The sequence below is a fragment of the Coregonus clupeaformis genome, chromosome 9 (assembly GCF_020615455.1).
Source record: "Coregonus clupeaformis isolate EN_2021a chromosome 9, ASM2061545v1, whole genome shotgun sequence".
Classification (NCBI taxonomy): domain Eukaryota; kingdom Metazoa; phylum Chordata; class Actinopteri; order Salmoniformes; family Salmonidae; genus Coregonus; species Coregonus clupeaformis.
This window is the reverse complement of record NC_059200.1, coordinates 56,055,057-56,197,506: the sequence shown is the minus strand read 5'-3', so window position 1 is coordinate 56,197,506 and position 142,450 is coordinate 56,055,057. Positions and strand designations below refer to the sequence as shown.

General features: G+C 43.0%; 1 protein-coding gene and 1 long non-coding RNA gene across 5 annotated transcripts; one reads left to right on the top strand and one right to left on the bottom strand.

Moving 5' to 3' along the window:
- Window positions 1-3,903: 3,903 nt before the first annotated feature.
- LOC121574472 lies at window positions 3,904-5,796 on the bottom strand. The gene is made up of 5 exons (XR_006661453.1): window positions 5,615-5,796; window positions 5,393-5,524; window positions 4,382-4,519; window positions 4,167-4,272; window positions 3,904-3,984 (listed from the first exon to the last, which is right to left on the bottom strand). It is a non-coding gene; the product is annotated as an uncharacterized LOC121574472 (long non-coding RNA).
- A 37,641-nt stretch (window positions 5,797-43,437) lies between these two features.
- LOC121574117 (Krueppel-like factor 8) lies at window positions 43,438-136,840 on the top strand. 4 transcript variants are annotated; one of them, XM_041886723.2, is made up of 7 exons: window positions 43,438-43,725; window positions 104,470-104,604; window positions 126,259-126,537; window positions 126,928-127,165; window positions 132,615-132,726; window positions 134,881-135,023; window positions 136,079-136,840. In XM_041886723.2, exons 1-7 carry the CDS (start codon window positions 43,699-43,701, stop codon window positions 136,258-136,260), a joined length of 1,116 nt encoding a protein of 371 aa, XP_041742657.1. In that variant the 5' UTR covers window positions 43,438-43,698; the 3' UTR covers window positions 136,261-136,840. The 4 variants fall into 4 exon arrangements, with proteins under 4 accessions (XP_041742657.1, XP_041742656.1, XP_041742658.1 ...); XM_041886722.2 differs by having other exon boundaries at window positions 43,439-43,725; window positions 126,259-126,558; XM_041886724.1 differs by lacking the exon at window positions 43,438-43,725 and adding an exon at window positions 104,079-104,269 and having other exon boundaries at window positions 126,259-126,558.
- Window positions 136,841-142,450: the final 5,610 nt, after the last annotated feature.

Sequence of the window (142,450 nt, the reverse complement as noted above, 5' to 3'; positions counted from 1 at the left end):
TTCCTCCTCGGGCACACCGGCTCAGTGTTAACAGTATAAATCGGGTTCTTAGGCACATGATTACTGCACACAATAGCTGTAGGATCAGCAGTGGCATTCAGGGCAGTTAGAGAAACATGAAGTAGGTTACTTATATTGTGACTACTGACGCCCCTTATGTAATGTTCATTTGCTGAAGCATTTTGACAATTCTGCGTCACAATGGTAGGGATTAGCTGAGCTGTGCTTGGATCATTGCTAAGTCATTGTCTCAACGCAGCCTTATAATGGTGTGAAAGGATCCAGGAACATAAATAATTTGGGTGGATCCCATCCTTATAAAACGTGTTTTGTTTTCCAAAAGGTATCGAGATTCTCAACGAAAGTTACACCCATTGAGCTGCAATAATCACGTAGCTAGTTGTGAAGAGCAATAATCCTGCTAAAGCGTTCAATGCCACGATTCAGAGGGCACAGGGCCAGATATGATGTTACATTTTTTTTGGTGTCTAGCAGAGAGTCAATCAGTTCTTTCAAATCCAGTTTCAACTGTTCAGAGTTGCCCTTCATAATGTCCTTAAAACCCACATGGACTATGATAGAATCGATTTCCATGTCCTGACGTAGTACATTCGGGAACAGCTTAGTAATGTCATTTACTTGAGCTCCGGGATAGGACATTGTTTTTGCACCAGGAACGGTCACATTTCTTACCATGGAGCTGCCCAAAATCACGGCTGGCGAGAAGGACGAGGAAATTCGCCCACTCCCACGCTTCACAGGATGCAGGCCTCCTACAGATGGAGAAGCCTCGCTCGATCCAGAGCAGGGACGGAAGGTTGCCGACGTCGACTTCAAAATCGTAGTAGTAGGCACTGCGGCCACAGACACCCCCAGCGACGAAGGTGCAGGAAGATCAGGCTCCAGGACGGCAAAACTATTTGTTGTTTGTATCCGCTCCGGGCCTCTCGTTGGGAGTGTAGACTGCTTTGCGGGACGTCACTGTCTTCGGCTTCCACGGCTCGTGACATGATAAGCAACAGGTTTAGAATAAGGGTTAGGTTTAGTAGATAATTAGTTGAAATGTTAATGATAGTCCATCTGTAGATGCTCTACAGACTATCAAAACAAAGTGTTACATTGTAAACTTATTCATTTTGGCAAACAGAGAGAAAAGTTATACTGTAGTAGGATGTCAGTGTGATTGATTAACATACAAAAGCATGCTCCTGGTCTCCCGGAGTGTTTTATTACTGTTTTTTTCAATCACTGGTGCAATTTTTACAAGTATGTGGTACATTTTCACAACTATTAGCACATAAATCAACAGATCATCAAAATGGGACGTTTCAAAACAAGTACAACAAATATATTCAAAGTCACTTGTTCAGTACACCAAATCAATCCTACAATTGGTATATATATTACATCTAAGTATATACTTTTCACAATGCATTATTCACATAACCTTTGATATGATTTTCTTGTCATTTGTTAAAATACACGCTAAATATGACTTAATTAGCTAAAAACAGATAACTAGTAAAACAAATTGTATAGTGTATACCAAAAGTAAAGTGTCTACTTTACATATACACAGTGTACAAAACATTATGAACACCTGGGCCCAGATTTACAAAACACTTCTTACGGACAAACTTAAGAAGCTTAATAAGATATCTTAAGATGTAATGATTTTAATGGTTTAAAATAATCAATACTGAAACTTTGAGATTAATTTTGTTAGTGAATTAAACATGTTCAATTGCTTTCATGATCTTATTATCTCACTGCCCAGAGTTTAAGACAAGGCTTTAGCTATCTTGGAATTAACAAATCCAATAACTTTATTTTCAAGAATCTAATTTCTTCTTAACTTTTTGCTTAAGGAGAAACATAAGAAATAGTACAATAACCTTTTTGAGGAATAGCAACTTTGCTTAACTTTCTTCATAAGTCTTTAGTTAAGGAGAAATTGGCAGTTAAGAAAAAATGGCAAGAAGGTTTTGTGAATCTCGGCCCTGTTCTTTCCATGACGTTCAGTAGACTGACCAGGTGAATCCAGGTGAAAGCTATGATCCCTTATATATGTAACTTGTTAAATCCACTTAAATCAGGGTAGATGAAGGGTAGGAGACCAGTTAAAGAAGGATTTCTAAGCCTTGAGACAATTGAGACTTGGATTGTGTATGTGTGCCATTCAGAGGGTGAATGGGCAAGACAAATTATTTAAGTGCCGTTGAACGGGGTATGGTAGTAGGTGCCAGGCGCACCGTTTTGTGTAAAGAACTGCAATGCTGCTGGGTTTTTCACACTCAACAGTTTCACATGTATCAAGAATGGTCCACCACCCAAAGGACATCCAGCCAACTTGACACAACTGTGGGAAGCATTGGAGTCGACATGGGTCAGCATCCATGTGGAACGCTTTCGACACATGGTGACTTGTTCCTCCCATTGTAGGCGTTGATCTGCTGTTTTATTCTCTCCGATGTCCGCTTGATTTTTCCTGGATAGCCGCACAACAATGGTTTGTCCATCTGAAAAACAATTTTAAGAAATGGTAATGGACAAGCTCCAGGACAAGCCTATGGATTGTGGCCAGCAGACAGTGAGTCTCCTTAGTCTGCAGACTTTCCTAAATTGTTGCACAGTGTTGAAGAGACCAGCGTACAATCCGGTTTCCCTTCTCCATGGCCTTCAACCTTTTCTCCAGGCTGAAACGTGAACATTTATGTTAATATTTAAAACCTTTATTGACTAGCCCCAATATAGTGGGACAAATATAATGGAGACAACATCCTAAAGAAGCTATTTACTTTTCAAGCTGAGCAGGGTCAGGTAAAGACCATAATGGCTATAGAGGGTGCAAACATTTCAAGACTCTAGGGTCAGATGGCTTTCAGGTTTAAGGAAGTCAAGGTTTATGGGTGGGGTGGGTTGTGAGGTCTAGTACCTTTCTGTTCACCTTCCCACCCATGGGCCAGACTACACTCAATCATAGGACTGACAGAAGAGAGAAGTCTTCAGTCTAGACTTGAAGTTTGAGCACGGCGCTTGTAACGCCAAGGTAGTGGGTTCGATCCCCGGGACCACCCATACACAAAAAAAAATTATGCATGCATGACTGTAAGTCGCTTTGGATAAAAGCGTCTGCTAAATGACATATTTAAGTTGAGACTGAGTCTGATTCTCTCACATCAGCAAACCATTCCATAAAGAGGAGCTCTGTAGGAGAAAGCCTTGACTCCAGCTACTGAAGCCCTACTTCCAATTCATCTGATTGAATTAGCAGAAAAGGATCATTACATATTAACACAAATTATGAGCAAAACACATGGAATCTAACCTGGAATACTGTTTAGCAGCACCATCTACTCCTCCTATGCCTCGGTTTCCACCTTCAGGACCTTCTGCCGACGGAGTTGTATTGCTGGTGCTATAACATATAAAGGTAAACATACATTTCATAGATTGTTTAAAATACATCAGCAAATGATATCAACACAATCCTGAACAATAGGTCGTCTCAATACTTAACTGATTTCCAGTTCTACATTTATACCTTGCTTCTCCCTGACCCTGGCTGCGTAGTAGAGGAGGGCATCGGTGAGGGTGTCAACACGATGAGATGGTGTCATCTCTTTTGTGATCTTCCCAAATTTTCTAACGTAGGACCACAACCTCTCCATCTGTTCTCCATCAGCAAGCCAACTAAAAGTTACATACCTGGTACCATCAGTGACCTGAAATGTAAAGTACAATCAGAAACCATAATGAGCATTACAATGGGTGATGATGAATAATTAAGGGACTAGGACAAATTACAACTAGCTGTTTCTTAATACTGTTAGGGCAACTGTGCAACTACAAAGAATTGGTGTTTAACAGAATAAATGATAAAGAAAAAAATGTATTCATTACCTGACAGTCAGCATCATGAGCAGAGGCATGAAAGGCTGGCACTGCAAATGTGGTGTCCACCATTAGATCGGGACTGTTTTTCTAAATGTCAAAATAATACATTTTTGTGTATTACAAAGCAGGTATGGAGCAAATTGTTTCAAGGCATTCATAAAACCGTATCAAGCTATTCATGAATCTCTTACTACAGGGTGGTGGTTAAATATTAAATACATTATCTAATGTATTATAATAGCTAACACAGATTGATCTATCCATTTTACCTGTAAATGAGGCTTCAGCTGGCATGCAATGTCATAGTGAAGAAACGTGATGTTTGATCCCTGCATTGCTTTCAGGTCCCCCAGCAGGAACACAGCATTTGCAAGCCTGAAATGACAGTTCAACATCAGTCATCGTAGCCAATGTTATATACAACTAAAATGCATCAGCTACACATCTGAAGCATCCATCCATCCACATGCATCCATCGACATACTTCTCTCCTCTCGATCAGGTTCAGGAACTTCAGCGGATGCTCGTGCCTGCACGCCATCCCAAACACACCAGTTATGTCCAGTTTCTGGGTTTCGGGTTTGGATCACAGCGCATCCCCGGCTTGAAATCCCGGGCACCCCTGTAAAATGAAGTGAAAAAAGTCAAATTCACTAAGCAGTTCATGTTTCATCCAATCTGTTCAACCTTTTAAAATAAATTATGGACAGAATAGTCCAATGGTAGAGTCGCATCACCAACGATAAATGGCTTCTCCTGTTTTCAATCAAACCTTTAAACTTCTCCAACATTAGCCCAGATGTTGGTAATATAAGTCACACAGAAGAGGGCTAGTGAAACTAACTTACTGTGAGATATATCCCATTCTTCCAAATCCAGTATACCTCAGTTGGTGTGTCTGATGCTCCTCCTACAAAGCAGTCAACTTTGTCTTGGTCACAAAAGAACCACCCAGCATGTTTGGGACCCTCAATGCTGGTCCCAGACAATCTTCCTCTGGGAAGCCCAAATAGGGTATTTGCAAGGGTATTACTTAAACCCTTGTGCTCTTTGGGAAACATAGGTCATTTACGCTGTAGTTTCTTTGTGAATGTATCTGTAATCGATAGTATCCACTAAGCAGATGATTGGTCAACCTAGCTTTACCAGAGCCCCGTTATCCAACGTGTTGTGGATCCAGACAGGCATTCATTGCAACTGTAGCGGCCTGGGTGGGAAAGCCACCCACAAAACTTTGCCCTGTCTGGCAATCCCATACTTTACCTGTTTCCGCCTCCCACGACTTGGACGAAGGGTTGGGTTTTTGAGAGGCTTGCAATGGTATTGCCGCGTAACATTACTACTGTTTGGCAAGGCAATGATTGAATATATATAAGAAAGACAACTGAGGTTGGATATATTTCCCCTTATAAATTATGAACAACACTGAATGCAAATAAAAATCCTACCTTACTGAGACTTTATACTTGTTCCTTAATTGTTATCATTGACATACCTGTGGACAGAGAGGACACTTTGTTCCGTCCGAGGTCAGTGGCGCCAACTTCCTGACAGTCTCTCGTTCAAACTGCCAGTGTTTGAACTCCTCAAATGATTCATTTATGAGCTTCCGGTAGAGGTCAACTGTCTGTAGATAGAAAAAATAAAATAATGACTCCTCATAGTAAAAAACACTTACATGTATGGTTTGATTTCTAATTTAAAATACAATAACTACCTTCCAGCATGCATTGGATCTATGGGAAGCCAAGGTAATCCCCCTCAAAGACACCCCACACTCCAGCTACAGGGCTGCAAACTGGCGCAGGAGGTCCACTGAAATTGCTGTTTGCGGCAGATGGGGGGTGGCAGGCCAGAGTCTGTAGCGGATCAGGGTGACAGGTTCCAGCTCACAGCTGCAAAACTGCAGCCAGACATCATGAGCTCTTCCTGAAATGAGGACATTCCGTTTCTTAGATTGCATTGCTAAACATTACATCCGATGTTGGTGCAATGCCGGTCTCTCTTAAGAACTTTCAAAATGACACCATATTTTCATCATAACAACAGAGTGAACAGGGTTATGGTAAACTAGATCAAAAAGTCAATGTCATTTTCACAGGAATACAGCGTAGTGTGCACAATACAATGAAATAAGTAGATAACTACAGTATATTAAGTACAGTACAGTAGTTGCCATAGCAGCAAAGAGTCAGTTCAGTTTTCATCAACAGTCATGGCTTGGAGGGAGAAACTGTCTCTGAGCATAGTGCTGCTACACTTGATGCTCTGATACAGTTTGCAAGATGGTAAAGGAGCCAGATGTCTTGGTTTCCAATTTTGATATAAGGCCTACCTCTAATGTCAACAACAGTCAGAAGACGGTTGTACTGGCTGTGACAGTCATGGTCATCTTGTCTCCTCCATTCCCATCGTAGGCCCACCGGGACACATGGGATGAACTGCCCTGACTAAGACAGACAGACAGACACAAAGTTGCTGTAGAACAGACTACCGTAGCTGCAGATTTGAAACTACACTATCAGGGGGATATTTCATTGCACAAGTTGTTAGAAAACTCAAAATCAACTCTGTGCTTGGCTCGACAGATTTTGCCACATTTACCTTACTGCTGCAGGGAACTGTAACTTTTATAGAAACTGAACTGTATGTACATGATCAACATTTTTGACTGGGAAGCAATTTTTTTTTTAGCCAGAAGTTGACAGGTTTGTTGACATAACATAAAATACATTACCTTCCATAACTCCAACTGGTGGACAATGTTGGGAGTGCTGTGTGTTCTTACAGCACAGGTGGCACAGAAATATTAATCTGAGCCACAATCCCCACAGCGCCATAGCTCAACCTCCACGAAAACTCTACACACATTGCAGATGGCGTTGGGTGGAGGACATTCTAGCTCCACTGCAGGCATGTGGAGTAGCTCCCTCAACCCCTTCCAGGCCTCAACATCAGCTGCCTTCCTTTTTTTATGCTGGTGGAGGTGAATCACTACAGCTGGGCACAACTTCTGCTGCAGAGGGAACCGGCTCTGTTCTCCCAGTACTCCCTACAGAGTAGTGACAATTGTTACAGAGTGGACTATCCTGGTTAAATTAAGTTCAACAGAACTGAACAGAGCAACCTTCTCACCGATCCAAGTTGATGGCAGGGGTGTACGTGCTATCACGCCTCTAGTCAGGTCTCTGTAAACCAGCATGGCTCTTTTTCTTCTAGAAGATGGCATCTGTAAAGAAAAACAAGACAATGACAACAAGGTTTAATTTATTCTAAATGAAGATATAATATTAATTACATTTAAATGATCTGATACAGAGGACACATAATGATCTACTGTATCATAATGCATGACTAGTGGAGTTACTTTGCTTTGACTAAATTATTTTCTTATAGGGAATCTAAAGACAGTTATGGGTAGGAAGTTACATTTACATTTTAGTCATTTAGCAGACACTCTTATCCAGAGCGACTTACATTTAGTGAGTGCATACATTTTTCATACTTTTCATAAGTTGTGCTTCGCATGGACATTAAGTAGTTTGAAATGCCTCTAGACAGGTGATGACAGATCTTTGGGCTTCAACAAGCATGGGACAGGAATATTTTGGGCATCTTGGCTAATGGGTGATTATTGTTGGAATTGTTATAATGTACCATCTAATACTTGCCTAGTCCAGTGGTTCTCAACCTTTTTTGGTCATTGTAGGCCCAATCACATCTTGCTTTGCCCATAGTGCCTCCAAAGCACCTCCTCATGTGCATTTTAAATGTAGGCATACCATATGAAATGAGTCTTTCAAAGTACCCACTTTGGAGATTGGTTCCTGGTTATATGAATGGTGTAAGCATTGGCTAGAGAGAGTTTGAATCCATGCGAGAATGTTTACTATTGCATACTTCGGGAAAAATATGGATATTTAAGACAGAGACAGGACACGCAGCCTAGCACCGAAAACAGGAAATGACACCATGCCATGGTACCCAGGAAATTTAAGCCGAAAAGACTGCTAATGCAAAATTGCAAATCCTTTTAAATTGATTATATTCTAATCGAATTGCACCCAAGGCATGTTCTTCCCTACTATGGGTCATATTAGCGGGCTATCCCTAGGTAAAAACACTTTTTTAAATCCATTACATTAGCTTTTTAAATCACAGTTTAAAAAATAATATGATTATGTACCTTTGACAAAGGTAAAGGACGTCAGAAGATATTCTTCTAGTTTTAGTTACAGCACAATAAAAATGGTCATTACCGCCACCAACGTATACGGGGTGTAATAACAGCCATGGTTGATGCTTTTTGCCTACTCGGAAAATACGATATGAAACGTTGATTTGAACCTTCTGACCAACTAGTGGATCAGGCGGCGCCCCACTGTCTGATTCATATCGCGTGATTTCTGATGATTGTTCTCAATTATATCGACTGATTGGTTCTGTATGGGGTGGTAGATCGTTTAGACATTGAAATTGGGAGGAGTGTCACAATGCTTGAATAGCTGCCTTCTCTCAATGCATAATCATTCCTCACCTGCGGGGGACACGTTTCACATCTTTTAGGGATAGCCTACCAATGGACAGTCAAACTTTTTCAGGTCATGGCTGGCAATAATTTTATCCGAAAATATGTATAGAGCCTATAGGCTTAAATAAATGAATAAAAGCGCAGGTGTCAATTCGGCAAATCATAAACCAAGTGGCCACTTCTACTGCGCTGTGTAGAAGATGATAAATCCGAAGAGATGACTTGGCAATGTGAAATTAAATCACTGAATCATCCATCCACATTGCGTCTAATAACAATGCTCAACACTTTGGAGAAGTCAATGGGTTCTCAAACGGGATTCTCAAGCAAGAGACCAGAGTTGACATCCACCAGTTGCACATTTTACTAATACACTTTTTTTTATTATCATGCAAATCTTAAAGTTACTAAAAGATGCTGTGATGCCAATTACATAAAAAAAAATCTAACTAATCAATAAACAGTAGGCTACATTCAGACATCAAAGATTATGTTTTCTATAATACACTGCTCAAAAAAAATAAAGGGAACACTTAAACAACACATCCTAGATCTGAATGAATGAAATAATCTTATTAAATACTTTTTTCTTTACATAGTTGAATGTGCTGACAACAAAATCACACAAAAATTATCAATGGAAATCAAATGTATCAACCCATGGAGGTCTGGATTTGGAGTCACCCTCAAAATTAAAGTGGAAAACCACACTACAGGCTGATCCAACTTTGATGTAATGTCCTTAAAACAAGTCAAAATGAGGCTCAGTAGTGTGTGTGGCCTCCACGTGCCTGTATGACCTCCCAACAACGCCTGGGCATGCTCCTGATGAGGTGGCGGATGGTCTCCTGAGGGATCTCCTCCCAGACCTGGACTAAAGCATCCGCCAACTCCTGGACAGTCTGTGGTGCAACGTGGCGTTGGTGGATGGAGCGAGACATGATGTCCCAGATGTGCTCAATTGGATTCAGGTCTGGGGAACGGGCGGGCCAGTCCATAGCATCAATGCCTTCCTCTTGCAGGAACTGCTGACACACTCCAGCCACATGAGGTCTAGCATTGTCTTGCATTAGGAGGAACCCAGGGCCAACCGCACCAGCATATGGTCTCACAAGGGGTCTGAGGATCTCATCTCGGTACCTAATGGCAGTCAGGCTACTGGCGAGCACATGGAGGGCTGTGCTGCCCCCCAAAGAAATGCCACCCCACACCATGACTGACCCACCGCCAAACCGGTCATGCTAGAGGATGTTGTAGGCAGCAGAACGTTCTCCACTGCGTCTCCAGACTCTGTCACGTCTGTCACATGTGCTCAGTGTGAACCTGCTTTAATCTGTGAAGAGCACAGGGCGCCAGTGGCGAATTTGCCAATCTTGGTGTTCTCTGGCAAATGCCAAACGTCCTGCACGGTGTTGGGCTGTAAGCACAACCCCCACCTGTGGACGTCGGGCCCTCATACCACCCTCATGGAGTCTGTTTCTAACCGTTTGAGCAGACACATGCACATTTGTGGCCTGCTGGAGGTAATTTTGCAGGGCTCTGGCAGTGCTCCCCCTGCTCCTCCTTGCACAAAGGCGGAGGTAGCGGTCCTGCTGCTGGGTTGTTGCCCTCCTACGGCCTCCTCCACGTCTCCTGATGTACTGGCCTGTCTCCTGGTAGCGCCTCCATGCTCTGGACACTACGCTGACAGACACAGCAAACCTTCTTGCCACAGCTCGCATTGATGTGCCATCCTGGACAAGCTGCACTACCTGAGCCACTTGTGTGGGTTGTAGACTCCGTCTCATGCTACCACTAGAGTGAAAGCACCGCCAGCATTCAAAAGTGACCAAAACATCAGCCAGGAAGCATAGGAACTGAGAAGTGGTCTGTGGTCACCACCTGCAGAACCACTTCTTTATTGGGGGTGTCTTGCTAATTGCCTATAATTTCCACCTGTTGTCTATTCCATTTGCACAACAGCATGTGAAATGTATTGTCAATCAGTGTTGCTTCCTAAGTGGACAGTTTGATTTCACAGAAGTGTGATTGACTTAGAGTTACATTGTGTTGTTTAAGTGTTCCCTTTATTTTTTTGAGCAGTGTATATAAGGGGATTCGGGAATAGGCCTACATGAGGGGATTTGATGGAGGAAGAAATGTACTCAATAAATGGGGCGATCTCGACTAGGATTAATAAAGCAATTTTATGAAATAGGCTTGAATTACAAATTGACCCTGTATAGCATGCATGCAGCCACCACTTTAAATTATCCATTCATATAATCCCCCCCCCCCAAAAAAAGAAAAATAATTGAGGGTTGTTATCTACAGGTAAATAGAAGTCTATCAGAAAAAGAGCAGTACAGCCATGATCAAAGCTAGTGCGAGAGACTAACGTTACATGGTTCATAGCAAGCACACAAAACCTTAATTATACCTAGCGCACGCACACTGGCAAGGCTCAGAATTATTTGACCGTTGGTTTGCCTGTGTTGCCAGGTGCTACTCGTTGAAGCTGAAGAAGCTAACGTTAACTGTCAAATTGGGTAATTATCTATTATTATTACATATAATTGTCACTGAATTTAACTAGCTAAATGTTTGTAAATGCTAACCAACATTAACGTTAAAATATCATAGCTAACGTTATATCATTCACTGTAGCTAGCTAGCTAACGTACCATCGGTTGCCTATAGCTAACGGTCATGTTTGTTTAGCCGTAACAGTAGCTAACGCACATTTGTACATCGTGCTTTACACTCACCATTGATCATTTCTTGTTTTTAATCGGCAACAGAAGTGCTACACCTGGTGGAAAGAAAAACAAACAATTGTTTACAGACAGATTATTTCACTTATATTTGACTGTATCACAATTTCAGTGGGTCAGAAGTTTACATACACTAAGTTGACTGTGCCTTTAAACAGCTTGGAAAATTCCAAAAAATGATGTCATGGCTTTAGAAGCTTCTGATAGGCTAATTTACATAATTTGAATCAATTGGAGGTGTACCTGTGGATGTATTTCAAGGCCTACCTTCAAACTCAGTGCCTCTTTGCTTGACATCATGGGAAAATCAAAAGAAATCAGCCACAAAATCAACTACAAAAAATTGTAGTTCATCCTTGGGAGCAATTTCCAAATGCCTGAAGGTACCACGTTCATCTGTACAAACAATAGTACGCAAGTATAAACACCATGGGACCACGTAGCTGTCATACCGCTCAGGAAGGAGATGTGTTCTGTCTCCTAGAGATGAATGTACTTTGGTGCGAAAAGTGTAAATCAATCCCAGAACAACAGCAAAGGACCTTGTGAAGATTCTGGAGGAAACAGGTACAAAAGTATCTATATCCACAGTAAAATGAGTCCTATATCGACATAACCTGAAAGGCCGCTCAGCAAGGAAGAAGCCACTGCTCCAAAACCGCCATAAAAAAGCCAGACTACGGTTTGCAACTGCACATGGGGACAAAGATCGTACTTTTTGGAGAAATGTCCTCTGGTCTGATGAAACAAAAATAGAACTGTTTGGCCGTAATGACCATCGTTATGTTTGGAGGTAAAAGGGGGCTGCTTGCAAGCCGAAGAACACCATCCCAACCGTGAAGCAAGGGCGTGGCAGCATCATGTTGTGGGGGTGCATTGCTGCAGGAGGGATTGGTGCACTTCACAAAATAGATGGCATTAAGGGAAACATTACTGATGGGCCATACGATGTTTCTAACCTATTCTCTGTATAGTACACTATTTTTGACCAGGGTCTATCCGTTGCTGGTCTAAAGTAGTTTACTGTGTACGTAATAGTGTACCATTTGGGATGTAACCTCTGTATTCATGTAGTCTTCTGATGTAAGTGGGAGTAGTGCACATGTAGAAGGGGTATTCAAAACTAGCCCTGCCTGCCGCTCCACAGACTTTCACTGTGTCCTCTATATGGTGCAGTGGTCTAAGGCACTGCATCTCAGTGCTTGAGGTGTCCCTACAGACCCCCTGGTTCGATTTCAGGCTGTATCACAACCGACCGTGATTGGGAGTCCCATAGGGCGACGCACAATTGGCCCAGCGTCGTCCGGGTTTGGCCGGTGTAGGCCGTCATTGTAAATACGAATTTGTTCTTAACTGACTTGCCTAGTTAAATAAAGGTAAAATAAATATAATATCATATAACACTAAAATCATTCAATCTCTGGCAGGATATAGGCTTGTTTCCAATAAGTATTTTTTCTTAATGTATTCATGTGTGTTTCTCTCTCTTCTCTCCATTCCTTCAAGAAGCGACCATCATCCCTCTGACTCCAACCGTTGGTCATCCAGATCTGTTCCTGAAGGTATGTGGTGTTGTGCGCGCTCACACACCTCGTCTGGCCGTCCATAGATCTGGAAACCATTTTAAAGTTAGAAAGTTTTATGCAAAAGTTAGAGGCTTGTCAGAAACCTGGAGCTCCCTGTAGTCAAGTTGTTAAGATACTTTTTGAGAAAGCAGCTGTGAGACCGCGAAAAGTGGAACATTTGGGAGAACATGCATCAGGGCCTCTGCCAGAAGAGAACATGCATCAGGGCCTCTGCCACCAATCTTTCATTGTGCATGGCAGTACACTCAATACGACACAGAGCTTTTCACCCTCAAACTAGACCAAGCCAACAGCCATGTATTTATTCAGGAGAAGGTCGCAAAGATCAGGAATATCCGTGTTGAGAAGGAGGAGGTATATCTGTACTCAGAATTTGCCCATCAAGAGTCCTTCTTTGAATACCCAATACCCAATGCCTTCCTCTACATTTAGCATACACTTAGTAGATGGCCTCTTGGACACAACACACTACTGCAATGTTGGACTGGTAGAAGGGAAGGCTTTCCTAATACCTCATGGGAGACAATTTTTCGCTGTGCCACTCATACACATGGACTGACCATTTGAGTCCACCCCCACACCTGCACCACCCCACCCATACAACATTTCTCAGCCTCTTGTCCATCTAACATCTCTTAGCCTCTTGCTTTGATATGTTGCTTTGATCTGTTTGGCCCTCCTCACATCATCTCAATGAATTCAGTAAGTAGAACTGTTGTAGTTACATGACCACAGCTAAATAGTTAACTCCAAAAAATTACATGTGGTTTAAAGATGGGCTGGAATGGTGGCCCCCTTATGTGGACAGGAATACAATTCTTAACTATGTTACGAAAAGGTTAACTCCAAACCCCACAAAAGGCTGGTAGCAGTTTGCTGCACGCATGCTCTTCCAAACAGGTAATTCCAAAAAGGCTCAGTGTACAGCCATTCTGATGTTGTTTGGATGTGCTGATGTCCGGATGTTGTTCTGATTGTCACTTGTTAGTATCACTACACATACCCACTAGTTTACATAATAGTTGGTGTCTGGCGACGATATCTTGTCTTCATTCATGCTGAATGGCGCTATGTGTTTTAACACTATATACAGAATAATTCGACAAAATTGTAAAGCGGTGGGATATGTCATGTGTAACATCAGACCTGAATACTGACCACGAAGGCCAAACAGTCAGAAAACGAAACAAGTGAGCACATAATTGTTTGTTGTCATGCATTTTTCCTCATTTTAATCAGAGTTTCGTCTACATTGCAGCAAGTGTATTGAAATGTGTGTTGTTTTTTTGCATGATGAATGGTTTGCCATAAGTATACAGCCTAACTGGGCTGATGGGACAGTAATAATAATATGCAATTTAGCAGACGCTTTTATCCAAAGCGACTTACAGTCATGTGTGCATACATTTTTACGTATGGGTGGTCTCGGGGATCGAACCCACTACCCTGGCATTACAAGCGCCATGCTCTACCAATTGAGCTACAGAGGACCAGATCAGAAAATCAGTAGCCTATTTTTTGCGTCATATAGGTCTACCCATTGCTATGCTTGTTTTGACCAACCCATTGTATAAATTCAAATAATGATTAATTTACATATTTAGACCAAAGACCAACCACCAAAATAATATCAGCATCGGTAAGCTTGACATACGTACAAGGGACAAAAAGGGTAAGATATGAAGCAAAAAAAACTAAAACTAAACTAATTTGTATATTTAAGTTGCAACAAAAACTTCCTGGCTTCAAGACATGTCAAGGCAGGCCTCCTGTGAACGTAAGAGATATGGGAGGGCTCGCTAGTATCGGGAGGGGTGCTAGCGAGCTGGGACTGAAACCCCAATTCCAGAGACTCCCAGACTTTTCTCCCCGTCAGGTTGATAGGGGGACGCGGAGGTGCGCCTTGCGTCATCCCTCTCTCATGTGCCCTCTCACAAGTGCCTCATCGATATACTCCCTCATGGACAAGGAAAACAAATCGCCCTCGTGTGGGCATGGCGCCTGGCAGGAGATCGATAGCGCAGTCATATGGCCTGTGAGGAGGTAGGCCCTTGGCACGCCTCTTACTATACACCTCCCCCAGATCCCAATACTCCCGGGGAACGCCTGCCAGGGTTCCGTCTTAGCAGGCGTTCACCCAGACGAGCATGCGCTCCTTCGCCTGGACCCCAGAAGCAGGAAATGCATTTGATGTGGTTAAGCGGTGCTTTACATCGGCTCCGGTCCTAGGGCATCCTGATCCGTCCCTGCCATTCATTGTTAGGGTGAATGCTTCAAACGTTGCGGTGGGAGCAATCCTGTCCCAGCGGTTCCTCACGGACGGTAAGACTCACCCCAGGCTCTCCCAGCAGTTCGACCCCGTGGGCCTGGTGGAGAGGGATGACCCCATTGTCCCCAACGCCCTGATTGCTGCCCCAGTTTCGTGGGGAATCGATGGGCTGGTCAGAGCGGAGGTCCATCGGGGAGGATGTACGTACCCAAGGCTGCGCGCTCGCGACTGCTTCAGTGGGTGCACGTGTTCGACCTCACCAGCCATCCGGGGGGCGCCAGGACGTTGGAGTTCCTGCGTAGGAGGTTCTGGTGGCCATCTGCTGAGGGGGATACGCGCACCTTCTTGGCGGCTTGCCCTGTGTGCGTGCGCACGAAGAGTTCACGTCAGCCCGCGGCAGGGCTGCTCTGACCCCTGCCAGTCCCCAAGCACCCCTGGTCCCACATCTTGCTGGATTTCATTTCCGCCCTACCCCCCTCTGATGGATACACAGTCATCCTGGTCATTGTGGACCGGTGCTCGAAGGCTACCCACTTCATTCCCCTTCCCAAACTCCCGTCGGCCCGGGAGATGGCTAAGTTGGTGGTGCAGCACATTTTCCGGGTCCACGGATCGGAGCCCTCAGTTCGCCTCCAGGTTCTGGAAGGCGTTCGCCACCTGCCTCAGCACCTCCGTCAGCTTGTCTTCCGGCTTCCATCCCCAGTCGAACAGGGTGGAGTACGCCCACAACACCCTTCTCTGCTCGTCCACCGGCCTGTCCCCCTTCCAGTGCCAAATACGGGTACCAACCCCCCCTATTCCCCGAGCAAGAGGCGGCGGTCCCATCGGTCCAGGCCCACATCAGTCGCTGTCGCCGCACCTGTAGGCAGGTACGGGCGGAGCTTAAGCGGGCCTCGGTCAGGTCTCAACATCAGGCCAACCGCAGGTGTCACCCCGCACTGGTTTTTCGCCCGGGACACAGGGTGTGGCTCTCCATGCAGGATCTTCCCCTCCGTGTGGAGTCCAGGAAGCTGTCCCCCCGGTTCGTTGGGGTGTTCAGAGTGGTCCGGCGAGTCAACCCAGTGGCCTACCACCTGCAACTTCCCCCCACCATGCGGGTGCATCCCACATTCCATGTGTCCCTCCTCAAGCCCGTCGCCACCTGTCCCCTGGCTCCCCCTCCTCATCCTGTTCCCCCGCTGCGCCTCATTGGAAGACAGCCAGCTTTTACTGTGGTCCGGATCCTGGACTGCAGGCGGGTGGGGAGGGGTCTCCGATTTCTGGTGGACTGGGAGGATTATGGGCCGGAGGAGCGGCCCTGGGTGGTCCGTTCGTCGGGGGTGGGGCAGTGTTACAGGAGGGGGTCGCAGTTCCGGAGAGACCCACTAGGTGTCGTCCTCCGACAACCTTAGGCACCTCCTCACTCACAGTCTGGACTAATCATTATCTCATTGGTGTCACCTGTGACTACCTGTTCACCTGTGTATTTATGACCTCACTTCCCTGTGTTCCCTTGCTCAGTTTTCTCTGCTAGTTTCTCTATGTCTAGCAAGTACTACGAAGTGTCTGATCGGAGACCTATGAACAGGTACTTGAGAAGTGTTCTCCCTTTTTCGTAATTTGTTTCAGTCTTAGGTAGTATTTCGTATTTTGGCTGTCAGACGGTTTTTGGAGACTTGTTTGCTCCGCCTTTCTTTTATCGTGATAAGTCTGTTATTTTGTATGCTGGCTTCGGGACCACCAGTAAAGATCCTTGTTTCACCATCTCTGTCTACTGCCTACTGTATATCCTGCACCGCACCTGGGTCACACCTCACACCAACCCTGTCAAGGAAGTCTTTATAAAATAATTGCCTCCGTTTTCTATGGACGGATTTTCGCAAGGCTACTTTGAAGCAAGGTAAGACATGACTCATTATTTGAAGAAAAGTAAAACGTTCAGGTTTCAAACAATTATACTGCCTCAAACTCACATTGCAAAGTGGTGGTTGACATGCTGATAGTCAAAGGTAGGCAGGATATAGTTTATGCATCCGAATGGCGAATGGGAGGCGTGCTTTACGAGTTGAGATTGAGAAATAAACATTATTATTTTTTAATCGTGGCCACCAAAGTTTAACACGCAATTGTATTATTTGTTGCGCAATTGTAACCGGTACTATACTGCACCGCTGTAGCTCTGCATTGTGTGTGATTGATTGAGACTAAATATGTGGAGTTGGGAGATCAGGTTGTTTTAATGTATCACAGTTCTCTCTCCTGCATTCAAAAGAAAAGATAAACCATTTGTAGAGCACAAATATGTTCTGCCAATCGTCGGCTCTTCTTCTTAGATGGGGTTTAGCGACGGTTGGCATCCAATGTTAATGGTCCATTACCGCCACCAGCTGGATGGGGTATTGAATAAGAAACTAAAAAAACATTAACACAAGGGGGAAAACGACAACATACAAAATTAAACACGTCAACTAAGTAAAACTCATCCCACTTCTTCAATCACAAGGTCAGAGGCCTGTGATGGCAGAACATTCACCAACAGGATTTCTTGCACGGCCTTGGCTGTGCAATCACGAAGACCGGCATTCATAATTTTCTCCGCTTGTGCTGTACAGTTTATGACCATTGCAATAAATAATACAAAGTCCACCTTTTTAATATGTAGCATTTCACTATCCCTCGGTTGATGGGAAACCTTCACTGGTCGTGGTGGCTCTACAACCATTTTCTTCCCCGCCACTCGTTCCTTCCAATCTTCTCACCGCCTCCAGATAGGAGACACGCTGGACACACCTTACCCTTGCCACCTCATTCTTCTTCACCCTAACTGGAAACTCCAGGAATTCAGGCACATGTTCACCTCCACAGTTGCAGCATTTCACTTCATCTGGCATACGATACTCTTCCCTTCTGCACAGACTTGACACATGACCAAATCTTTTACATTAATGACACTGAAGGGGCTTGTGCACAAAAGCTCTTACAGGGTATCTCAAGTGCATTCGGAAAGTATTCAGACTTTTTCCACATTTTGTTACGTTACAGCCTTATTCTAAAATGGATTAAATTGTTTTTTCCCCCTCATTAATCTACACACAATACCCCATAATGACAAAGCAAAAACAGGTTTTGAAATTTTTGCAAATCTATTAAAAATTAAAAACGGAAATATAACATTTACATAAGTATTCAGACCCTTTTACTCAGTACTTTGTTGAAGCACCTTTGGCAGTAATTACAGCCTCGAGTCTTCTTGGGAATGCTTGGCACACCTGTATTTGGGGGGTTTCTCCTATTCTTCTCTGCAGATCCTCTCAAGCGCTGTCATGTTGGATGTAGTGTGTCGCTGCACAGCTATCTTTAGGTCTCTCCAGAGATGTTCAATTGGGTTCAAGTCCAGGCTCTGGCTGGGCCACTCAAGGACATTCAGAGACTTGTCCCGAAGCCACTCCTGCGTTGTCTTGGCTGTGTGCTTAGGGTCGTTGTCCTGTTGGAAAGTGAACCTTTGCCCCAGTCTGAGCGCTCTGGACAGGTTTTCATCAAGGATCTCTCTGTACTTTGCTCCGTTCATCATTCCCTCGATCCTGACGAGTCTCCCAGTCCCTGCCGCTGAAAAACATCCCCACATCATGATGCTGCCACCACCATGCTTCACCCTAGGGATAGTGTCAGGTTTCCTCCAGACATGACGCTTGGCATTCAGGCCAAATAGTTTGTGATGGACAATTTTATGTTTGTGCGTTTCTAATAACCAATATCTGTGTTCATGCAAGTGACTGATTGAACAAATCCTCACTATCAGTATCTGCAATTTGGCAGTACGCCCAGAACCTTGTTTGAGAATGAAAGGATATCTCAGTTTCAAGGTCTCAGCTTGGAGAGAAGAAGCCTCGTGAGGTATTGGTCTGTCACATGCATGAACCAGTATTGGTCGGTCACATGAATTAACCAAACGTTAATGATGAATTAATTATGAATAATGAATAAGCAGTATATAAGAAAACTAACGGGACTGCCCCAAGAGAGATCCTGACAGCAGTGTACTACGATGCGTCAAAGTTTGTTGGAGCCTCTCCAGTTAACGTTATTTTTTAAGGGGGTAGATCAGCTTTAATATTGCAGATAGATTGTAACTTCCATCAATGAAATTGTCTGCATCACTTCCAATCCCCCATATGTTTTTTCTTCTTACATATATATATATATATATATATATATATATATATATATATACATACAGTCGTGGTCAAAAGTTTTGAGAATGACACAAATTTTAATTTTCACAAATTCTGCTGCCTCAGTTTTTATGATGGTGATTAGCATTTACTCCAGAATGTTATGAAGAGTGATCAGATTATTTGCAATTAATTGCAAAGTCCCTCTTTACCATGAAAATGAACTTAATCCCCAAAAAACATTTCCACTGCATTTCAGCCCCGCCACAAAAGGACCAGCTGACATCATGTCAGTGATTCTCTCGTTAACACAGGTGAGAGTGTTGACGAGGACAAGGCTGGAGATCACTCTGTCATGCTGATTGAGTTAGAATAACAGACTGGAAGATTTAAAGGGAGGGTGGTGCTTGAAATCATTGTTCTCCCTCTTTTAACCATGGTTACCTGCAAGGAACCACGTGCCATCATCATTGCTTTGCACAAAAAGGGCTTCACAGGCAAGGATATTGCTGCTAGTAAGATTGCACCTAAATCAACCATTTATCGGATCATCAAGAACTTCAAGGAGAGAGGTTCAATTGTTGTGAAGAAGGCGTCAGGGCGCCCAAGAAAGTCCAGCAAGCGCCAGGACCGTCTCCTAAAGTTGATTCAGCTGCAGGATCGGGGCACCACCAGTGCAGAGCTTGCTCAGGAATGGCAGCAGGCAGGTGTGAGTGAATCTGCATGCACAGTGAGGCGAAGACTTTTGGAGGATGGCCTGGTGTCAAGAAGGGCAGCGAGGAAGCCACTTCTCTCCAGAAAAAACATCAGGGACAGACTGATATTCTGCAAAAGGTACAGGGATTGGACTGCTGAGAACTGTGGTAAAGTCAATTTCTCTGATGAATCCCCTTTCTGATTGTTTGGGGCATCCAGAAAAAAGCTTGTCCGGAGAAGACAAGGTGAGCGCTACCATCAGTCCTGTGTCATGCCAACAGTAAAACATCCTGAGACCATTCATGTGTGGGGTTGCTTCTCAGCCAAGGGAGTGGGCTCACTCACAATTTTGCCTAAGAACACAGCCATGAATAAAGAATGGTACCAACACATCCTCAGAGAGCAACTTCTCCTAACCATCCAAGAACAGTTTGGTGACGACCAATGCCTTTTCCAGCATGATGGAGCAACTTGCCATAAGGCAAAAGTGATAACTAAGTGGCTTGAGGAACAAAACATCTAAATTTTGGGTCCATGGCCAGGAAACTCCCCAGACCTTAATGCCATTGAGAACTTGTGGTCAATCCTCAAGAGGCGGGTGGACAAACAAAACCCCACAAATTTTGACAAACTCTAAGCATTGATTATGCAAGAATGGGGTGCCATCCGTCAGGATGTGGCCGAGAAGTTAATTGACAGCATGCAAGGGCGGATTGCAGAGGTCTTGAAAAAGAAGGGTCAACACTGCAAATATTGACTCTTTGCATAAACTTAATGTAATTGTCATTAAAAGCCTTTGACACTTATGGAATGCTTGTAATTATACACTGCTCAAAAAAATAAAGGGAACACTTAAACAACACAATGTAACTCCAAGTCAATCACACTTCTGTGAAATCAAACTGTCCACTTAGGAAGCAACACTGATTGACAATACATTTCACATGCTGTTGTGCAAATGGAATAGACAACAGGTGGAAATTATAGGCAATTAGGAAGACACCCCCAATAAAGGACTGGTTTTGCAGGTGGTGACCACAGACCACTTCTCAGTTCCTATGCTTCCTGGCTGATGTTTTGGTCACTTTTGAATGCTGGCGGTGCTTTCACTCTAGTGGTAGCATGAGACGGAGTCTACAACCCACACAAGTGGCTCAGGTAGTGCAGCTCATCCAGGATGGCACATCAATGCGGGCTGTGGCAAGAAGGTTTGCTGTGTCTGTCAGCGTAGTGTCCAGAGCATGGAGGCGCTACCAGGAGACAGGCCAGTACATCAGGAGACGTGGAGGAGGCCGTAGGATGGCAACAACCCAGCAGCAGGACTGCTACCTCCGCCTTTGTGCAAGGAGGAGCAGGAGGATCACTGCCAGAGCCCTGCAAAATGACCTCTAGCAGGCCACAAATGTGCATGTGTCTGCTCAAACGGTCAGAAACAGACTCCATGAGGGTGGTATGAGGGCCCGACGTCCACAGGTGGGGGTTGTGCTTACAGCCCAACACCGTGCAGGACATTTGGCATTTGCCAGAGAACACCAAGATTGGCAAATTCGCCACTGGCGCCCTGTGCTCTTCACAGATTAAAGCAGGTTCACACTGAGCACATGTGACAGACGTGACAGAGTCTGGAGACGCCGTGGAGAACATTCTGCTGTCTGCAACATCCTCCAGCATGACCGGTTTGGCGGTGAGTCAGTCATGGTGTGGGGTGGCATTTCTTTGGGGGGCCGCACAGCCCTTCATGTGCTCGCCAGAGGTAGCCTGACTGCCATTAGGTACCGAGATGAGATCCTCAGACCCCTTGTGAGACCATATGCTGGTGCGGTTGGCCCTGGGTTCCTCCTAATGCAAGACAATGCTAGACCTCATGTGGCTGGAGTGTGTCAGCAGTTCCTGCAAGAGGAAGGCATTGATGCTATGGACTGGCCCGCCCGTTCCCCAGACCTGAATCCAATTGAGCACATCTGGGACATCATGTCTCGCTCCATCCACCAACGCCACGTTGCACCACAGACTGTCCAGGAGTTGGAGAATGCTTTAGTCCAGGTCTGGGAGGAGATCCCTCAGGAGACCATCCGCCACCTCATCAGGAGCATGCCCAGGCGTTGTAGGGAGGTCATACAGGCACGTGGAGGCCACACACACTACTGAGCCTCATTTTGACTTGTTTTAAGGACATTACATCAAAGTTGGATCAGCCTGTAGTGTGGTTTTCCACTTTAATTTTGAGGGTGACTCCAAATCCAGACCTCCATGGGTTGATAAATTTGTTTTCCATTGATCATTTTGGTGTGATGTTGTTGTCAGCACATTCAACTATGTAAATAAAAAAGTATTTAATAAGATTATTTCATTCATTCAGATCTAGGATGTATTTTAGTGTTCCCTTAATTTTTTTGAGCAGTGTACTTCAGTATACCATAGTAACATCTGACAAAAATATCTAAAAACGCTGAAGCAGCAAACTTTGTGAAGACCAATACTTGTGTCATTCTCAAAACGTTTGACCACGACTGTACATATACACATACATACATACATACATACATACATATACATACATGTACATACATATCCTTTAAAAAAATACATTTCCCTTTATTACTTTCCTACCCCACCACCCCTTCCCTAATTTGAGTAAACTAGTGAATAACAATGCTTAGCCCTCTACTTCCAACATTTTATGGACACAGTCGGTTTTACAATAATTCTATTTTGTTTGTGTCACGCTCTGGCTCCGGGACTCTGTATGTTGAGCCAGGGTGTGTTCGTTTCTTTGTGTTCTGTTTCTTGGTTGGATTGTTCTAGGTTGTTGTATTTCTTTGGTTGAGTGACTCCCAATCAGAGGTAACGAGTGTCAGCTGTTGGCTCGTTGTCTCTGATTGGGAGCCATATTTAAACTGTCTGTTTTCACCTTGTGTTTGTGGGTTTTTGTTCCTAGTCAGTCATTGTCACTGTGGACTTCACGAATCGTTATTTGTTTTGTTGTTTCGCTTTAATTAAATAAAGCATCATGTTCGTGCAACACGCTGCGCTTTGGTCTACTCCTTTCCAAGACGATCGTGACAGAAAAACCCACCTTAACCAGATCAAGCAGCGTGACGAGGAGAGAGGATGGACGTGGCAGGAGATGATTGCGAGTCTGGCAAGAGGGAGAGAGGCCTTGGCCAAGGGGAGAGTCCCCCAGGAAATTTTTAGGGGGGGGCTCACGACGTCGGGGCAGCAGGTGTACGGGTTAGAGTGGTGCAAAGCGTTGGCAGAGAAGGCCGCCAGGTTAGGGGGGCCACTGGGCACAGAGGAGAGGGAAAGTATGGAGGCACGGCGAGAGGTACTGGGGTGTGTTACCAGTCCGGTCCGGCCCGTTCCTGATCCCTGCGTGGGGCCAGTGGTGTGTGTCCCCAGTACGGTCCGGCCTGTTCCTGCCATTCCCACCAAGTCAGTGGTACGCGTCGTCAGCCCAGCCCGGCCTGTTCCTGCCATTCCCACCAAGTCAGTGGTGCGCGTCGTCAGCCCAGCCCGGCCTGTTCCTGCCATTCCCACCAAGCCTACGGGGTGCGTCGCCAGCCCAGCCCGGCCTGTCCCTGCTCCACGCACAAAGCCTACGGTGTGCGTCGCCAGCCCAGCCCGGCCTGTCCCTGCTCCACGCACAAAGCCTACGGTGTATGTCGCCAGCCCAGCCCGGCCTGTCCCTGCTCCACGCACCAAACCTACGGTGTGCGTCACCAGCTCGGCCCGGCCAGTTCCTGCCACTCGCACCAAGTCAGGGGTACGAGTCGTCAGCCAGGTCCGGCCCGTCGCTGCTCCACGCACCAAGCCAAGGGGGCGCATCGTCAGCCAGGTCCGGTCCGTTCCTGCCTCACGCGCCAAGCCAGGGGTGCGCGTCGTCAGCCTGGTCCAGCCCGTTCCTGCTACTCGCACCAAGCCAGGGGTGCGAGTCGTCAGCCTGGTTCAGCCCGTTCCTGCTACTCGCACCAAGCCCGGGGTGCGAGTCGTCAGCCTGGTCCAGCCCGTTCCTGCCACTCGCACCAAGCCAGGGGTGCGAGTCGTCAGCCTGGTAAGACCGGTCAGCTGCTCCACAACGGAGTGTAAGCAATCCGCTCCGTCATTGTCCAGTCCAGATCCAGCCAGCGGGGTCAGACCGGACCAGGGGCGCTATGGGGGGTTGTTTGGAGGGTGGTGGGCAAGGCCGGGGCCAGAACCGCCGCCGAGGAGGTATGCCCGCCCAGCCCTCCCTTGTTTAGCCCGTATTGAGGCGCGGTCGCAGTCCGCGCCTTTAGGGGGGGGGGGTACTGTCACGCTCTGGCTCCGGGACTCTGTATGTTGAGCCAGGGTGTGTTCGTTTCTTTGTGTTCTGTTTCTTGGTTGGGTTGTTCTAGGTTGTTGTATTTCTTTGGTTGAGTGACTCCCAATCAGAGGTAACGAGTGTCAGCTGTTGGCTCGTTGTCTCTGATTGGGAGCCATATTTAAACTGTCTGTTTTCACCTTGTGTTTGTGGGTTTTTGTTCCTAGTCAGTCATTGTCACTGTGGACTTCACGAATCGTTATTTGTTTTGTTGTTTCGCTTTAATTAAATAAAGCATCATGTTCGTGCAACACGCTGCGCTTTGGTCTACTCCTTTCCAAGACGATCGTGACAGTTTGTTTTTACTCCTGAACTTATGTGTTTGTTAAATAAGTCCCGCAACTGATGTCTTTCAGTGTCATTGACAAGTGCGTCTGCCTCCATCAGTAGCTGTAGTACCTGTGCATGGAAACCAGGATATGGTTCAGCAGCATTGTACAGGTCTTCATCAGGTGGTGACGGCTTTTCAAGGTGGGGGAATCATTAGCTGTTACATCATCAGTGTGTACTTCACTTGCAGAAGAATATGCGGTATCATCCTCCGTGACGATGGAGTATGTCAACAGGTCGTTGTCAGAATCGACATCTAGCCTGAAAGTTGATGTGTCGTCCAGTGGCAATACTGGAGTTATTGCGATTGCCTTTGACGGACAAGTAAAAAGCGTCCCTTCCTCAGCACATAGGTCTAGGGAGGAAGGAATAGGCCCAATCACAGGAACAACAAGTTCAAAATCATGGAATGAGTAATCAATCAATGTTCCTAGCTGAGTGTGCCGAGGAATGGAGATATCCGCTTGAGTCAGATTCTGCACCAAGAGGTAAGTGGATCTGGCGTTTAGCTCCAACAGCGGGTTACCATTGATAGTTAGCCCCAATTTGAATAATTGCGGCGAGGGTTGGAAGAAAGCAGTGGTGCTTTCCATCCGGTAGCCTGGGCCAGGTTCAATCTCATAATCTGAAAGTCGTAAATTCATTCCTCACAGGGGGCACCAATATGTTGTGACGTGCCTTTCATTATTGTGATGACTATTATTTATCGAATCACCTAACTATGTTTAATTGTCACTCAATTAAATTAATAATGCAACAATTAACTCATTAGGAATTTGGGGCACCACGGAAGAAGTTGTTTAACGAGTTACCATCTCCCGAATTAAACTCTTAGAATCCTTGAACCTGCAAGAACCGTAACCTTTTTGATGAATCAGCAAGACACAAATTGGCTTAATTATTTATTTAATAACTAACAAAATAACACAATACAAACACACAGGTTATTGATTACTAATGTAATACAATGCAAACAGGTCCTTAGTGGACTGGACTAACAATCGCATTCCAGCTTGGGTAGAAGGAGGGTCAGTGTGGAAGGGAGAGACGGAGATTAAAAGTATTGTGGTTACTTTGGAGACTATGCTCACAGTAATCATAATACTTATGCACCCTAATAACGCAAATGCAACATGTATTTACGTGTAGCTGTCCTCGATAGTTGAGTTGATGATGTAGGACTCTGGTTTGCCCACCAGAGATGTCCTTGGTAGAGTTTCTGGTCGTAGTGCTGTTTAGAATGTATACTTCAGATGTACCAGCGATTGTCTGAGAGGGATTGTACTTCCCACTTCGTGTCTTTAGTGAAAGTTCTCTAGACGACTATACATGCCAGCTGCAGACTGAAATGATAAGGTCTAGTGCATTGTCTTCTTCTTCACCTTGTGTAGAGGTTGAGAGTTTCAGAGTTTCTCCATTTCAAACGTGTGGACTAACGTCTCACGTTTTCTGATCTTTCTGGTCTTGTAGAAATTCAACCATTTTACAACGTTTAGCTCACACTTCACGTCTGCTGGTCTTCCTTTGGTAATGGAGTTGTAGTTTTAAACCATTTTGTAACATTTAGCTCACGCTTCACGCTTCTTGGTCTGTAGAGTTTCAAACATTTGCAACGTTTAGCTTACGCTTCACGTCTGCTGGTCTAAAGGTTGATTTGTTTTTCAAGGCTTTTTATGCACTCAGGGTAAAAAAGGGCATTCCATCATGTTTACACAATTTATTTACTAACTAATTAAAAATGATAACACAAGATACAAACACGTACATGGTATAGGTAGGGATTAGAAACGTAATACAATGAAAGAGAGAGAGCGAGAGAAAACACTTGGATACACATGGACCTATACTCACAGTAATCCTAATACTTTGCCCAGAACTGCCGCCCGTTAAGGAAGAAAAGCAATGCATGTATTTACATGTTAGAGGTCTTCTGGTGTATCTCTGTTGGACCCAGGCCTTCGTGGGAAGGGGTCTATTGGGCCTTCTCTCTCAGATGGACTTTTAGATGTAAGGCTCAGATTGTCAACAAGAGGTCACAATGTCCTTCTTCTTAGTTGTCTGTTTCCTTTCACTCATTCTGGAAGTGGTCTTCTGAGGACAGCTAATCAGCCGTGTCGATGATCCCCTGTGGGGTGATGAGAGCAGTGTAATAGACTATGGTTTGAAGAGAGTAACACTTAAATTCACCTTCTTAAATACAGACTTAGAACAGCTACTCAGCCGTAACGTTGATTGTTAGTGGAGACAACTTTGTCGTCTTCACCTTGTGTTGATTTTCAAGGTCGGGACCAATATGGACAAAAGCTGCAGTTTGAGGTCTGTCTAGTCTGATCTGATCATTCTTATCTCAGTCTTTTATGCACTCTGGTAAAGAGGGGCATTTCCGTCATACAGACACGCTCTCTGAGCTCCCTCGGGCATGGCTAGTTACGAGGCAAAAGTATTATTATCACTATGATTTTGATAGAAAGCTAAAATCAAATTTCCTATCTTCACAAAAACGTTGTCTTCCTCCTTTATATTTTCTACACAACGTAAAGGCTGTAAACCTGATATACACAGTGTAAAAGCTCTTCAAGTCACACATTTTTCATTATAACGCCTTTATACAATTTTTAATGACATCACAAAATATACATTAATTTTCCATATTCCATTTCTCATCATTCCCAACGTTTGGATGTTGAAATATATTGTCCCAATGTTCATTGTTGGATGTTGAAGTTTTGGGGCGGCAAATATCTCTGAAACAAAGGACATTCCTTTCACCATACTAGAGGGCCAGAGAGAGGATAATCTATCTCTAATTTATGGCAGTATTAAGGTGTCAAGTCCGGCACAGCCCCCCCTGTGGGTAAGATGGTCTGGTTGTTGTCGGCCATTTGCCAAGCTGATATGAGTCATGACAACTACATTACCAAAAGTATGTGGACACCTGCTCGTCCTACATCTCATTCCAAAATCATGGGGATTAATATGAAGTTGGTCCCCCTTTGTTGCTATAACAGCCTCCACTCTTCTGGGAAGGCTTTCCACTAGATGTTGGAACATTGCTGCGTGGACTTGCTTCCATTCAGCCACAAGAGCATTAGTGCGGTCGGGCACTGATGTTGGGCGATTAGGCCTGGCTCGCAGTCGGTGTTCCAAATCATCCCAAAGGTGTTCGACGTGGTTGAGGTCAGGGCTCTGTGCAGGCCAGTCAAGTTCTTCCACACCGATCTCGACAAACCATTTCTGTATGGACCTTGCTTTGTGCACGGGGGAATTGTCATGCTGAAATAGGTAAGGGCCTTCCCCAAACTGTTGCCACAAAGTTGGTATCACAGAATCGTCTAGAACAGTGGTTCCCAACCTTTTTTCCTTGGAGCCCCCCCCTTTTGTTTTTATTGTTCCAAGCGCGCTGAAGGCCGTCTCAGACAGGTACGTATTGCTGAATGGTAGAATAACCCTTGTAGCTGCGTGTTTGGCCAGTCTGGGTGCAACAGCGTGTCCTTTGACAATCCAAAACATTTTACATTTGCATTTACATTTACATAATTTAGCAGACGCTCTTATCCAGAGCGACTTATGAATTGGTGCATTCAACTTATGATAGCCAGTGGGACAACCACTTTTTTTTTTTTTTATGTATGGGGGGGTGGAGGTGGGGGGGGGGGGGGTAGAAGGATTACTTTATACTATTCCAGGTATTCCTTAAAGAGGTAGGGTTTCAAGTCTCCTGAAAGTGGTCAGTGTATCCGTTCTCGTAAAAATATTTATTTGACACAGAATCGGCTTGAAGGTCAGCAAGCTCATCTTCACAGCTGAGGTATTCCATGTCCTCGAGACTGCAAATGTAAGGGTCCATCACCCACGATTCCGTTGATAAGTATTCGTCAACATCGACAAAACTGGATTGAATTTCCTCCCGATGCATGTTCATGTGCCCGGTAAACTCAGTGCGTAAAGACGCAGGCACAGTGCCACCAGACTGTTTCATCAGCAGTGGAAATTGTTGTAGCTCCCCTCTTGACATTTTACACAAAAGCGTTGAGAGCGTCTTTGCACTGCATGACGTTTGATTCAGGACCCTGCATCCGCTTGTTGTAGAGTGTGAATGTATCCGCTAGGTATGCTGTTTTGATCCAAAATGCATCAGTCGGCTGTTCACACAGTGGTCGATTGTGATCTTGCAAGAATTCCTTTATATTTTCATGCAGTTCCATAAAACGCACAAGCACTTGTCCACGTGACAACCGGCGTACCTCTTTATTTAACAGTAGTGTTTGATGCGCTTCATCCTCACACAGCTGGGCAAACAGTCTCTTGTTAGTAGGGCGAGCCTTCATGAAGTTTATAACTTTAACAACAGTTGCTAGGGTGTTACTAAGGTCTTCCAAAAGTTTTTTACTGGCCAATGCTTGGCGATGTAGCATGCAGTGGAAAATTGCGCACCCCGGGGCTTTTTCCTTCAATCGGCTGTTAAATCCCTTGTTTTTGCCCATCAACGCTGCAGCCCCATCAGTGCAGCATGCAACAATATTCTTGTAGGGCATATTGTTGGACGAGAGATGAGTCGATAGCTATAAAAATATATTGGCCTGTGGTTGTGGCTAGATTGGTAGACATTAGAATGTCTTGTTTCAAGTTATCACCGTCAATATATTGCACGTAAACGAAGAGCACGGATTCGTCTGACACTGTTGTTGTTTTATCCAACTGAATGGCAAAGGGAACATTCCTAAGCTTCTCGTGCAGCTGGTTTTGACAATCTCCAGCCATTTGATCAATTCTGTATTTGACAGTGTTGTCAGAGAGTGGGACGGTTCTCACTTTATCCACCACCTGTGGGCCACACAGCCTCTCTACAAATTTTCTGGCAGGGGTTTGATTAGCTGCTCTCCAATATTGTGTAGCTTTTTAGCCTTGGAAATTAATAGAGAACACTCAAATAACGTCTCCGTGGCTCTGTGTAAATCACTGCCTGCTCTTTCAAATGCTTTTCTGATGTCTGTGGATCTTTTTGATAGTGCCAACTGCTTCCTCCTCTCAAAAAAATCCTGACCTTCACCAAAAGTCTCCTGGTGTTTTGCTTCCTGGTGTCATTGCATTTTGCTTGGCTTCATGCTGTCATTGGCTAGCTTCTCGCCACAAATAACACATTCTGGCCGAGTCCTGTCCTGTCCTTCAATAAAACCGAAGTTAAGATAACTCTCGAGATATAGCCTTACTTTCTTTTTTGATGATGAGTCATCAGCACTTTTACGTTTCTTAGACATGTTGTTTTATTCATAAAATAGTGATGCTCTGACTGCAGGAAAAACGAGCTGCTAGCTGAAACTGATTGAGCGCGGGTCATTGACGTGCACACTTTTCCCGGGGAATTACCGCTTTTACGTTTCTCTGTCATAATTTTTTTTTTTTTAGATTGGCCTTGGCATTGCAAGCATATGATTTTAATAACATTTTAAAATGTATTAATTTTACAATTAAATTATAGTGGAACATTTTATGCATGTTTGACCTCAAAGCAAATGAGATCACGCGCCCCCCCTGTGGTTGGGAACTGTAGCGTTAAGATTTCCCTTCACTGGAACTAAGGGGCCTAGCCAGGACCATGCAAAACAGCCCCAGACCATTATTCCTCCTCCACCAAACTTTACAGTTGGCACTATGCATTCGGACAGGTAGCGTTCTCCTGGCATCCGCCAAACCCAGATTAGTCCGTCGGACTGCCAGATGGTGAAGCGTGATTCATCACTCCAGAGAATGCGTTTCCAGTGCTCCAGAGTCCAATGGTAGCGAGGTTTACACTACTCCAGCCGACGCTTGGCATTGCGTATGGTGATCTTTTCATGAAGCTCCCGACGAACAGTTCTTGTGCTGACGTTGATTTTTACACACTACACGCTTCAGCACTAGGCGGTCCCGTTCTGTGAGTTTGTGTGGCCTACCACTTCGCAGCTAAGCCGTTGTTGCTCCTAGACATTTCCACTTCACAATAACAGCACTTACAGTTGACCGGGGCAGCTCCAGCGAGGCAGAAATTTGACGAACTGACTTGTTGGAAAGGGGGCATCCTATGACGGTGCCACGTTGAAAGCCACTGAGCTCTTCAGTAAGGCCATTCTACTGCCAATGTTTGTCTATGGAGATTGCATGGCTGTGTGCTTTATTTTCTACACCTGTCAGCCACGGGTGTGGCTGAAATAGCCGAAATCCACTAATTTGAAGAGGTGTCAACATACACTATATATACAAAAGTATATCAGGCTTGCTAGCTTACTACTGCTACCTAAGTAAATAGCTAAACATTTTCTAGAATGCTCAAGAACACATGCTGTTTTGTTTAACAGCGTCTGTTCTTAAGCATTCTAGAAAACTTCCAGGTAACCAGATACGCTTGCTGACAAACAAGAAACTAGGAAATGCTTATACACAGAACCAACTAGCCAAAACTAACCACTGCTAGATCACGGCTAACTGCTAGATCTTCACAATGAATAGTGATGACTGAACATATCTTAGTTAGCCAGCTAAATAGATGCAGAAGCACAGATCTCAGCGACAGTACAAACTAGCTAGCAACCTACCATTAGTTAGGATAACATCTCTGATCCTCGCTACAATATCATAACAATACTGAAAGTTTTAGTAATCTTTACTTAGTTAACTAGCTACCTTGCAGTAGGGGAGCCATTTTTACTTCAGTGTTGTGATGCAAAAATTCTAGCAAAATGTATAGCGCATAGAATTAAAAAGGTATTGTCGGACATTATTAATTCTAATCAGACAGGTTTTTTACATGGAAGATACATTGGAGATAGTATAAGACAAGTACTGGAAACAATAGAACACTATGGAAAATCTTGGAAATCAGGCCTGCTATTCATAGCAGACTTCGAAAAGGCATTTGATAAAGTACAACTGGGGTTTATATATAAATGCCTGGAGCATTTCAATTTTGGAGAATCAATTGGTAGAGCATGGCACTTGTAACGCCAGGGTAGTGGGTTCGATCCCCGGGACCACCCATACGTAAAAATGTATGCGCACATGACTGTAAGTCGCTTTGGATAAAAGCGTCTGCTAAATGGCATATTATTATTATTATTATTATTATTATTGTTATAAAATGGGTCAAAATCATGTATAGTAACCCTAGTTGTAAAATAGTAAATAATGGCTATTTCTCAAAGTTTTAAACTGTCAAGAGGAGTGAAACAAGGTTGTCCACTATCGGCATATCTATTTATTGTGGCCATCGAGATATTAGCTATTAAAATCAGATCCAATAATAATATCAGAGGATTAGAAATCCAGGGCTTAAAAACAAAAGTGTCATTGTACGCTGATGATTCATGTTTTCTTTTAAATCCACAACTAGAATCCCTCCACAGCCTCATAAAGGATCTAGATACATTTTCTAACCCCTCTGGATTACAACCAATTTATGACAAATGTATTACGTATTGGATCACTAAAAAATACAATTTTTACATTACCATGTAGTTTACTAATAAAATGGTCTGATGGTGATGTGGATATACTCGGAATACATATCCCAAAGGAAATAAATGATCTCACTCCAATACATTTTAATAGAAAGTTAGCAAAAATAGATAAGATCTTGCTACCATGGAAAGGTAAATACCTGTCAATTTGTGGAAAAATCACCCTGATTAACTCTTTAGTATTATCCCAGTTTACCTATTTGCTTATGGTCTTGCCTACGCCTAGTGAACAGTTTTTTAAATTATGTGAAATAAAAAAAAATCCATTTTATTTGGAATGGCAAGCCAGACAAAATTAAACGGACCTATTTATATACTGAATATGAATTCGGAGGACAGAAATGAATAAATATTAAAGCATTAGACCTATCACTAAAAGCTTCAGTCATACAAAAGTTATACTTAAATCCGAACTGGTTCTCTAGCAAATTAGTAAGATTGTCTCACCCAATGTTCAAGAATGGCCCTTTTCCCTTTATTCAGATTACAACCTCTCACTTTCAGTTATTTGAAAAGGAAATCATCTCCCAAATATCACTATTTCTAAAACAAGCCATAGAAAGTTGGTTGCAATTTCAATTTAATCCTCCAGAAACGACAACAAATAATGCAAAAACTATTGTAATTATATACTAATATACTAATTGACAAAAAAACTTTTTTTTTCACAAAATGTTTAAAAAAGGTATAATCTTCGTAAATGATATCATCGGTAGGACTGGTGGAGTTATTTCGCACATGCAGCTAACAAAAACATATGGAAATGTCTGCTCTACCCAAAATTACAACCAAATAATTGCAGCCTTACCGCAAAAATGGAAGAGGAAAATGGAAGGGGGAGAAAGTAAGGAACTTGTCTGTCGGCCTTGCATTAAAGAACATAATTGGTTAAAGGAAACTGTGATAAATAAAAATGTATACCAGTTTCATTTAAGGACCAAAGGATTGACAGCCGTCCCATATAGATTGCAAAATAGTTGGGAAGAGATTTTTGATGTACCGATCCCATGGCATAGTGTTTATGAATTGATACGCAAAATGACACCAGATTCAAAACTTAAAATCTTTCAATTTAAATTATTATATAAATTCTTGCTACCAATAGAATGTTATTTATATGGGGGATACAATCTTCCCAGCTCTGCAGATTTTGCTGCGAAGAGACAGAATCACTAGATCATTTGTTTTGGTACTGTCCATTTGTAGATTGTTTTTGGACACAGATCCAGGAATGGCTAAAGGATTGCAATATTTAACTGGAGCTAACCTTGCAGATAGCATTACTGGGTGATCTGAAAAGTCATAGTCAATCGATCAATAATATAATAATACTTTTAGCAAAAATGTTTATTTTCAATTTACAATCTGTAGAAAAAATGAGAATAGAAAGGTTCAGAACTTTTGTAAAACATCACAGTACAGTTGAAAAATATATGGCAAATATAATAATAATTGTGCAAGTTCTCCCACTTAAAAAGATGAGAGAGGCCTGTAATTTTCATCATAGGTACACGTCAACTATGACAGACAAATTGAGAAAAGAATATCCAGAAAATCACATTGTAGGATTTTTATGAATTTATTTGCAAATTATGGTGGAAAATAAGTATTTGGTCACCTACAAACAAGCAAGATTTCTGGCTCTCACAGACCTGTAACTTCTTCTTTAAGAGGCTCCTCTGTCCTCCACTCGTTACCTGTATTAATGGCACCTGTTTGAATTTGTTATCAGTATAAAAGACACCTGTCCACAACCTCAAACAGTCACACTCCAAACTCCACTATGGCCAACACCAAAGAGCTGTCAAAGGACACCAGAAACAAAATTGTAGACCTGCACCAGGCTGGGAAGACTGAATCTGCAATAGGTAAGCAGCTTGGTTTGAAGAAATCAACTGTGGGAGCAATTATTAGGAAATGGAAGACATACAAGACCACTGATAATCTCCCTCGATCTGGGGCTCCACGCAAGATCTCACCCCGTGGGGTCAAAATGATCACAAGAACGGTGAGCAAAAATCCCAGAACCACACGGGGGGACCTAGTGAATGACCTGCAGAGAGCTGGGACCAAAGTAACAAAGCCTACCATCAGTAACACACTACGCCGCCAGGGACTCAAATCCTGAAGTGCAAGACGTGTCCCCCTGCTTAAGCCAGTACATGTCCAGGCCCGTCTGAAGTTTGCTAGAGTGCATTTGGATGATCCAGAAGAGAATTGGGAGAATGTCATATGGTCAGATGAAACCAAAATAGAACTTTTTGGTAAAAACTCAACTCGTCGTGTTTGGAGGACAAAGAATGCTGAGTTGCATCCAAAGAACACCATACCTACTGTGAAGCATGGGGGTGGAAACATCATGCTTTGGGGCTGTTTTTCTGCAAAGGGACCAGGACGACGGATCCGTGTAAAGGAAAGAATGAATGGGGCCATGTATCGTGAGATTTTGAGTGAAAACCTCCTTCAATCAGCAAGGGCATTGAAGATGAAACGTGGCTGGGTCTTTCAGCATGACAATGATCCCAAACACACCGCCCGGGCAACGAAGGAGTGGCTTCGTAAGAAGCATTTCAAGGTCCTGGAGTGGCCTAGCCAGTCTCCAGATCTCAACCCCATAGAAAATCTTTGGAGGGAGTTGAGAGTCCGTGTTGCCCAGCGACAGCCCCAAAACATCACTGCTCTAGGGGAGATCTGCATGGACGAATGGGCCAAAATACCAGCAACAGTGTGTAAAAACCTTGTGAAGACTTACAGAAAACGTTTGACCTGTGTCATTGCCAACAAAGGGTATATAACAAAGTATTGAGAAACTTTTGTTATTGACCAAATACTTATTTTCCACCATAATTTGCAAATAAATTCATTAAAAATCCTACAATGTGATTTTTTGGAAAAAACATTCTCATTTTGTCTGTCATAGTTGACGTGTGCCTATGATGAAAATTACAGGCCTCTCTCATCTTTTTAAGTGGGAGAACTTGCACAATTGGTGGCTGACTAAATACTTTTTTTCCCCACTGTATGTATATATATACAGTGGGGAAAAAAAGTATTTGGTCAGCCACCAATTGTGCAAGTTCTCCACTTAAAAAGATGAGAGAGGTCTGTCATTTTCATCATAGGTACACGTCAACTATGAAAGACGAAATCTGAGGAAAAAAAATCCAGAAAATCACATTGTAGGATTTTCTAATGAATTTATTTGCAAATTATGGTGGAAAATAAGTATTTGGTCACTCTACAAACAAGCAAGATTTCTGGCTCTCACAGACCTGTAACTTCTTCTTTAAGAGGCTCCTCTGTCCTCCACTCGTTACCTGTATTAATGGCACCTGTTTGAACTTGTTATCAGTATAAAAGACACCTGTCCACAACCTCAAACAGTCACACTCCAAACTCCACAATGGCCAAGACCAGAGAGCTGTGTAAGGACATCAGGGATAAAATTGTAGACCTGCACAAGGCTGGGAAGGTACTGAATCTGCAATAGGTAAGCAGCTTGGTTTGAAGAAATCAACTGTGGGAGCAATTATTAGGAAATGGAAGACGTACAAGACCACTGATAATCTCCCCTCGGTCTGGGGCTCCACGCAAGATCTCACCCCGTGGGGTCAAAATGATCACAAGAACGGTGAGCAAAAATCCCAGAACCACACGGGGGGACCTAGTCAATGACCTGCAGAGAGCTGGGACCAAAGTAACAAAGCCTACCATCAGTAACACACTACGCCGCCAGGGACTCAAATCCTGCAGTGCAGACGTGTCCCCCTGCTTAAGCCAGTACATGTCCAGACCCGTCTGAAGTTTGCTAGAGTGCATTTGGATGATCCAGAAGAGGATTGGGAGAATATCATATTGTCATATGAAACCAAAATATAACTTTTTGGTAAAAACTCAACTCGTCGTGTTTGGAGGACAAAGAATGCTGAGTTGCATCCAAAGAACACCATACCTACTGTGAAGCATGGGGGTGGAAACATCATGCTTTGGGGCTGTTTTTCTGCAAAGGGACCAGGACGACTGATCCGTGTAAAGGGAAAGAATGAATGGGGCCATGTATCGTGAGATTTTGAGCGAAAACCTCCTTCCATCAGCAAGGGCATTGAAGATGAAACGTGGCTGGGTCTTTCAGCATGACAACGATCCCAAACACACCACCCGGGCAACGAAGGAGTGGCTTCGTAAGAAGCATTTCAAGGTCCTGGAGTGGCCTAGCCAGTCTCCAGATCTCAACCCCATAGAAAATCTTTGGAGGGGAGTTGAAAGTCTGTGTTGCCCAGCGACAGCCCCAAAACATCACTGCTCTAGAGGAGGTCTGCATGGAGGAATGGGCCAAAATACCAGCAACAGTGTGTGAAAACCTTGTGAAGACTTACAGAAAACGTTTGACCTGTGTCATTGCCAACAAAGGTGTATATAACAAAGTATTAAGAAACTTTTGTTATTGACCAAATACTTATTTTCCACCATAATTTGCAAATAAATTCATTAAAAATCCTACAATGTGATTTTCTGGATTTTCTTTTCTCATTTTGTCTGTCATAGTTGACGTGTACCTATGATGAAAATTACAGGCCTCTCTCATCTTTTTAAGTGGTAGAACTTGCACAATTGGTGGCTGACTAAATACTTTTTTTCCCCACTGTATACAGTGGGGAGAACAAGTATTTGATACACTGCCGATTTTGCAGGTTTTCCTACTTACAAAGCATGTAGAGGTCTGTAGTTTTTATCATAGGTACACTTGAACTGTGAGAGACGGAATCTAAAACAAAAATCCAGAAAATCACATTGTATGATTTTTAAGTAATTAATTTGCATTTTATTGCATGACATAAGTATTTGATCACCTACCAACCAGTAAGAATTCCGGCTCTCACAGACCTGTTAGTTTTTCTTTAAGAAGCCCTCCTGTTCTCCACTCATTACCTGTATTAACTGCACCTGTTTGAACTCGTTACCTGTATAAAAGACACCTGTCCACACACTCAATCAAACAGACTCCAACCTCTCCACAATGGCTAAGACCAGAGAGCTGTGTAAGGACATCAGGGATAAAATTGTAGACCTGCACAAGGCTGGGATGGGCTACAGGACAATAGGCAAGCAGCTTGGTGAGAAGGCAACAACTGTTGGTGCAATTATTAGAAAATGGAAGAAGTTCAAGATGACGGTCAATCACCCTCGGTCTGGGGCTCCATGCAAGATCTCACCTCGTGGGGCATCAATGATCATGAGGAAGGTGAGGGATCAGCCCAGAACTACACGGCAGGACCTGGTCAATGACCTGAAGAGAGCTGGGACCACAGTCTCAAAGAAAACTATTAGTAACACACTACGCCGTCATGGATTAAAATCCTGCAGCGCACGCAAGGTCCCCCTGCTCAAGCCAGCGCATGTCCAGGCCCGTCTGCAGTTTACCAATGACCATCTGGACGATCCAGAGGAGGAATGGGAGAAGGTCATGTGGTCTGATGAGACAAAAATAGAGCTTTTTGGTCTAAACTCCACTCGCCGTGTTTGGAGGAAGAAGAAGGATGAGTACAACCCCAAGAACACCATCCCAACTGTGAAGCATGGAGGTGGAAACATCATTCTTTGGGGATGCTTTTCTGCAAAGGGGACATGACGACTGCACCGTATTAAGGGGAGGATGGATGGGGCAATGTATCGCGAGATCTTGGCCAACAACCTCCTTCCCTCAGTAAGAGCATTGAAGATGGGTCGTGGCTGGGTCTTCCAGCATGACAACGACCCGAAACACACAGCCAGGGCAACTAAGGAGTGGCTCTGTAAGAAGCATCTCAAGGTCCTGGAGTGGCCTAGCCAGTCTCCAGACCTGAAACCAATAGAAAATCTTTGGAGGGAGCTGAAAGTCTGTATTGCCCAGCGACAGCCCCGAAACCTGAAGGATCTGGAGAAGGTCTGTATGGAGGAGTGGGCCAAAATCCCTGCTGCAGTGTGTGCAAACCTGGTCAAGCCCTACAGGAAACGTATGATCTCTGTAATTGCAAACAAAGGTTTCTGTACCAAATATTAAGTTATGCTTTTCTGATGTATCAAATACTTATGTCATGCAATAAAATGCAAATGAATTACTTAAAAATCATACAATGTGATTTTCTGGATTTTTGTTTTAGATTCCGTCTCTCACAGTTGAAGTGTACCTATGATAAAAATTACAGACCTCTACATGCTTTGTAAGTAGGAAAACCTGCAAAATCGGCAGTGTATCAAATACTTGTTCTCCCCACTGTGTTATATATATATATATATATATATATATATAACATGGGGGATTGGAATTGATGCAGACAATTACATTGATGGAAGTTACAATCTATCTGCAATATTAAGCTGATCTACCCCCTAAAATTAAAAATTAAAAAATTAAAATAAAGGTGAGCCATTTTTTACATCCAGCATCACTCGGTCAAGGGAAATATAGTATTCTTTCTAACAAAGATATTTCAGAATTTATGTAAACATTACAGTTTAGAAAACATAGCTTTTCCAAAAGTGGTCTCTTGGCACAACTTCCCTCGGGTATTTTTGTAATTAATGAAATATCACTACCAACTATGTCTATCTTTATTTCCCAAACACAATTCAATACAATCACAATCGCTTTTTTGCCTTGCTCAAGGGCAGAACAGATTTTTCACCTAGCTGGCTCGGAGAGTCGAACCAGCAGCCTTTCGGTTACTGGCCCAACACTCTTAACCACTAGGCTACCTGCCACCGCTACTAACCCCTCTCCCCTACAGATGGCTTAAAACCTAACAAACACTTTGTACTTTTTAAACACTTAACATGCCTTTATTACACCTGGGAAGAAACCACTTCAATTTGGTCAACTTGCCATTGGCTCAACTTACCCCATGGCCAATAGCTCAATTTACCTTATTTAGACTATATTAGCCCAAACAGCTACAAGGATGCACTTTCATTCTAGGTTTAGGACCTCTTAATAACGCTTATAGAGACGCCAACTGATATATAGATCAATCTTTAAATGATCTACTTTGGTTTATATACAAACATCATGAAACCTCTAACACAAATTCATTTGACTTGGTGAAAATCTGTTTTTTGGACCTAACTTGCTTACCACTTTTTCCACGTGGTTACTTCCTTTACATGAAATGATGGCCTCTTCCTAAGTATTTGGTCAAATTATTAATTTGTGAATGGTTTCCTAGAAACATGGGTGGCTCAACTTACCCTTTTGCCTCAACTTACATTTTACATTACAGTCTAGTCATTTAGCAGAGACTCTTATCCAGAGCGACAAACAGGAGAATTTGGGGTTACGTGCCTTGCTCAAGGGTAGAACAGATTTCTCAACGGAAAAATCTGTTCTGCCCTTGAGCAAGGCACGTAACCCCAAATTCTCAGAGATTCGAACCAGCAGCCTTTCGGTTACTGGCCCAAAACTCTTAACCGCTAGGCTACCTGCCACTGCTACTTACCCCTCTCCCCTACAGATGAGTCATAGGAATAGTTTATATGGAATTGTTCTGTCTTTTAATCACTTGAATCATCTTTTAACAAAGGCTTAACACCTAAAAAATACTTTGTTGCTTTCAAGAGAACTGGGAACTTGGGGAAAAAACGAGGTCAAATCATGACGTCAGTGATCTTAGGTTTGGAAAGTCGGAGCTCTAGAAAGGGGCCAGAGTTCCCGACCTGGAACTGTTGGATGACCATTCAAAAATATTTTTCCCAGTCGGAGCTCGTTTTTTTCCCGAGTTCCCAGTTGTCTTGAACACACTGAAGTAAAAAATCTGAGATTTACGAGCTCCCAGTTGTTTTCAACGAGGCACAAGGTCCCTGGCTTGTCATATTCATGGATGGTAGTGCTGAGCGATTAACCAATATATATTTTTTCAGTTATTAAACAACTAATTGAGCGACATCGGTTCAATTACAAGAATTCCATTTAGTTACGTTTTTTTGTGAGCCCAACGTGCCTTTTCTCTACAGAGAAATCAAATAATTCACGAGAGATAGCAAGTTGAGACGTACAGTGCATTCGGAAACTATTCAGAACCCTTCACCTTTTCCATATTTTGTTATGTTACAGCCTTATTTTTAAAATGGATTAGAAAATAATAATAATCAATCTACACACAATACCCCATAAAGACAGAACAAAAAGTGGTTTTTAGAAATATATAAAAAAACATATATACTGAAATATACATTTACATAAGTATTCAGACCCTTTACTCAGTACTTTTTTGAAGCACCTTTGGCAGCGATTACAGCCTTGAGTCTTCTTGGGTACTACGCTACAAGCTTGGCACACCTGTATTTGGGGAGTTTCTCCCATTCTTCTCTGCAGATACTGTCAAGCTCTGTCAGGTTGGTTGGGGAGCGTCACTGCACAGCTATTTTCATGTCTCACCAGAGATGTTAGATCGGGTTCAAGTCCGAGCTCTGGCTGGGCCACTCAAGGACATTCAGAGACTTGTCCCGAAGCCACTCCTGCGTTGTCTTGGCTGTGTGCTTAGGGTCGTTGTCCTGTTGGAAGGTGAACCTTCGCCCCAGTCTGAGATCCTGAGCGCTCTGGAGCAGGTTTTCATCAAGGATCTTTCTGTACTTTGCTCCATTCATCTTTCCCTTGATCCTGACTAGTCTCCCAGTCCTTGCCACTGGAAAACATTCCCACAGCATGCTGCTGCCACCACCATGCTTCACCGTAGGGATGGTATTGGCCAGGTGATGAGCGGTGCCTGGTTTCCTCCAGACTTGACGCTTGGAATTCAGGCCAAAGAGTTCAATCTTGGTTTAATCAGACCAGAGAATCTTGTTTCTCATGGTCTGAGAGTCCTTTCGGTGCCTTTCGGCAAACTCCTAATGGGCAATCATGTGCCTTTTCCTGAGGAGTGGCCTTCCGCCTGGCCACTCTACCATAAAGGCCTGATTGGTGGAGTGCTACAGAGATGGCTGTCCTTCTGGAAGGTATTCCCATCTCCACAGAGGACCTCTGGGGCTCTGTCAGAGTGATCATGAGGTTTTTGGTCACCTCCCTGACCAAGGCCCTTCTCTCCCGATTGCTCAGGTTGGCCGGGCAGCCAGCTCTAGGAAGAGTCTTGGTAGTTCCAAACGTATCTGAATCTGAATACTTATAAGGTATCTGTTTATTTTTAATACATTTGCTAAAATGTCTAAAAGCATGTTTTCATTTTGTCATTATGGGGTATTGTGATGAGGAAAAACATGAATTGAATCAATTTTAGAATAAGGCTGTAATGTAACAAAATGTGGAAAAGTGAAGGGGTCTGAATACTTTGCGAATGCAATGTATGTGGGACGCTGGGCTGAAGGGAGTTGTAGTTTTCATTAAGCAAATATTCAAGCTAGTTCAGCTCAGAAACGTGGTAATTAACTACAATGACCATAATCCATTGCGCCTGTTTTTCCAGGCTCGGACCGTGATGGATCAGAGAGGAACAGGCGAAGCGAGAGGTTTCACTCTCGCCAAAATCTGTCCAAAATAAGCACAATATGTTTCTATGGGTTTATTTTTTACTTAAGTTTGTCGCCTGCCTTCCCACCATTGGGACAACGACTCCCATTGTTAGGGGGCGGAGACATGAGGGTGGCGAGTGTGAAAATGTATGCACTCACTAACTATAAGTCGCTCTGGATAAGAGCGTCTGCTAAATGACTAAAATGTAATATGTAAATGAGCATCTTGTCATTATATACAGATCTCTGGATCGATACACTTTTACGCCTGCTACGTTAGGTTAGATACACACAGACCGCATAGACCGCATGAGAGAGGAATGTACACAACACAATGACGAGAGGGACAGAGACAATTCGCGAAAGTATGCCTTATCTACTAATGTAGAAGTGTTTAGAAACATATTCTATTCTTATTTACAAATAAAAGTGACTCCAAAATGACACAATACATTATTTACCATTGATTTATATTGGGCACAAAATAATCTGAAACACAACCAAAACAAACAGAAAATGATTTTGAATTTTATGACCCCTTGAAGTATCAAATAAATATATGTAAAAAATTATTTGATGAAATATTATTTTTGGCCTTACTGCTATTAGCCCATACAAACGCATTGAATAACAAATTCACTACATGGAACAACTGATAGTCCCCCACAAAAATCTAAAGGAAGTATGTTCTGAAGTGTCTGTCCTATATCTGAGAGTCCTATATATCCCCTTATTTTTGGCACTAAACAGTCTCCATACTGTATATACTGTACATCCATTCATTTTTTCAACTGGCACCGAGGGACCTTCAGACGAGTCTTGAGATGGGGGGACAATGTACAAAAAGTGCTGTAATTTCTAAACAGTTCACCCGATATAGATGAAAACACCTTAAAATGAAAGCTGACAGTCTGCACTTTAACCTCAGTAATTGTATCATTTCAAATCCAAAGTGGTGGGGTACAGAGCCAAAACAACAACAAAATTGTCACTGTCCCAATACCTTTGAAGCTCCCTGTATATAAAACTGAAATATTTTATTATTTCATAGTCATTTCCTATTTTTCTATTGCTTTCTACCCAATGTGGACCTGAAAGAGACAATGGGTTTTCAATGTTTTGGCAATTGAATGTTCAATAGTTTGGGCTTTGGGATTTTTTATTAAAATGCCTTACAGTCATTGTAAAACAAATTATCATAACCAAAATTGAAAACCGTGCTTACTTTTTTAAATAATCAAACCTAACTGACCTCAAAAAGCACTAATGGATGGTCAGGCAAATGTTTTGTTGCTTCTAATCACTGCAATCCACAGCAAAGACTTTACATTACAAACTAACATAGCAAATTCAAACATTTCATTGTATAATTCAAGGCAGCACACAATTAGATAGCTAACTGAGATATAGAGTTAGCTTACTAGTAACTAACTATAGCTACTTTAGTTGTACCGTTCACTATTATTATGCACAATCATGTAAACTAGCTAGCTGGATAAAATGTCCATTATTTATAAGTGTCACCAACAGTTGAAGAGATAATAAGCAAATCAGGACCAGCTACTTTCAGGCAGCTTGCTAGTTAACTTGTTAGCTTTGACTGGAGCTCCCAATCAGACAGACTATTGGGGATGAAGACATTCGTCAGATGTTCTTTATCAGGCAAAGTACACAAGCTTATCCACATGCAAAGTACAGACATTAGGAAATTATCAATTATAGTAACCTTCCACGGTACTGAGGAAAGTCTTCCAAAGTAACGCCGCCAGCGCCACCATCTGAAAATCCATATTAAATTGATTTAAAATGCAGACGTGTTTTGACACACTCCGACAAAGAGTCAACAGCAAAGCAGTTGTCCACAACCATCGCTAGCTCCTCCTTCTCAGTGGCATCGATCACCCCTCATAGCTAGCTCCTCCTTCTCAGTGGCATCGATCACCCTTCATACTGTACGCGGCAACAACACACCGAGACGCTACTGGAGAAGGAAAGAGGATCAGTCGACGCCGTGGATATGATCTAAAATAATATCCGAAGAGGCAAACAATACACCTTTCTCCCAAATAGCACATTGATTCGAAAGGTGGAAAACTGCCAACAAGATTACTATTATTCAAATTCACCCTACCCGAGCGACCCCCCCCCCTCCCCCTACTCCACCCTAGCTACCGAGATGCACACCGAGACTCGAAGCAAGAAAGTAAGTCTTGATCATTATTGACTTTGCCCTGTCCAGCAAACTGAGATCGGCCTATATTGAAATGAGTTGACATTGTCAGTTCAACATGTGCCAATTGAAACAAATTTGAAGAGTGTCTGACAAGGGGGACAGCAGCTGTAGGAAGCCTGACTGTTATGCTGCGTTCATAACCAAGTGGGAAGGTGGTATTTACCACATACAACTGGGAAAATTACTAGTGGGAACTCATTTATCATCCCTTAACTCCGAGTTCTCCCACATACTGACCTCTGATGTCACCACTAAGGAAATTACATTTTTGTTTACACGCATGATAGCTGTACTTTTAGTTTAAGGTTGACGCAGCTCTTGGCCATTGGCCAATCGGCGTTTCTCAAGGACTTCAAAGCACGTGAATGCATTCAACTGGTTTGACGACTTTCCAACTGGTAATTACCACCTTCCCACTTGGTTATGAACGCAGCATTACATTCAGTTAGCTAGCTGGCTGGCAAACTAACGTTAGGCAACGGTACTGATAATAATAGCTAGCATATTAGTTAGCTCTCCAGCTAGATAGGTGACTGTCGCAGGCTACTGAGAGCTTGATTGGTTCGATAGCTCCGACAATCGACAGCAGACTGTGCTGTTGCCTCTCTCTCTCTCTCTCTCTCTCTCCAAATAACTGTACTCTCCTCTGTAAACGTTGACAATTAACGCGCATGCAGATGGCAGACACTGGAAGGGGTTAGCTATGTATTGCTTCTTGAGTGACACAGCTCGCTCTCATCCTCTCTCTCTGTGCTAACTTTGGGGTACAGGTTTTTTTAAGTGCACTGTGTGAGCTAGGCAGGAAGGAAATGCAGAAACTGCAGCTTGTAGGACACCATCTTAGTTCCTTAAAGGGACAGTAGCGCTCGCTCATATCCCAACCCTGGGAACGAGCCAGGTGTACTACCTAGAGCTACACTGCACATGCACCCAGCATGCTGCATCTTGTGCCAGAACTTTGCATAATTTGGAAGCCTGCCATAAATGTTTTGGTACAGTAGCAAAGGGTCAGAGGGCAAGACAAGAATTCAGGCTCAACCAGGGACCGGAAAGGAAACCCATCCTTCAAGCTTGTCTGAGGTGTCAAGACTTTTCATCATTCACAAGATCATTATCCTCTAACAGCAATATCAATAAGGATTAATTGAATAGATTGCTTACTGATCTATCATCATGCCGGCAAAAATGATACATTATCTCTGAGATACCTCCACATTACTTTTGGTCTCAGTTATTGTTTTTCTATGAGTATGACATAAATCAATTTCTGTAGTCAGTGTAGTTGCCTCATTATGTTGATTGACAGTCATGCTGTAATGAAACATGAATCGGAGGTCGTCACTCATCAGTGCTACACAAGAGATACAGAGCACACTCCCTTTCCTGTGTGTGTGTGCGCCTGCGGGTATGTGTCTCTGTTTGTGTGTGTGTGTGTGTGCATGGCATGACATGGCATGGATTAGGCCAGCTCTGAAGGTGTAATCTATAAACAGGGCCTATAACACATTCATGTGCAGGGTAGCAGCAGCCTCAGCAGGCCTAATGGTGGTGAGCACTGTTGAGGGAGAGGCCCTGTTATTTAGAGGCCAGCCGTGTCTCTGTGTGTGTGTGTTTTGCACGTGTTTGTTTCTGTGTGAGTGTGTGTCCATGCGTGCGTGTGTGTGTGTGTGGATCAACCCAGGGTGTGCCAGACGGTAGGCAATGATTAACAGTGGAGGACAAACTTTGCTCAAACTGGTTAAATGCGGGATGGGAGGTGAAGGCAGCCATCTCCTGCGTGTGTGTGTGTGTATTTGTGTGTCTGGCCACATAGTAACCCACCCTAGGGAGGTGTCTGTCAGAGTGACATAAGGGACAGACAGTGACTGGTGGTGCCACGGTACTGACTTCTAGGTAACCTAGGCCTGCATTCAACCATGCCAAATTGTCACTTTACCAAATAAAACAATGACAAGTTAATTAAGGCAGAAACAGACAGGCACCCAGGTTAGAAGTGGTGGCCCCATTCTCATTCTGAGATTTTGCTTGTTTGGAGCACTAGACAGGAGTGGCCCTGTGCTATAATGGGGTTGTAGTGTCACATGGAACATGATATAGGAGGGAGAGGGGATTCATTGGTGAGGGTGTCACAATGGGGTAAAGAGAGGTGAGGTGACCCTGACTTGGGGGACAGGGGGCATTGGCTGACTGTGGGGCAGCCAGTCATGGGGGTATGAGCTGTGTCGGAAAACGGGGTGGATGGTGTCAAAGCAACAAGGGTATTAGTTTAGAAGGAAGGGCAGGACAGGAGGTTGGGGTTGGGATGGATAGTTTAACAGGGGTATAAGATAGTTTAGAAGGACAGGAGGAGGGGTGGGGAGGGTCGGGTCGGGTCGGGGTGGATGATGTCACAGGGGTATTAGTTTTGGAGTACAGGATGGGGGGGTGTCACCACGTATTTTTCCAGTGAGTGAGACGGTCGGTGCATGGGTCCTGTCCTGCCTCAGAGACTATTTTTATTTATAATGTGAAGTTAGTCTAGGGATGGGCTAGAGGGGTGGGGCTGAGGGTATGGGTGGGTTTAGGGCTAGGTTTGGGACCTGGAGGAGTAAGGCTGAGGCTGGAGTTTGGCTGGGGTTAGGGCTGCAGCTGAGGGATAGGGCTAGGGGTGAGGCTGGTGGATAGAGTTTGGGGATAGGGTTTAGGTCTGGGGCTAGGAGATAGGGTTGGGTTATAGGTCTGAGGGATAGGGCCAGGGTTGGGACAGGAGGATAGGGCTTGGGCTACATTATAGGACCGGGGCTGGCTGTGGGTAGAAGCAGGCAGGCAGAGGGGCTGTCAGAGACCACAGGCACACCTAGAATCTATCTCCTCTCTCTCTCCATCTTTCTCCCTCTTATTTCTTCCCCTCCCTAAACTAGCCCCCCCCTGCCCAGCATGGAAAGAGGTGTAGGAGTGAAAACATAGAGAGAGCTCTGCCTGGAATTTAACTCCCCAACACACTCGTCTGCGCTAACAAGGATCAGCTAGCTCCTATCCTAACCCGCAACCATCTGGGAATGCATAGTCCAGTACTCTCTGATTGGTGCTTTTCGACTGTAACGCCAGTGTTACACTAGTGTATACACCTTATGTTATACCATGAGTAACTCTGTGTTGTTGTTGTTTTTACCGCACTGCTTTGCTTTACCTTGGCCAGGTCGCAGTTGTAAATGAGAACTTGTTCTCAACTGGCTTACCTGGTTAAATAAATAAATAAAATAAATTGTGGACAGTCTGAGCACTGATGGAGGGATTGTGCGTTCCTGGTGTAACTCCGGCAGTTGTTGTTGTCATCCTGTACCTGTCTTGTGGTGTGATGTTCGGATGTACCGATCCTGTGTTGTTACACGTGGTCTGCCACTGCGAGGATGATCAGCTGTCCATCCTGTCTCCCTGTAGCGCTGTCTTAGGCGTCTCACAGTACGCACATTGCAATTTATTGCCCTGGCCACATCTGGGTCCATCGTGGTCCTCTGTAGCTCAGCTGGTAGAGCACGGCGCTTGTAACGCCAAGGTAGTGGGTTCGATCCCCGGGACCACCCATACACAAAAAAAAAATGTATGCACGCATGACTGTAAGTCACTTTGGATAAAAGCGTCTGCTAAATGGCATATTATTATTATATTATTATCTGCGGTCCTCATGCCTCCTTGCAGCATGCCTAAGGCACGTTCATGCAGATGAGCAGGGACCCTGGGCATCTTTCTTTTGGTGTTTTTCAGAGTCAGTATAAAGGCCTCTTTAGTGTCCTAAGTTTTCATAACTGTGACCTTAATTACCTACTGTCTGTAAGCTGTTAGTGTCTTAACGACCGTTCCACAGGTGCATGTTCATTAATTGTTTATGGTTCATTGAACAAGCATGGGAAACAGTGTTTAAACCCTTTACAATGAAGATCTGTGAAGTTATTTGGATTTTTATAAATTATCTTTGAAAGACAGGGTTCTGAAAAAGGGATATTTCTTTTTTTGCTGAGTTTATATCAATAAATATGGAAAATATGATTTTGGGACAAAAATATATGTTTGCTGGGATGGACATCTGTCCAAATGAAAGATATCCAGCCATATGTTAGCTATGGGGATTCTTTAAAGTCCAAAATACACTATATATACAAAAGTATGTGGACACCCCTTCAAATTAGATATTTCAACCACACCCGTTGCTGACAGGTGTATAAAATCGAGCAATCAGCCATGCAATCACCATAGACAAACATTGACAGAATGTCCTTACTGAAGAGCTCAGTGACTTTCAACGTGGCACCGTCATAGGATGCCACCTTTCCAACAAGTCAGTTAATCACATTTCTGCCCTGCTAGAGCTGCCCCTGTCAACTGTAAGTGCTGTTATTGTGACGTGGAAATGTCTAGGAGCAACAACAGCTCAGCCGCAAAGTGGTAGGCCACACAAGCTCACAGAACGGGACTGCCGAGTGCTGAAGCGCGTAGCGTGTAAAAATCACCTGTTCTCGGTTGCAAAACTCACTACCGAGTTCCAAACTGCCTCTGCAAGCAATGTTAGCAAAATAACTGTTCGTCGGGAGCTTCATGAAATGTGCAATGCCAAGAGTCATCTGGAGTGGTGTAAAGCTCGCCACCATTGGACTCTGGAGCAGTGGAAACACGTTCTCTGGAGTGATGAATCACGCTTCACCATCTGGCAGTCCGACAGACAAATCTAGGTTTGGCGGATGCCAGGCGAACGCTACCTGCCCCAATGCATAGTGCCAACTGTAAAGTTTGGTGGAGGAGGAATAATGGTCTTGGGCTGTTTTTCATGGTTCGGCCTAGGCCCCTTAGTTCCAGTGAAGGGAAATCTTAATGCTACAGCGTACAGTACAATGACATTCTAGACGATTCTGTACTTCCAACTTCGTGGCAACAGTTTGGGGAAGGCCCTTCCCATGACAATGCCCCCATGCACAAAGCAAGGTCCATACAGAAATGATTTGTCGATATCGGTGTAGAAGAACTTGACTGGCCTGCACAGAGCCCTGACCTCAACCCCATCGAACATCTTTGGGATGAATTGGAACGCCGAGCAGGTGTACACATACTTTTGGTCATGTCGTGTAAGTCAAAATGGTCCCAACGGAAACAATTGACACCATAAAGATATATATATATATACAGTGGGGAAAAATGTATTTAGTCAGCCACCAATTGTGCAAGTTCTCCCACTTAAAAAGATGAGAGAGGCCTGTAATTTTCATCATAGGTACACGACAACTATAACAGACAAAATGAGAAGAAGAAAAATCCAGAAAATCACATTGTAGGATTTTTAAAGAATTTATTTGCAAATTATGGTGGAAAATAAGTATTTGGTCAATAACAAAAGTTTCTCAATACTTTGTTATATACCCTTTGTTGGCAATGACACAGGTCAAACGTTTTCTGTAAGTCTTCCCAAGGTTTTCACACACTGTTGCTGGTATTTTGGCCCATTCCTCCATGCAGATCTCCTCTAGAGCAGTGATGTTTTGGGGCTGTCGCTGGGCAACACAGACTTTCAACTCCCTCCAAAGATTTTCTATGGGGTTGAGATCTGGAGACTGGCTAGGCCACTCCAGGACCTTGAAATGCTTCTACGAAGCCACTCCTTCGTTGCCCGGGCGGTGTGTTTGGGATCATTGTCATGCTGAAAGACCCAGCCACGTTTCATCTTCAATGCCCTTGCTGATGGAAGGAGGTTTTCACTCAAAATCTCACGATACATGGCCCCATTCATTCTTTCCTTTACACGGATCAGTCGTCCTGGTCCCTTTGCAGGAAAAAAGCCCCAAAGCATGATGTTTCCACCCCCATGCTTCACAGTAGGTATGGTGTTCTTTGGATGCAACTCAGCATTCTTTGTCCTCCAAACACAACGAGTTGAGTTTTTACCAAAAAGTTATATTTTGGTTTCATCTGACCATATGACATTCTCCCAATCCTCTTCTGGATCATCCAAATGCACTCTAGCAAACTTCGGACATGTACTGGCTTAAGCAGGGGGACACGTCTGCACTGCAGGATTTGAGTCCCTGGCGGCGTAGTGTGTTACTGATGGTAGGCTTTGTTACTTTGGTCCCAGCTCTCTGCAGGTCATTCACTAGGTCCCCCCGTGTGGTTCTGGGATTTTTGCTCACCGTTCTTGTGATCATTTTGACCCCACGGGGTGAGATCTTGCGTGGAGCCCCAGATCGAGGGAGATTATCAGTGGTCTTGTATGTCTTCCATTTCCTAATAATTGCTCCCACAGTTGATTTCTTCAAACCAAGCTGCTTACCTATTGCAGATTCAGTCTTCCCAGCCTGGTGCAGGTCTACAATTTTGTTTCTGGTGTCCTTTGACAGCTCTTTGGTCTTGGCCATAGTGGAGTTTGGAGTGTGACTGTTTGAGGTTGTGGACAGGTGTCTTTTATACTGATAACAAGTTCAAACAGGTGCCATTAATACAGGTAACGAGTGGAGGACAGAGGAGCCTCTTAAAGAAGAAGTTACAGGTCTGTGAGAGCCATAAATCTTGCTTGTTTGTAAGTGACCAAATACTTATTTTCCACCATAATTTGCAAATAAATTCATTAAAAATCCTACAATGTGATTTTCTGGAAAAAAAATTCTCAATTTGTCTGTCATAGTTGACGTGTACCTATGATTACAGGCCTCTCTCATCTTTTTAAGTGGGAGAACTTGCACAATTGGTGGCTGACTAAATACTTTTTTCCCCACTGTATATATAGAGTGTCAGCACGGGCAGCTCCATTGCGCCGATCTCCAACTGACCTACAGAGGACCACCGTGTGGGTAGTGGACAAGTGCACACTTCAGGAAAAAGTGTGGAGTATTGAGATGCATTAGCCAGCGGTCTATTTGCAATGACCCCCTTTTATAATTGTTTCTCTTACACTGGCTCTATGCACACTCTTTGGACTACCCACACACTCCCACATACTACACTGACATTCCAACACACATACAGTGGGGAGAACAAGTATTTGATACACTGCCGATTTTGCAGGTTTTCCTACTTACAAAGCATGTAGAGGTCTGTCATTTTTATCAGAGGTACACTTCAACTGTGAGAGACGGAATCTAAAACAAAAATCCAGAAATTCACATTGTATGATTTTTATGTAATTAATTTGCATGTTATTGCATGACATAAGTATTTGATCACCTACCAACCAGTAAGAATTCCGGCTCTCACAGACCTGTTAGTTTTTCTTTAAGAAGCCCTCCTGTTCTCCACTCATTACCTGTATTAACTGCACCTGTTTGAACTCGTTACCTGTATAAAAGACACCTGTCCACACACTCAATCAAACAGACTCCAACCTCTCCACAATGGCCAAGACCAGAGAGCTGTGTAAGGACATCAGGGATAAAATTGTAGACCAGCACAAGGCTGGGATGGGCTACATGACAATAGGCAAGCAGCTTGGTGAGAAGGCAACAGCTGTTGGTGCAATTATTAGAAAATGGAAGAAGTTCAAGATGACGGTCAATCACCCTCGGTCTGGGGCTCCATGCAAGATCTCACCTCGTGGGGCATCAATGATCATGAGGAAGGTAAGGGATCAGCCCAGAACTACACTGCAGGACCTGGTCAATGACCTGAAGAGAGCTGGGACCACAGTCTCAAAGAAAACCATTAGTAACACACTACGCTGTCATGGATTAAAATCCTGCATCGCACGCAAGGTCCCCCTGCTCAAGCCAGCGCATGTCCAGGCCCGTCTGAAGTTTGCCAATGACCATCTGGATGATCCAGACGAGGAATGGGAGAAGGTCATGTGGTCTGATGAGACAAAAATTGAGCTTTTTGGTCTAAACTCCACTCGCCGTGTTTGGAGGAAGAAGAAGGATGAGTACAACCCCAAGAACACCATCCCAACAGTGAAGCATGGAGGTGGAAACATCATTATTTGGGGATGCTTTTCTGCAAAGGGGACAGGACGTCTGCACCGTATTAAGGGGAGGATGGATGGGGCCATGTATCACGAGATCTTGGCCAACAACCTCCTTCCCTCAGTAAGAGCATTGAAGATGGGTCGTGGCTGGGTCTTCCAGCATGGCAACGACCCGAAACACACAGCCAGGGCAACTAAGGAGTGGTTCCGTAAGAAGCATCTCAAGGTCCTGGAGTGGCCTAGCAAGTCTCCAGACCTGAACCCAATAGAAAATCTTTGGAGGGAGCTGAAAGTCCGTATTGCCCAGCGACAGCCCCGAAAGCTGAAGGATCTGGAGAAGGTCTGTATGGAGGAGTGGGCCAAAATCCCTGCTGCAGTGTGTGCAAACCTGGTCAAGACCTACAGGAAACGTATGATCTCTGTAATTGCAAACAAAGGTTTCTGTACCAAATATTAAGTTCTGCTTTTCTGATGTATCAAATACTTATGTCATGCAATAAAATGCAAATGAATTACTTAAAAATCATACAATGTTATTTTCTGGATTTTTGTTTTAGATTCCGTCTCTCACAGTTTAAGTGTACCTATGATAAAAAAATTACAGACCTCTACATGCTTTATAAGTAGGAAAACCTGCAAAATCACCAGTGTATCAAATACTTGTTCTCCCCACTGTACATACACACACACACTACATACTACATATCCCCCACCCACACACACACACACACACACACACACACAGACACTTTCACTATGTCACACATGCTGCTGCTACTCTGTTTTATTATACAGGATATCCTGATTTGCCTAGTCACTTTCTACCTACATGTACATATTTCCTCAATCACCTCAACTACCTCGTACATCCAGCACATTGACTCAGTACCGGTACTCCTTGTATATAGCATCGTTCTTGTTATTTTATTGTTACAATTAACTATTTTTAGTAAATCTTCATACTTTTTAACTCTGCATTGTTGGGTAAGGGCTTGTAAGTAAGCATTTCACGGTAGTCTATGCCTGTTGTTTTCCGCACGTGACAAATACAATTTGATTTGAGGATGAAATGGTTTCTTTGAAATATTTTCATAGTTCCTAACTCATGGTTAATTTGTGTGTATTACCTTTTAAGAGCGTCAAGCGAATCTGTGGCATAAAAAAAAGTAGCTCCAGTAAAATAGGTCTTAACTTTTTAACTGTTTGGGCTACAGACTAGCAGTTTTCTGCATTGTGAAGGTGCAACCACAGACACAAAGCCATGCTCCATTTGATTATATTGCAGAGGCTGTGGTATATAGTATGAAAAATGTATGCACTCACTAACTAAGTCGCTCTGGATAAGAGCGTCTGCTAAATGACTGAAATGTAAATGTATAGCTAAGATCAGAGCCATATATTAAGAAATAAGTGACTCTGACTAAGCCTAACCAGACTTGTCTGTGCTACTGGTTTTCACAGACAAAGTAAAATTACACAAATGATTTTGCTCGTGATGCGCGCCCCTCAAATGATACAAATGTAACAACAGCCTGAGCGCACTGGACTTGAAACAATGATACAGATGTAACCATGTGCCATTTAATGTATTATCTGACTGGCACTAGTGCTTCCAAGTCAAAATTCCATGTGCATTCCACAGGTCATGTTTATAAGTGAATGTTCAAAGAAAATGATCAAGATTAGGAAATGTTTTGCAGCACACCTGAGAGTTCCTCAAGCCACACCGGTTGGGAACCACTGCTGTACTATACTGTGCTCTACTGTACTGTACTGTACTCTACTGTACTGTGCTCTACTGTACTGTACTGTACTCGAATTTACTCTACTTTAGTTTCTTACAATTGAAGAAAGGGCCCATGGACTCTTGATGTAGTGGTCTTGAGACCACTCAAGACCACATCAATTCGGTCCTTTAACTTGTCATGGTCTCAACTCACTGGGTCTGGATCTTGGGACCAATGTCCTGGTATAACTTTTGGTCTTGGCTCCTGGATATGACCTTAGTCTTTGGTTTACAAACCATAGGCAACCCAATTTGAAGAAGACAATGCTCTCTGATCATTGGCTGATCACTCCCAACCCTGATCACTCCCAACCCAATTGACTACTTTTAAATAGTGGAAGCCCTCAATGGCAATGTCTATACTAAAATGTGTTATATCTATCTAGAGTCCTCCATTTATCTCTAGGATTGACACTTGACACTGAAACGCCTGTTGATATGCCAAAATAAAGATAGTTAAAGGCATTTTATACTGGCCTAATAATAAAGACGTAATTTTAACAATACAAAATGTATTACCTTTTAATGTGTCATGAACACAACCAGTCATGATATGTGACCCGTTCCAAGAAGCTAGGCGTATGTCGCATGTCACTACTTCACAGGAGAGGCATTTCTAACGTTAAATAAATAAATAATAATAATTGTGTTTTTGGGCAGAAATGCCTTCTGGAACATGTGAACTTGAATGTGCCTTAATAACACACTTGAATGCAATCTGTAAATACAAATAAAATGGTTAAATTACGAGCCTAGTTGGTTTAGCCACGGAAAAAGACAAGAATCTTCCCACTAGATATGATTGGCTGAGATAATGGATGGGCTGTACATGCCGAGAGATTAGTTCAGATTGGTCTGCCATGTAGCACACTTCTGTCTATAACATGAGCTGCTCAGTATGTGTAGATAATCCTTGCTGCTGTGGCTTTTTTGAAAGATATAACGTTAGCCATAGAGATCTGCAAAAGTGTTGCTACTGCTCGCAACAACATTGCTGCCCAGAATTTAGCAGGTGCTATCGACAAAGATCAGTGGGAAAAAGTTGAATAGACTACTTTTCTGCACAAGGTCATTGTGAACCGGAGTGACTTGACACCACAACTGGCCAAACAAGCTGTAGCTAGCTACAAACCAAATGGAAAAGACACGCTGCCGTGAAGCGTTCATCCATGTATACGGGTAAGAGTCTAGCTAGTTAAAGCGTACTGTTAGCTAGCTAGCGAACATTAACTTGCTGGCTCGCTAGCAATCTGTGTATTAATATTATTCATATCTCAGAAAGCCATTTGCATTGCTAGTTATAGCCTAATTTTAACTAGTTAGCTAACATTGAACCTAGTTGGTTAGCTTTAGCTACCTGCAGATGCCTACTCCAGCGTTTCATGTATAGTGGTCCTCTGTAGCTCAATTGGTAGAGCATGGCGCTTGTAACGCCAGGGTGGTGGGTTCGATCCCGGGACCACCCGTATGTAAAAAAATGTATGCACGCATGACTGTAAGTCGCTTTGGATAAAAGCGTCTGCTAAATGGCATATTATATTATTATTATTATTATTATTATTATTATTATTATTATTATTATTATTATTATTATTATAGTGGCTAGCTATGACAATCCGTTTGTACTGTAGCTATGGGTTGGGATTATGGTTAATTGTTTAGCTAGCTACATGTCTAAACAAAAGACTCCACTTCGCAAGAGAATGATTACATGACCCATCAAGTTAGCCAGGTGTGTCTGTGGGTGATTTCGGCCATCTATTGTATTTATTTCATGAACATGTGTACATGTCTAGACAATAGTGACCCATCCACTTACACATTAAAATACAAAAACACAGTCATGGGAAGCACAAGTAAGCCATCACAAATAATTCCCCAATCAATTCTCTAAACTGCCTGAACGGTACCAGAACATTAAGATGAAATGTATTTTGAATTTTGTTCCAGCAATACGGTGCATTAAAACTAAAAGCAGAGACCCTAGGAACCTCGAGTTAACCAATCCTGTGAATGGGTTAGGCAACTCAGGTGTCTGTACTTCAACAGAAAAGTTAGATAGGACGGAAGTTTATGAAGTAGGGCCTTGTAAACAAAAAGGGAGTAATGTAGAGAGCTACGGTTCTTTAGCGAAGTTCAGCCAACCTTTTGATACAGGATGCAGTGATGAGTATCAAAACTGTCACCTGTAACAAAACAAATGGCACTATGGTAGATGGCATTTAAAGGTTAAAGAGTAGTAGCAGTTGTACTTTGATCAATAATATCACCATAATCAAAAATAGATAAAAAGGTTGACTGAGTAATCTGCTTCCTACTGCTTAGAGAAAGGCACAATCTGTTTCTGTAGAGAAAGCCAACTTTAAATCTTAGCTTCTTAACCAGCTCATCTATATGTTTTTTAAACGTCAAATCCATATCAATCCAAATGCCTAAGTATTTATATGTGGGAAGACGTTCAATTGGAGAACCATCTAATGAGTGAACATGTAGTTCATCTGAAACATTCTTATGAGAGTTTAAAAACAACATATTTTGTTTTGCCCGTTTTAAATCAGCAAGGGATTCCTGCATAGCTATAAAATCTGACTGTAGTTTTGACACAGCCAGATCAACAAAATAGCATACATAATTGTATAATCCGCAAATATACTGAACAAACATATAAACTCAACAATTTCAAAGATTTTACTGAGTTACAGCTCATATAAGGAAATCAGTCAATTGAAATAAATTCATTAGGCCCTAATCTATGGATTTGACATGACTGGGCAGAATGAGTTTTTCCCCACAAAAGGGCTTTATTACTAAGCTATATAGAATTGTTTTAAGGTCATACAAAGGATCATTTTGCTATTTGATTTTGAATTTTAAGCCCCGTATATATACAAATTATTTGATGAAAATGTGTATTTGGCCTTACTGCTACTAGCCCATACAAACACATTGAATAACAAATTCACTACATGGAACAACAGATAGTCCCCCCCAAAAAATCTAAAGGAATTTAGTTCTGAAGTGTCTGTCCAATATCTGATAGATATAAGAAAGATCAGGAAACTTTCTCTAAGCAGTTGGAAGCAGATTACTCAGTCAACCTTTTTATCTATTCTTGATTATGGTGATATTATTTATCAAAATACAACTGCTACTACTCTTAAACCTTTAGATGCCATCTACCATAGTGCCATTCGTTTTGTGTGTGTGTGTGTATATATATATGTGTGTATATATATATATATATATATATATATATATTGTGACGTCACGAGAGGCTACACAGCTTTCAGCGGGATTGCTCAAGTAGTGCAAGGAGACAAGGTTCAAACAAAACAAGGATTTTATTATAGGTCTTGGGAAATTAACGAAAATATAACAAAATTCTGTTCTCTTGTGGCTCTTTAAGGGTTAACAGTTCAGGGATGTCTCTTCCACATCCAAAATCATAATTCTCACTCGCTCAGATAACTTTTCCCCAGCCTTACTGTAGTCCACGTTGCAGCTAGTGGCCAACCCAGCAAAAAAGTCCTTCCAAATGTCTCTCACGTATTTCCACAGGTGCATATATCCAAAGGTGAGTATTTCCCAAAGGTAAGTATCTCCAAATCCTTATATTCCTCATGGAAGTGGACGTGCAGCACTCTTGTCCTCCAGAGAGCCCAGGTTGGAGACTGTGTCTCTTCCCTTCCCAAACCTTCAGCTCATCAGCTCCTCATTTGTTTCAGCTGCGTGGGAAGATTGGCCATAGAGGGGTGGAGTTCCCGACCATACCAGCAGATGGAGCCATAGCTGTCTGGGTTTGCAGCCACCTCAGGGGATGTAACGTCCCTCCAGGACACAGCCTCTCGTGACATCACACATCCCCCTCCTCGGGACCGACGTCCTCGTCGGGGTAAAGGCAGCGAAGAAGGCATCACGCCGGGAGAGGGCGTCCGCATTGCCGTGGTGCTTGCCAGCCTGCTCTCTCTTCAACTCCTCCACCTCTAGGACCAGGGACTCAGCCTCCTGTTGTCTCTCTTTGAGTTTCTTACTGAACGCATCAGCCTTGGTTTTAGCAGAGTTTAGCTTCTGTTGAGCAGCTTTCAGTTCCTTCTCTCTCTCTGCCTCCGCATTCTTCATCTTGTTCTCCAACACCTTGTACTTCTCCTCTGCCTTCTTCTGGACCTCCTTACTACTGCGCAGGGTCTCCTCACACTCCTCGATGGTCCTGCGCAGCCTCTCCAGCTCCTCCTGTTGCTTATGGAAGGAGCTCTGTTGGAGTTTAGCCTGGAGGATATCTAACTCTTCTGTCTTCATGTCTAACTGTTGCTTTAACAAACAATACCTCTCAGCGGTCCCCTTCAGACCAGACAGTTCTTTGTCCAGATTCTGTAGCTCCGTCTCTGTGTCGGTCTGGGCACCTGCCATCCCTATCAGAGCCCGGGGCGGGAGTGAGTAACTCGGAGGATTGCACCGGAGCCTTCCCAGGATGAGTCTTGCCTCTCCGTTTCCGAGGTACTCGGGTTATCCTCTCCTGAGACTCTCTCCAGAGTGGGTAAAAGGCTGGGCAGTCTCGTCCAATTAGGACAGGGACGGGGAGGGAATCAACCACCCCCGCCGTCGTGTGTATGGTTCCCCGTGTGCTGGTCATTGTAAGTTCAGTAATGGGGTATTCTCTGGTGTCCCCATGGACACAGGAAACTGGGAGGACTTTCCCCGGGGTCAGACACGTTGGGCCCACCAAATCCTTACGCACCAGGGTGGCCCGGCTACCAGAATCCAGTAAGGCCTCCACATCATGGTGATTCACAGTTACCGGGCAGGTGGGGGGGTCGATCTGGGCCGCCATCTACGACTCCCAAGAGCGAGGCAAAACGGTGTGTGGGTGCTGAGCTGGAGGACTCCGCAGTGGGCATAGGTTCATCGGCTGATTTCCCACACTGCCAGGAGATATGTCCCATCTCCCCACACCGGTAACACTGTCGAGTTTCCCCCTCCTGGTGTACTCTTCTTGGACCCGCCTGGTTTCTGGCTCCCCCTGGAGCCGGGATAAGTCCTGACGTGGCTGGGTTCGAGACCTTGGGGTCCTTTGGACGGGTTCTTCCCATTTGTGGTGGGGCCGCACTCCTGGGGTCTTTTCGGGAAGCATTCAGCATCTCCGCTGTGGCCTGGTACTTTTCCACAGCTTCCACGGTCAGATCAGCCGTGGTCAAGGCCTGTTGACTGATGAACCGTTTTGCCTCATAAGGCAGGGCGCGTAGGTAACGATCCACCACAACGGCCTCCACCACCGCCGCTGCTGTATTCCTCTGCGGATCCAGCCATTTCCTTGCGATTCGGACAAGTTCATGCATCTGCGCCCGAGGAGGTTGGTCTGGTTGGAAGGTCCAGCTGTGAAAGCGCTGGGCCATACCAAACTTTGTGAGTCCATATCTGCTGAGGATCTCAGACTTCAGGGCATCATAGTCAGTAACCTGGTCAGGGCCCAGGTCCCGGACAGCATTCAGCGCTTCCCCGGTTAGAAAGGGGGCTAACAGACCAACCCACTGTTGCTTGGGCCAGGCTTCCCTAGTGGCCGTGGCCTCAAATGCATGCAGGTATGCCTCAATGTCATCGGTAGCTCCCATCTTAGATATAAAGTCACTTGCCTTTATTGGGCGGGTATTTTGGACCACCCTCTGTCTCTGCAACTGCAATTCCTCTGCCTTCAGAAGGTTGGCTTTCTTTTGCTCCTCCAAGAGAGCCACGTTTGCTTGCATCTGGGCTTGCTGGCCATCAACAAGTGCTTTCAATATGTCCTCCATTTCAGTCGTCGGGAGCCTACGGCCAACTTGGAAAACTGGGTGATCAAACCTTCGGTATCCTCCTCTGACATGCACTATTAACGCTTGAGCGTGCCCGTATTCTCCACCATCTGTGACGTCACGAGAGGCTACACAGCTTTCAGCGGGATTGCTCAAGTAGTGCAAGGAGACAAGGTTCAAACAAAACAAGGATTTTATTATAGGTCTTGGGAAATTAACGAAAATATAACAAAATTCTGTTCTCTTGTGGCTCTTTAAGGGTTAACAGTTCAGGGATGTCTCTTCCACATCCAAAATCATAATTCTCACTCGCTCAGATAACTTTTCCCCAGCCTTACTGTAGTCCACGTTGCAGCTAGTGGCCAACCCAGCAAAAAGTCCTTCCAAATGTCTCTCACGTATTTCCACAGGTGCATATATCCAAAGGTGAGTATTTCCCAAAGGTAAGTATCTCCAAATCCTTATATTCCTCATGGAAGTGGACGTGCAGCACTCTTGTCCTCCAGAGAGCCCAGGTTGGAGACTGTGTCTCTTCCCTTCCCAAACCTTCAGCTCATCAGCTCCTCATTTGTTTCAGCTGCGTGGGAAGATTGGCCATAGAGGGGTGGAGTTCCCGACCATACCAGCAGATGGAGCCATAGCTGTCTGGGTTTGCAGCCACCTCAGGGGGATGTAACGTCCCTCCAGGACACAGCCTCTCGTGACATCACAATATATATATATATATATATATATATACCGCTCTGTAAAAAATTAAGAGATGTTTTTACTATTTATAGGTATGTGTTTGGGTGAAATTATTTTTTTTGTTTTATTCTATAAACTACTGACATTTCTCCCAAATTCCAAATAAAAATATTGTCATTTAGAGCATTTATTTGCAGAAAATTACAACTGGTCAAAATAACAAAAAATATACAGTGTTGTGAGACCTCGAATAATGCAAAGAAAATTAGTTCATGTTCATTTTTAAACAACACAATACTAATGTTTTAACTTAGGAAGTGTTCAGAAATCAATATTTGGTGGAATAACCCTGATTTTCAATCACAGCTTTCATGCGTCTTGGCATGCTCTCCACCAGTCTTTCACATTGATGTTGGGTGACTTTATGCCACTCCTGGCGCAAAAATTCAAGCAGCTCGGCTTTGTTTGATGGCTTGTGACCATCCATCTTCCTCTTGATCACATTCCAGAAGTGTTCAATGGGTTTCAGGTCTGGAGATTGGGCTGGCCATGACAGGGTCACCGATCCTCCACCAAATTTCACAGTGGGTGTGAGACACTGTGGCTTGTAGGCCTCTCCAGGTCTCCGTCTAACCATTAGACGACCAGGTGTTGGGCAAAGCTGAAAATTGGACTCATCAGAGAAGATGACCTTACTCCAGTCCTCTACGGTCCAATCCTTATGGTCTTTTGCAAACTCAGCCTTGCTTTTCTTTGCTTCTCATTGATGAAGGGCTTTTTTCTAGCTTTGCACAACTTCAGCCCTGCCCCTAGGAGCCTGTTTCAAACCGTCCTCGCCGTGCACTTCAACTCAGCTGCCGTTTGCCATTATTTTTGTAGGTCACTTGATGTCATCCTACGGTTGTTGAGTGACATTCGAATGAATTGGCAGTCATCCAGGTCAGTAGAGAGTCGTTTTCGCCCTCTGCCGGACTGTAGCTTTGTTGTCCCCAGTGTCTGCTGCTTGACCTTGTTCTTCTTATGAACTTCTTTTCCTCACTCAAAACTTTCCTTTTCAACTCTTTTGGCATGGTCAATAGTTCTTTTTTTATTAATATTACTTTTGAGGTACTATTAGCACTGTTTTTGCCATCCAGCTGGTCCTATTGCAAGAGGATAGTGATGACCACAGCAGTGGTTTTTATACTTTTCCTGGTTAAATAAGATTTGGTTCAGGTGATCACCTGAATTCTTCAAAGTAGCCACCCTTTGCCTTGATGACAGCTTTACACACTCTTGGCATTATCTCAACCAGCTTCATGAGGTAGTCACCTAGAATGCATTTCAATTAACAGGTGTACCTTGTTAAAAGTTAATTTGTGGAATTTCTTTCCTTAATGCGTTTGAGCCAATCAGTTGTGTTGTGACAAGGTAGGGGTGGTATACAGAAGATATCCCTATTTGGTAAAAGACCAAGTCCATATTATGGCAAGAACAGCTCAAATAAGCAAAGAGAAACGACAGTCTAACATTATTTTAAGACATGAAGGTCAGTCAATCCGGAAAATTTCAAGAACTTTGAAAGTTTCTTCAAGTGCAATCGCAAAAACCATCAAGCGCTATGATGAAACTGGCTCTCATGAGGACCGCCACAGGAAAGGAAGACCCAGAGTTACCTCTGCTGCAGAGGATAAGTTCATTAGAGTTAACTGCACCTCAGATTGCAGCCCAAATAAATGTTTCACAGAGTTCAAGTAACAGACACATCTCAACATCAACTGTTCAGAAGAGACTGTGTGAATCAGGTCTTCATGGTAGAATTGCTGCAAAGAAACCACTACTAAAGCACACCAATAAGAAGAAGAGACTTGCTTGGGCCAAGAAACACGAGCAATGGACATTAGACCAGTGGAAATCTGTCCTTTTGGTCTGATGAGTCCAAATTTGAGATTTTTGGTTCCAACCGCTGTGTCTTTGTGAGATGCAGAGTAGGTGAATGGATGATCTCCGCATGTGTAGTTCCCACCGTGAAGCGTGGAGGAGGAGGTGTGATGGTGTGGGGGTGCTTTGCTGGTGACACTGTTGGTGATTTATTTAGAATTCAAGGCACACTTAACCAGCATGGCTACCACAGCATTCTGCAGCGAATCTGGTTTGCCCTTAGTGGGACTATCATTTGTTTTTCAACAGGACAATGACCCAAAACACACCTCCAGGCCGTGTAAGGGATATTTGTCCAAGAAGGAGAGTGATGGAGTGCTGCATCAGATGACCTGGCCTCCACAATCTCCCGACGTCAACCCAATTGAGATGGTTTGGTATGAGTTAGACCGCAGAGTGAAGGAAAAGCAGCCAACCAGTGCTCAGCATATGTGGAAACTCCTTCAAGAGTGTTGGAAAAGCATTCCAGGTGAAGCTGGTTGAGAGAATGCCAAGAGTGTGCAAAGCTGTCATCAAGGCAAAAATACTGACCACACCACACGCGTCGTGTGCACGAGCGTTGCAAAATAAATGTACATATACTTGTTATTCAATCATTGCACCCACACTGCTCACTACTGTCATTAACGTATACTTGTTGGATGGATTGGATACGCATTGGTGTCTAGCTGTAGGTTAGTTGTCTAGTGATAGTGTCGACCATCATCAGCTGATCCAGGAAAGAAAACAAATATTGATAGAAGATAATAAAGCTCACCTTGAAAAATAAAACAATGGGCGCTCGAAACAGCTGACTGACAAAAGCAAACAATGATAAATCAACGCATACATCTAATGCATTGGAATAAAGGTACAGTGGGGAAAAAAAGTATTTGGTCAGCCACCAATTGTGCAAGTTCTCCCACTTAAAAAGATGAGAGAGGCCTGTAATTTTCATCATAGGTACACGTCAACTATGACAGACAAATTGAGAGAAAAAAAATCCAGAAAATCACATTGTAGGATTTTTAATGAATTTATTTGCAAATTATGGTGGAAAATAAGTATTTGGTCACCTACAAACAAGCAAGATTTCTGGCTCTCACAGACCTGTAACTTCTTCTTTAAGAGGCTCCTCTGTCCTCCACTCGTTACCTGTATTAATGGCACCTGTTTGAACTTGTTATCAGTATAAAAGACACCTGTCCACAACCTCAAACAGTCACACTCCAAACTCCACTATGGCCAAGACCAAAGAGCTGTCAAAGGACACCAGAAACAAAATTGTAGACCTGCACCAGGCTGGGAAGACTGAATCTGCAATAGGTAAGCAGCTTGGTTTGAAGAAATCAACTGTGGGAGCAATTATTAGGAAATGGAAGACATACAAGACCACTGATAATCTCCCTCGATCTGGGGCTCCACGCAAGATCTCACCCCGTGGGGTCAAAATGATCACAAGAACGGTGAGCAAAAATCCCAGAACCACACGGAGGGACCTAGTGAATGACCTGCAGAGAGCTGGGACCAATGTAACAAAGCCTACCATCAGTAACACACTACGCCGCCAGGGACTCAAATCCTGCAGTGCCAGACGTGTCCCCCTGCTTAAGCCAGTACATGTCCAGGCCCGTCTGAAGTTTGCTAGAGTGCATTTGGATGATCTAGAAGAGGATTGGGAGAATGTCATATGGTCAGATGAAACCAAAATAGAACTTTTTGGTAAAAACTCAACTCGTCGTGTTTGGAGGACAAAGAATGCTGAGTTGCATCCAAAGAACACCATACCTACTGTGAAGCATGGGGGTGGAAACATCATGCTTTGGGGCTGTTTTTCTGCAAAGGGACCAGGACGACTGATCCGTGTAAAGGAAAAAATGAATGGGGCCATGTATCGTGAGATTTTGAGTGAAACGTTTGACCTGTGTCATTGCCAACAAAGGGTATATAACAAAGTATTGAGAAACTTTTGTTATTGACCAAATACTTATTTCCACCATAATTTGCAAATAAATTCATAAAAAATCCTACAATGTAATTTTCAAGATTTTTTTTTCTCCATTTTGTCTGTCATAGTTGACGTGTACCTATGATGAAAATTACAGGCCTCTCTCATCTTTTTAAGTGGGAGAACTTGCACAATTGGTGGCTGACTAAATACTTTTTTCCCCCACTGTATAGGCAATCAATTTTTATGAAGGATGCATGGCAAACAAATGGTGAAAATGTACAAAGGAAAATCTATGCGCAAAGCATAGAAATAAATGGTTTAAACCATGACAGAGAGGCTGGGATGTTCGTTTCATTGGAAACTTTTATTTTAATATTTACCACTGCAAAACATATTTACTACTGCATTTTAAACAAATAGAATGGTTAAATTAGAATTATGTAGAGACCCCCCAACCCCCAAAGTTTTGACTTTTGTTGTATCTACATTTAAGTCATTTAGCAGACACTCTTATCCAGAGCGACTTACAGTTAGTGAGTGCATACATTGTCATACTGGCCCCCGTGGGAAACGAACCCACAACCCTGGCGTTGCAAGCGCCATGCTCTACCAACTGAGCTACACGGGACTGCTAGGGGAGCTAACGTCTCATTCAGGGGAGCTGAGCCCCTGGTTCCCCAGTAATTCGCAACATGGGTAAAGTGATAATTTAAACATCTAACGATATCATTAATTAGATGCATAACTAATTCAATTAATCAACAAGTTTCAGGGCTGGCTGGCTGAGAGAGAGAGACGACTGAACACAGGAGTAGAGCCCTGTTCCCTTATCTCCCTCAGACTGTTGAAATAGGATTTCACTACTGTAGTATCCTTTTGATAGAGTGTTCGTTAGTAGATGCTGAATGTGTGCTCGTTTGGGAAATTAGTGTGTATGGTGGGCGGATGGCAGGGGGTGGAGTAGGGGGTGTTTGTGTTAATGAGTGTGTGTGTGTATGGTAGGGGGATTTCCAGATTAGGGCTGATGTGACGGAGTGACCCCCTACCATCGCACCACAATCATTAACCAGCAAAAGAATCCTGTCCCCATAGCAACCCCTGCAGCTCTGCCAAACACACGGGCCAAGCTGAAAAGAGAGTGGAGGGGGTGGGGCAGTTTGGGGTGGGGAGGGTGTGTCTGAATGTGTGTGAGAGAGAGAGACTGTGTGTGTGTGTACCACGCGTGCGTGCGTGTGGATTGAGGGATAGAAAGGCTGAGGTGAGGTGTTACGAACATTTGACATGTGTCTGTGACTGTATTGTGTAATGTAAACTTGTTGTTCTTATATTGTAAGACCAACACTGTGGTGTACTTGCTGTATTAGCCCTGTCTTACCTTGTCTTCACCCTAGTTGAACTACCACCCAGGAATACATAGGGTAATAAATAGCCTAGAGCAGGGTTCCCCAACTGGTGGCCCACGGGTGAGTTTTCTGAGCAAAAAAATTTACAATGTTGAATTGTTGGACATAAAAGTGATTTACATTTTGGAAATCCCACGCATAATAGAGAGATATACACTGAGTGAACAAAACATTAAGGACACCTGCTCTTTCCATGACATGGACTGACCAGGTGAATCCAGGTGAAAGCTATGATCCCTTACTGATGTCACTTGTTAAATCCACTTCAATCAGTGTAGATGAAGGGGAGGAGACAGGTTAAAGACAGATTTAAGCCTTGAGACAATTGAGACATTGATTGTGTGTGTGTGCCATTCAGAGGGTGAATGGGCAAGACAAAATAATTAAGTGCCTTTGAACGGGGTATTGTAGTAGGTGCCAGGCGCACCGGTTTAAGTGTGTCAAGAACTGCAACGCTGCTGTGTTTTTCACGCTCAACAGTTTCCCGTGTGTATCAAGAATGGTCTACCACCCAATGGACATCCAGCCAACTTGTCACAACTGTGGGAAGCATTGGAGTCAACTTATATGAACTCTAACTCAGTAAAATGTTTGAAATTGTTGCATTGATATTTTTATTCTGTGTATATCTAGCTTAGTGTAGCCTAGTAGTAGAAACTGCTGTACATGAACACATTCTATCCACGAGACTTAGTTGAGACCCAGCAGTACCAGGTGTCTGTTGCTCACTATACAGTCCCTCAACATATAGGAGTGTGTGTGTGTGTTTGAGCGTGTGTAACCGGCATCTGTCTGTGATAGTCTGTGGCGTATGTTTTCTGAGGAGGTGCATCCTGTGTCTCTGTATCTGTGTGCGCATGTAGTTTTTAATATGAGCGTGTGTGCCTGCCTGCGCACGTGTGCGTCACAGTGCGTGTGTGTGAGTAAGCATGTATAAATGTGCGTATGTGTGAATAAATATGTGCCTCGGTCTGTTTGTGTGTGTGTGTGTGTGTGTATAATAATACTTATAATAATAATAATACTACTAATAATAATTGACTCAAGACATTTTAGCTTTTCATTCTTTTATTAATTTATAAACACTTCAAAAAACATAATTCCATTTTGACATTATGGGGTATTGTTTGTAGGCCTGTGACCAAAAAAATCTCAATTTAATCCATTTTAAATTCAGGCTATAACACAACAAAATAAATAAGTGTTCAGACCTTTTACTCAGTACTTTGTTGAAGCACCTTTGGCAGCGATTACAGCTTGAGTCTTCTTGGGTAGGATGCTACAAGCTTGGCACACCTGTATTTTGAGAGTTTCTCCCATTTCTCTCTGCAGATCCTCTCAAGCTCTGTCAGGTTGGATGGGGAAGGTGAACCTTCGCCCCAGTCTGAGGTCCTGAGTGCTCTGGAGCAGGTTTTCATCAAGGATCTCTCTGTACTTTGCTCCGTTCATCTTTGCCTCGATCCTGACTAGTCTCCCCTGACACTGAAAAACATCCCCACAGCATGATGCTGCCACAACCATGCTTCACCGTAGGGATGGAGCCAGGTTTCCTCCAGACGTGGAGTTCATTCTTGGTTTCATCAGACCAGAGAATTTTGTTTCTCATGGTCTGAGAGTCTTTAGGTGCCTTTTGGCAAACTCCAAGCGTGCTGTCATGTGCCTTTTACTGAGGAGTGTCTTCCGTCTGGCCACTCTACAATAAGGGCCTGATTGGTGGAGTGCTGCAGAGATGGTTGTGCTTCTGGACAGTTCTCCCATCTCCACAGAGGAACTCGAGAGCTCTGTCAGAGTGACCATCGGGTTCTTGCTTAGTTTGACCGGGCGGCCAGCTCTAGGAAGAGTCTTGGTGGTTCCAAACTTCATCCATTTAAGAATGATGGAGGCCACTGTATTCTTGGGGACCTTCAATGCTGTAGACATTTTTTGGTACCTTTCCCCAGATCCAGTGGCGGCTCCTGAAAAAATTCTCAGGGGGGGGCAATTTTTCTGATGATTTAGGTGACCTACACACATTTTAAAAAAGATATGTCCAGCAACAACATGAAGACAGGGGCAGTATATAAGTCAATACTGATAGACACATTACTTGCTTCAAAAAGGCCTCATGGTTGAATTGGAAATATGTGCACCTGAGCATAATTCACAACAAGCAAGCAGGAGCTTTTGATAGAGGCTACTGAAAACATTGATGCAAGTTATTGGTAATAAGAAATTTTTATAGACTTCCATATTCTGCCCTCTTGTATATATTTGTGAAAATGAACAGTGATAGACATTTTGCCTGAAAACAGAATTTGAAAATAATTTCTAGAAAAGGTAAACACAGCTATCTGTATGGCTTTGTAAAAATGAACAACCATATTCTGGCCAATTGTATAGATTTGTAAATATGAACAACCATATTCTGGCCAATTGTATAGATTTGTAAAAATAAACATGAACAGATTTTTTTATTTTTTTAAAACTTTTTAAAAAATGAAAAATAACTATTTTAAACAACATCAACTGTGAACTGATTTGGGCGTGTGTGTGTTAAAGAGACAGACAGGGAGGGACAAAGAGAGAGAGAGGCTACATTACTTGTACTGAAACTGTTCTAGCTTGCTGCATGATCAAATTCAGCTGATGCGCATAGCAATGCACGAAATGGGCATTCTTGAAATGCTCACGCACCTTTTGCTGCACACCAGCCTTCTCTCCCCTCATCACACTGGCTCCATCGTAAGCTTGCGCAATGAGTTTGACTTTCTCGTCGTCGGCAAAAAGACCGTTCAGTCTCTCCAAAAGCACACTGGCGATTGAGACTGAGGTTGATTCCGAGATGGGAAGGAACTCAAAAAAGCGCTCCTGCACTTTGTGGTTGCTATCTATGTACCTCAGCACAAGCACCAGCTGTGTCTGTGTAGAAACGTCCGTGGTCTCGTCAGCTTGGATAGCTACGAAGTTCGCCGACTTCACCTCCTCCACAATATGTTCCCTCATGACCGCTAGCATACACTCCAGTAGCTCGTTTTGAATGGTCTTTGATGTGCCCTTGAAAACTTTAGCATTTTTAAGATGGTCATCAAACACCTCATCTAATTGTGCCACAAAGTTGACAAGTCCAAGAAAAATACCAGGGTTGGTGGAGCCCTCAGTTTCATCTTTGCCTCGCAAAGCTAGCCATCTTGACAGTTGTACGTGAATTGATTGACGCTGCTACCCGCTCTTTTCTTAGTTATGTTCATGGTTACTTATGTTACGTATGACGAAAGCGCGTAAGTGCAAGCCCTCCCGGAACCCATAGAGATTGTATTGAAAGCTCTGATATTAAAAAATATATATATTTTACATGATAGTCTATGAGAGACTCCTGGGCGATTTTCAACCTGACTGAAATCGCCCCAAAAGGGGCGGGGCCATTTGAAGCACGACTTTAGCCTGATTGGACATTTAGTGGCAGATCAGACGTCTAGATTAGAACACTGATAACTACTGTTGCCGTGATATAATTGATTAGAAAAAAAATCCCTTCCTTTTCCCGTTTGGCAGTGCGTCGCCCATATCGCCCTAATGAACACACCGCCCCTGCCCAGATCTGTGCCTCAACACAATCCTGTCTCGGAGCTCTACGGACAATTCCTTAGACCTCATGGCTTGGTTTTTGCTCTGACATGCACTGTTAACTGTGGGACCTTATATAGATACATGTGTACCTTTCCAAATCATGTCCAATCAATTGAATTTACTACAGATGGACTCCAATCAAGTTGTGGAAACATTTCAGGGTTGATCAATGGAAACATGGCTAGGCCACTCCAGGACCTTGAAATGTTTCTTACGAAGCCACTCCTTCGTTGCCCGGGCGGTGTGTTTGGGATCATTGTCATGCTGAAAGACCCAGCAATGTTTCATCTTCAATGCCCTTGCTGATGGAAGGAGGTTTTCACTCAAAATCTCACGATACATGGCCCCATTCATTCTTTCCTTTACACGGATCAGTCGTCCTGGTCCCTTTGCAGAAAAACAGCCCCAAAGCATGATGTTTCCACCCCCATGCTTCACAGTAGGTATGGTGTTCTTTGGATGCAACTCAGCATTCTTTGTCCTCCAAACACGACGAGTTGAGTTTTTACCAAAAAGTTCTATTTTGGTTTCATCTGACCATATGACATTCTCCCAATCCTCTTCTGGATCATCCAAATGCACTCTAGCAAACTTCAGACGGGCCTGGACATGTACTGGCTTAAGCAGGGGGACACGTCTGGCACTGCAGGATTTGAGTCCCTGGCGGCGTAGTGTGTTACTAATGGTAGGCTTTGTTACTTTGGTCCCAGCTCTCTGCAGGTCATTCACTAGGTCCCCCCCGTGTGGTTCTGGGATTTTTGCTCACCGTTCTTGTGATCATTTTGACCCCACGGGGTGAGATCTTGCGTGGAGCCCCAGATCGAGGGAGATTATCAGTGGTCTTGTATGTCTTCCATTTCCTAATAATTGCTCCCACAGTTGATTTCTTCAAACCAAGCTGCTTACCTATAGCAGATTCAGTCTTCCCAGCCTGGTGCAGGTCTACAATTTTGTTTCTGGTGTACTTTGACAGCTCTTTGGTCTTGGCCATAGTGGAGTTTGGAGTGTGACTGTTTGAGGTTGTGGACAGGTGTCTTTTATACTGATAACAAGTTCAAACAGGTGCCATTAATACAGGTAACGAGTGGAGGACAGAGGAGCCTCTTAAAGAAGAAGTTACAGGTCTGTGAGAGCCAGAAATCTTGCTTGTTTGTAGGTGACCAAATACTTATTTTCCACCATAATTTGCAAATAAATTCATTAAAAATCCTACAATGTGATTTTCTGGATATTTTTTTCTCATTTTGTCTGTCATAGTTGACGTGTACCTATGATGAAAATTACAGGCCTCTCTCATCTTTTTAAGTGGGAGAACTTGCACAATTGGTGGCTGACTAAATACTTTTTTCCCCCACTGTATATTGTACATATAAAGTGGGTAAAACAGTATGTAAACATTAATAAAGTGACCAGTGTTCTATGACTCTATGTACATAGGGCAAGCACTCTCTAAGGTGCAGGGTAGAGTACCAGGTGGTAGCCGGCTAGTAACAGTGACTTCATTAAAGGTCAACTGCACTTCCTGATTTGGCCTAGTTTTTCATCAATGCTCATTAAGAAATGCTAGTGGCCATGACAGAAGGCAAACAAGAGTCGTCTTGGGGGTGTGGTATGATGTGGGTGTGACTGCCATTAAATCACAAAAAAACAAGTGCAGTTGTGAGTATAGAGAGAACAGTTTTGAAGTTGAGGACTTCTTCCCTTCCTGGCTGACTCGCCCATCTCAAGATGTTTAGCCAAGCTGACAGCAGCTAGCTGGAGCTGGCTATCCAATCTAGCTGTTATTTATTTTCAAATCAGTTATGGCAAGATCAAAAGAGCCTGTGTCTGGAATATGTTTCATAAGACACTCGTTCTACAACACCTTGCTACGAAAGTAACTTGCAACTTCGTTTCAATTTCATCACGTCATGTAAATACATGCTACCGTGGAAACAATATTAACTACTGCGACTTGATTGCCTGCGGTGTTCAGTCTGCTCAGCTGTCCTACAACAAAATATTCTATAACTGGCTAGTTTTGTCTCGTCTCATCTTTCCTGATGTCCGCTGTTAGATCTTTCCCGGGAGACAAATCCCAGAACTACTATCCCTACAGGTGTAGGCTACATGTGGACATTGCACAAACATCGCCTAGCTTGAGTGTAGATACATCAACAAAAAAATCAATGAATTTATTTGTTTCAGAGACAAAAATAATTCTGCTGTAAATATCATATTGATGTTCTTATATAGACAGTATGCCTACCCTTTTACCTAATAAATCAAAATCAGTTGTGTGTAGAGTACCACTTCAGCTGTCTAACCAGGGATATAATTCTATTTCTATTTCTATGCTATATCTTCCCAAATCTAAGGATTTGGCTGTCTAACACACTGACATGCACAGCTCTCTGGGTGAGGTTCTGTCTTCAAGTCCCCAGTGGGTGATGAAGTCCCTTCCATCTATGTAATGTATTACAGATTATGGACATGTGGAGTCAGGTGGCAGGAGGGGTGGAGTGCATGACACTCCTTCCTGGATATGTCAGAGTTTGCCTCATAGGTCCAGAAGGGAGAGTTCAATAACTACAGGCAGATGTGAGATGCAGGAGGATGGTACTCTTCTTATACTGAGTAGCCTACAGGGTAATATGAGAAGGATGCAATTGATGAATTGATGTAGATATTCTAAACAAAGTGTTTTGATCACTTTCAAGTGTAACAGTTCCATGTAGAATAAACCATCCTTCACATAATATTGTAGAAGCAGTGTTTTGCTAATATAACAATGTGCAAATATTACACTTACCGATACAGATACTATACCTATTAACATTTTGTCTGGTGGTGCTGGGGCTACCTTGCCAATCAAGTCAGTCGTCATACCTTATTTTTTGGTGTCCCATATCCCCTCCATTGATAGTACCATTCGATTAAATAATAACAAAATATTATAAAAAGTTATCAATGTGTCTTGTATGATTTTATCGCTGAGTGCAAGGTCTCTCTCCATTCAGAGACATCAGCATCAAGCCCGTCTGTCAGTCTGTTCTTATTACATCATCTTGCAAGTCTCAAGTGCTGGATCCTTGCAGGTGTCTGTGAACACATACACACATAGTCACTGTTCTGTTACCAATGGCAGTTAGAATAGGTGATATCTGACACAAACATACTACAGTTGAAGTCGGAAGTATACATACACTTAGGTTGGAGTCATTAAAACTAGTTTTTCAACCACTCCACACATTTCTTGTTAACAAACTATAGTTTTGGCAAGTTGGTTAGGACATCTACTTTGTGCATGACACAAGTAATTTTTCCAACAATTGTTTACAGACAGATTATGTCAATTATAATTCACTGTACCACAATTCCAGTGGGTTAGAAGTTTATATACACTAAGTTGACTGTGCCTTTAAACAGCTTGGAAAATTCCAGAAAATTATGTCATAGCTTTAGAAGCTTCTGATAGACTAATTGACATCATTTGAGTCAATTGGAGGTGTACCTGTGGATGTATTTCAAGGCCTACCTTCAAACGCAGTGCCTCTTTGCTTGACATCATGGGAAAATCAAAAGAAATCAGCCAAGACCTCAGAAAAAAAATTGTAGACCTCCACAAGTCTGGTTCATCCTTGGGAGCAATTTCCAAATGCCTGAAGGTACCACGTTCATCTGTACAAACAATAGTACGCAAGTATAAACACCATGGGACCACACAGCCGTCATACCGCTCAGGAAGGAGATGCGTTCTGTCTCCTAGAGATGAACGTACTTTGGTGCGAAAAGTGCAAATCAATCCCAGAACAACAGCAAAGAACCTTGTGAAGATGCTTTAGGAAACAGGCATAAAAATATCTATATCCACAGTAAAACAAGTCCTATATCGACATAACCTGAAAGGCCGCTCAGCAAGGAAGAAGCCACTGCTCCAAAACTGCCATAAAAAAGCCAGACTACGGTTTGCAACTGCACATGGGGACAAAGATCGTACTTTTTGGAGAATTGTCCTCTGGTCTGATGAAACAAAAATATAATTGTTTGGCAATAATGACCATCGTTATGTTTGGAGGAAAAATGGGATACTTGCAAGCCGAAGAACACCATCCCACCGTGAAGCACGGGGGTGGCAGCATCATGCGGTGGGGGTGCTTTACTGCAGGAGGGACTGGTGCACTTCACAAAATAGATGGCATTATGAGGAAAGAAAGTTATGTGGATATATTGAATCAACATCTCAAGACATCAGTAAGTTAAAGCTTGGTCGCAAATGGGTCTTCCAAATGGACAATGACCCCAAGCATACTTCCAAAGTTGTGGCAAAATGGCTTAAGGACAACAAAGTCAAGGTATTGGAGTGGCCATCACAAAGCCCTGTCCTCAATCCTATAGAAAATGTGTGGGCAGAACTGAAAAAGCGTGTGCGAGCAAGGAGGCCTACAAACCTGACTCAGTTACACCAACTCTGTCAGGAGGAATGGGCCAAAATTCACCCAACTTATTGTGGGAAGCTTGTGGAAGGCTATCCAAAACGTTTGACCCAAGTTAAACAATTAAAGGCAATGCTACCAAATACTAATTGAGTGTATGTAAACTTCTGACCTACTGGGAATGTGATGAAAGAAATAAAAGCTGAAATAAAAAATTATTTCTACCATTATTCTGACATTTCACATTCTTAAAATAAAGTGGTGATCCTAACTGACCTAAGACAGGGATTTTTTACTAGGATTAAATGTCAGGAATTGTGAAAAACTAAGTTTAAATGTATTTGGCTAAGGTGTATGTAAACTTCCGACTTCAACTGTATGTTGATGTTTGAACAGGTCAAACTAAACCTGCCTAATTCTGTTCTCCCCATCAAGGACCGTTGTTGAACAGGCAAGAGGTGAGGCTGGAGGTGAGGTCTTTGTCAGAGCCCCATTGATGGGCATAGCAGCATAGATCAGCTGCTAGCCCCTCATCAAAGATACTCGTCGGTCACACACACACACACACACACACACACACACACACACACACACACACACACACACACACACACACACACACACAGAGCACTAATTACATTATCAATGGTGAACACAGTGATCAGGCTGGTGCCACCAGGCTAGGTTGTGCCCTGGACATTATATGCATCTCATAAGTAGAAAATAAGCAAAAAATAATGTCAGTTTACATAAATTATGTTTCACAATTGGGTTATCAAATGTATCAAAATACCTTCTGTATTTCTACAATCGATGAGACTGTGGAAGCTGTTGTCGCTGACAGGTGAAGGTTTCTGGCCGGATACTTGCCAACATGTGGCTGACTGTTCCATTCATAGGAATGCTCACATGGAGGGCATGTCTGCATGGTGCTGATGTGGGCCCCCTTGCTGGTCTTCTCTATGCTGTATTTCCATCTCCCAAACAACTGCAGCAGGCAATCTTATGAGGTGGTGTTGACTGGGAGGGCCTGTGACAGGGTGATATATTAGACAGCCAAGTGGTGAATTGCATTTTGTTCTAAAGAAAGAACAAAGCTTTTTTCTAATGCACTTCACAACCAAAATGACTCTAGTAGTTGTATCTGCTTGGCTGGGGAATTAGCCTACAAGTTTATCAAGCGAGGTATTTTTTAATACAACTGTTCACATTTCACATAACACACATTACCTGTCGTTGTTGATGAAGCCGTCTGTGTCATCAGGGCAGTAACTCTGGTCACTATCAAGAGGCCTCATGATGGCTGGCAACAATGGAGGAGGTGTCACAAGGGTACTTGTGTCACATTAAACATTTATTCTGAGGTCTTGCCTGACAAGCAGTAAAAATAGCAAGTGAAAAGTGAAAGAATTGACTTTTGGAGGTCGCTAAACCATTGCAATCACATTGCTTGACATGTTATGATACCCATCTTTGCTCCTTCTGGTAGAGGTCCCGACATCTGTTCAAGACCAGGGGATCAGTCTGGCACGCAACTGTGCACTTTGTCTAACAGAAAAACAAGGTCAACGGTTGCCATCATCCCTCAATTATAAACATAGCTTGAGAAATAACGTAATCTCCCTGGGAAGCTAATTCTATGCTTTACAGATGTAGACTGACTGGCTCCAGATTGGATTCAGGCTGGTGACAGCGTTACACTATGTAACCAACTGTGACCTGTTTTGCTATGGCCCTGGGTTGGTTTGGGTTTGTTGCTTCTAGTTAGTACACTGTTGTAGTCAGACATTAGTTAGCTAGTACCACCATAGCTGCATCCAATATTTATTTGTGCCCTGACATGGGTTGCACCTTGGATGCTAATGTGACTGTTTCGTCTAAATTACACTAACTTGTAGTGGCATGAAAATACGAGGACATTTGCTAAAGTATGCAAATAATTAGACTTCAGTATATTATGATGTCGTCAAATAGTCAAAAATAGCTAGCAATGCTAATGTTAGCTAGCTAGAATACCGTGGTCCCCTCAATCTTAGTTATACTGCATCTAAAGTGGCGACATCACAATCATAACAAAATATTTTATCCGAGTTGTATTGAGGCAGGGTAACATAGCTAGTTAGTTATGTACATGGGGGAAAAAGTATTTAGTCAGCCACCAATTGTGCAAGTTCTCCCACTTAAAAAGATGAGAGAGGCCTGTAATTTTCATCATAGGTACACGTCAACTATGACAGACAAAATGAGAAAAAAATATCCAGAAAATCACATTGTAGGATTTTTAATGAATTTATTTGCAAATTATGGTGGAAAATAAGTATTTGGTCAATAACAAAAGTTTCTCAATACTTTGTTATATACCCTTTGTTGGCAATGACACAGGTGAAACGTTTTCTGTAAGTCTTCACAAGGTTTTCACACACTGTCTTCACAAGGTTTTTCACACTGGCTAGGCCACTCCAGGGACCTTGAAATGTTTCTTACGAAGCCACTCCTTAGTTGCCCGGGCGGTGTGTTTGGGATCATTGTCATGCTGAAAGACCCAGCCACGTTTCATCTTCAATGCCCTTGCTGATGGAAGGAGGTTTTCACTCAAAATCTCACGATACATGGCCCCATTCATTCTTTCCTTTACACGGATCAGTCGTCCTGGTCCCTTTGCAGAAAAACAGCCCCAAAGCATGATGTTTCCACCCCCATGCTTCACAGTAGGTATGGTGTTCTTTGGATGCAACTCAGCATTCTTTGTCCTCCAAACACGACGAGTTGAGTTTTTACCAAAGAGTTCTATTTTGGTTTCATCTGACCATATGACATTCTCCCAATCCTGTTCTGGATCATCCAAATGCACTCTAGCAAACGTCAGACGGGCCTGGACATGTACTGGCTTAAGCAGGGGGACACGTCTGGCACTGCAGGATTTGAGTCCCTGGCGGCGTAGTGTGTTACTGATGGTAGGCTTTGTTACTTTGGTCCCAGCTCTCTGCAGGTCATTCACTAGGTCCCCCCGTGTGGTTCTGGGATTTTTGCTCACCGTTCTTGTGATCATTTTGACCCCACGGTGTGAGATCTTGCGTGGAGCCCCAGATCGAGGGAGATTATCAGTGGTCTTGTATGTCTTCCATTTCCTAATAATTGCTCCCACAGTTGATTTCTTCAAACCAAGCTGCTTACCTATTGCAGATTCAGTCTTCCCAGCCTCGTGCAGGTCTACAATTTTGTTTCTGGTGTCCTTTGACAGCTCTTTGGTCTTGGCCATAGTGGAGTTTGGAGTCTGACTGTTTGAGGTTGTGGACAGGTGTCTTTTATACTGATAACAAGTTCAAACAGGTGCCATTAATACAGGTAACGAGTGGAGGACAGAGGAGCCTATTAAAGAAGAAGTTACAGGTCTGTGAGAGCCAGAAATCTTGCTTGTTTGTAGGTGACCAGAAACCTATTTTCCACCATAATTTGCAAATAAATTCATAAAAAATCCTACAATGTGATTTTCTGGATTTTTTTCCTTCATTTTGTCTGTCATAGTTGACGTGTACCTATGATGAAAATTACAGGCCTCTCTCATCTTTTTAAGTGGGAGAACTTGCACAATTGGTGGCTGACTAAATACTTTTTTCCCCCACTGTAGCTAGCTAACATCAGCTATGCTAGCGATGATAGTGATAATGTTTATCAAATATACAGGACCAGTCAAAAGTTTGAACACACCTACTCATTCAGGATTTCTCTTTATTTTTACTATTTTCTACATTGTCAAAACTATGAAATAACACATATGGAATCATGTAGTAACTTAGTAACCAAATAAGTGTTAAACAAATCAAAATATATTATTCAAAGTAGCCACTCTTGGCATTCTCTCAACCAGCTTCATGTGGAATGCTTTTCCAACAGTCTTGAAGGAGTTCCCAGATATGCTGAGCACTTGTTGGCTGCTTTTCCTTCACTCTGTGGTCCAACTCATCCCAAACCATCTAAATTGGGTTGAGGTTGGGTGATTGTGGAGGCCAGGTCATCTGATGCAGCACTCCATCACTCTCCTTCTTGGTCAAATAGCCCTTACACAGCCTGGAGGTGTGTTTTGGGTCATTGTCCTGTTGAAAAACAAATGATTGTCAAACTAAGCGCAAACCGGATGGGATGGCGTATCGCTGCAGAATGCTGTGTTAGCCATGCTGGTTAAGTGTGCCTTGAATTCTAAATAAATCACAGACAGTGTCACCAGCAAAGCACCTCCACACCATCACACCTCCTCCTCCATGCTTCACAGTGGGAAACTCTCATGCGCAGATCATCTGTTCACCTACTCTGCGTCTCACAAAGACACGGCGGTTGGAACCAAAAATCTCAAATTTGGACTCATCAGACCGAAGGACAGATTTCCACCGGTCTAATGTCCATTGCTCGTGTTTCTTGGCCCAAGCAATTCTCTTCTTCTTATTGGTGTCCTTTAGTAGTGGTTTCTTTGCAGCAATTTGACCATGAAGGCCTGATTCACGCAGTCTCCTCTGAACAGTTGATGTTGAGATGTGTCTGTTACTTGAACTCTGAAGCATTTATTTTTGTTGCAATCTGAGGCTGGTAACTCTAATGAACTTATCCTCTGCAGCAGAGGTAACTCTGGGTCTTTCTTTCCTGTGGCGGTCCTCATGAGAGCCAGTTTCATCATAGCGCTTGATATTTTTTGCGACTGCACTTGAAGAAACTCCGTATTGACTGACCTTCATGTCTTAAAGTAATGATGTACTGTCGTTTCTCTTTGCTTAATTAAGCTGTTCCTGTCATAATATGGACTTGGATTTTTACCAAATAGGGCTATCTTCTGTATACAACCCCTACCTTGTCACAGCACAACTGATTTGGCTCAAACGATTTAAGAAAGAAATTCCACAAATTAACTTTCAACAAGGCACACCTGTTAATTGAAATGCATTCCAGGTGACTACCTCATGAAGCTGGTTGAGAGAATGCCAAGAGTGTGCCAAGCTGTCATCAAGGCAAAGGGTGTCTACTTTGAAGAATATAAAATCTAAAATATATTTTGATTTGTTTAACACTTATTTGGTTACTACATGATTCCATATGTTTTATTTCAGAGTTTTGATGTCTTCACTATTATTCTGCAATGTAGAAAATAGTAAAAATAAAGAAAAACCCTTGAATGAGTAGGTGTGTCCAAAGTTTTGACTGGTACTGTACAGAAACAGATACGTAATCACCAGTCTGTGGTCTAGCTACTGTATATTCACCACCATTGGTGACCAATGAACTCCAACCACCTATTTCCGCATGGTAGGGTCCTTCAGCAGGGCATGCAAACCATAGTTGGCTGTGCATCCCGCTGGAAGCATGCATTGTCGAACCGGAGCCGGATAGCATGGTCAATCTGTATAGGGCTTTTCAGTCTCAAATGGCCGTGATCCTTTCAACACGTTGGGGCGATGAAATAACGGAGCCCCATTCAAATCACATTTTATTTGTCACATGCTTTGTAAAAAACAGGGGTAGAATAACAATGAAATGCTTACTTACGGGCCCTTCCCAACAATGCAGAGAGAAAGAAAATAGAGAAATAACAGAAAAGTAATAACACTTAATAATAAAAGTAATAATAAATACACAATGAGTAATGATTAAAGTAATGGCTATAAACGTGGGGTATCAGTACCAAATCGATAGGTAATTGAGGTAGATACAGTGCCTCCGGAAAGTATTCAGACCCCTTGACTTTTTCCACATGTTGTGACGTTACAGCCTTATTCTAAAATTTATTAAAATAATAATCTACACACAATACCCCATAATGACAAAGCGAAAACCGGTTTTTATAAATTTTTGCAAATGTATAAAAAAACAATTAAACAGAAAAACTTTATTTACATAAGTATTCAGACCCTTTGCTATGAGACGCAAAATTGTGCTCAGGTGCATCCTGTTTCCATTGATCATCCTTGAGATGTTTCTACAACTTGATTGGAGTCCACCTGTGGTAAATTCAATTGATTGGACATGATTTGGAAAGGTACACACTGTCTATATAAGGTCCCACAGTTGACTGGGCATGTCAGAGCAAAAACCAAGCCATGAGGTCAAAGGAATTTATCCGTAGAGCTCCGAGACAGGATTGTGTCGAGGCACAGATCTGGGGAAGGGTCCCAAAAATTGTCTGCAGCATTGAAGGTCCCCAAGAACACAGTGGTCTCCATCATTCTTAAATGGAAGCCGTTTGGATCCACCAAGACTCTTCCATGAGCTGGCCGTCCGGCCATGCTGAGCAATCGGGGGAGAAGGGCCTTGGTCAGGGAGGTGACCAGGAACCCGATGGTCACTCTGACAGAGCTCTAGAGTTCCTCTGTGGAGATGGGAGAACCTTCCAGAAGGACAACCATCTCTGCAGCACTCCACCATTCAGGCCTTTATGGTAGAGTGGCCAGACAGAAGCCACTCCTCAGTAAAAGGCATATGACAGTCCGCTTGGAGTTAAATACTCTCAGACCATGAGAAAGAAGATTCTCTGGTCTGATGAAACCAAGATTGAACTCCATGTCTGGAGGAAACCTGGCACCATCCCTACGGTGAAGCATGGTTGTGGCAGCATCATGCTGTGGGGATGTTTTTCAGCGGCAGGGACTGGGAGACTAGTCAGGATCGAGGCAAAGATGAACGGAGCAAAGTACAGAAAGGTCCTTGATGAAAACCTGCTCCAGAGCGCTCAGGACCTCAGACAGGGGCGAAGGTTCACCTTCCAACAGGACAACGACCCTAACCACACAGCCAAGACGACGCAGGTGTGGCTTCGGGACAAGTCTCTGAATGTCCTTGAGTGGCCCAGCCAGAGCCCAGACTTGAACCCGATATAACATCTCTGTAGAGACCTGATAATAGCTGTGCAGCAACACTTCCCATCCAACCTGACAGAGCTTGAGAGGATCTGCAGAGAAGAATGGGAGAAACTCCCTGAATACACAGGTGCCAAGCTTGTAGCGTCATACCCAAGAAGACTCGATGCTGTAATCACTGCCAAAGGTGCTTCAACGAAGTACTGAGTAAAGGGTCTGAATACTTATGTAAATGTTATATTTCCATTATTGTTATTATTATTATTTTTTAAACAGTTTTTGCTTCGTCATTATGGGTCATTGTGTGTAGATTGATGAGAGGAAAAAACTAACATTTTAATCCATTTTAGAATAAGGCTGTAACATAACAAAATGTGGAAAAGGTTAAGGGGTCTGAATAGTTTCCGAAGTCACTGTAATAAACTGTAGCAGCAGCGTATGTGTTGAGTCAAAAATGTTAGTGCAAAAAGGGTCAATGCAGATAGTCCTTGTAGCTATTTTGGTTAACTATTTAACTAACTATTTAGCAGTCTTATTGGCTTGGGGGTAGAAGCTGTTCAGGGTCCTGTTGGTTCCAGACTTGATGCATCGGTACTGCTTGCTGTGCGGTAGCAGAGAGAACAGTCTATGACTTGGGTGGTGTCTTTGACCATTTTTAGGGCTTTCCTCTGACACCACCTGGTATAGAGGTCCTGGATGGCAGGGAGCTTGGCCCCAGTGATGAACTGGGCCGTACGCACTACCCTCTGTAGCGCCTTGCGATCGGATGCCAAGCAGTTGCCATACCAAGCAGCGATGCAGCCAGTCAAGATGTTCTCAATCATGCAGCTGTATAACTTTTTGAGGATCTGAGGGCCCATGATACATCTTTTCAGCCTCCTGAGGGGGAAGAGGCGTTGTCTTGCTCTCTTCATGACTGTGTTGGGGTGTGTGGACCATGATATATCCTTAGTGATGTGGAAACCAAGGAACTTGAAACTCTTTACCCGCTCCACTACAGCCCTCCACTACAGCGTGCTCGGCCCTCCGTTTCCTGTAGTCCACGATCAGCTCTTTTGTCTTGCCGACATTGAGGGAGAGGTTGTTGTCCTGGCACCTCACTGCCAAGTCTCTGACCTTATCCCTGTAGGCTGTCTCATCATCATTGGTGATCAGGCCTACCACCATCGTGTCGTGAGCAAACTTAATGATTGTGTTGGAGTTGTGCGTGGCCACGCAGTCGTGGGTGAACGGGGAGTACAGGAGGGGACTAAGCATGCAACCCTGAGGGGCCCCCGTTTTGAGGGTTAGCGTGGCGGATGTGTTGTTGCCTACCCTCACCATCTGGGGATGGCCCGTCAGCAAGTCCAGGATCCAGTTGCAGAGGGAGGTGTTCAATCCCAGGGTCCTTAGCTTAGTGATGAGTTTGGAGGGCACTATGATGTTGAACTATGACCTGTAGTCAATGAACAGCATTGTCACATAGTTGTTTCTCTTGTCCAGGTGGGAGTAGTGTTGTCACGATACCAGGATTTTGACCTCGATACCGATACCAGGTTTATTATCACAATACTTGATACCATCACGATACCAAAACGATACCACAAAGAAAGAAAGCGTATTAGCCAAAGTCACTTAATGGCACTTGATCCAGACAGATAAACTCAACTACTGCTCTGTTCAGTCGTTGGGCATCTTTTGAGTTCAATATCATTACATTTGAACATTTATATGGATATCTTTTAGAGACAGCCATGTATGCATTAATTGAATCAATTATACAATTATACAATCAATTTGACTGTGTTTTTACCAATCTAACTACAAAACAACATAATGGTAATAATTTATTTGAATGGTCAATCTCTATTGCTAAACTGGGTAAATCAAGATGTAGACTGGGTCTTTTCACAATACAGGTGAATACATATTATGCAAAAGAAGTGTGTGCATGCATTGAGTTATTGAGCTTGTTCCATGGGGCTACATATGACAAACGATCCCTTCCGTTTAGGACTTATTTTATTGGCAACTGCTAAGAGAACATATTATTTTATTGTACTGATTAACAACATTTGCATAGAAGAAGCAATCTCTTATTTTATAAAAGTGTGCGCTGTCTGAAATTAAAGACTTAATTTGTGAGGCAGAATGTTGCTATGTTATCTAGTGGAAAACAGAGCGGAGGGCAAAAGAAAGAAGAATAATTAGTTTTTTGGTGGCGAAGGAGACAAATTGAATCAGCTTTGAAATCAGCATATTTTGCATTATGGTTTGCATATTATCACAAACAAAATACTAGGTTGGTGAATTCAGCTTTAAGCTAGTGTTGTGTGAACAGTAATGAACAGTTTCAACATTTCTACATGCCGTGTTGCATTATTAAAGTGTGTTAACGTCTGTGCCGGGGTCTGAATGAGGACTGGGGAGCTAATGCAGCCCAGACAGCTCTAGCAATGAATGAGTAAGTGGAGCAGGTTCTTTGCACTATAATGAGGCTGCTCTGATACATTTGAAGTAACGAACGTAACCAATATTCTAGTACTGAACCGTATGAATTTATTTTCTATTGAAAAAGTATCTAAGTTTCGGAATACCGTGCAACACTAGGTGGGAGAGGGCAGTGTGGAGTGCAGTAGAGATTGCATCATCTGTGGATCTGTCGGGGCGGTATGCGAATTGGAGTGGGTATGGGGTGATGGTGTTGATGTGAGCCATGACCAGCCTTTCAAAGCATTTCATGGCTACAGATGTGAGTGCTACAGGGCGATAGTCATTTAGACAGGTTATCTTGGTGTTCTTGGGCACAGGGACTATGGTAGTCTGCTTGAAACACATACAGTGCCTTTAGAAAGTGTTACACATTTATTTAAATTGATTCAATTGAGATTTTGTGTCACTGGACACCCCATACCCCATAATGTCAAAGTGGAATGATGTTTTTAGAAATGTTTACAAATTAATGAAAAATGAAAATCTGAAATGTCTTGAGTCAATAAGTATTCAACCCCTTTGTTATGGCAAGCCTAAATAAGTTCAGGAGTAACTTATTTAGGCTTGCCATATTATTTGCTTAACAAGTCACATAATAAATTGCATAGTAGATTGCATGGACTCACTCTCTGTGCGATAATAGTGTTTAACATGATTTTTGTATGACTACCTCATCTCTGTACCCCACACATACAATTATCTGTAAGATCCCTCAGTCGAGCAGTGAATTTCAAAGACAGATTCAACCACAAAGACCAGGGAGGTTTTCCAGTGCCTCACAAAGAAGGGCACACATTGGTAGATGGGTTAACATAAAAAAAAAACAGACATTGAAGTTATTAATTACACTTTGGATGGTGTATCAATACACCCAGTCACTAAAAGATACAGGCGTCCCTTCCTAACTTAGTTGCCGGAGAGCAAGGAAACCGCTCAGGGATTTCACCATGAGGACAATGATGACTTTAAAACAGTTACAGAGTTTCATGGCTGTGGTAGGAGAAAACTGAGGATGGATCAACAACATTGTAGGTACTCCACAAGACTAACCTAATTGACAGAGTGAAAAGAACGAAGACTGTACAGAACAAAAATATTCCAAAACATGCATCCTGTTTGCAATAAGGGACTAAAGTAAAACTGCAAAAAATATGGCAAAGAAATTAACTTTATGTCCTGAATACAAAGTGTTGTGTTTGGGGCAAATCCAACACAACACATCACTGAGTACCACTCTTCATATTTTCAAGTATGGGGGTGGCTGCGTCATGTTATGGGTATGCTTGTCAGCGGCAAGGACTAAGGAGTTTTTTTGGATAAAAATAAACTCTAAGCACAGGCGAAATCCTAGAGGAAAACCTGGTTCAGTCTGCTTTCCAACAGACACTGGGATACAAATTCACCTTTCAGCAGGACAATAACCTAAAACACAAGGCCAAATATATACTGGAGTTGCTTACCAAGATAACAATGAATGTTCCTGAGTGGCCTAGTTACAGTTTTGACTTAAATCGGCTTGAAAATCTATGTCAAGACTTGAAAATTGCTGTATAGCAATGATCAACAACCAACTTGACAGACCGTGAAGAATTTTTACAAGAATAATGTGCAAATATTTTCCAGGTTTGCAAAGCTCTTAGAGACTTACCCAGAAAGACTCACATCTGTAATCACTGTCAAAGGTGATTCTAACTCGTATTGACTCAGGGGGTTGAATACTTATCTAATCAAGATATATTAGTGTTTTATTTTTCATCAAATTTACAAATGTTAGAATTTTTCTTCCACTTTGACATTACAGAGTATTTTGTTTAGATCATTGACAAAAAATGACAATTTAAAGCCATCTGAATCCCACATTGTAACACAACAAAATGTGGAAAAAGTTAAGGGGTGTGAATACTTTCTAAAGGCACTGAGTGTACAAAACATTAGGACCACCTTCCTAATGTTGAGTTGCACCCGCTTTTGCCCTCAGAAAAGCCTAAATTTGTCAGGGCATGGATTCTACAAGGTGTCGAAAGTCTCCACAGGGATGCTGGCCCATGTTGACTCCAATGCTTCCCACAGTTGTGTCAAGTTGGCTGGATGTACTTTGGGTGGTGGACCATTCTTGATACACATGGGAAACTTGCAGTTCTTGACACACTCAACCCGATGCGCCTGGCACTTACTACCATACCCCGTTCAAAGGCACTTAAATATTTCGTCTTGTTCAGTCACCTTCTGAATGGCACAAATACACAATCCATGGCTCAATTGTCTCAATGCTTAAAAATCCTTCTTTAACCTGTCTCCTCCCCTTCATCTACACTGATTTTGAAGTGGATTTAACAGGTGACATCAATAAGGGATAATAGCTTTCATCTGGTTTCACCATGTCAGTCTGTATGTCATGGAAAGAGCAAATGTTCCTAATGTTTTGTACACTCGGTGTACAATCAGAACACTTTTTTTTTCTCCTGGATAATTTTTTCCCCATGGGAAAGTAGAGATCGAGAGGCTTGCTCGACACAGCAGCAGGCCCCAGCGAAAAAGGTACAGGGGCAGGCAGACACTTTCATTACAGGAATCATGAGGATAATGTACTACTGTTTGACCATGATTTAAGCCTCCTAAAAAATAGGAAGTTTTGAGTGAAGGTGACCATGTGTATTGAACAAAAATATAAATGCAACATGCAACAATTTCAAAGATTTTACTGAGTTACAGTTCATAGAAGGAAATCAGTCAATTGAAATACATTCATTAAGCCCTTTTCTATGGATTTCACATGACTGGTCAGGGGCACAGCCAATCATAATGAGGTTTTTTTTCCCACAAAAGGGCTTTATTACGGACAGAAATACTCCTCAGAAACCCGGATGTGGAGGTCCTGGGCTGGTATGGGTTACACGTGGTCTGCTGTTGTGAGGCCGGTTGGACGTACTGCTAAATTATCTAAAACAACATTGGAGGTGTCTTATGGTATAGAAATGAACATTGAATTATCTGGCAACAGCTCTGGTGGACATTCCTGCAGTCAGAATGTCAATTGTACGTTCCCTCAAAACTTGAGACATCTGTGGCATTGTGTTGTTTGACAAAACTGCACGTTTTAGAGTGGCCTTTTATTGTCCCCAGTACAAGGTGCACCTGTGTAATGATCATGCTGTTTAATCAGCTTCTTGATATGCCACACCTGTCAGGTGGATGGATTATCTTGGCAAAGGAGAAATGCTCACTAACAGGGATGTAAACACATTTTTGCACAACATTTGAGAAAAATAAGCTTTCTGTGCTAATGGAACATTTCTGGGATCTTTTATTTCAGCTCATGAAACATGGGACCAACAGTACATGTTCCGTTTATATTTTAGTTCAGTATAAAATGTGAAGCTTTCACTTATGTGACCAGTAAAAAAAATTACTTGCACAAAGGGTCGCAAAATGTGACTAAATGGACTTAGTCTGGAGCCCAGCATGCACATGCACATGCACACTCACTCACTCACTCACACACACACACACACACACACACACACACACACACACACACACACACACACACACACACACACACACACACACACACACACACACACACACACACACACACACACACACACACACACACACACACACACACACACACACACACACTGAGTTCAGATGATCTGATGTGATCACATGTTTGTCTGTAGGAGTGTGTGTGTGTGTATTTTTTGTCACAGAGCTATAGAGGGGGAGTTTTGTTTCCCCACCCCTCGGAGAGTGAGAGAGAGGGAGAGGGGAGGGCAAAGGGGCTAGACTGCACTATGGAATTTGGGCAAAGGTTTGACTTGCTGTGTACTCGAGAGGAGGGAGAGTAGTGAAGTAGTGGTGGTTAGTTAGGTAGAGGTAGCCCCTGTCCCCTCTCTTCTTTCTTTTCCTTTCTCCCCTTTTCTTCTTCCCTGTTCACTGTCCCATTTCTCTTCTACCGTCTCTCCTCTCAAATCCTCTCTCTCTGTTTCCCCTTCTATCTGTACCCTTATCTTCTTCTTCTCTCCTCTGCTGTGGCCTCTCCTCTTCTCTTCACTCTCTACCCCACCTTCTCTCCTCTGCTCTCCTCCTTAGTCCCCTCTTCCCCCAGTGATGTAGGCCTCATAAGGAGGAAAAGCAAACCGTTGTAGAGGTTATGAGCCTAGTAGAGCCTGGACTGGAGCCTAGGGGCCTCCTTCCCTCCATCATCTGCCTGCGTGGTAAACAGGAAATTTTCTCTCTTAAAGGAATGAATGTGTTGATCAACTACTCTCCACCAGAGGAAGATTGGTTGGGTGTGTATGTGTGTGTCTCTCTCTCTGTGTGTGTGTGTCTCCAGGGTGCCAACTGCAGTTATGCGTCCTATTCATCATGACCGTTAAGCAGAACACACAGAGGTCAGCGGTCATGGTACTGACAGGCAGGGCTGAAACCGGAGGGAAAGGGGCAAGGCCAGGTCACTGTGTGTGTGTGTTTGGCGTGTACCTTTACAGTGTATGCGTTGTCATTTATGTGTTTGTTTATGTGTCACATGTACAGTTTGTGTCGTAATGTTTGTGTGTGAGACCGAGACTGTGTTATTATGTGTATGTCTGTATTCTCGCTCCCTCAGGCACCTCCTGGCTGTGGCGTTCTATTTGTGGCAGCCATGGCCCATGTCATCAGTGAGTCTGAGGGTAAACCATTAAGTGTCTAGCTTCATACCGAACCAAAATGGAGTTGTGGTACAGTTACAGTAGACATAACATACTGTCACTTCCTCCATTCTGGTGCTACAGCACTACAGGATGTATCCCAGTTTCCTCACCTCATAGTCGATGGCAATGGGCCTTGTATCACTGTGTGTGTGCTGTTAGAGCAACAATGTTCCCAGAGACTCCGGTGTCCGATTGTGTGTCTGTGGGAAATAGGAGAGGAAGGAGTGGGGGACAAACGTGTGTGTGTCCCAGACGGCAGGCCAAGCTGTGCTGGGGACACAGGGAGGGACGCAGCCAGGCAGCCACAGAGCCACAGGGGTGTGGGAGCAGGAGGGATGATGGGGGAGGAGAAGAGAGGGGGAGCGCTGACCCAGATTGTCACTCTGTTTCCCCCTCTCCCTCTCTGTCACACACGGTCCTCCTCTCTCACACTCAGGGATGTAGCTCAGTTGGTAGAGCATGGCGTTTGCAACGCCAGGGTTGTGGGTTCGATTCCCACGGGGGGTATGAAAAATAATAATGTATGCACTCACTAACTGTAAGTCGCTCTGGATAAGAGCGTCTGCTAAATGACTAAAATTTTAAATGTCATCACTCTATCTCTCTTTCTGTATATTTTTTTCTCCCGCCCCAACAGATCCCAGGGAAGGGGAGTAACACACAAATGCACACATACCCCCTATGTGCTCCTCAAACCCCTTAGCCCCCATGGCGCTCTCTCTCTCAATTCAATTTCAATTTAAGGGCTTTATGTTACTTATGTTAACATTGCCAAAGCAAGTGAAGTAGATAGTAAACAAAAGTGAAATAAACAATAAATATTAACAGTAAACATTACACTCAGAAGTTCCAAAAGAATAAAGATATTTCAAATGTGATATATATTATGTATATATATATACAGTGTTGTAACAATGAGCAAATAGTTAAAGTACAAATGGGATTTTTTTAAATATAGAATATGGGTTGTATTTACAATGGTGTTTAAGATATGGGAGTTTATCAAAATTGGATTTGTTTTTTAATTCTTTGTGGGTCTGTAAAATCTCAGGGAAATATACAGTTGAAGTCGGAAGTTTACATACACTTAGGTTGGAGTCATTAAAACTATTTTTTCAACCACTCCACAAATGTCTTGTTAACAAACTATAGTTTTGGCAAGTCGGTTAGGACATCTACTCATGTTTCCAACAATTGTTTATAGACAGATGATTTCACTTATAATTCACTGTATCACAATTCCAGTGGGTCAGAAGTTTACATACACTGAGTTGACTGTGCCTTTAAACAGCTTGGAAAATTCCAGAAAATGATATCATGGCTTTAGAAGCTTCTGATAGGCTAATTGACATCATTTGAGTCAATTGGAGGTGTACATGTGGATGTACTTCAAGGCCTACCTTCAAATTCAATGGCTCTTTGCTTGACATCATGGGAAAATCAAAAGAAATAGGCCAAGACCTCAGAAAAAAAATTGTAGACCTCCACAGGTCTGATTCATCCTTGGGAGCAATTTCCAAATGCATGAAGGTACCACGTTCATCTGTACAAACAATAGTATGCAAGTATAAACACCATGGGACCATGTAGCCGTTATACCGCTCAGGAAGGAGACGCGTTCTGTCTCCTAGAGATGAACGTACTTTGGTGCGAAAAGTACAAATCAATCCCAGAACAACAGCAAAGGACCTTGTGAAGATGCTGGAGGAAACAGGTACAAAAGTATATATATCCACAGTAAAACAAGTCCTATATCGACATAACCTGAAAGGCCGCTCAGCAAGGAAGAAGCCACTGCTCCAAATCAGCCATAAAAAAGCCAGACTACGGTTTGTAACTGCACATGGGGACAAAGATCGTACTTTTTGGAGAAATGTCCTCTGGTCTGATGAAACAAAAATAGAACTGTTTGGCCATATTGACCATCGTTATGTTGGGAGGAAAAAGGGGGGACTTGCAAGCCGAAGAACATCATCCCAACCGTGAAACACTGGGGTGGTAGCATCATGCTGTGGGGGTGCTTTGCTGCAGGAGGGACTGGTGCACTTCACAAAATAGATGGCATCATGAGGAAGGAAAATTATGTGGACATATTGAAGCAACATCTCAAGACATCAGTCAGGAAGTTAAAGCTTGGTCGCAAATGGTCTTCCAAATGGACAATGACCCCAAGCATACTTCCAAAGTTGTGGCAAAGTGTTATTGGAGTGGCCATCACAATGCCCTGACCTCAATCCTATAGAAAATGTGTGGGCAGAACTGAAAAAGCGTGTGCGAGCAAGGAGGCCTACAAACCTGACTCAGTTACACCAACTCTATCAGGACGAATGGGCCAAAATTCACCCAACTTAATGTGGGAAGCTTGTGTAAGGCTAGCCAAAACGTTTGACCCAAGTTAAACAATTTAAAGGCAATGCTGCCAAATACTAATCGAGTGTATGTAAACTTCTGACCTACTGGGAATGTGATGAAAGAAATTAAAGCTGAAAGAAATAATTCTCTCTACTATTATTCTGACATTTCACATTCTTAAAATAAAGTGGTGATCCTAACTGGCCTAAGAAAGGGAATTTTTACTAGCATTAAATGTCAGGAATTGTGAAAAACTGAGTTTAAATGTATTTGGCTAAGGTGTATGTAAACTTCCGACTTCAACTGTATGTCTCTAATATGATCATACATTTGGCAGGAGGTTAGGAAGTGCAGCTCAGTTTCCATCTCATTTTGTGGGCAGTGTGCACATAGCCTGTCTTCTCTTGAGAGCCAGGTCTGCCTACGGCGGCCTTTCTCAATAGCAAGGCTATGCTCACTGAGTCTGTACATAGTCAAAGCTTTCCTTAAGTTTGGGTCAGTCACAGTGGTCAGGTATTCTGCCACTGTGTACTCTCTGTTTAGGGCCAAATAGCATTCTAGTTTGCTCCGTTTTTTTGTTAATTCTTTCCAATGTGTCAAGTAATTATCTTCTCTTGTTTTCTTATTATTTGGTTCAGTCTAATTGTGTTGTTGTTGTTGTCCTGGGGCTCTGTGGGGTCTGTTTGTGTTTGTGAACAGAGCCCCAGGACCAGCTTACTTAGGGGACTCTTCTCCAAGTTCATCTCTCTGTAGCTGATGGCTTTGTTATGGAAGGTTCGGGATTCGATTCCTTTTAAGTGGTTATAGAATTTAACGGCTCTTTTCTGGATTTTGATAATTAGCGGGTATCGGCCTGATTCTGCTCTGCATGCATTATTTTGTGTTTTTTGTTGTACACAGAGGATATTTTTGCAGAATTCTGCATGCAGAGTCTCAATTTGGTGTTTGTCCCATTTTGTGAATTCTTGGTTGGTGAGCGGAACCCAAACCTCACAACCATAAAGGGCAATGGGTTCTATAACTGATTCAAGTATTTTATAGCCAGATCCTAATTGGTATGTCAAATTTTATTTTCCTTTTGATGGCATAGAAGGCCCTTCTTGCCTTGTCTCTCAGATTGTTCAAAGCTTTGTGGAAGTTACCTGTGGCGCTTATGTTTAGGCCGAGGTATGTGTCGTTTTTTGTGTGCTCTAGGGCAACGGTGTCTAGATGGAATTTGTATTTGTGGTCCTGGCAACTGGACCTTTTTTGGAACACCATTCTTTTTGTCTTACTGTCAGGGCCCAGGTTTGACAGAATCTGTGCAGAAGATCTAGGTGCTGCTGTAGGCCCTCCTTGGATGGTGACAGAAGCACCAGATCATCAGCAAACAGTAGACATTTGACTTCAGATTCTAGTAGGGTGAGGCTGGGTGCTGCAGACTGTTCTAGTGCCCTCGCCAATTCGTTGATATATTTGTTGAAGAGAGTGGGGCTTAAACTGCATCCCTGTCTCACCCCATGGCCCTGTGGAAAGAAATGTGTGTGTTTTTTGCCAATTCTAACTGCACACTTGTTGTTTGTGTACATGGATTTTAGAATGTCGTATGTTTTTCCCCCAACCCCACTTTCTATCATTTTGTATAGCAGACCCTCATGCCAAATTGAGTCAAAAGCTTGTTTGAAATGAACAAAGCATGAGAAGACTTTGCCATTGTTTTGGTTTGTTTGTTTGTCAATTAGGGTGTGCAGGGTGAATATATGGTCTGTCGTACGGTAATTTGGTAAAAAAAAAAAACAATTTGACATTTGCTCAGTACATTGTTTTCACTCTTAGGAAATGAACTAGTCTGCTGTTAATGATAATGCCGAGGATTTTCCCAAGGTTGCTGTTGACGCATATCCCACGGTAGTTATTGGGGTCAAATTTGTCTCCACTTTTTGGATTGGGGTGATCAGTCCTTGGTTCCAAATATTGGGGAAGATGCCAGAGCTCTCTCTCTCTCTCTCTCTCTCTCTCTCTCTCTCTCTCTCTCTCTCTCTCTCTCTCTCTCTCTCTCTCTCTCTCTCTATCACACACAGACACACACACACACTCCTTGTTAGTTTTGCTTCACACACACCGTCCCCAAGCCCCTTGCCCCCTCAGCCGGCACCACTCTCTTCTCTGAGTGCTCTGTGAACACAGGATGTAGCCTAGTACAGATAGAGAGGGAAGGGAAGGGAAGGGAAGAGAGGAATCTTGCCTAGTTAGCCGTCCTGTGCCTGTAGCCATATTGACTGGCTCTTTATGTACAGTGAATTCGGAAAGTATTCAGACCCCCTTGACTTTTTCCACATTTTGCTATGTTACAGCCTTATTCTAAAATTGATTACATCGTTTTTTCCCCCCTCATCAATCTACACACAATACCACATAATGACAAAGCAAAAACAGGTTTTTAGAAATATCACATTTACATACTTTGTTGAAGCACCTTTGGCAGTGATTACAACCTCAAGTTTGTGTGGGTATGACGCTACAAGCTTGGCACACCTGTATTTGGGGAGTTTCTGTCAGGTTGGACGGGGAGTGTCGCTGCACAGCTATTTTCAGGTCTCTCCTTGATCGGGTTCAAGTCCGGGCTCTGGCTGGGCCACTCAAGCGTATTCAGAGACTTGTCCCGAAGCCACTCCTGCATTGTCTTGGCTGTGTGGTTAGGGTCGTTGTCCTGTTGGAAGGTGAACTTTCGCCCCAGTCTGAGATCCTGAGCGCTCTGGAGCAGGTTTTCATCAAGGATCTTTCTGTACTTTGCTCCATTCATCTTTCACTTGATCCTGACTAGTCTCCCAGTCCTTGCCGCTGGAAAACATTCCCACAGCATGCTGTTGCCACCACCATGCTTCACCGTAGAGATGGTGCCATGTTTCCTCCAGACGTGACGCTTGGCATTCAGGCCAAAGAGTTTTTTTACACTTACATCATTTAGCAGATGCTCTTATCCAGAGCGACTTACAGTTAGTGAATACATATATATATTTTTTTCATACTGGCCCCCCGTGGGAATCAAACCCACAACCCTGGCGTTGCAAACGCCATGCTCTATCAACTGAGCTACATCCCTGCCGGCCATTCCCTCCCCTACCCTGGACGACGCTGGGCCAATTGTGCGCCGCCCATGAGTCTCCCGGTCGCGGCCGGCTGCGACACAGCCTGGATTCGAACCAGGATCTCTAGTGGCACAGCTAGCACTGCGATGCAGTGCCTTAGACCACTGCGCCACTCAGGAGACTTGGAGTTCATGGATAATATGGAGCTGGCTGGGTTTTCCGTGTATCGGCAGGATAGAACAGCTACGTCTGGTAAGACGAAGGGTGGGGGTATGTGTCTATTTGTCAATAACAGCTGGTGCGCGATGTCTAATATTAAAGAAGTCTCAAGGGATTGCTCGCCTGAGGTAGAGCACCTCATGATAAGCTTTAGACCACAATATCTACCAAGAGAGTTTTCATCTATTTTATTCATAGCCGTCTATTTACCACCACAAACCGATGCTGGCACTAAGATCACACTCAACGAGTGGTCAGATGACGCAGATGCTACGCTACAGGACTGTTTTGCTAGCAGAGACTGGAATATGTTCCGGGATTCATCCAATGGCATTGAGGAGTATACCACCTCAGTCACCGGCTTCATCAATAAGTGCATCGACGACGTCATCCCCACGGTGACCGTGCGTACATATCCTAACTAGAAGCCATGGATTACAGGCAACATCCGCACTGAGCTAAAGGGTAGAGCTGCCGCTTTCAAGGAGCGGGACACTAATCCGAACGCTTATAAGAAGTCCCGCTATGCCCTCAGACGAACCATCAAACAGGCAAAGTGTCAATACAGGACTAAGATTGAATCCTACTACACCAGCTCTGACGCTCATTGGATGTGGCAGGGCTTGCAAACTATTACGGACTACAAAGGGAAACCCAGCCGCAAACTGCCCAGTGACGCGAGCCTACCAGATGAGCTAAATGCCTTTTTATGCTCGCTTCGAGGCAAGCAACACTGAAGCATGCATGAGAGCACCAGCTGTTCCGGACGACTGTGTGATCACACTCTCCGTAGCCGATGTGAGCAAGACCTTTTAAACAGGTCAGACGGATAACCAGGACGTGTACTACGAGCATTCACTGACATTTTCAACCTCTCCCTGACCAAGTCTGTAATACCTACATGTTTCAAGCAGACCAAAATAGTCCCTGTGCCCAAGAAAGCGAAGGTAACCTGCCTAAATTACTACCGCTCCATAGCACTCACATCGGTAGCCATGAAGTACTTTGAAAGGCTGGCCATGACTCAACACCATCACCCGGAAACCCTAGACCCATTCCAATTCGCATACCGCACCAACAGATCCACAGATGACGCAATCTCAATCGCACTCCACACTGCCCTTTCCGACCTGGACAAAAGGAACACCTATATGAGAATGCTGTTCATTGACTACAGCTCAGCGTTCAACACCATAGTTCCCAGAAAGCTAACTACTAAGTTAAGGAACCTGGGACTAAACACCTCCCACTGTAACTGGATCCTTGACTTCCTGACGGGCCGCCCCCAGGTGGTAAGGGTAGGCAACAACACATCTGCCACACTGATCGTCAACACTGGGGCCCCTCAGGGGTGCGTGCTTAATCCCCTCCTGTACTTCCTGTTCACCCATGACTGCATGGCCAAGCACGACTCCAACACCATCATTAAGTTTGCTGACGACACAACACTGGTAAGCCTGATCACCGACAACGATGAGACAGCCTATAGGGAGGAGGTCAGAGACATGGCAGTGTGGTGCCAAGACACAAACTCTCCTTCAATGTGAGCAAGACAAAGTAGCTGATCGTGGACTACAGGAAAAGGAGGGCTGAAAAGGCCACCATTAACATCGATGAGGCTGTAGTGGAGCGGGTCGAGAGTTTTAAGTTCCTTGGTGTCCACATCACCAACAAACTATCATGGTCCAAACACACCAAGACAGTCGTGAAGAGGGCACAACAACACCTTTTCCCCCTCAGGAGACTGAAAAGATTTGGCATGGGTCCCCAAATCCTCAAAAAATTCTACAGCTGCACCATCGAGAGCATCCTTTCGTGGTCCTCTGTAGCTCAGCTGGTAGAGCACGGCGCTTGTAACGCCAAGGTAGTGGGTTCGATCCCCGGGACCACCCATACACAAAAAAATTTATGCACGCATGACTGTAAGTCGCTTTGGATAAAAGCGTCTGCTAAATGGCATATAATTATTATTGTTATTATTATTATTATTATCCTGACCGGTTGCATCACCACCTGGTATGGCAACTGCTCAGCATCCGACCATAAGGCGCTACAGAGGATAGTGCGTACGGCCCAGTACACCACTGGGGCCAAGCTTCCTGCCATCCAGGACCTATATACTAGGCGGTGTCAGAGGAAGGCCCAAAAGTCATAGACTCTTCTCTCTGCTACCGCACGGCAAGTGGTACCAGAGCACCATGTCTAGGTCCAATGGGCTCCTTAACAGCTTCTACCCCCAAATGATAAGATTGCTGAACAATTCATCAAATGGCCACCCGGACTATCTACATTGACACCCCTAAATTACTTCGACTAACCTGTACCCCCCACATTGACTCTGTACCAGTACCCCCTGTATATAGCCTCGTTATTGTTATTTTATTGTGTTACTTTTCATTTTGTTTATTACTTCAGTTTATTTAGTATATATTTTCTTAACCAACAATTCAGTTCAAGAAATTGAGTTAAGGGCTTGTAAGTAAGCATTTCACGGTAAATGAAATTTGATTTGATTTTGATTTGATTCAATCTTGGTTTCATCAGACCAGAGAATCTCAGAGTCCTTGAGGTGCCTTTTGGCAAACTCCAAGCGGGCTTTTTACTGAGGAGTGGCTTCCGTTTGGCCACTCTACCATAAAGGCCTGATTGGTGGAGTGCTGCAGAGATGGTTGTCCTTCTGGAAGGTTCTCACATCTCCACAGAGGAACTCTAGGGCTCTGTCAGAGTGACCATCAGGTTCTTAGTCACCTCCTTGACCAATGCCCTTCTCCCCCGATTTCTCAGTTTGGCTGGACGGCCAACTCTAGGAAGAGTCTTGGTGGTTCCAAACTTGTTCCATTTAAGAATGATAGAGGCCACCGTGTTCTTGGGGACCTTCAATGCTGCAGAAATATTTTGGTACCCTTCCCCAGATCTGTGCCTCGACAAAATCCTGTCTCGGAGCTCTACGGACAATTCCTTTGACCTCATGGCTTGGTTTTTCCGCTGACATGCACTGTCAATTGTGGAACCTTATATAGACAGGTGTGTGCCTTTCCAAATCATGTCCAATCAATTTTTTACCACAGGTGGACTCCAATGAAGTTGTAAAAACATCTCAAGGATGATCAATGGAAGCAGGATGCACCTGAGATCAATTTTGAGTCTCATAGCAAAGGGTCCTAATACTTATGTAAATAAGGTATTTCTGTTTATATTTTTTATAAATGTGCAAAAAATTCTAAAAAACTGTTTTCGCTTTGTCATTGTTGGGTATTGTGTGTACAGTCGTGGTCAAACGTTTTGAGAATGACACAAATTCTAATTTTCACAAAGTCTGCTGCCTCAGTTTTGATGATGGCAATTTGCATATACTCCAGAATGTCATGAAGAGTGATCAGATTAATTGCAATTAATTGCAAAGTCCCTCTTTGCCATGAAAATGAACTCAATCCCCAAAAAACATTTCCACTGCATTTCAGCCCTGCCACAAAAGGACCAGCTGCCATCATGTCAGTGATTCTCTCGTTAACACAGGTGAGAGTGTTGACGAGGACAAGGCTGGAGATCACTCTGTCATGCTGATTGAGTTAGAATAACAGACTGGAAGCTTTAAAAGGAGGGTGGTCCTTGAAATCATTGTTCTTCCTCTGTTAACCATGGTTACCTGCAAGGAAACACGTGCCGTCATCATTGCTTTGCACAAAAAGAGCTTCACAGGCAAGGAAATTGCTGCTAGTAAGATTGCACCTAAATCAACCATTTATCGGATCAGGAGAGAGAGGTTAAATTGTTGTGAAGAAGGCGTCAGGGCGCCCAAGAAAGTCCAGCAAGAGCCAGGACCGTGTCCTAAAGTTGATTCAGCTGCGGGATCGGGGCACCACCAGTGCCGAGCTTTCTCAGGAATGGCAGCAGGCAAGTGTGAGTGCAGTTGCACGCACAGTGAGGCGAATACTTTTAGAGGATGGCCTGGTGTCAAGTAGGGCAGCAAAGAAGCCACTTCTCTCCAGGAAAAACATCAGGGACAGACCGATATTCTGCAAAAGGTACAGGGATTGGACTGCTGAGGACTGGGGTAAAGTCATTTTCTCTGATGAATCCGCTTTCCGATTGTTTGGGGCATCCGGAAAACACCTTGTCCGGAGAAGACAAGGTGAGCGCTACCATCAGTCCTGTGTCATGCCAACAGTAAAGCATCCTGAGACCATTCATGTGTGGGGTTGCTTCTCAGCCAAGGGAGTGGGCTCACTCACAATTGTGCCTAAGAACACAGCCATGAATAAAGAATGGTACCAACACATCCTCTGAGAGCAACTTCTCCCAACCATCCAAGAACAGTTTGGTGACGACCAATGCCTTTTCCAGCATGATGGAGCACCTTGCCATAAGGCAAAAGTGATAACTAAGTGGCTTGGGGAACAAAACATCAACATTTTGGGTCCATGGCCAGGAAACTCCCCAGACCTAAATCCCATTGAGAACTTGTGGTCGATCCTCAAGAGGCGGGTGGACAAACAAAAACCCACAAATTCTGACAAACTCCAAGCATTGATTATGCAAGAATGGGCATCCGTCAGGATGTGGCCCAGAAGTTAATTGACAGCATGCCAGGGCGGATTGCACAGGTCTTGAAAAACAAGGGTCAACACTGCAAATATTGACTCTTTGCATAAACTTAATGTAATTGTCAATAAAAGCCTTTGACACTTATGGAATGCTTGTAATTATACTTCAGTATACCATAGTAACATCTGACAAAAATATCTCATAACACTGAAGCAGCGAACTTTGTGAAGACCAATACTTGTCATTCTCAAAACGTTTGACCACAACTGTAGATTGATTGAGGAACATTTTTTATTTAATTAATTTTAGAATAAGGCTGTAACGTAACAAAATGTGAATAAAGTCAAGGGGTCTGAATACTTTCCGAATGCACTGTATCTAATGCTCCAAGTCTGTTGTGGTTATTTAGCTAGTCAGAGGTGTCACATCACATTGATCTCAGTGCTTACCTTTGTTTGTGACTATAGAGGGGTCTCTCCCAGCTAGCACATAACGTTCTGAGAACCATACGTTTCCTAGAGCTTGGTGAGAGTGTGGTTGTCCTATGGTTATTTTGCATACAACCTTACAACAAAGTTCTGGGAATGGTGCAGGAGACCCAGCTAGCACATAACATTCTGAGAACCATATGTTTCTTAGGTGTTAATTTCAGTACTTCATCATAACACTTCCTTCATGTTTCCTCATGGTTCTATTTAAAGTCATGGTCTCAAATTGTTCAGAGAATGTTAAAAAACAACGTTCTTCTGTGGGAATTTCAGTACTTCAGCATAACGTTTTCTGCAGATTTCCTCATGGTTCTATTTTAAATCATGTTCTCAGATTTCATAGAACTTTCCATAAAAAAACAGAAAACATTAGTAACGTTCTAAGAATGTTATTTAATAACATATACATTCCGTTCTCAGCGTCAACAAAACTCTCTACTTGTTAAGTGTGTTCAGGTGTGTTGGCCGCACCCACTAATTGGCCACATCTGATCTTAATGAGTGCTAGATTCCTTTGAAATGGGGTCTGTTTGAATAGACTAAAATGAACAGGTTCATGAGTTTAAAAAAACATGGCATGCTAGCTCCATCCTGGTGGTGCCGTGGACTAAATCCATTGATAGGTTTGAATCTCACTGACGTCATGCCACAATAAAAAAAAATGTATGTTTGCATGATTAATGTGTCCTATCTGTGCTTGGAGTTCAAAACAGTTAACCCAAACTAATCTAGCACTGTTATTGACAGTCCTATTGAAACATATTCTCAGAACTTTATTTACCTTCAAATAACCTATAATTTCCATTCTCAGAATGGTAATAAAATCTCCCAGGAAAACTTTCAGGAAACCATAGTAAAACATTCTCAGAATCTCCCTGCAACTTAAAAATGTATGTTCCCAGAACAGAGGAAATGTTCACTTCCGTTCTTAGAACGTTTAAAAAACGGTCAGACTTGGGGGCCAAAAAAGTACATTCCCACAACTAAAATGTGTTAGCTGGGCTGTCCCTTTTAAAATGGGTGTTGGGAGAGGGCACTGTGTGTGTGTGTTTTTTTTACCAGGGGGAGGGGTGTGTGCGTGTAGTGGGGGCAGGAGGGTGTGTGTATTTGTGTGTAGCAGGGGGATGAGTGTGTAGTGGGTGCTGGGGTGTGTGTGTGTGTGAGCGGAGCCACACCCAGGCTGATTGGGGGACCACACCTCCGTGCGGAATCTGCTGCAGCTGGATCACGTCTACCCCTTCTCTCTCTCTCTCTCTCTCTCTCTCTCTCTCTCTCTCTCTCTCTCTCTCTCTCTCTCTCTCTCTCTCTCTCTCTCTCTCTCTCTCTCTCTCTCTCTCTCTCTCTCTCTCTCTCTCTCTCTCTCTCTCTCTCTCTCTCTCTCTCTCTCTCTCTCTCTCTCATTCAATTCAAGGGGCTTTATTGGCATTGGAAACATATGTTTACATTGCCAAAGCAAGTGAAATGGATAAACAAAAGTGAAATAAACTATAAAAAGTGAGCAGTAAATATTACTCACACAAGTTCCAAAAGAATAAAGACATTTCAAATGTCATATTATGTCTATATACAAATCAAATTGTATTTGTCATATGCGCCGAATACAACAGTTGTAGACCTTACAGTGAAATGTTTACTTACAAGCCCTTAACCAACAATGTAGTTTTAAGAAAAATAAGTGTTAAGTAAAAAATAGATAAGTAAAAAAGAAATAACAAATAATGAAAGATAAAATAGTTAAAGGTCAAAAGGTTTGTATAAATATGGGTTGTATTTACAATGGTGTTTGTTCTTTACTGGTTGCCCTTTTCTTGTGGCAACAGGTCACAAATCTTGCTGCTGTGATGACACACTGTGGTATTTCACCCAATAGATATGGGAGTTTATCAAAATTTGATTTGTTTTTTAATTCTTTGTGGGTCTGTGTAATCTGAGGGAAATATATGTCTCTAAATGGTCATACATTTGGCAGGAGGTTAGGAAGTGCAGCTCAGTTTCCACCTCATTTTGTGGGCAGTGTGCACATAGCCTGTCTTCTCTTGAGAGCCAGGTCTGCCTACGGCGACCTTTCTCAATAGCAAGGCTATGCTCACTGAGTCTGTACATAGTCAAAGCTTTCCTTAAGTTTGGGTCAGTCACAGTGGTCAGGTATTCTCTGTTTAGGGCCAAATAGCATTCTAGTTTGCTCTGTTTCTTTGTTTTCGCTTTGTCATTATGGGGTATTATGTGTAGATTGCTAAGGATTTTTTGTATTTAGTCCATTTTAGAGTAAGGCTGTAACGTAACACAATGTGGAAAAAGTCAAGGGGTCTGAATACTTTCCGAAGGCACACATATGTTTTCAATAACATTTTTAGAATGTTTTTTTTAAACGTTACTAATGTCTTTTTTTTGTTTTTTATGGAAAGCTTTCTTAATTTTCTGAGAAAATGACTATAAATATAACCTTGAGGAAGCCTGCAGAAAACGTTATGCTGAAGTTCTGAAATTCCCACAGAAGAACATTTGTTTCTTAACGTTCTCTGAACTATTTGAGAACATTCCCAATGTCAAACCAGTTGGAGAACCTTCCTATAACATGATCTAAAATGTAATTAAATGTAACCATGTTTGAACTTTTTGGAAGTTCCTTAAATGTGCTGAGAATGTTCCAAAGCCAAGCAACTATCCTGCACCATTCCCAGAATGTTGTGGGAAGGTTCTATGCAAAATAACCATAGGACAATCACTCTCTCACCAAGCTCTAAGAAACACATGGTTTTCTGAATGTTATGTGCTAGCTGGGTTTACTGTACTCTACTGTACTGAACTGAACTCTACTCTACTCTACTGTTAATCTATTGCCTGCCTCAGACCACTCGAACTGCTAAGTGCGTCGTTAGATGCTTTATTGCCCTCCAGCGTCACTTTATACACAGAAGATCTCCGCTAAACATAGAATCACATGGTTTGACTGCTGATAACTTCAGAATAAAGTTGACTGCAGTACAAATACAAAGTTGCCAATGTCTTTGCAATTGATACAAACAAGCAACATATAAAAATATGTTTCAAATGAAATCCAAGATGACTGCATTAAAATATAAACAGTAGACTATAGGCCTATTTCAATCACATTGACATACATTTAATGTTCAATCAATTGAGTTCTATTTTGCTACTTGTAGGCGACTGTCTGTAATTTGTCTCAATATATTTCATGATGGGTAGCCTAACGTGTTGAATGATGTGCCAAATCTGTGATTTTGTGCATTTTCTTTCATTGGGCAAGCATTATAATGCAGCTGTAGGTTGTAATATCTCTCTAGGAGCTGATTCGTCATCAGTATTGTAAAATAATTATAATGTTAAGGAAAGATTTTATTGGAGAAAGCTGATCCGAGAGCAGCGCTCCCTTTTTTTCTATCCTATCAGTATCGACACATTCTCCAATGACGCACTTAGAAACTGTTCTCTCTTCTTTGTGATTTGGGAAAAGCATGTTACATCTTTGTCCGTTGTAGGAAAGATGCAAGTCTAAGTTCTATCGCTATCTGTCACACCCTGACCTTAGAGATCACCTGTATTCTCTGTTTGGTTAGGTCAGGGTGTGATTTGGATAGAATCTAGTTGATTCTATTTCTATGTTGGCCGGGTGTGGTTCCCAATCAGAGGCAGCTGTCGATCGTTGTCTCTGATTGGGGATCATACTTAGGCAGCCATTTTGTCTACCTTTAGTTATGGGATCTTGTTTCTGATTCCGTTTGGCTTGTTGGATGTTTAGCCTCTTGAACTTCACATTCAGTTGCTTTTGTTATTTTGTCGGTGTTTATAATAATAAACGACTATGTACACATAACACGCTGCACCTTGGTCCGATCCTTTATACAACAAACGTGACAGAAGATCCCACCACCAACGGACCAAGCAGCGTGAACAGGAGGAGCAGACATCATGGACATGGGAGGAGATATTAGACGGAAAAGGATCATGGACGTGGGAGGAGATCCAGGCAGGTATGGATCGCCTTCCTTGGGAGCAGACAGAGACAGCGAGGGAGAAAAAACGTTGACTCAAAAAGGTCCCGATCACTAAGGAAGCCCGAGAGGCAGCCCCAAGAAAAACATTTTGGGGGGCACATGGGGTGGTGGGCGAAGCAGCAGGAGGCCCTGAAAGACCGGCAGCTCAGCACTCTGAGAGAGCAGACCACCACCTTACGGGGGCTGATAGATAAGAGGGAGCAAGAGCTCTCCCTTCAGAAGGAGGCGCTGCAGGAGGCCCTCAGGGAGAAGGAGTCAGTGGATGCACGGAGAGAGGAGCTGGCTAGGCAACAGGAGGAGCTGAGAGAGGAGTTAACCCTACAGCAAAAGAGAACGCAGTCCTTAGAGCAGAGGCTGGCGGAGCCAGGTTTCAGAGTAGAGCCAACTCCCCGCACTCGCGTTAAGGAGCGTGGGACCATACAGGCACCCTGTTATGCTGTGGTGCGCAGTGTGTTACCAATTTTTATCTTGGTGACTATGGTCCCAGCTGCCTTGAGATCATTGACAAGATCCTCCCGTGTAGTTCTGGGCTGATTCCTCACCGTTCTCATGATCATTGCAACTCCACAAGGTGAGATCTTGCATGGAGCCCCAGGCCGAGGGAGATTGACAGTTATTTTGTGTTTCTTCCTTTTGCGAATAATCGCACCAACTGTTGTCACCTTCTCACCAAGCTGCTTGGTGATGGTCTTGTAGCCCATTCCAGACTTTTTTAGGTCTACAATCTTGTCCCTGAAATCCTTGGAGAGCTCTTTGGTCTTGGCCATGGTGGAGAGTTTGGAATCTGATTGATTGATTGCTTCTGTGGACAGGTGTCTTTTATACAGGTAACAAGCTGACATTAGGAGCACTCCCTTTAAATGACACTATTGGGAAACCAGGCCCTATACTCTACTGTACTGTACTGTCCAACTTGGGAAACACAGACATCTAGGATCGTTTCAGATTTGGTCTGGTCCGGACCAACCAAATGTGGTCTTGTTTGGGGGTGGAGCTCATTACTATAATTGCCAGTGTGTAGAATAATACCCAAATATGCAAAATAAGGATATTACATATTTCTACCTTTGTGTACCTAGATACATCACCATGAAGAGAATGATATTCATATCCATAATTATGCATTTCTGTATAGTACAGATCAGGGACCCATGATGTAAATCCCTTACCGTAATTCAGTTACCGGATGTAAATCCACTTCACCTACTGTAGTTCAATAACCAACATAAAAAATAAAATAAAAACTGAAGGTGTCATGTCATAGCTGACACCCATTCTTTCTGCAGACATCTTTTAATCGTAAATCGGAGCAGATATTTAAGAGTTTTTGTAAAACGTGGTCACATAAAGAACTGAGGGAGATTTTACCGTAATTCTGTTACCAAACTTCTGCACAGTTCTTCCAGTAAATGTTTTTATGAAATGTTCTGTGTAAATTGTTTAATGTAGTCCTTGTGCATAGAGGTTTATGGTTTGTTAAACTTTGAAATCAATGTTTTTTGTTTGGCATACATTTAAAGTGAAAACTCTTGAGTCAAAGCGTAATTGTGTTACTGTGGAATTGTGTGGGTGTGTGTGAGAAAGAGAGAGATTACACAGACCCACAAATAATTCGAAAACAAATCAAATTTTGATAAACTCCCATATCTATTGGGTGAAATACCACAGTGTGCCATCACAGCAGGAATATTTCTGACCTGTTCCTAGAAGAAAAGGGCATCCAGTGTAAATACAACCCATATTTATGTTTATTTATTTTCCCTTTTTACTTTAACTATTTGCACATCGTTATAACACTGTATATAGCCATCATTTTTTATTTTTTTGTCATTTAGCAGACGCTCTTATCCAGAGCGACTTACAGGAGCAATTATGGTTAAGTGCCTTGCTCAAGGGCACATCGACAGATTTTTCACCTAGTCGTTTCGGGGATTAGAACCAGCAACCTTTTGGTTACTGGCACAACGCTCTTAACCACTATTATATATTTCACTTGCTTTGGCAATGTAAACTTAAATTGAAAGAGATTGAGAGAGCGAGAGAGATTGAGTCTCTCTCTCCACTCCCCTCTGCTTCTAGAGAAGGGTGTGACTGCCTACCAGTGAGAGAGAGGGAGTGGACATTTCTGTTGAGCTACTCCTCCCTGTTTCTCTCTTTCTCTTTCGCTCTCATTCCCTTACCGGCAGGGCTAGGATTAGGCTTTCTCTCTCTCTCTCTCTACTTATATATCCCTCTTTCCTTCTCTTTTCCTCTCACATAAACCTACTCTTTATTGTATTTCTCTCTACTCCAAATTAGTATTTTTGTTTCTGCATAGTACAGTTTCTGAGTAGTAGGCCTCTATCACATCTGTTTGTGTTGTATGTCAGGGTATGTAGCAGTTGGCTAACATGTCATCTCTCCCAGTGTAGCAGTAGTGTAACTGTGCCCCTGTACAGATAACTGTGTGTATCTCTCTCGCTCTCTGTTATTTATATGCATTATGTGTCTAACATGTAATCTCTCCCAGTCTCTCTTCTCCATATGTACTACTACTGGCTAACAGTCCTCTCTCTCCCTCTCCTCTGCAGTGCCTGTCGAGTCCTAAGGCCAGTGGTGGTGCCAGCTCCCAACCACAACCCAAGGAGCCCCAACCCAAGAAGGAGTCCCAACCCCAGCAGCCCAAGTTGCCCAAGAAGGAACCCAAGACGGAGCTCCAGACAACGGTGAGAGATTGAAGGAGGGGTGGAAGAGTGGGGTAGAGGGACAGTGAGCGAGGAATAGAGGGATGGGTGGAGGAGTTGGGCTAGAGGGACGGTGAGAGAAAGGAGGGAAAGATGTATGGAGGGGTTGGGGAGTGTGGGGTGGTGAAGAAGAGGGGGGTAGATGACTTAAATTGGAGAGAAAGATAGAGAAAGAGTTCTGGATGGATGGTTGTAGAGAGCGAGGCTAAATGAAATCAAGTCTGGGTCTGTCTGTGGACTGTTAGAGGGCGGAGAAAATGGTGGGGTGGAGATGACTGGCTGGAGAGGAGGAGAGAGAGGGAGCGAGAGAAGGGTGTAGAGCAGGGCTGTTCAATGTCGGTCCTGAAGGGCCAAAGCACTTCTGGTTTTCATCCTGTCCTTCTAATCAGGGACTGATTCAGATCTGGGACACCAGGTGAGTGTAATTAACTACCAGGTAGAAACAAAAAACAGAAGTGTTTCGGCCCTCCAGGACCGGAATTGAACAGCCCTTGTGTGGAGGGTGTGGATGGTTAGATAAGAAGAGTGAGGGTGGGGGCGGTTGGTTGGATGGAGAAGGGGACTAGCAGAGTGGGTGGGGTTCGTTGGGTGAGCTGGGGCCTTATTTAGGACTGTGCAAACTAAGTTTCATAAAATTCAGATAGAAATGTATTGTGTAGGACAGATTCCTTGTCATGCAGAAAGGGGAATCATGCCAGCTCTATAGGTTTACATTACATTTCTATGTGCATCATTGTGAATGTAGAGAGAGAGTTGGGTGAGCTGTACAAAGTTACAGCGATATAATGTTTTTGTAATGTTACCCATAATGTTCCCCTAATATTTTTCAGTTAGTTAGGGGAACTTTCTATCTATGTTAGCAAAAACCTTAGGAGAACCTTTTTAGTATGTTTCGTTGTTAAAGCTAGGAGAACATTCCCTTAATGTCAAGCAGAACTTATCTAGAACGTGGTTGCCATGTTCTCAGAATATACAATATACATTTCATGAGAACATTGCAAGAACATTCCTGTGTCCAGTTTTCTGAGGGTTAGGAGAATATTCCATCAACGTCACATCAAACATACACAGAACATGATTGCCATGTTCTCAGAATATGATATTAATGTTCTAGACATGTTTCATGGAACATTGCAATAACATTCATGTGTCCAGTTTTCTGAGGGTTAGGAGAATATTCCATGAATGTCCCACCAATCATACACAGAACATTTACATTTACATAATTTAGCAGACGCTCTTATCCAGAGCGACTTACAAATTGGTGCATTCAACTTATGATAGCCAGTGGGACAACCACTTTTTTAATTTTTTAATTTATGTATTTTTTATGGGGGGTGGGGGAAGAAGGATTACTTTATACTATTCCAGGTATTCCTTAAAGAGGTAGGGTTTCAAGTGTCTCCGGAAGGTGGTCAGTGACTCCGCTGTCCTGGCCTCATGGGGAGCTTGTTCCACCATTGGGGTGCCAGAGCAGCGAATAGCTTTGACTGGGCTGAGCGGGAACTGTGCTTCCGTAGAGGTAGGGGAGCTAGCAGGCCAGAGGTGGATGAACGTAGTGCCCTCGTTTGGGTGTAGGGTCTGATCAGAGCCTGAAGGTAAGGAGGTGCCGTTCCCCTCACAGCTCCGTAGGCAAGCACCATGGTCTTGTAGTAGATGCGAGCCTCAACTGGAAGCCAGTGGAGTGTGCGGAGGAGCGGGGTGACATGAGAGAACTTGGGAAGGTTGAACACCAGACGGGCTGCAGCGTTCTGGATAAGTTGTAGGGGTTTAATGGCACAGGCAGGGAGCCCAGCCAACAGCGAGTTGCAGTAATCCAGACGGGAGATGACAAGTGCCTGGATTAGGACCTGTGCATAGTCAACGTAGCTACTAGAACTAAGGTGTTAGTAAACCTGCTACAATCATGCAGTAGAGAGCAGCAAGCAGCAAGCAGTTACACCACAGGCACCGGTGGCAATAAATTAATAAAACCAAAAGCTTACCTTGACTTGGAAGCGTTCCAGTGTTGGATAGCCATAGCCAGCTAGCTAAAATAGTATCCCTCTCTGTTTGAGCCGGGTGTTTGAGTAGGCTAAACTAGCTAGCTGCATTTGCTAGCTGATTAAGTGAAAGTGAAAAAAAAATACAACAAAATATAGCTCTCGCTCTCTCATTCGCTTCTCCTTCATTTTTGAAGAAATGAATTTGTTCAAAACTGTTCAACTATTGTCTTTCTCTCTCTGAGTCAACTACTCACCACATTTGATGGACTGCAGTGCTTGCTAGCTGTAGCTTATGGTTTCAGTACTAGATTAATTATCTGATCCTTTGATTGGGTGGACACCATGTCAGTTCATGCTGCAAGAGCTCTGATAGGTTGGAGGACGTCCTCCGGAAGTTGTCATAATTATGGGTAAGTCTATGGGAAGAGGTGAGAACCACTAGATTTTATATTGAAGTCAATGTACCCAGAGGAGGACGGAAAGTAGCTGTCCTCCAGCTACACCATGGTGCTACCCTACAGAGTGCTGTTGAGGCTACTATAGACCTTCATTGCAAAACAGTGTGTTTTAATCAATTATTTGGTGACGTGAATATATTTAGTATAGTTTTACCTAAAAAGGCTACCTTATTTTATGTTTCACTATTTTTATTTTTATGAAATTCACTGAGGAGGATGGTCCTCCACTTCCTCCTCTGAGGAGCCTCCACTGGTGTGTGGGTATCCTTTACCTTGTCAACAGACAAAGAGCTTTGAATGGATCAGTGGTTCACCAATCAGGGCTTTGATTGGCTTGGCAACAGTAAGACGTGATGTGTAATGAAAATTTTTTGGGACCCATAAATGTAATTGCAAAGTTCCCATGAAATGTATCTAGAACATTAAAGTGGAACTGACAGCGTTTTAACTACTTTGCAGATATGAAACAAACAGACAATCATAATAACAATAAAACATATCAAATTCCCAGTTTATGCTACAAACTTTGTCAATCAAATGTATTCGGCATCTATCAAATGGGCGGGCAGGCACGTTCCCATTCAGTTGTCAAAACATGGGTTGGGACAAGCATGCATTGGCAGGCAAGCTGCAGAAAGACAAGCAGGCTACTATTCCCCATAGTTTCAGTGCAATTTTGACAGCCAACTAGCTGAAAAGGTTTGAGAGGGTTTATCTAATGTTCCCTCGTTAGATTTGAGCTCATCTCGCTCTGGCTAGCATTAGTTGATCTTGTTGTTGTTGATGCGCATAACTGAGGTTGTTTGATCAATAGGACTGTAAAGTTCCCAAATGTCAGAGGACTCCCATGTAGCTCAGTTTGTAGAGCATGGCGCTTGCAACGCCAGGGTTGTGGGTTCGTTTCCCACGGGGGGCCAGTATGAAAAATGTATGCACTCACTAACTGTAAGTCGCTCTGGATAAGAGCGTCTGCTAAATGACTATAATGTAAAATGTATTTACATATTTGCAGATATCCATTCAGGTGTATTTTTTGGCAAATGCATTCTAATGATCTGAAGTTGCACTATTGCTACTGCCTGTAAACACACAGTCCAGTTCAAAGTAAATGATGGCAGCCCGTGTGGAAAATGGCTTATTTGCATAAAGGCCTACTGTAGCTCTGATTGGCTATGGCGCACCGGTCTGCCTAGACTCCGGTCTTGGACGAGACATATGTTTTTATTCGGTTATTTGTCTATTAATTGTCCAAACGCATGGCCGCTTTCCCACTCTATATTGCTATAGAACTTTCACAAATGCCTTAGTCTATGTCATTCTCAAACATTCTATACATTTATGAAAATGTGAAAATGACCATATCTAAGTGCTTGCTTGTCAGAAAATGAAAAAATATAAAAAGTGTCATATTCTTCCAGGGGGTGTATATGAACAGATTTTAATACGATTTTATCTCGCTAAAACGCTATCAGTTCCATTTTAATATATTATGTTCTGAGAACATGGCAACCATTTTCTGTGTATGTTTGGTGGGATGTTGATGGAATATTCTCCTAACCCACAGAGAACTGGACACATTAAGGTTCTTGCAACATTCCAATTAAGTGTTTAGAACATTAATACAGTGAGGGGAAAAAAGTATTTGATCCCCTGCTGATTTTGTATTTCCCACTGACAAAGACATGATCAGTCTATAATTTTAATGGTAGGTTTATTTGAACAGTGAGAGACAGAATAACAACAACAAAAATCCAGAAAAACGCATGTCAAAAATGTTATCAATTGATTTGCATTTCAATGAGGGAAATAAGTATTTGACCCCTCTGCAAAACATGACTTAGTACTTGGTGGCAAACCCTTGTTGGCAATCACAGAGGTCAGACGTTTCTTGTAGTTTGCGACCAGGTTTGCACACATCTCAGGAGGGACTTTGTCCCACTCCTCTTTGCAGATCTTCTCCAAGTCATTAAGGTTTCGAGGCTGACGTTTGGCAACTCAAACCTTCAGCTCCCTCCACATATTTTCTATGGGATTAAGGTCTGGAGACTGGCTAGGCCACTCCAGGACCTTAATGTGCTTCTTCTTGAGCCACTCCTTTGTTGCCTTGGCCATGTGTTTTGGGTCATTGTCATGCTGGAATACCCATCCACGACCCATTTTCAATGCCCTGGCTGAGGGAAGGAGGTTCTCACCCAAGATTTGACGGTACATGGCCACGTCCATCGTCCCTTTGATGCGGTGAAGTTGTCCTGTCCCCTTAGCAGAAAAACACCCCCAAAGCATAATGTTTCCACCTCCATGTTTGACGGTGGGGATGGTGTTCTTGGGGTCATAGGCAGCATTCCTCCTCCAAACACGGCGAGTTGAGTTGATGACAAAGAGCTCGATTTTGGTCTCATCTGACCACAACACTTTCACCCAGTTCTCCTCTGAATCATTCAGATGTTCATTGGCAAACTTCAGACTGGCCTGTATATGTGCTTTCTTGAGGAGGGGGGACCTTGCGGGCGCTGCAGGATTTCAGTCCTTCACAGCGTAGTGTGTTACCAATTGTTTTCTTGGTGACTATGGTCCCAGCTGCCTTGAGATCATTGACAAGATCCTCCCGTGTAGTTCTGGGCTGATTCCTCACCGTTCTCATGATCATTGCAATTCCACGAGGTGAGATCTTGCATGGAGCCCCAGGCCGAGGGAGATTGACAGTTATTTTGTGTTTCTTCCATTTGCGAATAATTGCACCAACTGTTGTCACCTTCTCACCAAGCTGCTTGGCGACGGTCTTGTAGCCCATTCCAGCCTTGTGTAGGTCTACAATCTTGTCCCTGACATCCTTGGAGAGCTCTTTGGTCTTGGCCATGGTGGAGAGTTTGGAATCTGATTGATTGATTGCTTCTGTGGACAGGTGTCTTTTATACAGGTAAAAAACTGAGATTATGAGCACTCCCTTTAAGAGTGTGCTCCTAATCTCAGCTCGTTACCTGTATAAAAGACACCTGGGAGCCAGAAATCTTTCTGATTTGAGAGGGGGTCAAATACTTATTTCCCTCATTTAAAATGCAAATCAATTTATAACATTTTTGACATGCGTTTTTCTGGATTTTTTTGTTGTTATTTGGTCTCTCACTGTTCAAATAAACCTACCATTAAAATTATAGACTGATCATTTCTTTGTCAGTGGGCAAACGTAAAAAATCAGCAGGGGATCAAATACTTTTTTCCCTCACTGTATCTTATATTCTGAGAACATGGCATCCATGTTCTGTGTATGTTTGGTGGGACATTGATGGAATATACTTCTAACCCACAGAAAACTGGACACCTGAATGTTCTTGCAACGTTCTCATTTAACGTGTCTAGAACATTAATATATTAAGTTCTGAAAACGTGGTAACCACGATCTGGGTAAGTTCTATTTGACATTAAGGGAATGGTCTCTTGGAAACATTCCTTGCACATCATGGGAACATTCTTATGAAAATGTTAGTTAATGACTTAATGAGACTCTTAAGAGAACGTTCTCTAAAGTTGTGGGAATATTTGTTTTTACCTGGGAGAGCTTTTAGATATAAATATGTTGTTGTGTATAATAGATTCTCTGTCATGTGAAATAGGGAATCTGGGACTGGTTGGGTCATTGTTGCATTAGGCCTTGTTTGAGAGGGGTGTGGTTGGGTTGTCGTGTGTGTGGGAGCCACCCAGTATGAACACAGCAGGATAGTGGGTTTCCTGTCCATAGATAAGGGGTTCGTCCCAAATGGCACCGTATTCCCTACATAGTGCTCAACCTTTGACCAGAGCCCTATAGGCCTGGTCACAAGTAGGGCACTATAAATGGATATGGGCTGCAATTTGGGACACAGCTAAGGCCTTAGGTTGCCAAACACATCTGACAGACTGACTGCTACATGGACTCTACTGTGGGCTCTTCTGAGGGGCTCGACTGGGCACTGTTTAGTATGACATATCTGGAGAAAACCGAGGCAAAAAGTCATGTTTTTATTGCACAGTTCAAGTTAATTAAAACAAAAAAGTCTCCCATTTCGTGCCTACTGAACAGGACCCTGGTCTGGACCCTCCCGGACTCTCTTAGTTGTAACAGTCAGAGCTAAAAGGTTGTTAAGCTGGACTGAGCAAGGAACTGGGAGATGGATAGAGACTGAGAGAAGAGAGAAAGGGAGAGAATGTAAGAGATGCACATGGTGAGAGGAAAAGAGAGAACTAGATGATTAAAGTGTTGAGCAGGTCCAGTGGTTCCCAGGTCCATGCCAGCAGACGTATCACCCCCCCCCCCACACACACACACACACACACACACGCACACACACTCACTCAATGAGATGCATAAGTATAGTAGTACACATACATTCACAACCTGCTTTGTCTACCCCCCACCGCTATTTCTTTCTTTCTCTCTCTCTCTCTCTCTCTCTCTCTCTCTCTGAGTCTCGCCTAGGCCCCTAATAGGATATATCGATGGAGGCTTCCGCTCTCTGGTAGCCATAGCAACGGGACTCTGGCGGGAGTTGGAAAGACTGTTATTTAGCCTGCCTGCCCACACCCCTCCCTACCCCCCTCCTTCCCTCACACACACCCCTCCTCCACCCTTTCACTGCTACCCCACCCCCTCATTTGCAACCTTCCCCTCCATCCCCCACAACACACCACTACAGCCAAAGGCACAAACAAATACACACAGTAAAAATGACACGCACGCGCGCACACACACACATAGAAGACTTGTTACCTGCTAGCAATACACACTCTCATTTGGATACTTTCTCTGGCTCTCTCGCAATCTCTCTCTCACAAACGCATACACACACAAACAGTGAGGCACTCAGAGTATGCACATAGACAGGGACTTGTCCTCCAGCGAACTGGAGCACTCATGCACAATGATGTGTTCCACACCCTCTCTACGCCATTTGCACACACACGCACACAATCTTGTACAGCTAACCTTGTGGGGACACACAATTCAGTCCCATTCAAAATCCTATTTTCCCTAACCCTAAACCTAACCCGTACTCTTACCCTTACCCTAACCCTAAACCTAACCCTAGCTCCTAACCCTAAAACTAACCCTCGCTCCTAACCCTGAACCTTAACGTAATTCTAACCCTAACACTAATTCTAACCTTAACCCTAAACCCCCTACAAAAAGCATTTGACCTCATGGGGACTAACAAAATGTCCCCAGTTGGTAAAATTTGTTTGTTTACTATTCTTGTGGGGACTTTTGGTCCCCACAAGAATAGTTAAACACGTCCACACACACACACACACATTTACATTTTAGTCATTTAGCAGACGCTCTTATCCAGAGCGACTTACAGTTAGTGAATGCATACATCATTTTTTTATTTTTTTTCATACTGGCCCCCCGTGGGAATCGAACCCACAACCCTGGCGTTGCAAACGCCATGTTCTACCAACTGAGCTACATCCCCACACATTACTGTAGTATTGCTAGGATGCAGCTAGCTCTATTCTCCATCTCTATTCACCCTCAGTCAGTCATGGTGCAGAGTGATGATGTCATCGTTGGCCAGCGCAAGTTAGTTCTCCTCCTGGACCAGAAATAACAGTAACTCCACGTCAGGTTGTGTGTATGTGTGTGTCATGTTGGGTTGTGGCATTGTCTGAAATAATCAGTCATATTCAACACTTTACATTGACATGTTTGTTTTTCTTTGGGTTAGACTGACAGCTCTCCATTTTGTGTGTTTGTGTCATGCACTTAGATTCTGTGTTTCCAACTGTTGTAACTACAATCAACATTGGGCTCCACCCTGCTTTTAAAGCAAAGATTACAGGGAGGTTAATTTAAGATTATTGCTAAGGGAGTATCACAGCACCAGAAAATAAACACACTGTCAATATTTGGACAGTTAGGTGGTAAATACTTTGACACAGTTTGATGTCAGTCAGCTCTGCTTTCTTGTTGTTGTTGTCCACTTGTAGGCTGTTAAATATTTATGTATTAGCCCTAGGGTATGTGTTTCCGCCTGTGTTAACCCCTTACACTCGTGGGAATTGGCCTATATGGATAGGGCTAAATTGAAATGTTTCTTACATAATAAATATCGAAAGCATATGGTAGATATTAAAAGGGAACATTTACATTTACATTTTAGTCATTTAGCAGATGCTCTTATCCAGAGCGACTTACGATTCGTGCATGCATCTTAAGATAGCTAGGTGGGACAACCACATATCACAGTCATAGTAAGTAAAATGTGTCATCAATAAAGTAGCTATCAGCAAGGTCAGAGCTGATGTTTGTTTGTAGAGAATGACAGGGTGTTGTCCAGGGTCACGCCAAGGTTCTTTGCACTCTGCCACCGTGGAGTTGTCAACCGTGATGGAGAGGTCTTGGAGCGGGCAGTTCTGTGTGAGTGGGACCAGTGGACTCAATAGGTTTACTGAATGAGGAGCGGATGTCATCAAAAGTTATTTTCAAAGTGGAACAGTTTGTCGATTATGGGAAAATTATTAGACTAAAGGTGAGGACACAAAAGTTCAAAGTGGAACAGTTTGTCGATTATGGGAAAATTGTTAGACTAATTGTGAGGACACAAAAGTTCACCTGACATGAGTGAATCCAAAACATTACACTCTTGATTTTATGTGCATTTATATTTACTGTAATTTACGCCAGATTTGTTCATAACAAAATCTGAAAATATTCGGGATACATTCAGTAACATAGTACGTTTTTACATTTGGGGTAGGTGCAACATTATTATTATAATCCTCAACGTCTAATTTACAGCATTTCCCCCACTCAGACAACATAAAAATGTGCTAAAGTTGCCCAATTAGCGGTAGGGATGGGCGCAACTGCTTGCCGCGCGTGGTACTCAAGTTCAGAACGGCTGTCAGTCAAAGCCCATACAGAGCTGTGAAGCAGAGACCCTAATCTCTGACGTCATGTATAGCATGTTACTGTACAGCTACTTTGTTCCAATTTAGGCACCCTTTACGAGTATAAAGGCACACTGGTCGGTGTTCAGTGGTTTTTGAAGTAGTCTGTGAGAAGGGAAGAGTTGGTTGGTTGGTACGCAAAGAGTCAGACCAGGGTGGACAGGAGTGGGAGATTTATACAGTGTAGAGGGTGCAGTTAGGGTGGACGGCAGAGTGCTGTGTGTCATTCCCCTCAGTGCTGGGCAGGAATGTCTGCGTGCTCCACAGCTAATATCACTCCCAGCTGTTGCCTTTCCTCTCTGCCTTAACTCTGTCCTCACACCCTGCCTCGGGACACAGGCCTCCTCTCCTGGCACACACACACTACGCACACACACACAGACACGTACGCACACACACGTGTACAGTGGGGTCCAAAATTATTGACACCCTTGATAAAGATGAGAAATAACCTGTATAAAAATCAATCATTCAAATAATGAGCTATTTGGAAAATTATATTTTTGATACATTTGGAAAGTATATTATTTTATATATTATTTTATACTAAGACAATTGCCCAGAGAAAGAGATTTTGTTTAACAAGTAATATTTAATTTTCTCAAAAAGGTAGGGCTCAAAATTGACACCCCTAAAGATTCTTATAAAGTAGTCAAAAGTTTAGTATTTGGTCCCATATTCCTAGCACGCAATGACTACATCAAGCTTGCAACTGCAAATGCATCCAAAAAGTTTGTAGAGTCACAAGCTTAATGTAGTCATTGCGTGCTAGGAATATGGGACCAAACACTAAACTTATGAATACTTTATTTATACGAATCTTTATCAAGGGTGTCAATAATTTTAGACCCCACTACACTATACAGGCTAACGCAACATACACACAAGCCATATGCAAACATACTTAACTGGCAAAACAAGCCAGTGTGTCAATGACAAAGCTACAGCTGGAAGGAGATAAAGAAACGGATGTAGAGAGAGGTGAATGAGGGTGACGGAAAGACTGATGTCCCATGTGGAGACCAGCCACACAGTTACGATAGCTATGATGAAACCCGCCCATCAATCCTTGACATCATCTACCTCCGCTATCTAGTTGGCTCAGCTGTATGGCTCAGCTGTATGGCTCAGCTGTAACTGGAACACAACAGTGTTCACTCAATCATCATGGGCCTTGACCAGCGAGGATGACAGTGCCCTAGCCACTTCTTCTCTGCTGTCTCTGTCTCTCTCTCTCTCAATTTATTTCAATTCAATGGGGCTTTATTGGCATGGGAAACGTGTGTTTACATTGCCAAAGCAAGTAAAAAAACTAAAACAAAACAACAGACAAAAACAATCAGACATTAACAGTAAACATTACACACACACAAAGTTTCAAGAGAATAACATTGTTTAAAATATATTAGTATTAAAATCTGGTATAACATTTAAAATGTTACATAAGCTATGTACAATGTTGTGACAATGTGCAAAGAGTAGAATGTACAAATGATGGGGGAAATAAATAGGCCGATACAGGTTATATTTACCTTGGTGTTTCTGACCCACTGGTTGACCTTTTCTTGTAGCAGCAGGTCACACATTTTGCTGCTGGGATTGCACACTGTGGTATTTCGCCTAACAGATACGGGAGTTTGTCCAAAAAAGAATAGTGTTCGGATTCTTAATGGGTTTGTGTAATTTCAGGTAAATATGTGTCTCTTATATGGTTATACATTTGGCAGGAGGTTAGAAAGTGCAGCTCGGGTTCCACCTATTTTTTGGGGCAGTGGCCACATATCCTGTCTTCTCTTGAGAGCCAGGTCTGCCTATGGCGACCTCTCTCAATAGCAAGGCTACAGTGGCGTGCGAAAGTATTCACCCCCTTGGCATTTTTCCTATTTTGTTGCCTTACAACCTGGAATTAAAATAGATTTTTGGGGGGGTTGTATCATTAGATTCACACAACATGCCTACTACTTTGAAGATGCAAAATATTTTTTATTGTGAAACAAACAAGAAATAAGACAAAAAAAAAACTTGAGCGTGCATGACTATTTTTCATTTCACTTCACCAATTTGGACTATTTTGTGTATGTCCATTACATGAAATCCAAATAAAAATCAATTTAAATTACAGGTTGTAATGCAACAAAATAGGAAAAACACCAAGGGGGATGAATACTTTTGCAAGGCACTGTATGCTCTGAGTCTACATAGTCAAGGCTTTTCTTAGCTTTGGGTCAGTCATAGTGGTCAGGTATTCTGCCATCGTTTACTCTCTGTTTAGGGCAAGGTAGCATTACAATATTTTTTGGGTTGATTCTTGCCAATTTGTCAAGTAGTTCTCTTTTTGTTTTCTCATGATTTGGTTGGGTGTAATTGTGTTGCTGTCCTGGGGCTCTGTGGGTTCTGTATTTGTGAACAGAGCCCCAAAACCATCTGGCTGAGGGGACTCTTCTCTAGGTATATCCTTGCAGGTTAGGGCTTTGTGATGGAAGGTTTGGCATCACTTTCCTTTAGGTGGTTGCGGAATTCAATGACTGTTGGGTGTTTGTCCCATTTTGTACATTATTGGCTGGTGAGTGGACCCCAGACCTCACAACCATACAGGACAATGGGTTGTATAACTGATTGGAGTATTTTTAGCCAGATCCTTGCCTTGTCTCTCAGTTCATTCACAGCCTTGTGGAAGTTCCCTGTGGTGCTGATGTTTAGCCCGAGGTATGTGTAATTCTTTGATGTAATTTCAACTTGAATGGCATGCTATGCACGGTTGATTGTATGCCTTTTGATGTGTTTATACAGTGCATTCTGAAATAGTTCAGACCCCTTCACTTTTTCCACACTTTGTTACGTTACAGCCTTATTCTAAAAATGGATTCAATTGTTTGTTTTTTCTCATCAATCTACACACAATACCCCATAATGAAAAAGCAAATTATTATTTATCTTTTACTAGTTTATTAAAATGTATAATATATAAGTATTCAGACCCTTAAACTCAGTACCTTGTTGAAGCACCTTTGGCAGTGATTACAGCCTCAAGTCTTCTTGGGTATGACGCTACAATCTTGGCACACCTGTATTTGGGGAGTTAGCTTGGATGCGGAGCGTTGCAGCACAGCTGTTTTCAGGTCTCTTCAGAGACGTTGGATCGGGTTCAAGTCCAGGCTCTGGCTGGGCCACTCAAGGACATTCAGAGACTTATCCACTCCTGCATTGTCTTGGCTGTGTGCTTAGGGTCATTGTCCTATTGGAAGGTGAATCTTCGCCCCAGTCTTAGGTCCTGAACGCTCTGGAGCAGGTTTTCATCAAGGATCTCTCTGTTCTTTGCTCCATTCATCTTTCCCTCAATCCTGACTAGTCTCCCAGTCCCTGCCGCTGAAAAACATCCCCACAGCATGATGCTGCCACCACATTGCTGCACCGTAGGGATGGTGCCAGGTTTCCTCCAGACGTGACGCTTGGCATTCAGGCCAAAGCATTCAATCTTGGTTTCATCAGACCAGAGAATCTTCTTTCTCATGGTCTGAGAGTCCTTTAGGTGCCTTTTGGCAAACTCCAAGCGGGCTGTCATGTGCGTTTTACTGAAGAGTGGCTTCCGTCCGGCCACTCTACCATAAACGCCTGATTGGTGGAGTGCTGCAGAGATGGTTGTCCTTCTGGAAGGTTCTCCCATCTCCACAGAGGAACTCTGGAGCTCTGTCAGAATGACCATCGTGTTCTTGATCACCTCCCTGACCAAGGCCCTTCTCCCCCGATTGCTAAGTTTGGCCGGGCAGCCAGCTCTAGGAAGAGTCTTGGTGGTTCCAAAAGTCTTCCATTTAAGAATGGTGGAGGCCAGTGTGTTCATGGGGACCTTCAATGCTGCAGAAGGTTTGATGCTGCAATGAATTTGTAGAAATATCTCAAGGATGATCAATGGAAACAGGATGCACCTGAGCTCAATTTTGAGTCTCATAGTAAAGGTTCTGAATACTTATGTAAATAAGGTATTTCTGTTTTTAAATAAGGTATTTCTAAAAAACTGTTTTTTGCTTTGCCATTATGGGGTATTGTGTGTACATTGATGACGAAAACATTTTATTTAATACATTTTAGAAAAGGCTGTAACGTAGCAAAATGTGGAATGCATGCTCTGATGCTGTTGCCAGACAAAATGCAATTGTATTGCATTGTGATGCAGGTGTTGATATTTTAGTGTTGGTTATTGCAGTGGAGAGCTGAAATAGAACCTATAGCTGTGGCAGTTAAACTAAGTCAAATTGCTTTTGACCAGGGCCCGCTCAGGGACAAGGCTATATAGGGAATAGCCATTTTGGACACAGCCACTCTCTCCCTATTGTCAATGTGTAATAGGAATGGGGTGAGGGTGTAATTTTGACAGATTTGTAGGAGCTCCGTTTGAAATGTTTTAGCTGAGAACAGTGGGTGTCTGAATATTCTTATCAGTCTAATCTAAACCATTGTGAAAGGGGAAATGGAAAAGAGATGGATAGAAAGAAACAGAGAAAAGAGGTAGAGAGATGGAGGGAAGGTGTGGAGGACAAACAGACTAACATGAGAGGGTGAGGTGAAAGGGTGTGGAACCAGAGAGAGAGGAATGGAGGGAAGGGAAGGGAGTGAGGGAGGAAGGGAGTGGGTGGGCGTGAAGATATGAGGGAAAAAACGAGTCAGCTGATACTTCCAAGTTTCCATGGCAACTTGGAGGCCTTTCCCACCCACTCTCTCTCTCACACACACTCTCTCACCCTCTCTCCCCCACCCCCGCCCACTCCTTTTCTACCAATAACATGTAGCCTAGCCTATATGTTATTATGTACACTGACTGAATTCCCTCTCTCTTTTCTGGGTCTACCTGTGTCCACTCTAACTGTCGTGATGTAGGATAGGCTAGTTTGGGTAGAGGGTTTAGAATATCACATCATCCCTTATAGCGGTCTCTCACTGACAAGTTTGCAGCTTATGTAACCAGACAACTCAAAAGCAGGAATTGTGTGTTTGTCTTGAAATTCCTGCAGGAACGATCAACTCATACATGGCATTCGTGTGTGTGTGTGTGCATGCATGAGTGCCCCTCTGCCCTCTGGGTTGGGTATGTACTGCCTGGATAGTGGGCACTGGGTAGTGCTCAGATTTGGCCAGACATCTCCATATTGTATCTGGGTGCACTGCCTCAGTGTTTGAGCTTGGGCTTGACCAAGGCTGGGCAGGGGGTGCTTAGTGCTCTGTGTTATGCAGTGCCTGGGGTTGACCAAGGCTAGACTATGCTATGCAGTTTCTGTTTTGTTTGCCTCCTTAGAATATCTGGGTGAAGTGCTTGGCCTTGGCAAGGCTGTGCTGCTTCTCTCTCCTTCCCTATGCTATGCTTTGTTTTTCTTTGCTGCTCCATGCTAGATAGGGCTGTTGTGTAGTGCTCTGCTGTGTATGCTGTAGCAGGGTGCAGTCAGTGCATCAGTGTAGGGCCAGGGCTAGGCTGCTTTATGCTGAATGTATGTCATACTGTACACTGTGAGCTAGCAGAGTGCTGCTATATGCTCTGTACTTGCTTACTATTGGTCAGTGGGCACGTTCGAGCGGATCACTTTTGTCAAGTCGTTGACCATCGTTGTTCACCACCTTTCAAAGTGTGTTGCATTCTAGGGCAAAAAGTTGTCCAACTGTTTGAACTTTACAAAAATCATGTGTTCAAAGGTCATGAAGTTTTGACTGCAAGTGTCTGCAGTTGCTCTTCACCAACTTCATCCTGCAGCCATCGCCTGCATTGTGGCTCTATTGTCAACCAATCATTAGGGTGTTTTTGTTTGACCCATGCAAACGTTAAAGACATGACTGAAACTTTGCAATTCGCAGCAGTTTATGTATACAGTGGATATACACTGTGTACAAAACATTAAGGACACCTTCCTAATATTGAGTTGCACCCCCCATTTTGCTCTCAGAACAGCCTTAATTCGTCAGGGCGTGGACTCTACAAGGTGTCGAAAGTGTTCCACAGGGATGGTGTCCCATGCTGACTCCAATGCTTCCCACAGTTGTGTCAAGCTGTCTGGGTGTCCTTTCAGTGGTGGACTATTCTTTATACACATGGGAAACTATTGAACATGAAAAACCCAGCAGTGTTGCAGGCCACGTTATGTTACGAACCCCGTGGCTTTAAAAGTCTAGGGTGGATGGACAAGAGACCCGTAACATAACTCATGCAAATTAGAATGGTGACACGAAAACAATGAGTACAAAAATACACCGACAACCATAAGCTACCGTCAAACACAAAATGTTTATTATGAACACACGGTAAAGGTTTGGGAAAAAGGAATGAGCAGGACCCAAGGAATGAAACAATAATGTCAAAAACCCCTAAACTGATCTTGCCTGCCTCAAGAATCGCTAAGCTACTGCTAACCATACAAAAATACAGTGGGTGGTCCGCTCAGGTCTAACTAGTGTTGTTAGACAATGTTCTTTCTACGGGTAATGTATGCCCAAGGGCAACTTGCTAAATCCCCCTTTTCCCATGAACACACAACAGAGTAACCAGCAAATGAGTGAGTACACAAAAAACAGGATACCACAGTATCCATACTCACATACGAAAAGAGTCTCTGTCAGCAAACACAACTGACTGGCTTTTAAAACAATGGGATGTGTGATGTGAGTGAAAAACCAGAAACAGGTGGCGCAATGCAGAGGAATGTCCACTGATTGGTCCACCTCAGCAATCAGCAGACAAACGGATGTCGGACAGGTGGGACACCCCAACAACCACCAATCAGGAACACAAAGGACACCTGTGATTAGGGCAGAAGGAGAGGAAAAACACACAAAAAACACAGGATACCTGTATCTGTAACACTCCCACCCTTAAAAGAGCAAACCACAATGGTTTGCGACACACGTACTATCACAACACCCTGAGGGAATAAAAAAAACAACCTAGATCTCTAAACACGAGACCAAAGCATCTGCCAACACATTATCCGAACCCTTTTTGTGGCAGATCTCCAAATTTATAATTTTGCACTACAAGTGCCCAACGCATAAGGCGTTGGTTCTGGTTGTACATACGGTGGAGAAAAACTAAGGGGTTATGGTCAGTATACACCATCACTGGTAGTGCACTGGAACCAACATAAACTTCAAAGTACTGCAGAGCTAACAGTGCCTTGCAAAAGTATTAAGCACCCTTGGCGTTTTTCCTATTTTGTTGCATTACAACCTGTAACTTAAATTTATTTGGATTTCATTTAATGGACATACACAAAATAGTCCAAATTGGTAAAGTGAAATGAAAAAAATAACTTATTTCAAACAATTCTAAAAAATAAATAACGGAAAAGTGATGCGTGCATATGTATTCACCCCCTTTGTTATGAAGCCCCTAAATAAGATATGGTGCAACCAATTACCTTCAGAAGTCACATAATTAGTGAAATAAAGTCCACTTGTGTGCAATCTAAGTGTCACATGATCTGTCACATGATATCAGTATATATACACCTGTTCTGAAAGGCCCCAGAGTCTGCAACACCACTAAGCTAGGGGCACCATCAAGCAAGCGGCACCAAGAAGACCAAGGAGCTCGCCAAACAGGTCAGGGACAAAGTTGTGGAGAAGTACAGATCAGGGTTGGGATATTAAAAAATATCAGAAACTTTGAACATCCCACGGAGCACCATTTAAATCCATTATTAAAAAATTGAAAGAATATGGCACCACAACAAACCTGCCAAGAGGGCCGCCCTCCAAAACTCACGGACCAGGCAAGGAGGGTATTAATCAGAGGCAACAAAGAGACCAAAGATAACCCTGAAGCGGAGATTGGAGAATCTGTCCATAGGACCACTTTAAGCCATACACTCCACAGAGCTGGGCTTTACGGAAGAGTGGGCAGAAAAAAAGCCATTGCTTAAAGAAAAAAATAAGCAAACACGTTTGGTGTTCGCCAAAAACCATGTGGGAGACTCCCCAAACATATGGAAAAAGGTACTCTGGTCAGATGAGACTAAAATTGAGCTTTTTGGCCATCAAAGAAAACGCTATGTCTTGCGCAAACCCAACACCTCTCATCACCCTGATAACACCATCCCCACAGTTAAGCATGGTGGTGGCAGCATCATGCTGTGGGGATGTTTTTCATCAGCAGGGACTGGGAAACTGGTTGAAGGAATGATGGCGCTAAATACAGGGAAATTCTTCAGGGAAACCTGTTTCAGTCTTCCAGAGATTTGAGACTGGGATGGAGGTTCACCTTCCAGCAGGACAATGACCATAAGCATACTGCTAAAGCAACACTCGAGTGGTTTAAGGGGAAACATTTAAATGTCTTGGAATGGCCTAGTCAAAGCCCAGACCTCAATCCAATTGAGAATCTGTGGTATGACTTAAAGATTGCTGTACACCAGCGGAACCCATCCAACTTGAAGGAGCTGGAGCATTTTTGCCTTGAAGAATGGGCAAAAATCTCAGTGGCTAGATGTGCCAAGCTTATAGAAACATACCCCAAGAGACTTGCAGCTGTAATTGCTGCAAAAGGTGGCTCTACAAAGTATTAACTTTGGGGGGGGGGGGTTATGCACACTCAAGTTCTGTTTTTTTGGTGTCATTTCTTGTTTGTTTCACAATAAGAAATATTTTGCATCTTCAAAGTGGTAGGCATGTTGTGTAAATCTAATGATACAAACCCCCCAAAAATCCATTTTAATTCCAGATTGTAAGGCAACAAAATAGGAAAAATGCCAAGGGGGGTGAATACTTTCGCAAGCCACTGTAATTATAGAGATACACTCAAAATACCAACATGTGAGAAATACTGTACTTTATTAATGTTTCAATGGAACCAACCAAAATCATGCAATTATTTAATACATGCGTTTGATGGTGCTTTTTGAAACCTGGTGACCCCAAGACGCCGCCAAGGCCTGCAATTCTTTCACAGTGATTCTTGGGGATTTTGTTGCTTCTCTCACCATCTTCCTCCCTATCCTGGGGGGCAAAATGCATTTGCGTCCTCTACCTGTGAGGTTTTCAACTGTTCCATATCTTTTAAATTTTTTAATAATTGCTCTGACAGTGCTCAGTGGTATATTCAATCGTTTGTGGATCTTCTTGGAGCCATTACCAGATTTATGAAGGTCTACAACCATCTATCTCTTTTGAACTGCCAGTTATTTTGTTTTCTTCATGGTGTTGGATGACAAAGGGATATTGCATGTGTGTTACCTCATTTTTATACCCTAGTGAAACAGGAAGTGATGTAATGGCTCAAAATAGTTCCTTAAGACTTAGATAAACTTAAATAAGTGGAATTTAATTCCTGGTTTAATTTTGGTAGATGTTATTTACAATAATCTTTAAGGGTGCCATTCATTGTGAAACCTTGATTTGGAGGACATTGATTTTTAATTAAATCAATAAATGATTTTGGTGAGCTCCATTGGAACATTAATATAGTACAGTATTTCTCACATGCTGGAATTTTGAGTTTCTCTATAATTATATTGTTTATTTTTTTAAGTATTGTTTGTGCATTGCCAGTCAGGGGTGCCAGTAATTTTGGTGCCCACTGTAGCCTAGCCCATAGGCCTTTATGTTTTAATAAGGTTTGTTTCCCAACTAAAGTGGCCAAATAACTTCTTTAAATTAAGCACATTAATCAGCTTTACAAGGGGTGTAGAGCCTAACTGGCATATATAAACAGCGCGTGAGTTTCAAGTTTGGGGAAGATCATTTTCACCATAAAAATGCACCTTATAATAAAAGCATTACATGCATAATTGCATTTGCGGTCACTTTTGATAATGGTGTTTTCAGCTAATGGAACATTCGTGCTTATAGCCTACTACCATGTGTGCATTGCTGCACTTATAATGTGAAGAAATAGCCTGAGATTTGATCAACATGTTAAGCTAAATGGTCTGATCTGTTGCGTCAGCCACATTGCATAAAAACGTTTTTTTTTTATGCTAGTGGTTGTATTAATTTGAGATCTATCGCTTCCCACAACTGTCCCAGACTATGTTTTAAATATTTATTTCTCGCACAGAATAGGTCGACTTTTGTACTATGGGGGATAGTAGATTGACATAGACTAGTGCTTTTGCTGTTCATTAGGCCTACTCATCTTGTTGGCTGACGAAAAGTAAATGTGAACAGTTCTTCCAATATCTTCAATATGCACCTCGGAATTGGATAAGGACGCACACAGTTGTAACCTGTGAGAAAGACCCGATCACGTGACGGAGAGCCGTGTGAGTGAGAGACGCTTCGGATTGCGCAGCACTCTCAGGGAGAAGGGCACAACGCAGCACTCCGGGCCGCAAAAGGCATGGATTTTTTATGGGTGCATTATGGCCACAAAGGGGATGCCGCCGTGAAATTCGAGGTATTATCAAGTGCTTGTCATATTGTGAATGAGAGACAATTGGAGTGTGTACAGCCTGCGCAAAAAACAAAGCAGAGCTCATGACTTTTTTCAAGTCATCATTAGAGTCTCATCATGCAGCCTTACAATGTATAAAAAATCAAAACATATAGCCTAACGTTTGTAGAACATTTACATTTTAGTCATTTAGCAGACGCTCTTATCCAGAGCGACTTACAGGAGCAATTAGGGTTAAGTGCCTTGCTCAAGGGCACATCGACAGATTTTTCACCTAGTCGGCTCGGGGATTAGAACCAGCGACCTTTCGGTTACTGGCACTACGCTAGAACAACTTTAGAACAACTAAAGTTACAGAACTTAGTAGAAACTTAAAGTAGAAAATATCCTTTCTATTTAATTCAGCTTTGTTCAATTGTATTCTTCATACTATAAAATAATGCCACTGAATTATAAGCAAATCTTGTCTGCTAAATGAACTAGTGTAGCCCACAGCCATTTGGCATAGCTACATCAGGACCTAATGTAAGGACAACTCAGAGTATGCTATTATTTTCTTCTGAAATCGACTACATTTTCTTCTTTAAACCTGTCTAAAATAAATATTGGATTTATTGTGTAGGCTATATTACATGCATTTATTAGACTTTTTAAAATGGCTTGTAGGCTATGTGTGGAAGCCAGGAGATGCTAAATGTGTTTGTTAATTAACGGTCAATTACCTTGAGACTGACAGTTATTTGCTTGACAATCACCAGCTGATGAAATTTCGTGACCGCCACAGCCCTACTCCTGGCACCTATTACCATACCCCGTTCAAAGACACTTAAACCCTACACAATACTTGTCTCAAGGCTTAAAAATCCTTATTTTAACCTGTCTCCTCCTCTTCATCTACACTGATTGAAGTGGATTTAACAGGTGACATCAATTAGGGATCATAGCTTTCACCTGGTCAGTCTATGTCATGGAAAGAGCAGGTGTCCTTAATGTTTTTGTACATGTGATATTTGAGTCTCTCTCACTAATTGATTGTACAATGAATCTACACACATAATATTATATTATGATTTCAGTTTGTGAGTGTGTGATAGGGGGGTTAGATAATATCATTTATTTCGACCATATAAAGAAAACATTTGTTTTAATTTGGCAACACTGCCATGTTGATCTGAGCCTTGCACATTAGTGTCTGACTTTCGGCTGTCGCTGATGCACCTCCCCCGACTTCACTCCTTGACTTTCGTCTATAGTCGGTTGCTTTAGCCTTAACGCTCAAACACGCCCGGTGCGTCAGTGCAGGGCTTGGCCAGGGCTGGGCAGGGCTGTTCTCTCCTGGCAGTGTGCCAGCTCTAGGCCTGCTGCTCTGTTCTCCACCTCCCAGCTCCCTCTCAGCTCCCAGGGCCCCACACAGCAACCATTGTTCCCCTAACCTGCTCTGCTCTGTTTGTGCAGCCAGAGAGTACAGCTGAACTGAGCTGAGGTGAGAGCAGGGTCTGGGGGCCAGGCCTGTGTGTGTAGCGTGTTTGTAGTGAGTGAGTGTGGGTGGGTGTGTGTGGAGAAATATCATGTGCTGACATCTCTCTTTCTTCCTCTCTCCACTGTCTTCCTCCCTATTTATCTCCCCCTTCCCTCTCTCCTTTTCTCTCTTCCTCACCCTTTCCCTCTTTGTCTCTCTTACTCCATACATCTCTCTCTCTCACTCTCTCTCTCTCTCTCTCTCTCTCTCTCTCTCTCTCTCTCTCTCTCTCTCTCTCTCTCTCTCTCTCTCTCTCTCTCTCTCTCTCTCTCTCTCTCTCTCTCTCTCTCTCTCTCTCTCTCTCTCTCTCTATATATATATATATATATATATATATATATATATATATATATATATATATATATATATATATATATATAGGCTGAAGTAGGTGAGGAGTGTCCCCAGCCTACAGACCTGAAGATCAAGATAGAGAAGACCCAGCCTGTGTCTCCCCCTCTACTCTCCACAGCCACAGGCATGACCACAGACACAACAACAGACGACTCCTCCCTCCCCCCGGAGGACCAGACGGAACCTGTCGACCTGTCACTCGGCAAGCCACGCCCCTCCCTGCCCGTCTCTACGCCAACCACCACAGCCAACCCCGCCCCGAGTTCTGTGGCGATGCCCATGCTGTCGGCAACCCCCATCCCTACGGTAACCTTCCTAGACACCATGGTAACCACACCAGTTATTAAGCCAATCGGTTCGCTAGCTAGCTCCTCTTTTTGGAATGATGGGTAGTAGTGTCTGTTGGCTTAAAATTGAAATACACTCACGCATATTAGGGGCTGCCAAAAATGTGGAAGTCAGGTTCCTATGCCTTTTGTAGTAACTGTTAGTTTACAATGTTTTTTTTTATTGAAAGGCTCTGTCTTTCAGTTTAACAATTGAATACAGTACTCCCATTCTTGACACAATGTCTGTGTCCAAAATGGCACCCTGTTCTCCTTTCTGGACAAAAGTAGTGCACTGTCTTGCTCCTCTACATGTATACCCACACTATCCCCTCCCCTCCTCTTCTCCATACATCCCGCCCTCCTACAGATGCTCTCCCCTGGCTCCATCCTAGCGTCCACCCAGGGGGCAGGCGGTCAGCAGATCCTGCATGTCATCCACACCATCCCGTCGGTCAACATGCCCAGTAAGATGGGCCAGCTACAGACCATTCCCGTGGTGGTCCAGTCTCTGCCCGTAGTCTACACAACCATTCCCACGGACGGGGTGGCCACCGCTGCCATCACAGTCCCGCTCATTGGGAGCGACGGGCGCTCGGAGGGATCCGGTGAGTCAGAGGGAGGGAGGATGGTGGTGTGTTTTGTTGAGATGGAGCTTTGAGGTTTATGTTCTAGATTTTAGTCAGTTAGCATACGCTCTTGTCCAGAGCATTGAAGTAATGAGGCTGAAACAATCACAATATGAATGTCATAAGTACAACCTTCTAAGATAAGGATTTAAATAAAGGCTTCAGAGTTAAAGGGATAGCATTTTTGCACTTCATTTTCGAATCATCTATAAGGAACTTCATTGAGTGACACAATCAATTTTGGATGATAAAGGATGATTTGGACATTAAGCGCAAAAATGCTAATATAGGTACCATTGACTTGCATTGGCTTTGTGCCACAAATGCTAAAAAGTTAGCATTTAAAACAGTGGCCAGGTAAACAAAACCAAAGCATACCTTGTCCATAGACTGCTTACAGAGTAAGGAAGTCTATTTGTCATTTTGTAATTTCGGTGAACTATCCCTTTAATAGAGAAACGATAACAGAGTTCTCTCTGGTCACATCCATCCTCTTCTTCTCTAGCAGGCAGAAGTAGGTGATTCATCTCCCTTGTTCTTTATCTTTGTCACTTTATCGGGTGTCACTTGTCCTCTTGAATGGTTTTCTCGCAAGCAATACATCTCTCTTGGGTCTCTTCAATATTAACTCTCTTCAAAACAATCTCATTCTCACACACAAGCTCTTTCTCACGGACACATGCACCTGTTGTATCTCACTGTCATGCACTTTCTCATTCTCTCTTTTCCTCTCTTTCAGTTATAATATCTCACTGTCTCTTTTTCACCGCGTCACAATATCTCACACTGGCACCGCCCCTTACTGTCTTCATAAGAACCCCTCTCCCCACACACACGCACAAACACACGCACGTACACAAACACCCACAAACATTGAAAAATATATGGCAAATAGAAATCCAATATGGATGGTGTTAAGAGATAAATGGGTGTTATTTCAAAGTTTTGATATCTTCACTATTATTCTACAATGTAGAAAATAGTACAAATAAAGAAAAACCATTGAATGAGTAGGTGTGTCCAAACTTTGGACTGGTACTGTATGTGCATGTATGCATGTATGCATGATATATATATATATATATATATATATATATATATATATATATATATATATATATATATATATATATATATATATATATATATATATATATATATATTGAAAAAATATATACAGTGGGGAGAACAAGTATTTGATACACTGCCGATTTTGCAGGTTTTCCTACTTACAAAGCATGTAGAGGTCTGTAATTTTTATCATAGGTACACTTCAACTGTGAGAGACGGAATCTATTTTTTTTTCTCCTGAAAATCACATTGTATGATTTTTAAGTAATTAATTTGCATTTTATTGCATGACATAAGTATTTGATCACCTACCAACCAGTAAGAATTCCGGCTCTCACAGACCTGTTAGTTTTTCAATTAAGAAGCCCTCCTGTTCTCCACTCATTACCTGTATTAACTGCACCTGTTTGAACTCGTCACCTGTATAAAAGACACCTGTCCACACACTCAATCAAACAGACTCCATCCTCTCCACAATGGCCAAGACCAGAGAGCTGTGTAAGGACATCAGGGATAAAATGGTAGACCTGCACAAGGCTGGGATGGGCTACAGGACAATAGGCAAGCAGCTTGGTGAGAAGGCAACAACTGTTGGCGCAATTATTAGAAAATGGAAGAAGTTCAAGATGACGGTCAATCACCCTCGGTCTGGGGCTCCATGCAAGATCTCACCTCGTGGGGCATCAATGATCATGAGGAAGGTGAGGGATCAGCCCAGAACTACACGGCAGGACCTGGTCAATGACCTGAAGAGAGCTGGGACCACAGTCTCAAAGAAAACCATTAGTAACACACTACGCCGTCATGGATTAAAATCCTGCAGCGCACGCAAGGTCCCCCTGCTCAAGCCAGCGCATGTCCAGGCCCGTCTAGTTTGCCAATGACCATCTGGATGATCCAGAGGAGGAATGGGAGAAGGTCATGTGGTCTGATGAGACAAAAATTGAGCTTTTTGGTCTAAACTCCACTCGCCTTGTTTGGAGGAAGAAGAAGGATGAGTACAACCCCAAGAACACCATCCCAACAGTGAAGCATGGAGGTGGAAACATCATTCTTTGGGGATGCTTTTCTGCAAAGGGGACAGGACGACTGCACCGTATTGAGTGGAGGATGGATGGGGCCATGTATTGCGAGATCTTGGCCAACAACATCCTTCCCTCAGTAAGAGCATTGAAGATGGGTCGTGGCTGGGTCTTCCAGCATGACAACGACCCGAAACACACAGCCAGGGCAACTAAGGAGTGGCTCCGTAAGAAGCATCTCAAGGTTCTGGAGTGGCCTAGCCAGTCTCCAGACCTGAACCCAATAGAACATATTTGGAGGGAGCTGAAAGTCCGTATTGCCCAGCGACAGCCCTGAAACCTGAAGGATCTGGAGAAGGTCTGTATTGAGGAGTGGGCCAAAATCCCTGCTGCAGTGTGTGCAAACCTGGTCAAGACCTACAGGAAATGTATGATCTCTGTAATTGCAAACAAAGGTTTCTGTACCAAATATTAAGTTCTGCTTTTCTGATGTATCAAATACTTATGTCATGCAATAAAATGCAAATTAATTACTTAAAAAGTCATACAATGAGATTTTCTGGATTTTTGTTTTAGATTCAGTCTCTCACAGTTGAAGTGTACCTATTACAGACCTCTACATGCTTTGTAAGTAGGAAAACCTGCAAAATCGGCAGTGTATCAAATACTTGTTTTCCCCACTGTATATAGCGGATTGGAAAAGATGCAGACAATTACATTGATGGATCTACCCCTAAAATAAAGGAAATAAATAATACACATATATACAGTGCATTCGGAAAGTATTCTGACCCCTTGACTTTTTCCACATTTTGGTACATTACAGCCTTTTTCTAAAATGTAATTTAATTAAATGTTTTACACACAATACCCCATACATTTTGGGGCCTTTTGGGCTCTGGTCAAAAGTAGTGAACTATATAGGAAATAGGCTGGCTTTTGGGACAAATCCTGAGACCATAGTAGACAAAAAAAAAAATGTTGGTAGACCGAGTCATCTGTTCTTTCAAAAAAGTTAAAAATAAACATTCCACATATAGACACATTCTATGTGTTTTAATCATTTCAACTAGATGCACTGAGCTTGTCTGATGCTGTTTGATAAAATAATTAAGACACGCAAATGACTAGAGGGAGTCCGACCGCAATTTAATTGATTGTGCCGGGCCAGACTCAGACTTGCTGTGCTGTGAAAAAAAAAAAAGACAGCCAGTGTGACTAGCATCCGTTGTCTCTCTCTCCTCCCTGCTGCAGCGACCAACACGGAACATCAAAACTGTTTATCGCTCTGTGGTGTTGCTGTAGCTGCAACATAATTACAGCCGAAATCCCTCATTTGTTAGGAAAAACATTCCCTATTCCCTCAACCTTTGCTCTCTTTACGTGACACATGTATGCATCGCATGCATGTGACCAATAGGGCCTGACCTATAGCATATCATAATCACATCAATACATTTGTTATAATAAACTCTGAACACCGTAACCCATGTGACAGCAAAATGGATGCAGAGGACGTGACAAATACACTCGATATGGGGGAATACTCATTGTTTGCTCAGGAGGTAAAGGGGAAGTCAGATGTGTGGAATAAATTTGACTAGTTTTGGGAAATACTGGAGATCAAGAAAAATAAGGTAAGGAGCTAGCGCTGTTAGATTACAATATACTTTCTCTGACCATTTGGAACACTGTAAGCAACACTAAATAAATGAAAGCGTACCAGAGAGTCTGTGGTAACGTTTTTTTTGTAAAGCCTTTATTACAGCAAAGACTAAAAACAGTCACATGTATTCGTGAATGCAATTGCCGAAATGGAACAGTTTATTTATTGTTTACACTAATTATTCAAGGGTCGCTTTGTTATTTTATTTTTAAACTAAAATGCTTGGTTGCATTTCAAATCATGAATGACTCGTATGATGTGTGATGATATTAACTAATTAATGATTTATTGATATAGTAGCCTATATAAGTATTGAAATATAGGCCTGAGTAAGTTACGGTGTTAAGACTAAACAGGATGCGCTCTTAGGCCTACAGTTCGATGGTGGTTATATAAGGCTGCTATAGGCTACTAAGCCTACTAATGATAATGATATTACTTATTATCATAATGATGATCATAATAATAATAGTAATAATAACAATAAGAATGAGATCAAGAAAAAGGAGGGTTATTATTATAAATATAATTTTTCAGACAATTTGGAACAGCGTAAACAACACTAAATACATAAGTAATACCAGAGAGGCTGTTCTAATGGGGGAAAAAAAGTGCAAAGCTTTTATTACAGCATAGCAAAGATTAAAAATAGCCGCATTTTAAAGCTGTCATTAAGGCAAAGGGTATTTTGATTTGTTTAACGCTTTTTTGGTTACTACATGATTCCATATGTGTTATTTCATAGTTTTGATGTCTTCACTATTATTCTACTATGTAGAAAATTCTAAAAAATTAAGAAAAACCCTTGAATGAGTAGGTGTGTCCAAACTTTTGACTGGTACTGTATATGGATGATTTATAAATCCAGGCACATTTAACAGTTAGGCTATTGATTATAGACCTAATTAAGTTGAGGTTTCCTCTCTCCTCACTTTTCGTAGACAATTAAGGCAAGGGCTGTTTTCTCGTCTCCTAACTCCGCTGCTGCCTCCGCCGCATTGTTCTCAACACCAATATGCTGGTTAACTTTGCTATTATGCACATTGCAACATGGTCTAGGAAAAGGCGCCAATTCAACAGTGCACTGATGTTTCAGAACCGCGCACAGCGACCACTATCAAACGCGGGAGAAAGAGCAGCGGTGAGGAGTGTGTGTGTGACGGGAGGGGGGGATTGTCCTCATGCACAAAGGACAGTTATTTACCCTACCTCAATCCCAACCCCATCGTCACTACACCCCCACCCCTCTCATCCTCAGGGAAGAGAAACTTTGAACAGTGCAGTCACCACATTCTGACCCACTAAGAGAGGGAGGGATGGGGGTAGGGGAAAGAGGGGGGTTCACAAATACAATCACCCGCCTCCGCAGCACAGCGAAGTATAATGAGGAATTCTCTCACACAAATAGAAATTCAAATCAGCTCAGCTGGGATGGCTTACCTTTTGTGTTGCCAAGTACTGTGTTTTACTGTTGTTTGGATTTAAGTCGCTAACCCCCTGTTGTTGTTTGCCTTTCTCTTCCCCTCTCTCTCTGCAAACCTTTCCAACTTCCTCTACCTCGTCCAATTCTCTTTCTTACACTGTCCCATTGCTCCTTCTCCCCATCTTTCATACATCCTCTCTCTCCCTCTCTCTCTTCCCCTCTCCATCGATCCGTCTTTTCCTCTAGTGCGTATCAAGCCTGGCTCGATGTCTCCAGTGGAGTACCAGAGTGACAGTGATGTGGAGAGTGGGACAGAGTCGGGTTCAGCGTCCTTCAGTACACAGGGCCTGGACACAGGGTGAGTGTCATAGACTGGAAGGTGGTGATATGGGCCTGGACACAGGGTTGTGGTGGTTCTGTAGGGCTCATCCTCCAGTACACAGGGCTTGGTTACAGGGTGTGTCAGATAATTTATGGAGGCTGATTGATATGTGGTTTTTTAAAATCAAGATACAATAAAACACTTATTGCTATCACGATTTCAACAGACATTTGCGGGGTACATAATGAGGGTAGTTTAGCAGTCCTGATATAGGAGTGGTGTGATACAGGAAGAGTGTAGCAGGTTGAGTGTATTGTTAGAGAATAATGAAATAGGATGAATTTGCTCCTTCATTGGGGGTTTGGCTGTGGTGAGCTGGGCCCGTCCCTTCTCTCTCATCTCCACTCTCTGGCACTAATTACATTACTGCAGCAATGCTCTGCTCTGGACACTTATATAACCCCTGAACACTGGAGGAGAGGCAGTGTGTGTGTGTGTCACACTATGTGCAGTGAGGCAGCAACAGGGGAGACAGAATGTATACATGTGTGATTGTTTTTGGTAGGAGGGAGCAGCAGCCTCCACACCCCCAAAGGCATGACTTTGTGTGAGACAGAGCTTGCTGCACTCTAACTGAAATGCAGGGTGTGTGCTTGGAGAGTTCACTTAGCTGTGTGTGTGTGTGTGTGTGTGTGTGTGTGTGTGTGTTGCTGGGCAGGGTTGTCCCAGAACCAGGTGTAAACAAGATTATGTAATGCAGTTTGCCGTCACACCTCCTTATAAACGGTTTGGAAAGAGAGGGAGAGAGAAAAGGAGAGGGGTGAGTTAGTGTGATAAACAGGCCGGATATGGTGAAGAAGCTATAATATTATCAATCTTTTTGCTGGTTTAGTGTGTTTGAGCCAATGGCTGGGAAGAGACAACGAGAGAAAGGAAGAGGGAGAGGAGGAAAGGGAGTGAACTAATTGGCAGGCAGGGTGGAGAAATTGAAAGGACGCGAGGAACAGGGAGGATGGGAGGGAGAGGAAGGAAAGGAGGGTGGATGGAGAGATGGGCAGGAAAAAAAACAGGAGAGGGGGAGAGAGCAAGAGGAGAGTTGGGGAGAAGAGAGCGAGAGGATAGTTGGGGAGAGAGAGCGAGAGGAGAGTTGGGGAGAGAGAGCGAGAGGAGAGTTGGGGAGCGAGAGCGAGAGGAGAATTGGGGAGAGAGAGAAGAGAGAGAGGGAGAGATCAGCTTTGAACTGGAAGCTGTCCAACTGTATGGGTTTTTGACAGTTACTGTCTAGCCCTTTCTGGTGGCTGTGGCCTGTAACTTCACCCAGGGACCATAAATCACTATGAGTTGTGATGAACCTAAACAATAGACTTAATTAGCAGTGATTATTAAGAGTCAGGCACTGTTAAGGCGTCAGCATGCTTCAGTTCGCATACTCCCTTAAAAGACCTTCACTTGAAAAACGGAAAAAAAGCGCCAATAGTACTGTTTGTCCATTTTGAGATGCCGTAGCCAGTTAAAGGGGGGCTGAACTTCCTGATTTGGTTTTTTAAAGCATTTTTGTAATAAAAAAAAGCACATAAAGGCTTCATAATTGATAAAGGTCATGTTAACTGACTGATATTATCTCATATAACAAAACATATAAGATCTCCTAAGCTTGTGTTAACCTCAGACCTTATTTTTGGCATTTATCCCAAAACCCTCTTTCCCCATTCATTTTCCCCATAGGAATGGCTGAACGAACCAGAGGGTAACTCATTTCCGGGTTTTAGGACTACAAGCTGGCGAGCTCAATAGGTGTTACATCATTGGCATTTCCTTCTAGGGTTAGTTAGGGCGTAGACCGTATGGGTGGGGCTGGAGAGGTAAAGGTCATATGTAGAGCATGTCTGCTCATGTAACACAGTTCATATATAGGTAGCTAGCTGCTTTCTAGTAATCCTGCTACTACAGGTGATCCTCTGTGACATTCTGTAATTTCAGTAAATACATGACTCAATGCATGTCACTCCAGCCTGACCCATATAATGACAGGTCTATTTTCTCTCTCTCTCTCTCTCTCTCTCTCTCTCTCTCACATTGTTTCTCTCTCCTCCGTGCACACTCTCTTTCTCTATTACATTGTTTCTCTCTCCTCCGTGCACACTCTCTCTCTCCTTTGCCTTCCCTTCTCCCTCTCCCTCTCTCTCTCAGGTCAGGCGTAGATATGGACATGCAGGTGGATCCTGATTCGCCGGATATGAAGAGGAGGCGTGTCCATATGTGTGACTATGATGGCTGTAACAAGGTGTACACCAAGAGCTCACACCTCAAAGCCCACCGCAGGATACACACAGGTAACACACACGCTGACCCTGTCCCACCCACATACTAATCTATAGCCAATGACTGACCCAGGGCCCGCATTCTGTAGCCAATGAATAGACAATTAATGTATATTAATTATATACTAGAGCTTCATATCTTATCTGTTTTCACTGAAAGTACTGCCTCTTAAAATCTCTTAGATGTGTGGTTCTGGTCCCGGTTCCGACTGACATTTTTGCTTATAAATCGATCTGTGGATACCGTAGATCGAAATGGCTTGCATTGTTCCCACGGACACAGTAGTATTTTTTTCTGAGCCTGTGTGTGAAGTAGGATGTGTAATCTGAAACCACTTGAAGCTGGGATGTCCCTCCTACCATTTTATTTGCTCTTCCGACTGTCCATCAACTCCTGGCTGAACCCTACGTCACAGCCGTGGACAAAGCACATGCCTGCAATCGTTTCATCGTAGCGCAGCAGAAGAGAGTGGTTTCATCACGGTAGCACATTCAGAGATCAATTTAAAAACTATTTATGTTTGTCATAGTTGGACAATATTAATATGAGATGAAAGGCGAGTTCCTAACGAGTTCAGGAAGCCAGGCTAGAGCTCTGTGAGATGTTCACAGCGATGGGGGCAGACATTTGGATCAAGAGACCTTTAGAAAAAGGTGAAATCTTAGTTAGTCATTTTATAATTTGATTATGCTATATTTAGAAAGTATATGTAATTTCAAGCCTTATTCAAAGTTTTGTTGAATAGGAAATACATCATATAAATGTTTTCCTATTTGTATATTTTTTGCATATTTTGACTGTGTACTTGAGCTTGTGTCCTCAAAAGTGACTTCACCTCAGCAATTTATAACTATTTTTTACCAGAAAGGTGAGATTTTTACCTTTCTTTGAGTATGCAGCATTACTAAATATTGTCTATGGCCCTCTCATGATAGATAATTATTTTTGGGGATTACATAGATTACATTTTCGATTACATTTAGTTACATTTAACTTGTTTTAAACCAATATTTGCACAATCAATCAACCAACCAATCAACCAATCTCCATATCTTCTTCCCTGTAGGAGAGAAGCCGTACCACTGTACATGGGAGGGTTGTACCTGGAGGTTTGCCCGGTCAGACGAGCTGACACGACACTTCCGTAAACACACGGGCATCAAGCCCTTCCGCTGCACCGACTGTGACCGATCCTTCTCCCGGTCCGACCACCTAGCCCTGCACCGGAGACGCCACGTCATGATGTGAACCATGACCCCTGACCTTTGACCTTTAAACCTTAACCCTCTGCTACCTTTGCCCTCCAACCCATCACCTCCCTGCCCCAGCCCCCCTCGCGACTCAGATGGAACTCAGATGGGAGGACCTGAACCTTGAACTCTGACCCATATAGGTTCTCTGCTGTGTCACTTCCTGTTACTGTTCCCCCTCCTCTCCTCTCTCTAGGTAAAAACTAACAAAGGTTAAGACAACGTAACAATTCCATGCGGGAGCGTTTGAAAATAAACTAATTAATTGGACCAGCGGCATTGCTGATTCTACAGGATTAGCATTGAAAATGTCACCAGTGGTCGGGAAATCAAATATTAAAGTGGCTGTAAATAATTTGAAAAACATTTTAATTAATAGAATGAAGGTAAAACAGTTATGTTATGTGTTTGCGGAGTAGTTAGCTGAAATTCACTACGATTGTGTTTATTTTCCACTTTGATGGCGAGCTTTCTGTACTGCTAACATTCACTTCCAGTCATTGGAGAGAGACAGAGGACATACTTTGAAATGATGCAGGGATACCTACACCACACACTCAGCTCAGAGCAAGAAGAGGCGTGAAGAGGAGGAGGACGGAGAGGAGGTGGAGGGGCAGAGAAGGATATGTGGCTTTTTTGTTTATTTCAGAGGGGAAGACACCTCAGAGATTACTTTTCAGCTGTCTAGCAACTGTTTACTGAGGTTTTATCTTCTGTTAACCTGCATTGCGTGCATGGGCTAGCTGTCTGTGTGTGATTGTGTATGTGTGTGTGTGCACATATCTTTGCGTGCATGTGTGCGGGTGTCTGTGTGTGTGTGAGCGTTAGTGTAGTGTGTGCTGTTTAAAGACAGTTGATGATGCATCATGTCCTCTCCTCCATACATATCATTTCCTGAGCAGAGTCAGCAGACCCCTTGGGTGTGGTGGTGTAGAAATGTTTTATTCTGTCTTATTCAACTGTCCCCCCTCCATTTATCCACTCCCCCATCCCCTACAACAGGGAGCTACAAGACTGTGAATTTTATTAAGATTCTGTTTTCTTAATAGTTTCAATCAGAAATTAAATAATGTTCACTTGCCCCACATTTATAGCTTGTTGTTCTCTAACAGTATTTGTGTTAAAAAAAAAAGGCCTTCTGTAGTTTTTTCATTATCTTCTCTTTCTCTTTTCCAATGATTTGGCTCTTAACAGAATAACATCCCTTATTTTTTTGCCTATTTCAAATCCTTAGATTGTGTTTGAGGCTGTGAAAATGTAAGAAAAACAATTTTGAGATTACAAACTAAACTCTCGCAGGGATCTAGGGGAGCTTGTATGTGTGTGTAACACATAATCATAACTGATGATTTTAGAAGTGTGTGTGTTCGGGGCAGCAGAGTGTTACCTCTTGCCCGTCGGAGCCTTAATGAATCAAAGTCAATCTGAGAAACGCACGTTTGTTTTGGTCTTCAGGGTTACCCGGGAAACGGGGTCTCATTGCCCTGACGACAAGTCACGAGGCACTCTGTTGTTACGAGCATTTCTACCCAGACCCAGATCAGGGCCTGTATTCTCAAAGAGTCTCACTGTAGGAGTTCTGATCCAATTTGTATGTCGCTCTGGATAAGAGCGTCTGCTAAATGACTTAAATGTAAATGTAAAATATTATCGTATTCATTATTATCTAAAAGGCTAAACTGATCCTAGATCAGTACTCCTACTCTGAGCCTGACTGATCTCCATGTCTTAAGGTGGTTGTTTTTAGCTTCTGCTCTCTGGATTCACTTGATTATGCAACATCCACAGACCTCGCTCCTAGCACTGTACTGGGGTCAGTGGTTAAATATGTGTTGCTACTGGAACACGCTCGCTACTAAGCACTTTTCTGGAGTCAGTAGCAACGTGCATCTTGTTACTGGGAAATACACAGACCTCGCTCCTAGTGCTGTTCTGAAGCTAGTGGCTAAGTACATGTTGCTACTGGAACATACACAGTGCTCGCTACTAAGCACTGTTCTGGAGTCAGTGGTAATGTACATCTTGCTACTGGGACATACCCAAACCTCCTTCATAAGCGCTGTTCTGAAGTCAGTGGCTAAGTACAGCTCCTGTGGTACATGCATACAAAGAGGGCATACTAAAGGACATGTAAAAAAAGTGTTTGGCTCTCTCGCTAGCAGTCGCAGCAGCCTTCATAATTTCAAACGCTAGCTAAATAAAACATGATCAAATTTAAGATCCCTTTTCTCTTGACAATATAAAAACAAAGTGCAGAGAATAATGCTTGTCTGACTGGGAACCTTGGTGTGAGTTGAGTTGAGCGCATGCCTGAAGCAGCGAGGGATCTTTTTGGTCCATACAGAGCAATGCAATGCAATGTTCAGATGATTTTCTATCATTCTCTGCTTTGACTCCTAGCAATGTTACTAAGCACATCTTTCTAGAAGAGTATATGCATTTGATTGCAACTTGTTTTTAGATGGTATTAGAGATTAAGGACTATGAGAAATAATGAAAGAACAATAAGAAGTGTACATACTGTATATAATCAAAAAGTCCATATTAAATCTAACTAGTGGAGTTCTATTTTTAACACTGACTAGACAATGTGAACAATATTTTTTTTTTTTTTTGATTTACAACTGAAATGTGTTATAAAAAAAAATCCATTCCATATCCTAAAAATCGATCCCACTTTTGTTTTTGTGAAGTTGGTGAGCATATCGGTGTGATCATGGTGCCCTAACCTAACAGTCCTGATGACCTGCAACATGCACAAAACCTGAATAACCGTCCAAAATGGCACCCTACTCCCTAATGCACTACCTTTGACCAGGACCCATAGAGCTTTGGTTCAAAGTAGTGCACTATATAGGGAATATGGGGCCATTTAGGACGTAGCCAGAGTTGAAAATCGAATATGATCTAATATCAGTTATCATTGGTCAAACCCACCTCACCACAGTGATGCATACAATACAAGACACCAACTCTTCCATATGAAATTGAAGTTCCCCTTTAATGTCCATTGTGAAGTGTTACTCCATATACCACAAAGAAAACAATACCATAATACATCAATACAACACAATACATCAATATAGCAATGTTCTGTCCAACAAAAATGTCATAAATCCATCTATGGTTTAGACATGGCAGCATACGACTTAAGACTTTATGACCCTCTATACTGGACTGTATTTGTACGAGCATATTTATCCACTCCACTAGTCACCCCTCACTTCAACATTATGGCACCACATAATGTAAGGGTGAATTGATTGTGTGTGTTCGCGCACGTGTGTGTGCATGTGTGTGAGTGTTCCACTTATTATCATTAATCAAAACTCCACTTCTTAAAGTAACTGTCTAGTGTTGACAGATTTGTATGAAATATGACCTATAATTAATAACAACATGAGTGAAATAGTTTTACTTCCAATTAGTTTAAATTAATTATGTTAAAAAGCAGGTTTTCTGCATTGGAATGGTGTAGGTGTACCCCAACAACAGAATGGTATGGGCGTATACCGATCATTAAAAATATTCATGGACATCATCCTCTATGAGGAAATGGAAAGCATTTTTCTAAATGGTCTATTCGAGATACAAGTTTGAGGTGTTATTTTATTTTTATTTTTATTATTTTTTCAATTCATGCTTTGGCTACAAATACAAGTATTGGATAAGTCAACAACGTTATTTAGGTATGAGTTAACAGAATATTAACTTTTAAAAGTGAGATTTTCACTGGACAGTTACTTTAACAACCAGAATAGTAGATATTTTATATTGAATGCAGTAACTTTTGGGCCAGTACTATATTACTCAGAGCAATGCCATTATTGTTATTGTCATTAATATTATTTGTTTTGTATTTGTACAGGACAAATGTGTAAAGATCAGTGAGGAAAACGTGAGCTTTTTGATACTGTGAGAAATGGTATTTCATTAAGTCTGTTTCCCCCTGTACAGTTGAGATTTACCCCACTCCTTTTATACAATAAAAGGTTTGTGGTGCAGATTGATGATGCAATGTCTTTATTGTTGACAAAGGGTGACATTTTCATAGTGCAAAGAATTGTAGCCTGGTGGATGATCATTGCATTCACCATTCTAGAAGGTTAAATAGAATGGTGAACACAGGGATCAGGCTGGTTGCCAAGGCTAAAATAATTGTACAAAGTGCATAAATACCATGAACCTCATTATAATCGGCCTGCCGGCTTTTCTTCCAAAATGTGCGTTATAAAGATGCGACTATTTATGTGTTGCTCAGTTTACTGATCTAGTTAAATAAGCGCATCCTTGAAGAAAAGTTTCAAATTAAATCACACTACAAGATAAGTAATTTTTTTACTTTGTACAATTATTTTGCACTACAAAGATGTCGTCCTTTAAGTATTGTTTGACAAGAAGAATGATGGTGAAGTGACGTTTGGGACAGTGGGAAGAATAACTTGCATGAGAGTAATATCGTCAACCACATGGGGGAGCACTATGACAGAATGATGCACAAGTGGTAAAGATGCCTGTGAAGCTGCTCTTCCTCACAGGCTGATGTTTATGCAACTCCACTCATTCTTTCCTATCAGCCAATCAAATTCAAATTGCAGACGGAAGGACAGCAAGAACATTTTGAAATCTTTCATGCCGTGGTACCTAACTGATGCAGGTGAAAAAAGGTAAGCACATTGCATCTAAAAACACTGAAATATGTAGACTATTTGCAAATACTATTTCCAATTTATACAAGCTGATATACTGTAGATTAGATAACTAACCAGAAAAACAGCTATCTTTCAAATGATCTAACGTAGCTTGCTAGATAGATATAACTGTCTTTGCATCTAACACAATGCAGGCTCCTCCCAGGCTGGTCAGTGTACTTAGAGGCCTTAACTAGAGTTGATGTCCACGCCCCCGTGGGAATCTAATTAGCATAATACAAAAATCCCCATAAAAATCTGTTAATTTAAACTAGAGATGCATCTCAATCCACCGCATCCGCCGATGTCGCACTTCCGCATCTGTGGTGGAAGGTGACAGAGCTAGAGCGATGTTTGTCAGACCATGAGACGTCCCGAAAATCGGTCTTCTCACAAAATTGTCTGTAGCATCTGTATGGTTTGGCCTACAGATTACTAAAATGGTGTTCTCCATTTTGCTCTACGACCCCCACAAGCGTATTGGGACTTGTCTGAAAACGGTACAGCCGATCTGCCAACTTCTGTCTGTAGCATCGGAACAGTTAGGGCTACACACTAATATGACCCCTCTGTGGAAAGGTGAGACTCTCACAAACACATACACAAACGCGTACACTCCCACGAACACGTACATGCCTCACAAGACTCGTTTGAATGTCCCCCGGTACCAGTTGAAAGAATGAATGGAAGTACTGTGTATATGGAGACTGTTTAGTGCCAAAAATAAGGGGTTAAATACATGTAAAACAAAACAAATGTTTCCTGATCTTTCTTATATCTCTCAGATATAGGACAGACACTTCAGAACAAACTTCCTACTAGATCTTTTTGGGGGGAATATCTGTTTTCCATGTGATTGGAAAATGGCGCCGACAGACATGGCAGCTCTGCTCCTAGCTCCTAAGCAACTTTGCAGTATTATTTTTTTTTTGGTGGGTGTTATTTCTTATTTTATTAGCCAAATAAATGTTTTGTGTTATTACATACAGCCGGAAATACGTTTTGGATATCAGAGCGGCAGTAACTCACCAGCATTACAACCGGGAATACAACTTTCCCGAATTGGATCCTTTGTTCGTACCCCCCAGGGCAATTGAACTGATTCCAGAGGCTGATCCAAAACACCACCGGCGGAGGATGCGCGCACACCATCCACCGCTTCCGAGTATGTTACTCGCTAATGTTCAGTCTCTGGACAATAAAGTAGACGAACTCAGAGCGAGAATCTCCTTCCAGAGAGACATCAGTGATTGTAACATACTCTGTTTCACGGAAACATGGCTCTCTCGGGATATACTGTCTTTGTCCATACAGCCAGCTGGGTTCTCAGTATATCGCGCAGACAGAAATAAAATACTCTCCGTTAAGAAGAAAGGCAGGGGTGTTTGTTTTATGATTAACCACTCATGGTATGATTGTGATAACATACAGGAACTCAAGTCCTTTTGTTCACCCAATCTACAATACCTCACAATCAAATGACGAACGTATTATCTC

Excerpts from the sequence above, each read along its gene's own strand:
- LOC121574117 (XM_041886722.2), top strand. The coding sequence starts at position 43,699 with ATGCACACCGAGACTCGAAGCAAGAAA. Across the intron at positions 126,559-126,927 it reads TAACCTTCCTAGACACCATG|ATGCTCTCCCCTGGCTCCAT; the intron begins GTAACCACACCA and ends GCCCTCCTACAG. Across the intron at positions 135,024-136,078 it reads CCACCGCAGGATACACACAG|GAGAGAAGCCGTACCACTGT; the intron begins GTAACACACACG and ends TCTTCCCTGTAG.